General features: G+C 42.7%; 2 protein-coding genes across 7 annotated transcripts in view; one reads left to right on the forward strand and one right to left on the reverse strand.

Moving 5' to 3' along the window:
• Window positions 1–22279: 22279 nt before the first annotated feature.
• Window positions 22280–66959, reverse strand: THBS4 (thrombospondin 4). Its single transcript, XM_082724289.1, has 22 exons — window positions 66667–66959; window positions 60951–61154; window positions 47211–47458; window positions 44800–44908; window positions 44336–44418; window positions 43872–43923; window positions 43443–43654; window positions 41759–41896; window positions 40166–40234; window positions 38206–38358; window positions 34484–34588; window positions 33809–33916; window positions 33390–33549; window positions 31406–31524; window positions 30484–30536; window positions 27798–27991; window positions 26651–26829; window positions 25968–26016; window positions 25674–25870; window positions 24924–25096; window positions 23037–23176; window positions 22280–22503 (listed from the first exon to the last, which is right to left on the reverse strand). Exons 1-22 carry the CDS (start codon window positions 66752–66754, stop codon window positions 22442–22444), a joined length of 2895 nt encoding a protein of 964 aa, XP_082580415.1. The 5' UTR covers window positions 66755–66959; the 3' UTR covers window positions 22280–22441.
• Window positions 66960–108047: 41088 nt separating this feature from the next.
• MTX3 (metaxin 3) overlaps window positions 108048–144179 on the forward strand; it is a 37326-nt gene continuing 1194 nt past the window's right edge. The window contains exons 1-9 of one of the 6 annotated variants that reach the window (XM_082724406.1): window positions 108052–108162; window positions 108670–108739; window positions 109110–109186; window positions 110141–110233; window positions 110809–110991; window positions 111135–111211; window positions 111708–111865; window positions 113135–113223; window positions 115173–121795. In XM_082724406.1, coding sequence (XP_082580532.1) covers window positions 108082–108162; window positions 108670–108739; window positions 109110–109186; window positions 110141–110233; window positions 110809–110991; window positions 111135–111211; window positions 111708–111865; window positions 113135–113223; window positions 115173–115283 — 939 coding nt within the window. In that variant the 5' untranslated portion in view covers window positions 108052–108081 and the 3' untranslated portion in view covers window positions 115284–121795. Of the gene's footprint in view, window positions 108163–108669; window positions 108740–109109; window positions 109187–110140; window positions 110234–110808; window positions 110992–111134; window positions 111212–111707; window positions 111866–113134; window positions 113224–115172; window positions 121796–122798; window positions 125032–144179 lie in introns of those variants that run through there. The other 5 variants (XR_014309959.1, XM_082724404.1, XM_082724403.1 and 2 more) reach the window with 5 other exon arrangements.

Genomic DNA, 144179 nt, shown 5'->3' on the forward strand with positions numbered 1-144179 from the left:
TTCCATAGTTTTCAGAGTACAGGTCTTTTACTTCCTTGGTTAAGTTTATTCCTAGGTATTTTATTCTTTTTGGTACAATTATAAATAGACTTATTTCCTTCTCTTTCTGCTGTTTTGTTATTAATGTATAGAAACACAACAGATTTCTGTATATCAACTTTGCATCCTCATCTTTACTGAATTATTACTATTGATAGTTTTTTGTTTTTTTGTTGTTTTTTGGTAAAATCCTTAGGGTTTTCTGGGTATAGTATTACAACATTTGCAAACAGTGAGTTTTACTTCTTCCTCACCAATTTGGATGTCTTTTTTTTTTTTTTTTTTTTTGTAGAGTTGCTATGGCTAGGACTTTAGTACTGTATTGAATAAAAGTGATGAAAGTGGAAATCCTTGTTTTGTTCCTGATCTTAGATGAAAAGCTCTGTTGTTGTTGTTGTTTTATATTGATTATGATGTTAGCTATGGGTTTGTCATATAAGGTCTTTATTATGTTGATGTATGTTTCATTTTTTTTTTCAAATTTTTATTCAAATTCTAGTTAGTTGAGATATGTTTTTTTTAACCCACTTTGTTAAGAACTTTTATCGTGAATGTGTATTGAATTTTCTCAAATGCTTTCTATGCAGCTATCAAGATTAATGTATGATTTGTTATCCTCCATTTTGTATATCACAGTAATTGATTTGCAGGTGTTGATCAATCCTCGTATCCCTGGAATAAATCCCCTTTGATTATGGTGAATGATTCTTTTAATGTATTGGTGAATGTGGTTTGCTAATATATATATATTATATATATATATAATATATTTTATGAGAGAGTGTGTGCGTGAAAAGGGGGCGGGGCAGAAGGAGTGGGAGAAAGAGAATCCCAAGCAGGCTCCACATCTAGCATGGAGCCCATCATAGGGTTCAGTCTTAGGACCTCAAGATCAAGACTTGAGCTGAAATCAGGAGTCAGGTGCCCAACCAGCTGAGCCACCCATGTACCCATGGTTTGCTAACAGTTTGTTAAGGATTTTTGCATCTATGTTCAACAGGAATATTGGCCTGTGGTTTTCTTTTTTTGTAGTGTCCCTGTCTACTTTTGGCATCAGTAGTGCTGACTTCATAGAATGCATTTAGAACCTTCCCAGGCTTTTCTATTTTTTGAAATAGTTCGAGGAGAGTGAGTATTAATTCTTTAAATGAGTGGTATAATTTGTCATTTAGTTAATCCATCTGGTCCTGGACTTTTGTTCATTTGGAGTTTTTTGATTACTGATTCATTTTTGTTACTAGTAATCAGTCTGTAGAATCTTTATATTTTTTCCTGATTCAGTTTTGGGAAAATATATGTTTCTAGAAATTTATCCATTTTTTCCTAGATTGTCCAATTTGTTGGTGTAGAATTCTTCATAGTAATCTCTTATCTTTTGTATTTTTAAAAAAGATTTCTTTATTTTAGAGAGAATGTGAGCAGGGGGAGGGGCAGGAGGAGAGAAGAGTCCTCAAGCCAACTCCATGCTGAGTGTGGAGTCTGATGTGGGCTCAGTCCCAGCACCTTGAGATCATGACCTGAGCTGAAATCAAGAGTTGGATGCTTAACCAACTGAGCCATCCAGACACCCTGAGTCCTTTATATTTTTGTGGTGTCAGTTGTTAGCTCTCTTTCATTTCTGATTTTATTTGGGTCTTTTCTCTTTCTTTCTTATTGAATCTGGCTAAAGATTATTCATTCTGTTTATCTTTTCAAGGAACCAGCTCTTGGTTTCATTAATGTTTTATATTCTTTTTTTTTTTTTTAAGTCTCTATTTCGTTTGTTTTGCTCTGATCTTTACTATTTCCTTCATTCTACTAATTTTGTGCTTTGTTTGTTCTTTTTCTAGTCCCTTTAGGTGTCAGGTTAGATGTTTTGAGATTTTCCTTGTGTCTTGAGGTAGGCTTGTATTGCTCTAATCTCCCTCTCAGAACTGCTTCTGCTGTGTCCGCCAAATTTATATTTTGATTTCCTCTTTGATGTCTTCATTGACCCATTGGTTGTTTAGTAGCATGTTGTTTAGTATCTATGTGTTTGTGTCTTTGCCATTTTTCCCCCCATTGTAATTGGTTTCTAGTTTCATACTGTTGTGTTTGGAAAAGATGTTTGATGTGATTTCCTTCTAAAATTAGTGCAACTTGTTTTGTGGACTAATGTGTGATCTATACTGGGTACTGTTCCATGTGCACTTGAAAAAAACATGTATTCTGTTGTTTTGGATGGAATATTCTGTATATATCTCTTAAGTCCATCTGGTCTACTGTGTCATTTTAAAACATTGTTGCTGAAGAGTGGGGAGGAAGAAGAAAAACACCACTGTTTCCTTTTTGATTTTCTGCTTGGATGATCTATCCATTGCTAGAAGTGGTGTGTTAAGTCTCCTATTAGTATTGTACTACAGTCAATTTCTCTCTTTATGTTAGTTAATATTTGCTTTATGTATTTTGGGGCTCCAAAGTGGGGTATATAGATGTTAAAATTGTTATATCTTCACTGTTATCGTTATGTAATGCCCTTCTTTACTTCTTGTTAAAACCTTTGTCTTAAGGTCCATTTTATCTGATCAAGGTATTGCTACCCTGGCTTTGTGTGGAATGTTTTTGTGTGTACAAAGTTTTTTCCATACCTTCACTTTCAGTTTGTGTGTATATTTAATTCTGAAGTCAGTTTCTTGTCGGCAGCATATAAATGGGTCTTGGTTTGTTTAATCCATCTTGCCTGTCTTTCAATTGGAGCATCTAGGCTATTTGCAAATTAAAGGAATTATTGATATGTACTTATTGCTATATTAGTAATTGTTTTCTGGTTGTTTTTGTAGTTCTTCTCTGTTCCTTTCTTTTCTGTTCCTCTCTTTCCTTATGATTGATGGCTTTTTTTTTTTAAGAGATGTGCTTGGCCTTCTTTCTCTCTGCTTTTTATATTTATATTTTTATTACTTATATATTTACATATATATAATATTTATATTATTACAATTATGCAATTATAAATATATTTATATTACAGGTTTTTGGTTTGTGGTTACCATGAGGTTCATATGGAACATTCTGTGTATATAGCAGTCTATGTAACTTGAGTTTAAATACATTCTGAAAAGAACTTTTAGTCCTTCATCCACATTTTATGAAAGTTTTCATATTTTACATCTTTTTGATTTGTAAGTCCTCTTAACTAAATTTTTTAAAGGCTTTATTTATTTATTTGAGAGAGAGCAAGAGAGCACGAGTGAGTGAGTGGGAAGGAGAGGAAGAGAGAATCCAAAACAGACGCCATGCTGAGTGCAGAGCCCAGCACGGGGCTTGATCCCATGATTCTGAGATCGTGACCTGAGCTGAAACCAAGAGCCTGATGCTTAACTGACTCAGCCACCCAGGCACCCCAACTCTCAATTAATTTTTTAGATGTAACTGATTTTACTACTTTTGTCTTTTAATCTTCATCTAGCTTTGTATATGATGGCTGTACTACCTTTATTGTATGTTTGATTTTTGAATGAAATTGTTTCCTTTCGTTTGCTTATTTTTTTAAGATTTTATTTTTAAGTAAACTCTGCACCCAGTGTGGGGCTTAAACCCACAGCCCTGAGATCAAGAGTTGCATGCTCTATTGGTTGAGACTGCCCGGTGCCCCCCAATTTTTTCTCTTATAATCTTTTTTTTTTAAGTATGGCCTTTTATTTTCCACTTAAAGAAGTCCTTTTAACATTCATTGTAAGGCTGGTTTAGCGGTGATGAACTCAGATTTTGTTTGGGAAACTATTTATCTCTCTATCAATTCTGAATGATTGTCTTGCTGAATAGTGTGATCTTGGTTGTAGGTGGTTGGTTGTTTTGTTTTGTTTTTTTCCTTTCAACACTTTAAATATATCATGCCACCCCATTTTGGTCTATAAAATTTCTGCTGAAAAATCAGCTGTTGTTTTATGGGATTTTCTTTGTTTATGACTAGTTGCTTCTATCTTGTCACTTAAAATTCTCTCCTTCATCTTTGACATTTTAATTATTATGTAACATGGTGTGGACCTCTCTAGGTTCATGATGTGGAACTCTCTATGCTTTGTGAACCTGGATATCTCTTTCCTTACCCAGGTTAGGGAATTTTTCAGCTATTATTTATTCAAATAAATAATATCAATAATAATATCATTTAAAATTATTTTAATAAATTAAAATTATTAATAAATGTTTTTCTGCCCCCTTATCTTTCTCGTCTCCTTCTGGGACCTCCATAATGTAAGTGTCTCTTGGCTTGATGTTATTTAGCTAAGAGATCCTGTACTCTATCCTCATCTTATTTTATTTTTAAGTTTTTTGGTTTTTTTTTTTTTTTTTTTTTTTAGATTTTATTTATTTAAAGAGAGACCGTGCATGCGAATGACAGGGAGGGCAGAGGAAGAGGGAGAGAGAGAATCTCAAGCAGAGTCTACACTGAGTGTGGAGCCTGACATGAGGCTCAATCTCACACCCCTGAGATGGTGACTTGAGCTGAAGTCAAGAGTTGTATGCTTAACCAACTGAGCCAGCCAGCCACTCTTTGTTTATTAAGTTTCAATTTTAATTCCAGTATAGTTAATATACAATGTTATATTAGTTTCAGGTATACAATGTCATGATTCAACAATTCCATAGTCCCCCAGTGCTCATCAGGACAAGTACATTCCTTAGTCACTCTCACCTTTCAACCCATCCCCTCACCTCCCTGCCTCTGGTAACCATCATTTTGTTCTCTATATTAAAGAGTCTGTTGGTTTGTCTCTCTGTCTCTTTTTTCCTTAGCTCCTATGTTTTGTTTCTTAAATCCCACGTATGTGTGATATCATATGGTATTTGTCTCTGATGAACATATTTCACTTAGCATTTGACTCTCTAGCTCCATCCATGTCATTGCAAATGGCAAGTTTTCATTCCTTTTTATGGCTGAATAATATTCCTCTCTCTCTCTCTGTGTGTGTGTGTGCACGCACACATGCCTGTATCCCTTTGAATTACTGTTTCTTTTTTCTTTTGTAAAAACCCTTTATTGCCATTGGTAGATTATAGAGTAGTTCTGTTTTTAACTTTTTGAGGAAACTTCATTCTCTTTTCCACAGTGGCTGTATCAGTTTGCATTCCCAACAGTGCAAGAGGGCTCCTTTTTTCTCCACATCCTTGCCAATACCTGTCATTTCTTGTGTTTTTGCTTTTAGCCATTCTGACAGGTAGGAGGTGATATCTTATTGCAGTATTGATTTGCAGTTCCCTGATACGATTGATGTTGAACATCTTTTCATATTTTGCTGGCCATCTATATGTCATCTGTGGAGAAATAGCTCTTCATCTCTTCTGCCCATTTTCAGATTGGATTTGGTTTTTTGAGTGTTGAATTTTATAAGTTCTCTATATATTTTGGATACTAACCCTTTGTCAGATATGTCATTTGCAAATAGCTTCTCCCATCAGTAGGTGCCTTTTAGTTTTGTCAATTGCTTCCTTCACTGGGCAGAAGCTTTTTATTTTAATATAGTTCCGATAGTTTATTTTTGCTTTTGTTTCCTTTGACTTGGGGAACCTATCTAGAAAAATGTTGCTGTGACTGATGTCAGAGAAATGACTACTTATGTTCTGTTCCAAGATTTTTATGGTTTCAGGTTTCACATTTAGATCTTTAATCCATTTTGAGTTTATTTTTCTGTATAGTGAGAGAGAATGATTCAGTTTTATTCCTTTCTATGTAAGTCCAGTTTTCCCAACACCATTTATTGAAAAGACCATCTTTTTCCAATTGTATATTCATTTCTTCTTTGTTGAGGATAAATTAACCATATAACTGGGTTTATTTCTCGATTTTCTTTTTATTCTGTTCTGTTGACCTATCTCTTTTTCTGCCTATACCATACTGTTTTATTTACTACAGTGTTGTAATATAACTTGAAGTCTGGAATTGTGATACCAACTGACCGAGCCACCCAGGTGCCCCAGTGCTGTTGGTATTTTGATAGGGATTGCATTAAATATGTAGATTTCTTTGGGTAATATAGACCTTTTTATCAATATTTTATATCATGAGCATGGAGCTTTCCATTTCTGTGTCTCTTTCCATTTCTGTGTCTCATCTTTTTTTTTTTTTTTTTTTCATCAGTGTATTATAGTTTTCAGAGTGTAAGCCTTGTACCTCTGGTTTAGTTTCTTCCTAGACATTTTATTATTTTTGGTGCAATTGTAAATGAGATTGATCCCTTAATTTCTCTTTCTACCACTTCATTTTCAGTGTAGAGACATGCAACAGTTTTCTGAACATTGATTTGATAACCTGCAACTTTACTGAGTTCATTTATCAGTTCTAGAAGCTTTTTTGGTGGCGTCTTTTGCAGACAGTATCATGTCATCTACAAGTAGTGAAAGTTTTATTTTTTCCCGAGAAATTTGGATGCCTTCATTTCTTTATGTTGCTATTTGCTGTGACAAGGGCTTCCTGTACTATATAGAATAAAAGTAGTGAGAGTGGACATCCTTGTCTTGTTCTTGATCTTAGGAGGAAAGCTCTCAGGTTTTTTTTTTTCCCCATTGAGTATGATGTTCACTGTGGGTTTTTCAGATCTGCTTTTTTACACTGAGGTATGGTCCCTTGACTTACTTTATTGAAGGGTTTTTTTTTTTTTTAAATCATGAATGGATGTTGAAATTTGTCAAATGCTTTTTCTGTATCTATTGAAGTGATCATATAGTTTTAATTTTTGCTCTTTATTTATGTGATTTATCATGTTGATTGTTTTGTGAATACTGAACTACACTTGTGTCCTGGGAATAAACTCCACTTCTTTGTGGTGTATGGTTTTTTAAAATGTATTGTTGGATTCAGTTTGCTAGTATTTTATTGAGGGTTTTTGTGTTTACATTCATCAGAGATACTGGTCTGTAGTGGGTTTTTTTTTTCCTTTTGTGATGTCTTTATCTGGTTTTGGTATCAGGGTGATACTGATCTCATAGAATAAATTTGGACATTTTCTTTATTCTCCTATTTTTTGGAATAGTTTAAAAATAGGTATTAACTCTTCTTGAAATGCTTGGTAGAATCACCTTTGAAGCTATCTGGTCCTGGACTTGTGTTTGTTGGGAGTTTTTAAATTACTGATTCAGTTTCATTGTTGGCAATCAGGCTATTCAAATTTTCTATTTCTCATGCTTCAATTTTGGTAGGTTATATATATCTGGGAATTTATCCATTTCTTCTAGGTTGTCCAATTTCTTGGTATGTAGCTTTTCATAATATCCTCTTGCAATTGTTTGTATTTCTATAGTGTTGTTGTTTCTTCTCTTTCATTTGTGATTTTATTTGGGTTCTCTGTGTGTGTGTGTGTGTGTGTGTGTGTGTGCGCGCGCGCGTGTTATGACTGCAGTCAGAGGTAAATCAATTTTGATCTTTTCAAAGAATCACCTGCTGGTTTCATTGATTTGTTCTTTTATTTTTTTTAAGTTTCTATATTATTTCTGCTCTAATATTCATTTCCTTTTTTCTTTGAGTTTTCTTTGTTTTTCTTTTTCTAGCTCCTTTAGCTGTAAGGTTAGGTTGTTTTTTCTTCTTTAGGAGGGCCTATATTGTTATAAACTGCCTTCTTAGAACTGCCTTTGCTGCATCCCAAAGATTTTGGACCTTTGTGTTTTCATTTCCATCTATTTCCATGTACGTTATGATTTCTTGGTTGACCCTTTCATTGTTTAGAGTAGCATGTTATTTAACCTTCATGTATTTTTGCTCTTTCCAGATGTTTTCTTGTGGTTGATTTCTAGTTTCTTAGTGTTGTGGTCAGAAAAGAGGCATGGAATGACTTCAGTCCTTTTGAATTTCTTGAGACAGTTCTGGAAAATGTTCCATGTGCACTTGGAAAGAATGTGTATTCTGCTGTTTTAGGATGGAATGTTATGAATATATCCGTTAAATCCATCTGGTCCAGTGTGTCGTTCAAAGCTCCTTACTGTTTCCTTGTTGATTTTCTGTTTGAATGACATGTTCATCGATCTAAGTGGGATGCTAAAGTCCTATATTTTTACTATGTTACTATTTATTATTTACAGTTGTTCTAACCTCTTGTTAGATTCTTACCTTTATTATTATATGATGCTTCTCTTGTCTCTTGTTATAGTCTTTGTTTTAAAGTCTATTTTGTCCAGTATAAATATTGCTATCCTGGTTATTTATTTTTTTTTTTTAAAGATTTTATTTATTATTTGACCAAGAGAGACACAGCGAGAGAGAGAACACAAGCAGGGGAAGTGGGAGAGGGAGAAGCAGGCTTCCCGCCCAGCAGGGAGCCCAATCGATGTGGGGCTGGAACCCAAGACCCTGGGATCATGACCTGAGCCAGGCAGATGCTTAACAACTGAGTCACCCAGGCGCCCCTCCTGGCTCTCTTTACACTTCCATTTGCATGATAAGCGTTTCTCTAGTCCCTCATTCTCTGTCTGCATGTGTCTTTAGTCTGAAATGAGTGTATTGTGGTCAGCATATAGCCAGGTCTTATTGTTTGTTTGTTTTTTTAAGACTTTATTTAGAGACAGAGAGAGAACAAGCTAGTGGGGTGAAAGGTAGAGAAAGAAGCATGCTGAGTTGGGAGCCCAATGTGGGACTCAATCCCGGGACCCTGTGACCATGACCTGAGCCAAAGGCAGGCGCTTAACTGACTGAGCTACACAGGTGTCCCCAGAATCTTAAATATTCCTTATTTCATTTCATTACATTGTTATTGAAGTACAGTACATGATAAAACATACACAATGTTTTGTTAGTTTCAGGGATAGGGCACAATGATACAATAACTGTATGAAAAGAACTTGATAGATATTTTCCCAAAAGAGACAACATTCTGAGAACTGTACATGACCTATCAGTAATGAGTTGTGAAAGTAAAGGAAACTTCTAAAGAATTATCAGTGATAGAAAGCATGCTGGTCAAGTATTCTAGATATTGGCGTGATCTATCTTTCCAATCTCTATAGAAAATAAACTTACACATTGTTGCTGTAAGAGGTAATCAGAGTATGTGGCCAAAAAAATAGGGAAATTGTATTCTAGAGCTGTGTCAGGCAGTGAAGAGGCAGAAATATTTCATTTTTACATAAAAAACAATTCAGTCATAAAGAACGCCATCTGGCTCTTTTTAAAATCCCTGTTAAGCATCTCACTCTTTTCTCAATTCCAGTGACTATCTTTATGACCATTACTTTAAATTCTCTATTAGGCATATTACTTACATCTGTTTCACTTAGGTCTCTTGCTCTGGTTTGGTCCTTTTCATGGGAATATTTCTCTGTCTCCTCATTTTGCCTAACTTTCTGTGTCTGTTTTGTTAGAAAAAAATCACCTGTTAATTCACCCACGTCTCTTGTTCTGAATGGCAATGGCCTTAGGAGGAAGAGGTCCTGTAGTGACCTGCATTGATTTGTCCCCTTTTTCCCAGGGCCTGGTACTTCAGGGAGTGTCTCGTATGTGTGTTGCATGAGCTCTTTTGCTGAATCCTTGCCTCTTTTCCCTTCAGTCCAGTACCTGTTTGCCTGTCATAGGCAGTGTTTGTTACTCCACAGGGGTGGGGTGTGTCTTTACAAGGTGTTTGCTGGTCTGCTTGTGAAATGAGACCTGCTACCATCACTGCCCCTGGAGAGGGCAGCAGGTGTGACTGGAAAGGGTGGATCTGCCTAAGTGTGTGTGGGGGGAGGGTGGGGATGGAGGTTGGGGCAAGTGGGGAGGCTTAGGATTTGGTGTTAGCAAGTTAGATAAGGAGTGTAGAGCTGCCCTGGGTCTTTTAGAGGGCTGTTGTTTATGCTGGTGGGAGGAGGAGGTAAAAGGCATGTTCCAGGTCTTTTGTTCCGGAAGGGGCTTCCCCATGATCCCTGCCGTTCTGAGTCATTCCTTCCCATTTGCTCCTGGTGTGTTTCAAAATGCTGGTTCTGGGCTGTATTTGCAAGACTGTTTGTGTTGGGGACTTGGCTTCTTAATATCCTCTAGACTCTGCCAGAGCCGAGACCTGTGATTTTTAAAATTGAGGTCTTACATTCTCCTGGTTGTAAGAACTTACTAAATTTGTTCCCTCTTGTTTTTAAAGAAAATGTTATGAGGATTCATCTTCCCTGTGTAGGCTCCCTGGTGTGAACTTCTGTTTTTTCACTCTGTTTTGCACCACCAACTCCTTCCCCACCATGGATGGCGGTGGTCCTTTTGTTCCCAAACTGTGTGTTCATCCTTTCTACCTTTCTTGATGTGGCCTCTTCCCAGTCTTCACTAGTGGAGTTTATTCCTCCAGTCTTCGGGTTATTTTTTGGGTTATTTATGCTGATGTGAGTGTTACTTAGTTGTATCCATGGGAGGGGGCAAGGTTAGGGTCTATTTACTCTGCCACCTTCTCAGTCTTTCCTATGCTCATTTAAAAAATTCCCATTTTCTTTGTGTTGTTCTGCTTAGGTGTTTTCCCTTGTCCTGCCGTCCAGATCACTGATCGGTTCTTCTGTATCCTCTAGTCTACGGTTAATTCCATCTACTGTATTTTTCATTTCAGTAATTATACTCTTCAAGTCAGATTCCTTCTGCTTTATATTTTCTATCTCTTTCTTGAAATTCTCACTGAGTTTATCCACTCTTCTCTTCAGTCCTTTTAGCATTTTAATGACCATTACTTTGAACTTTTTATCAGGTAGATTGGTTATCTCCATTTCGCTTCTAGTTCAGCGGCTTTTGTTTCATTCTTTTGTTTGGAGCATATTCCTCTGTTCCCTCACTTTGCTCAACTTTCTGTGTTTCTGTGCATTAGGTGGAACATCTACTTCTATTTTTTTCAAAAGATTCTATTTATTCATTTGAGAGAGAGAGAAAAAGCATGAGAGAAAGAAAGAGATCAGGAGCAGGAGGAGTGGGGGAGGGAGAAGCAGGTGCCCCTCTAAGCAGGGAGCTAGACATGGGGCTCCATCCCAGCTGGGATCATGACCTGACCTGAAGGCAGATGCTTAACTGACTGAGCCACCCAGGCACCTGGAACATCTACTTCTAACCTTGAGAGAATGGTCTTGTGTATGGTTGTCCCCTGTGAAGACTGTGCATTCCTGGTGACTTTGGTTGGTTGGCTGGAGCTGTTGCTATCATGGGTTGGGCATCTGGGGATACTCTGTACTAGGCTGCCCTGTTGGGATGGCTGGAACTGAAGTAGGCATGGGCCAGAGTGGTCCTGAGACTCTCTCTGCAGAAGGTACTCTGGCAAGATAGCAGACTCTGAAGTGGGTACAAGCCCTAGGCTGTTTCAGGTTGTCTTGTGCAGGGAGCTTTCAGGCATTAGACTGGAGCTGAGGTGGGCACAGGCCAGAGGACTGGGTCTTTTGTGTAGGTGGTGCCCCGCCAGGGTGACTGGAGCCAAGGTTGGTGTGTCCCTGAGGGCCGTGGATTGCACTGCATTGGGGATGCCTGGCAGGTCATCTGGGGACAAAATAGTGTAGGCCTGGAGTGTTCCAGGGGGTTTTGCAACCTGTGCCATCTTGAAGTGACTAATCAGGGGTGTTTCCATGGGCACCATGCTGGGGCCACCTTCATGGGATGGTTGGCTATGGAATGAGCTGGGGGATCTGGGGCTCACTGAGGTGGCAGGCCAGCTGGGGGTTGGGACATAAACTGTGGTGCTCACCAGTCCCTCTAACCCTGAGAGCATTCCAGCAGCTGGAACCCTCCCACAGTCTGGCAGGGTTCTAGGGTGGTTCCTTTTATGCTGGTTGCCCTTTAATTTTTTATTTTTTTTATTCCATTATTTATTTTTTTGAGAGAGAGCAAGTGAGCAGGGCATAGGGGCAGAGGGAAATGGAGAGACTGACTCTCAAGCTGGCTCCATACTCCATGTGGAGCCTGACACAGTGCTCCATCTCATGAACCTGAGATCATGACTTGAGCTGAAATCAAGAGTCAGATTCTTAACCCACTAAGCCACCGAGGTGCCCCTCTAATTGCCCTTTTAAACTATAGCTTTTTTTCTGTACCTCAGGGAGTATAAATGTGCTCATAGTCTCTGGGTACCGTCCCTCCCCAGGGCAGTTTATGGCATTGGGACTGAGGGTTCCCCTTGTTAGTGTGTCTCCATCTCTTGACGACATTCTCTGTGGGGTCTCTATTATTTGTTGTGGGGAAGCCGCTCAGACAGGCCTCAGCCCTTTTTCAGGAGGCGTCACTCTGTAGATGGGGTAGATTTGGTGTGTCTGTGGAGGAGGTAAGTTCAGGGTCTTAGATTGCCATCTTGGACCACAAATTCTTCCGAGTTCTACATGGTTGCAGAGTTTAACCAACCAAACAAAAAACCCCAAGAATAATGAGAACACTGCAGGCCAAACAGTTTTTGACTGAAGCTGCCCTTTGTTCCCTGGAAAGTCACTCTACCTGGTGGGCCATTTAGGACAAGGCTGTTTTTGGCCTAGCTAAAAACTCTCAGGACTAAGGAAGTAGGAGTTCTTCCAGTAGACAGATGCTTTACAGGTAGAGTCCAAGAGCAAGGGAATCCACACAGCTGCTTTAAATTTCATCAGGTCCTAAACCAGGTTATAGTTTCGCACTTATCAGCATTTGAGTGAAAATGGCTTTCACTCATGCAAAGACTTGGACTAAAGCCAATTGGCTTTACCTATATTTTTTGGTGACCCTCACGGGGTCTAGCACAGTGCCTGGCACACAGCTGTTGTTCAGTAGGTGCTTGTCTGATGAGTGGTGAGTGATGAATGGACAGATGAAGTCAGCTTACAGAGAAGACTGTGTCATATAAATTAGGCTGAGGAACAAGGAAGGTCTTCTCTAGGCAATTCTGGAAAGGAAACAAAGAAAATGAGGCTTCAGTATTTATTTAGTGCTGAATTTGCAAGAATTCAAATTTCTTTTGTTTTCATGTGTGGTTGTTGGTTTTGATTTAGTTGAATGTTTGGGTAAATAAGGGATCTGAAGTACGGGACCATTAACAGTGCTGATACTAGAATAAAGTAAGTATTTAATCAGTTGTAGTTGTTACTTTATTTTTAATGAACCTCAGGAGTTGTTTTTTAGCCAGAAAAGAGCAGCTTGCTAAGACGAGGCCTATTTTTGGAGGATTGCTGCCCCCTCGTGGATTCTATGGAAAGACAAGAATTTGAAGTCTCTTTGGGGCTTGAGGCAAATGGCTTTTCTGATTTGGCTCATGCTTTATTGAGGGGCAAAGGGCAGAGTACAGAGATAAATACTGCACAGTACTCATCCTCCAGCAGCTCACAGAAACCACAGGCTGGAAGGGACTTTTGAGATGTTAGTTCTCAACCCCTGTTCCTCAGAAGTGTGTTGGAAGAGGAGTGGGAGTGAGATGGACTTCTTGGGAGGATAATGCATTAAAAATAAACTAATGGAGAATGTTTTCTTTTTCTTCTTTTTTAAAAAAATATTTTGTTTATTAATTTGAATGAGAGAGAGAGAACAGTGTGGGGTTGGAGAAAGGACAGAGGGAGAAGTAGGGTCCCCACTGAGCAGGGAGCCCAATGCAGGATTCTATCCCAGGACCCTGGGATCACAACCCCAGCTGAAGGCAGACAGTTAACCGATTGAGCCACCCAGCTGCCCCTGGAGAACATTTTTAATGAGAATTTTCCTTCCATAAATTTTTCTTTGACATTAGACCTCCATTGTTTTTCTACTGCATTCTATCAAAAGACCAACCACAGCTATTTAGAAGAACCGCCCCCCCCCCCAGATATGGTAAGAGATATTCACACTTAGTTAGGAAACTTTTTTTGTTGTTGAGACATATGTTCCCGACAGTGATTTCCTATTGTGTTTTATAATGTATAAATCTGATACTATTTAGGGTGCCTGGGTGGCTCATTTGGTGAAGCATCTGCCTTCCACTCAGGTCATGATCCTGGAGTCCTGGGATCAAGTTCGGCATCCTGCTCCCTGAGCAGCGGGGAGCCTGCTTCTCTCTCTGACCTTACCCATTTCATGCTTGTCTTCTCTCTCTCTCTCTCTCTCTCTCTCTCAAATAAATAAATAAATAAATAAAATCTTAAAAAAATTCTGATACTACTTAACAAGGTAAACTTAGTGAAGGGAGACTTGTGTGCTAGATCATAGCTTGGGTAAAGATTTGAAATGAATCTTTTCTTCAGGGTAATTGGAACCGAAGCTGTGACTTCTAAGAGTTGCCCCTCAAGGGTGGGGTCAAGACCTGGGTTCCCCCACCAACATGGATCACTCGGCTCAGTGGCTGTTTGTGGAATTTCTAGGTGCAGAACATGGCTTGGTCCAAACACAGGCATTTAAAAAAATTTTTATTTTATTTTTGCAGTGTTCCAGCATTCATTGTTTATGCACCACACCCAGTGCTCCATGCAATATGTGCCCTCCTTAATACCCACCACCTGGTCACCCATCCCTCACCCCAGGCTCCTCCAAGACCCTCAGTTTGTTTCTCAGAGTCCACAGTGTCTCATGGTTCATCTCCCCCACCCCCGCCCCATTTCCTCCAACTCACTTCTCCTCTCCATCTCCCAATGTCCCCCTGTTATTCCTTATGCTCCACAAGTAAGTGAAACCATATGAGAATTGACTGTCTCTGCTTGACTTATTTCACTCAGCATAATCTCCTCCAGTCCTGTCCATGTTGATACAAAAGTTGGGTATTCATCCTTTCTGATGGAGGTGTAATACTCCATTGTAGATATGGACCACATCTTCCTTGTCCATTCATCTGTTGAAGGGCATCTTGGCTCTTTCCACAGTTTGGCAACTGTGGCCATTGCTGCTATAAACATTGGAGTATAGATGGCCCTTCTTTTCACTACTTTTGTATCTTTGGGGTACATATCCAGTAGTGCAATCGCAGGGTCATAGGGTAGCTCTATTTTTAATTTCTTAAGGAATCTCCACACTGTTTTCCAAAGTGGCTGCACCAACTTGCATTCCCACCAACTGTGTAAGAGGGTTCCCCTTTCTCCACATCCTCTCTAACACTTGTTGTTTCCTGTCTTATTAATTTTGGCGATTCTAACTGGTATAAGGTGGTATCTCAATGTGGTTTTGATTTGAATCTTCCTGATTGCTAATGATGATGAACATTTTTTCATGTGTCTGTTAGCCATTTGCATGTCTTCTTTGGAGAAGTGTCTGTTCATGTCTTTTGCCCATTTTTTTGATGTGATTATCTGTTTTTTGAGTGTTGAGTTTGAGGAGTTCTTTATAGATCTTGGATATCAGCCTTTTGCCTGTAGTGTCATTTGCAAATATCTTCTATTCCCTAAACACAGACATCTTTCAGTTTTAGAAACAAATCCAATAGTAGAAGCTGACTCATCCAGGTCAGTTTGTAGGGGCTCAAGAAACTGAGCCGCGGTCCAACCTTGGTGATGTGAATTAGGAGGTAAAGCTGAGGTTGTTTGACTTCCATTTTATTTTTTCCCATTTATATCATCTAATCACCCATACTTCTCTTAGCTAGTATTCTGCTGAATCAGTTTAAACTGTTGATTGGTTTCCTTGATACTTTCTTAACTTTGATTCTATTCCATTTCTTCTTCTAGAAACTACAGAGGTACAGGAGTTTTAGAAGAGTGGATATGCTTGGCAGACTCCCTCTTTCTGCAGAAAAGAGGGTTCAAGTCTGCCTACTTTGGCCTCTGGTGACAGGGTTGGAGGGACAGTGTCACCAGAAACACCTTTTGGAGTTGGGAGTGTGGGGCCTGGAGGTGGTCCTGGTTCTCCCTGTGGCCTCCTTCCTTCCCCGGAACACAGGTGGTTTGGCCCTGGCCCTCATGTCCTCCCTTCCTTAACTTTTCTTCTGTCAGCTCCTGTCTGTTAGGGCTAAACAGAGCCCTGCTCCCTGCTCTTGCTCCATCCCCCTGCTCTCTCACTCCATCAGCCTGCATTCAGTTCCTAATGGGACTCCTTCCTCGACCCATCCGTGGGTTCCCTGGACTTACGGGGCATGGGGAGAGAAGGTGGTCCTTTTATTCGGGTTGTCTACCTCGGCGCTCCTCACGATGGGCCTGCCTGTCCTCCTGAGCGCGGCCCCCTGGGCACTGCTGCGGGGTGTAGGCTGGGTGCCCAGGCCACAGTCAGGAGCAGGTACCCCCTGAGAGGCTTCTCACGTTTTCTCACACCACATAGGGGTGTGGCAGACAAGGCCACTCTGGGCCCCCACCACCCTTCTGTTCCTCCAGCCTCGGGGAAATCCCTTTTCCTTCTTCTTCTGCCACATTCCACCCCCCACCCCCCCACCCCCGCCTTTTGAGCAACTCTGATTTCATCCCATAAGTCTAACTTGTACAAACAGTATTCTTGGTAGCTGTTTTTCTCCTTTTCCTTTTCTGTAGGTCCCAGAAACCCAGAGAGGATCCTACACTTTAGATCATCTACATTTGAGGTGGTTCAGACCGTGGTGGGGTAGCTCCTTAAGACACTGACCCCATTTCCCTTTCATAGTTCCGGTTCCCTGATGACGCTTGCATTCAGGCTTCAGGCGGGGGTGGAGGGGGGGTGGGCTCTGAGCGTACTCCCTCAGAGCGCAATTCAGCATGTGTGAGTCAGCGCCATCACCCAGTTACCCCATTCCCTACTCCACCTCCCCTCCAGCAGCCAGTCAGTTTGTTTCCTATGATCAAGATTCTTTTACGGTTGGTCTCCCTCTCTTGTTTTGTCTTGTTTCACTTTAACCTCTCTTCCCCTGTGATCCTCTGTCTTGTTTCTTACATTCCTCATATCAGAGAGTTCATATGATAATTGTCTTTCTCTGATGGGTTTATTTTGCTTAGCATAATACCCTCTAGTTCCATCCACTTTGTTGCAAAAAAAAAAGATTTCTTTCTTTTTTTTTTTTTTTTTTTGGATGGCTGCTTTTTTTTTTTAGATCTTTTAATAAAGATTTTACTTATTGGGGTGCCTGGGTGGCTTAGTGGGTTAAAGCCTCTGCCTTCGGCTCAGGTCATGATCTCAGGGTCCTGGGATCAAGCCCCACATCAGCCTCTCTTCTCCACAGGGAGCCTACTTCCTCCTCTCTCTCTCTCCACCTGCCTCTCTGCCTACTTATGATCTCTGTCTAATAAATAAATAAAATCTTTAAAAAAATAAATAAAAATAAAAAATGTATTTATTTAATAATCTCTATACCCGGGCGCCTGGGTGGCTCAGTGGTTAAGCCGCTGCCTTCGGCTCAGGTCATGATCTCAGAGTCCCGCATCGGGCTCTCTGCTCAGCAGGGAGCCTGCTTCCTCCTCTCTCTCTCTCTGCCTCTCTGCCTACTTGTGATTTCTCTCTGTCAAATAAATAAATAAAATCTTAAAAAAAAAAAAAAATCTCTATACCCAACATGGGACTCAAACTCACAACTATGAGATCAAGAGTCCTGTGCTCTTCCAACTGAACCAGCCAGGTGCCCCTTCAGTATTTTAAATATCACATATTCAGGGGTGCTTGGGTGGCTTGGTTGGTTAAATGACCTGAGTTGGGTTCAGCTCGGGTCATGATCTCATGGGTTGAGAGATGGAGCCCCATCTTCCCCTCCCATGCTCAGCAGAGGCTCTGCTTGAGATTCTCTCCCTCTGCCCCCCACAACGTGCATTCACTCACTCTCATACTCTCTAAAATAAATCTAAAAAAAAAAAATACACATCATATATTCAAAGACAGTTCTTAAACACTACACAACAATACTAGGATAGTGGGTTTAGTGTCTCTATACTTAATTTTAAGTTTTCTCAGGAGTAAAAAGACCCTGACCCATTAAGGAAACTACTGTCTCAAGAAATTTAGGGTAAGCTTCTCGGTGGACTAAGGTTATTTATTAGCCAAAGATGTAGGCAAGGATGTAGGATATGGAGCTGGGGACACTGCAGGGGATTTTGTTCATAACTTTGAAAGGAAGGCTGACTGCTCATAAACCCAGTGATTTTAGGGACCCTAAGTATATGGCCTTTTACAAGAGTACCTCACACCTTACTCCCCTTGATTCGTATCATCAATGACCTAGTTCTCTAGTTTCTTCCAGACCAGATTCTTTTTAGCTGTATCAGTATATTTATTCCAAGTTATCTTTCTAGTCTGGGTCATAAAGAATGCTTATAGATACTTAAATAATGGGTGACTGGATTTTGTATCTCTCTCATTCTCTTTCATTCCATAGCCCAGCATTAAAATTAATCTGAGGACAGTCACCTGTAATAGTTCTCAGATATAGAGATAATAACCTGGAAGAAGAGGAGGAAGAGCTTCCCTTTTGTTGGATGAAGGCAAAATGTGCTTTTTTTCTCTCTGCCCCTGCTTCCATGCCCCTGGGCCTTCTCCTCATGGCATCAGTGCCCTCCTCCTGCCCCAGGAGTTCTCCCCACATCCTGTGGGAGTCTATCCTGGTATGGTCTTCCCCACAGCGACATCCTTCTTGTTTTCCCCATCACCCCTCCCTCCCTCAGGACCCTTGGTCTCAATGAACAGTCAGGAGGAAGATAGGTAATAGAATGAGTTAATCCTAGTTGGTGAGTGAGGGTTGCTCCAACTCTTAATAAGATTCAAATGAAGACCTTAATAACATGAATAGAACTCAGAGAAACTTGAGTTTCTGCGCTAGGGTTGGGTATAAACATTGAAAAGTCCTGGTTTCAGGATGGGGGAGAGGGGCCCACACAGGCCAGTCTGTTCTCATACTGTGTGGCTGGTATCGGGCTAGACTTTCTCAAGTGTTTCCTGATTCTCACAAAATTTTCACTTCTCCCCCCTTTTTTAATTTAGTCTATTTGACATGTAATGTGTACATTTAAGCATTACGACTTGTTAATTGGAGACCTTTGTAATAGAAGATTGCCATCGTAGTGATATTTAGCACTTCTATCATGTTATGTAATTCTTTCCTTTTGGCAGTTGGGATAATTAAGTTTTAGTCCCTTAGTAGTTTGATGATTGTAGCACAATACTGTCTATACTCATTATACTATACTTCAGATCTCTGTGACTTATTTACTACTCATTGCAAGTTTGTACTCTTAAACACCATCAATCTTATCCCCCCCACCCCCATCCTCTGGCAAGTACCATTTTACTCTGTGTTTTGGGAATTTGATGTTTTTGGGTTCCACATATAAGTGATATCATATGTAAGTACTTCTCTTTCTCTGACTTATCTCGCTTAGAATATTGTGCTCAGGGTCGTCATATTGTGGCAAATGGCAGGATTTTCTCCTTTCTCGGGGCTGAACGATATTCCATTGTGGATATTTACCACACCCTTTCCATCCTCTCATCCACTGACGGGCATTCAGGTTGTTTCCATATCTTGGCCACTGTGACTAATGCTGTGGTAAACATGGGGGCGCAGATACCAGGTTGGGCTCCTGTTTTCCTTTCCTTTGGGTATATGCCCAGAAGCAGAAATGCTTGGATGGTATGGTAGACCTATTTTTAATTTTTTGAGGAAACTTGATATTGGTTTTCATAGTGATTGGACCAGTTTACTTTCTCGCCAACAGTGTAAAAGGGTTCCCTTTTCATCAGATCCTCATCAGCCCCTGCTGATTCTTGTCACCCTTGGTGAAGTTGCCTGAGGGTCTTTCATGGGCCTATTGGCCATTTTGATGTCCTCTTTGGAAAACTCTTTACTTCTTCTGTCCACTTTAAAATCAGATTTTTAAAATTATTGAGTAGTATGATTCTTTATATGTATTGAATATTAAGCCCTTATCTGATGTACGGTCTGCAGAATTTTTCTCTCGTTCTGTAGGTTGTCTTTTCATTCAGTTTCTATTCCTGTGCTAAAGTTTTTGAGATTCATGTAGTTCTGTTGCTGACTTTTGCTTTTGCTGTTTGTGCTCTTGGCATCATATTAAAAAAAATTACCAAGACCACTGTCAAGAAGCTTTTTCTGTATATTTTTTCTGATACTTCCCCATTTTAAATCTTTTAAAAAGATTTATTTATTTTAGAGAGAGGTGTGTATGGGAACAGAGGGAGAGGGGTAGCAGACTCCCTGCTGAGCTAGGGGCCTGTCACCTGTTCGTTGTGGGGCTGGGATTTCAAGACCCTGAGATCATGACCTGAGCTGAAATCAAGAGTTGGCCACTTGACCAATGGAGTCACCCAGTTGCCCCAGTAATTCTCCATTTAAATAAAACGTTTTCTGAAAGTTTCAAACTTTCTACACCAATTTCCAAGATATTGAGGAGGGATGACTAGAAGACAAGATAGTGTACCCACCCATTGTGTGTTGGTAAATGTTTGATGATCAGCTCTCTGGTGCCCTGCTTTGTAGTGTTTGCCAATTTCTGTGGTGTAAATATTTTTACCATGGCTAATTTCAGGCTATCAACAGCTTGACAACTAGCTCAAAAAATTCCTCAAAACTTGATGGCTGGCTCTCATGAGCTGTAAGTGTGGGCTTCAGCACGTCACTGGATCTGTCTGCTCTCTGCATGTAATGACTTTTGTCCTCCCAATAATGTAATAAGCTCCCTAAGGGATGCAATTAGATTCTTGATCTCCAGCAGGCTGATGATACTAGCAGGATTAAGGAAACTTTCCTTTGGATATGCTGCTTTCTCAGAGCAATGGCAGAGCTCATGGTGGGGAGACTTGAGGGTGGGGAGGGCACAGAAAGGCTGCCTCCTCTTTCCACCAGCCTCAGGAAGGAGCGAACATGGGAGCCATAGGATGGTTTCGATAAGGAAACCAGGCTCACTGCATGTCAGATCAAGATACTGTAAGAATTCATCTCAGATTCACATCCAGAGCTGATCAACACAACCTCCCCCTAGAGATGAACATATTTCCGGCCCAGGATCTGGTATGTACTTCAATGATGAGAATGAAATCTCTCAAGAAGTAGATCTGTGGTTTTCATCAGACTGCTTAGGAAAGTGCCAGAGACTCAGTGAAAGGGCATTATTATATATGCTGCCAAAAGCATTATTATATATGCTGCACAGTAAAAGGGCATTAAAATGGCTACAAAGGTCTAACCTAACGGTACTATTGATACAGTGGGTGGAAGAGCTCCTAGAGTCCCTAAGCGCTCAGAAATAACCTTCCAGGGAGATACAAAAATTGAGGAAAAGGAGAAGATCGAAAGAGATCTCCAACCAAGTGAACTTGTCCTCCTAAGGTTTTTTGGAATTGGGAAAGATTTGTAGATTTAGAACCACAGACGGGGAAAAACCCTTGAGAGCAACATGGCACAGAAATCCTTAGAAGGCAGGTCCTGGAGCAGAATCCCCCTGGGAGACTAGACAGTGTCTGTGGAGGGAACGGTTGGTAGGCCTGAATTCGGGCCACTCACTGAAAACCTTGATGTGGGAGATCAAATGTTCTGCATTATGAGGCAACATCTGTCTGTTGGGTTTACATGTGTGGGTAGATACTGCGAAACCCTCTGTATCTCTCATTGGTCACGCGTCTGCCCTTGTATTTTCTGCCTACTGAAATCATGCTCCAACTGTGGTGACCGCGTCTCTCCTTTATTTAGGATTCACGAGACCTCCGGGAATTGGGGAATAGAGGGATGGTTTACTACCCAGCAATATTCTTTGAAGGAGAATTCTTAGGGAATTTGTAAAAACTTGCCAGGATCTTTGCCTTACAAACGGAATGGTAGAAGGCTAGTGTAGAGATGAGGCACGTCTCTGTACCACACTCATGGGATGTCAGGGAGACCATCATGGTTGGAGCACATATTGCGAGGAGCTGTTTGAGTTGTAGGAGGGATTACAGGCTCCATCTGCACTGCTGTCTCATAACTTAAGAGGCGGCCAGCCCACCAGCCAGCAAACACGTACTGGGTATTTACTACATCCAGGTACTAAGCTGGGCGTGGGGGATACCAATGACAGTAAGACAGGGTCCTTTAGCTCAGTAAGTTTGCCTTCCACTAGGGGGAGCCAAATCTACAAGCATAACAGGCACTGAAGGTGCTGGTGTGGAAGGTGTGTGTGGAGTGGGGGAGGGGGTCAGAAAAGATTGAACAAATTTGCTCCAGGATTGGTCAGGAAAAGTCTTCTCGGGGAAGGCTCCCCTGAGCAGGTGTTTTTGAGGCTCCTTCCCCAGAAGAAGGAAGCTGCTGATGGCACTGTTAGCCTTTCCTGTGAAGGGAAGCTGGGGTGACCACAGAGATCTCTGGTGTGAGACTTCTAACTCACACACTTGCTCAGTCTCAAGGACTGACCCAGTCTGAACAATGAAAAAGATGCCCCTTCAAGTTCAACGTGCATCCCTCCGAGAACAACACACACACCCTCAAAGCCTGAGCCACACGTAAGCAATATCTGAGTAACATGGTTTTTAGAAATTATCTCTTCTTTATTGCCACATTCATATAAAAAGTTTTACATATCTGGACTGGTAAAAAGAAAGCCACGGTGTATATAAAAAAAGTTGTAGGAAGTTAAAAAATATAGGGCTTTAGTGTTTGGAAAAGCATTTACAGACTGCCTCCTTGGTTTAATTATCCAGGCGATCGAAATTCTGGGTTTGAAACTCTTGGAAGTCCTCTGGGATGGTGTCTGGAAACAAGAACAGGCACAGAGGGTTAGGAAGGCTCCTTCCACCGGGATCCTGGTCCATCTCGTGCTGTGCAAGCGTCCTGTAGGGGTCGCTGTTAGCCCGAGCAACAGGCCCCAGAAGGCTCCACAGCCATTTTCTACCTCGGGCTGCTTTGCAAATTGTTGGCTTAAAGCCCAGGAGTGCTCATTCACAGGCCTAAAGGAAATTAGCAGGCAGAATGGATTTTGAGTGTGATTATGTTTGAGCCATAAGAAAATAAAGGCTGCCTGTAAATTAAATCTGACTGAATTTCTCACTGAACCCCCAAATCCTAAGCCAAGCAGTTAAATTCTATGGGTCTCAATTTCCTCATCTATCAAATAGGAAAAAAAAAAATCTATCATTTACTTCAGTTACACAGAGATGGTTACATGTTAATGAATACAGGGCACGGGCTTTGGGCTTCTGGAAGGAAAATGTGCTATAAACATAAGGTGGTGTTACTTGATGGATTCTAATTCTGATATTGTATAGTAACGAGAATATACATTACCATTGCAGCGATACTTGAGGTTGGACCAAATGATGTTTTCTTGGGAGAAGCAGAACACGCCAAGCCGGCCTCCACGCATGGTGGTGTCTATGGTGACCCCAGAGTCAGCCACCAACTCGGAGCCTTCATAAAATCGCACTCTGCAGACAACACAGCCCAAGCCAGTCACCAGGAAACTCACACCGAGGTCAAGGTCAGACCTACTTCTTTGCTGCTTTATAATCGATTTTCACAGGCCTCAATTGTGCTCTAGCTGTTGCCCCTTCCCTACTAGATTGGGAGCTCCACATGGTCAAGCACTGTATGTTCATGCCCGCCAAAATTCTTGGTCTCCAAAGGTCCAACATGATGTTGGGCATATGAACTCGATGGGTACCTCTGCAGAGTTACACCACACTATGACCTCGGACCAAGAGTCTTGGTGACCTCACTGTCCTTTGGGTTACCTTGTCTAGACATCATGCTTCACAACCACTGCTTTTCCTTTGTTCTGAATGACAGAATCTGCTGGAATCTCAGAATAGTGATCCTGGTCGGGGGGCAGTAGAGCTCCCTAAAAACAGGTTTTAGAAATTTGTGGGGACATTTCTGGCTGTTTCTTTGGCATTTTATGATAGAAGCCAGGGATGCTGAAGGGCTTACAAGGCCCTGGAGAGAACAAAAGCTTGTCTTGCAAGCTGTATGCATGTGGAGAGTTCCTCCAGACACTTGCGTAGGTGAAGAGCCTGTTTATAATTATCTGGACCTAGAACCTAACTTCCTTTTACTTGTGAACATCAGGTATTTTCTGCACTGCTTTAATATATACTGAATTTTCTGGGGTAAATTGAGAAATGATGGAACACTTTGTTTTGCGTAAAAAGAGCTGTTCTCCCTTTTAGACCTTAAGTCACCAGCAGAACAATTTGCATTAGAATGTCGCTGCCTCCATTTCATGTCATGGAGTCGTGGTGTCTAGGCACTGGCGTGATTTTGTTATACATACTTATTTGTCTGTTATAGGGGTTAGGGATCAGATTGTATTTTCTACAGTTTCATTCTGGGACAGAAAAGGAGGCCCTAGCCTTCACAGGGCTGAGACCATGATCATCTGTCTCCCTGTGTGACAAACAGTACATTGGACTTAATGTCTCACAGAAGAACGTGAACTAGCCGTCCTGATTGTTTTTTCCACGAGGCTGCCTTCCTGCCCTGGTCAGGAGACCATGATGAGTACTCCTTCCTCAGTGTGCTACGTCAGAGGCCTCCGTGTTGATCTGCAAGTCTGAGGACTGAGAGTAAGTACATGGTCTCAGTTTCAAGGATGCAGCCTAAGCCATCCGTGGCTGCTGAGAATAGTTTTGAGTGTTTTTCAATCGTTCTAGAGGGAAAGGAGGCAGGCTGTGTGGGCTCCCAGGAAAATCAGTTCCTGCCCCATGTGGGAAGGCCTGGCAGCGAGGAGAACAAGGTAAAATGAGATCCAGGCATGGCCTTCACGGTGTTTCTAGTCCAGCAGGGAAGGACCATAGGGACTCACGGCAGTGCACCGTGACCTCTTCATGAATAAGCTGCCATCCAGGGCAGGGGTGGAGGGGAGGCTGAACCCCATCTCCCCCACACTGGTTGGCATGGCAGAAAGGGGAGCATCAGTTGGGCACCTCCATCCTCCAATGCTGAGAACCCCGCCCCCGCCCTGCTGTGGAGAAGGTCCCTCTACCCTCAGCTTGGCCCTAATGTCCATGTGGTTGGTCTGGGCTTGGGTGTCTCCTTCCCACTTCTTTGCTGGGAGCTGTAGCCAGACATCTCGGCAGTCCTGGAGGCCATCCTGGGTCAGCCCTGTGATGCAGGAGTTGGGTTGGGGGGAGCTTTGCTTCCTCTGCCTGGTGAGGAGCTATGTCCTGCACGTACCTGATGTAGCCCACCTGGGGCCTGTGCTGCAGGAACCAGCGGTAGGAGACCTTATCCTTCCAGCCCACGTTCCTTGAGTCCTTCCATAGCAGCCGGACCTGGTCACTGGTGTCCCCCGTGTGCCACAGGGAGTTGCGGAGATGCTCCCCGGGGCCCGTCTTAGACTTCACAGCCTGAAAAGGATATAGGCAAGGTTCTAGAACAGAAGGCACAGCCCACCCATCCTGGGTCCCTCGGGTGCTGACTTCATGGTTATGATCTGGCTGCCTTGGATCTGGATGAAAGCATAAACACTTAAATGCCCTTTCTACTGAGGTCACCCTTAGTCCTTGAGTCATCAACACTGGCTGACACCCCATTAACCCATTCCATGTTTTTCCTGCTGTGAATCCCTTGCTCCCCACATCTGTCCAATGAGTGCTCAAAAGGCTGCCTTTTCTCTCAGCAGGAGTGACAGAGGTAGCATCTCTAGACCTAGCTGGCCCTAGCGCAGGAACAGATGAGCCAGTTTCTGGCAGTGTGCACCTTCTGACATGTCCCCAGAGTCCCCCCAACTCCCCGTCAGTCACCCAGAGGTTAGGATGTGGCTTGTATGAAGGAATGAAGGCAAGGCCCTGGGTGGACCCTGCCCTGAACTCAAGCATAAACACCTCAGTTTCACAGATGAACTAAATGCCCTATGGGAGAACAGGACTTAAAAGGAGGGTGAAGGGCTCCGAGGGGAGATGACTGACTGAGAACCGTGGCTACCTTAAGCTGGATGCCAGGCTCGGCGACAGCCCGGAATGGCGTAGCTTGCCAGTACGTCTGCTCTGTCTGCTTCCACATGACCACATAGAAGCTGGAGCTGTCTTGGTAACCGAAGATGAAGCCGGCATAGTCGTCGTCTGTCTGGGTGTTCACATGGAAGGTCCCTTCAAAGTCAACTCCGTTAAATGCCGTGTACCCTGGAGGGATCAGAAGCAGGTCAGAAGAGCAGACCAGCCCCGGAAGGAGCTGCAAAGACTGGATTCTAGCGACGGGGTGCAGAGGACCTGGACCTACCCACTGCCAGGCCGGGGTCGCTGTTCATGGTCTGCACAATCTCCATGCCCTGCAGAGATAGTGGAAGGAGTTAAGGGCCACCGCAGAGGGTGGAGAAGCTTGAGGAAGCCCAGGGCCTCCGGCGCGCTAGGGAGTGGTCAGCGAGCTCTGACCTCCACACAAAGATGCATTATCTGAGCAACTGCTCTACCTCATTCTGTGCTCCAAGAAACCACAGACTTGTGAGGGGAAAAGAAAATGCGGAACAGAAAGAATTTTGCTAGAACTGTAATGAAGGGTCTGCTGGATCCGCTTCATTTGGGGAGAACATACGCTTCTGATGAACGTGACTGGCTCGGTGACCCTAAAGTGTCTCAGCCTCTCTGTGCTAGTCTGCTAGCCTGCTGCAGTCTGACGAGGAGGATGTGTGTGGGGGGGGTGGTCTTTGGGAGAGTGCACGAGCACAGCTCTAGGGCCCGCCTGGAGCCCCATCCCAGCATGCTCCGCCACACCCTGCGGTGCTCCCCTGAGCCGGCATCACAGACAGGTGCGGCTCTGTTTCCCATGTGAGCCGGCGCTAGTAGCCGTGCTCGGTCACAGGGCTGCGGTGAGGAGTCTCTGCAGCCCGGGTCGGTGCCCCCTCCCACGTTACCTGTCCCCTCGCAGAAGGGCTGTGCTGAGAGGCACCACCGCGTGGCACGTACCTGGTTCAGGACCACCCAGTTGGGATCGATCTGGGCATCCCCTTCGGGGTCCAGGACCACAGTCTGGTAGGCTCTGAAGTCGGTCAGGGTGACCTCTGCATTCTCCGGGCAGACGTCGATCCGATCGATAACCTGGTCCTGGTCAAAGTCTGTCTCGCAGATGTCTCCCACACCGTCGCCTGAGTGGGGTGGGGGGGGAGGACGGGAGCCGGCTGCCACCCACACACCCCACTGCTCCTTGACAGAGACAGGGCTGGGCCAGGAGCTGAAGGGAACCCAGGCCCCACCCAGGAGACGGTTTTCAGTGCGGGCAGAAGAGCCCAGAATCAGCTACGTCCGTGGTGGCCCTGGGCCCCACCCTGGGGTCTATATGGTGGGCTGGTGAACCCCACTGTGTGTGACCGAAAGAACGTCCTGGGGGCAGAGTGGAAGGCAACTGTTCAAAGCTGATAAGAAACCCTGCAGGTTCTCTGAGGAGACTGGTGTTCACGGACTGGTGGATCTTAAGGCTGACCTTACATAAGCAAGTGCCTCTAGCACTTTCTCTAGAGCATATGAATAACAGGGGAATTATTGTCACCAGAGTGCTTCTAAGACCATGATTTCTAGACCATGATTTCTACTGATCCTTGGGATGAATCTGGCTTGTGGTATGTTTTGTTCAGCTGACATGGTATTAAAATACGTGAATTAAATACTGTCCAGCTGTGGGTGGACATGCCCTCACCAGCTCACTATGGTCCTCACTGCTGTGTCCTGTCTCTGGCTTTGCACGTGCTTTTCCCTATCGGCCCGGCCCCGCAGCACTCTTTGGGAGCCAGTCTAAGCCAGTTGCTGCCATGCCCTTCTCTTTGCCCTGCTCCTTCTCTGTGACTCCTGGGGGAAAGCAGCAGGCAAGATGGTGGAGCAGTTGCCCAGGGCCCTTGAGTGGGAGCACGTGGCTGCTTCCCTGTCCCATGTGACCGCATCCCAGAGCTGCTCTGAAGCCGCAAAGCAGCTCTTCTCTGAAGAGTTAGAGAATGGTGTCTACTGGCCATCCACTATCCACACAAGCTGTAGCTGCTTGGAGAAGCTCTGGGAGAGGCCTGACCGTGTGCCTAAGGGGCGCCTGGGGGGTCCCACACCATCCTGGGCTGGGCCCACTTACTGTTGCTGTCCTCCTGGGCTGGGTTAGGGACCAGCCGGCAGTTGTCCGGTCCAGGGGGCACCAGGTCTGGGATGCCATCATTGTCATCGTCGTCATCACACTCGTCCCCGATCCCATCCTTATCAGTGTCCAGCTGGGCACTGTTGATGACCGTGGGACAGTTGTCTGTGCTGTCCTGGTGCCCATCTCCATCACTGTGGGAGAAAGAAGAGAAGACGTGTGGCACCGGTGAGCAGACAACAGGGATAAGAAACAAAGGGTGTTTGGGGGCTTGTCTTTTGTTAAACCCGTTTGTCTTTAGACAAGCCTGGCCTCTGGGCCTCAGAGATCCTTTTTCTACTTCCCCATCTTGTTAAAACAAGTAGATCATATCCTACTTAAGTTAAAGGGTGATTCCTGATGTTGTGACCAGATGCTCCTCTCAGTCCCGGGGGACTCTGATCACTGCCACCCTCCCCCAACTCAGAGAACGTACAGTGTGAATCCTGGCTCAGCCACTTACCAGCGTGTGACCCCACTGTGGCTCAGTGTCCTCATCTGTAAAACGGGCATAACCGAGCCTACCTCGTAGGGTTGTTACGAAGATTAAATGCTTAGGTGATAAGAATTTTTCATGTTACATTTGAATCTATGACGAAGCATTTCTATGTGCTGGCTCCTGGAAAGCTCTGTGGTATTTTCTAGTCCTCTTCCCATTCCCTGCCCAGCAGACCCAAGGTGGTTCAGACCTGAATGCCACAGGGAGAATGACAGAGAGAAGAAGGCCACCCCTCCCAGAGAGGGGAACGTGGAGGCGGGGCTCACTCCTTCTCTCGAGCACTTCTCAGAGAACTCTTGTTCTCTGCCCACGTGACAATTGTTTGTTCTCCAGGCCTAATGGCCACCCAAGGATGAGTCTGCCCTGTTCCCAGAGGCTTCCCTGGGTTAATGGAGGCCTCCCACGGCTGCTCTGAATCAGAGCGGATGCTCCCTTCACCCCGCTCTTCCTGTGGCCTCTCCCAGGCAAGGGGGAGGGAAGCTAGAGATGAGTCCATGCCCTTCAGGCCCCGTTTCCCAGATGGGTCCCAGAGAAAAGGAGGCCCACCTGGATAAGCAGAAAATGACGCGGCTCCAACAGTGGAATGCCCGTGCCTATAGCAGGGCTGTTTTTTTAAGGAAGATTGAGCTATTTCCATTAGAAGCCATTCTATAGAGCCTTGAACATTTTTTTGCAAAAACAAGCAGTTCCTGTCCTCCTCCCCAAGGTTCAAGTTTGTGGGAATTAAAATGGAGCAGAATGAGTCAGTTGTTTTAGACACATATCTAGAGGCTGACAGGGTAGGATCTCTTGGAGATTCCTTGGATGGCAGTCAGGGCAAGAGGACCCGCCCCAGGGAAAATTCTTGATGTCCACCACTTAGGGGGATTTCAGGGTACCAGTCCCACCACCTTCGCAACAATGGTGACCTCCCATGTCAGACTCTGGGGCTGACTTGCCTCTCCTCACGCCACGGTAACAGTAACACAGCTACGGCTTGTTGCCGGTCGCCCGAGGGCCAGCCTTCTGCTGGGAGCTTTACCTACTTTCTCGTTCATTTTTATCCAAGGCAGCAAGGCACATTTCATTCTCTCTACTTTGCAGAGGAAGAAATTGAGAGTGCACTTGAGAAGCACATTTTAAGTTCACTTGGCTCGCGTAGACTCGGCCTCAAGGACGCTGAGCGCGAGGACCGAGGTGGGGCTTGCTAGGAGCTGTCCTTTCATAGGGTTGGGCTCGGGAAGCACTGTCTGTAGGGCACCCTGGGAGAGGAGGTTGGGAAGGGAATCCCTCCTTCTTCCTGCCCTGCCTTCCCAAATCCCTTACCTCTCACATCCCTGTCCGGCCACCTCCCTAAGCGTTCCAGCTACAGATGAGAGTGGACTGAGCCCTTCTGACTGCAGGCGCCCTCAAGGCCGACGTGCTCTTGTCTACGTTCCTGGTGATGTTCCTGGTGACGATCAGATCCTGGATCTGATCCAGCCCTGTGTCTTAATACAGGACTGTCTCCATGTGGGGCTAGGAGGGTTGACAAAACTCGCTTGCCCAGAACACTACCCCCCAAATAACAGATACAGAATGAGCAAATTCCAAGGACAATGAAATCCCGGCGCTCCCTCAGCCAACTGTCTATTCGGGGATCATGGGGAAGCCTTCCTGAGCTCAAAGAGTACAATAATAAAACCGCTAACCCTATCAAATGCTTCTATGTAAGGGAAACTGTAATGTGCACTAACTCAGTCTTCACAAAAGACCTATGAGCTACATGTCACTGTCATCCCCATTTTTCCGGTAAGTTTTCTGGGGCACAGAGACCAGTGACTTGCTTAAGCCTAGCCCATTTGTAAGTGAAGGGCCTGGGGTGTGCATCTAGCAAGTCCTCCAGACCCCAGCTCTGAAGCACGATGGCCCTCGGCCTCTCTTGTAATACAGTCTCACTCGCTGGAGTGCCCCGAGGCCCCTCCTGACCCTGTCACCCCGCTATGGAGAACTTTCAAAGAGGTGTGGTGACCCTGACCAGAGGCAGGGCTACTGTCCCACCAGTGGCTCAATCTCTCTCAATCTATTCAGAGAGATCCCAAAGCCAGGCAGCAGCAGCAAGCTCTGAAGGCTAAAATAGTCTCGAATTTTTCATCTGGCCCTGATGCAGCTGGGGAAAAAGGGTCCTACCTGTCCTGATTGGTGTCACAGGAGTCCCCAACCAGATCGTTATCCACATCAGACTGCAAAGAGAACAGAACATGTTATTTACCCCTGGGCCTTCATGGACAGAATGTTCCAGAGAAGGCAGACCTGGCCCTTCATCCCCGCATCTCAGGAATTATTTCTCTGGAATTGGGTTGGTGTAGAACTGCAAAAGGACAACACCATATTGGTGTAGGCACAATGCTGAATTGTCAAGAAAGCCTTCCAAAATATCAAGCCACATGGCGGGGCTGCCTACACACCAGATGAGCTGATTGGAGAGGGCGCCGGGGCAGGACGCTGGCAGGTGGAGACGTGCGACTCTGGCACGGGTCGGAGGGGAGCCGGCCAAAGGCCTGGGGACAAGGCAAACTGATTTTGCTTTGCTTCGGCATGTTGGAATTGAGCCAGAGAGGGAGTGAGTCACAGAGGGCAACAATGACGCCCCTCTCGCAGAGCTTTAAAAATACATGACACATCCTATCCAATTATCTAGACAGGAAGGAGGAGTAAGAAGGGAAACAACACGTCGCTGATTGAACTGCATCTGAGGCATCCATACATGGGTCCTGTAGGGCTTTGGGGTCTAAAAGGACACAAGGCTCCCAGTGGTTAGCCGCCATGTTGCATGTTCCTCTCAACAAACCCACAGGTTTGGGGCATCACTCAACTCCTTCTCCTCACCTCACGGGCAGTCTGCAACCTGTGAGACCTGCCCAGGAGGCCTCAGCACCCCCATGGCAGTCTTCCTAGAGCCTCCAGGCCAGAAGTATACAATCCCACCACCTTTGCTCAGGGAGGCACATGGCAACAGCAAGGAGCTGAGCTGGGATCTTTAAGAGTGTCTTAAAGACTCTTTGCACAGGGGAGCTCAGTCTGGAGTCTGAATCCCCCAAAAGCTACTCACCTGGTTAGGGTTGCTGACATCAGGACAGCTGTCACAGGCATCACCCACACCATCTGCATCCCTGTCCTGCTGGTCACGGTTGGGAACTCTTGGGCAGTTGTCCAGAATATTCTTTATGCCTGCAAGAAAGGAACACTTTCTTGAGTCAAGTGAATATTGCAGAGAGTCTTAGAACATGGACTTCTAGGCGCTAAGAGAGCAGGCCTGTACCCAGGCACTTGGGGAGTGACTTGTGCCTGGGCCATCATCCCAGAGCCACTACATTTCTCAGCAGTTATCTGCAAGTAACATCAAAGGATGGATTCTGAGAGACTTAACAATGAGGATGACCTGAGGCCTTTCCCAATGGAGTTTTAAGTTGTCCAAGATGTCAAGGGCTATCACTGCAACCAGATGAGGAGGTCACAAGGGCAAGGGCTTTTGCATACTTCTGGCCTGGAGGTTCTAGGAAGACTGCTACGGGGGCACTGAGGCCTCCTGGGTAGGTCTCACCCTGGAGAGGGGCCTTGTTGGGGTGTGAGCAAAGACAGAGACCTGAGGGCAGGGGCGGCGGCGTACCAGAGCCAGGCCCACCGTGTCCCTCTCTTCTCAGCTTTTGTCTCACCGCGTCCTTTCATATCAGCAGCCTGTCATTAGTCACGGCAGGAGTGGTATTTCTGTCACGGAAACTGGCAAATGCTGCAACTTGGGGCTTTTTTGTTTTGTTGAGCTGGTTTGCCACATACCACTGGATCTGGCCATCAGTCAGGCTTATAGAAGACGAAGTCGTGTTTCAGGGAGGCGTAGGTATTCTGGAGTGGGGGGGTTGTGTGGTGGTTGGGTGGGTGGAAGGAATGGGGTATATTTCTGGAAAGATTTTCCTTCAAGGCCCTTGTCATGTGAAATGTTTTTCAGAAACGATGAGATCCAGTCTATACTTGAATGACAGTCATCTATGTGTTATGCAAATGATATGGGAACAAATGTCCTTTGGGGCACCCTGGTGGCTCAGTTGGTGAAACGGCTGCCTCTTGATTTCAGCTCAGGTCTCGATTTCAGGGTCTTGAGATCAAAGCCCCTAGTGGAGCTCAGGGGGGAGTCTGCTTGAGATTCTTTCTCTCCCCCTTCCCACCCCCTGCACTCTCCTTTTTCAAATAAATAAATAAATCTTAAAAAAGAAAAAAAAAAACCCAAACATGTCCTTCTTCACATCCAGAGAGGCTCCAGTGCTCACGCTGGGCTCCCGGGGGTGCCGTTCACACAGCCCACACTCGTGAAGGCCCCTTCAGTGGAGCCAGGAGCTGGGCACTGCAGCTCTCCTGCCCCCACCTTCTTCCCGGAATAGGCAGGACATGGACGCATCTCCCGGGAGACGCCTGACTCTCCGCAGGAGCAGCCAGACCCAGCTGAAGCCTGCGACCCTGCTCGAGGCCCACTCATTCCACTCTCCACTTCCAGGGCTCTCGGGCATGGAGAGGATGCTGGAGGAGGTGGTGGGGGAGATATACTTTTTCTGGGAGGACAGAGGCCCTACAAAGACCCAGCCCTGACAAGACATTGCTTAAAGGAATTCCTACAAAGCTTCTGGCAATGATGTAGCGTTCCAGAAACACTCCGAGTTAATAAATAGGGGAGTGGGTTATGGATCCTCCTTTACGGAAACAAGGGGTCCAGGGGCATGCGGGCTGCTTAGTCGGTTAAGTATATGGATCTCAATTTCAGCTCAGGTCATGATCTCCGGCTTGTGAGATTGAGCCCCGTGTCCGGCTCTGCACTGGGCATGAAGCCTGCTTAAACATTCTCCCTCTGCCTGTCCCCACCTCTCCCTCTCAAGGAAAAACAATAAATAAAAAAAAAAGTAAACCGGTGGGCCAGACACAGATCACGGGGAACCACTCGGTGTGAGAGGCCTTCCGAGTTAGCAATTCTATTTCTGCTCCTAATAGAGAACAAGGGTAAAAGGACAAAGGAGTCCCAAATAAGAGACAAAGCAAGCCAGGCCCACCGTCTCCATCCATGTCATCATCACAGGCATCTCCTTTTCCATCCCCATCAGTGTCTTTCTGGTCATTATTCAGGACAGTCCGGCAGTTATCACAGGCGTCCCCAAAGATATCTTTGTCACTGTTCCTTTGGTCCACGTTGTGAGTCAGGACACAGTTATCCTAAAGGGTCAGAAGACCAAACACTCAGATTCTACAGAGTCCCTCCCAAGTCGCTGGTCCTGTGGTAGAGGCGGGTCCGCCAGCCTCCGTCCCTGTGGTCCCGCGCGGTCAGCGCTCAGGACAGAAAGTCACAATGCCACAGGGTCACAGGCGTGGAAACCAATGCTTGGGATGACCCGTGTAAACAGGTGATTTCACGGGCTTTCTTCCACCGTCCCTGGCATGTGGCACTTCCCTGACCCTCCCGACGAGCACGTACCTGCTCGTTGAGGATCCCATCTCCATCAGCGTCCTCGTCACAAGCGTCCCCAATGCCATCTCTATCTGCGTCTTCCTGGCCAGAGTTTGGCACATACTTGCAGTTGTCCTAGGGAGAAGAAACAGGGCTCAGAGAGACATCTACATCCGACTCGATTTTTCAATTTTATTGATGCATACGTGAAAAAACTCTAATATATGTGAAGCGCACGGTGATTATTTAACGTACATTTATATTGTGAAATGATTCCCACCGTGGAGTTAACATGTCCCGCCCCTCACATACCGACCTTTTCTCCCCTTGAGAACGTTTAAGTTCTGCCCTTCCAGTGAACTTCAATTCGACAGTGTAGTGTTGTCAGTGAAAGTCACCATGTTACACACGACAGCCTCAGACCTTATTCATCTGATCACTGAAAGTCTTTACCCTTTTACCAACTTCTCCGTATTTCCCCCACCCTCATCTACCTCTGTCTTAAGTCCGAAAGGATTTCCAACCTCAATGCTGACGGCACCCACCTGACTTCACCTGGATGGCTGGCTGCCTTGGGATGTGTGAGAGGCAGCTACGTGAAAAATGCCATTTTCAGTGGAACCCATAGCATCTCTCCCCCAGAGAAGACAGGGCCCTGGAGGCCACGGTGAGTGCAGTTTTTCTCCCGTGTGTCTCCCTTACCTTCTTGCAGTTCCTGGCAGAGCACGGCAGTTCTTCGTCAGGGTAACTGTCGATGTCCACGTCCTTCCCGCAGATATAGCCATCACCAGCCCAGCCGACGCCACACTGTGAAGGTAAAGGCCAGCACATGCTCGGGGAGCTGAGGGGTGTGTGTGTGTTGGGAGGGGGGGACTGACAAAGGCCACTGCTCTGAACCTGGGAATCCTTGCTCAGCCCCAGAGGGAGGGCCCAGAGCTATATAGCGCTGCTGGGTAGGATTCTAAAATTATTATTTTTCAAATAGTCTAATGAATCAGAAGGTACAAAGGACATAGAGTGAAAACTCCTTCCCATTCCTGTTCCCTTGGCTTAGGCAATCCGTTCTTCCATATACCGTAAGAGATAACACAATGCAGACAGGCAGACAGACATTCTTTTCCGTCTTTGATCTTTTGACGCAATTGAGAGCCCATATATCCACCGTTCTTCACCTTATTTGAATCAATGAAACAAGATGGGATGGGAGGGAGACAAACCATAAGTGACTCTTAATCTCACAAAACAAACTGAGGGTTGCTTGGGGGAGGGGGTTGGGGAGAAGGGGGTGGGATTATGGACATTGGGGAGGGTATGTGCTTTGGTGAGTGCTGTGAAGTGTGTAAACCTGGTGATTCACAGACCTGTACCCCTGGGGATAAAAATATATGTTTATAAAAAAAAAAAAAAAAAAGAAGGGAATCTTTCTGCCCTTCAATGGACGAATGGATAAGGAAAATGTGGTCCATATACACTATGGAGTATTATGCCTCCATCAGAAAGGATGAATACCCAACTTTTGTAGCAACATGGATGGGATGGGAAAAGATTATGCTGAGTGAAATAAGTCAAGCAGAGAGAGTCAATTATCATATGGTTTCACTTACTTGTGGAGCATAACAAATATCATGGAGGACATGGGGAGTTGGAGAGGAGAAAGGGAGTTGGGGGAAATTGGAAGGGGAGGTAACCATGAGAGACTATGGACTCTGAAAAACAATCTGAGGGGAATGAAGTGGTGGGGGGTGGGAGGTTGGGGTACCAGGTGGTGGGTATTATAGAGGGCACAGATTGCATGGAGCACTGGGTGTGGTGCAAAAATAATGAATACTGTTATGCTGAAAATAAATAGATTTAATTAAGAAAAAAAAAATTAGCATCGTACCTTGGCGCTCTTTCCGTATCACTCCACGGAGGCTCACGCCGTTCTTTTTAATGGTCACAGACGCAGGATGCGTAAAGTGGTAGGCGTGTGCCTCCATGAAGTCACCCAGCGTTCTACGGGTAGCAGTCTGGTTTTTAAAAACCTTTTTCGCTATTTCCAACAATGCCACAAGGAATTCTAGTACATTTGTCCTTCCGCGCCTGTACTGGTTTCTCAGTGTGGAATTTCTGGTTCAATGGGTCTTTGTAATTTTGAGTTACTGTTGAAATGGTCTCCATGTGACTGTCTCATTTCCTCTCCCAGCAGAAACGCATGCGTGTGGCTTCTGTGGCACTTCCCTTGTCATTCTTGAACTACAGCCCTATCTCTGCACTTAACAGTATTCTAGATTAGTTGTCAACAACAACAGAAATAACTTTCCAAGGTGCTTTACCTCTATTCATGCTCTTTTAACAGGAAAGGACTCCCCCAGGTACAGTGTTGGGTTCTCTTTGTCCCTGGAGAAGTCTACCCAAGTACCCTGCCACCACCAGCCACTGCCAGCGTAAGAGGCATGAAGAGTTTTCCTCTATCAGATTGTATTACCATAGTGTCCACTCTATACAATGACACTGCAAGGTCGCTGTGATCCTATTGGACCAGAGATGGCCAGGCTCTTGGGCAAGGATCACTGGCAAACCAGAGAGAAAAAAAATGGTTCCCTCCACAGTGCCCTGGCATGAGGTGGGACCGGGAACTCAGCCCAGGACCAGGATAAGCGCCTGCAGGGGCGGGGGGGGGGGGAGGCGGGGGCAGGCAGGACCCCAGGAACACAGAAGAGGAGGACCTGGAAAAGAGGAGGGAACCAGAAAGGCAGGGTGGGGGATAAAGCAGAGAGTCTGCGGAACAGAAACGGGGCCCAGGGAAAAGAAACGTTCCATGAATAAACGTTAAATTTCTTGGCCTTGCTAATCCGAGTGCGGTGATTGAAGACCAGGGACTTCCTGAGCGGCACGCTGCCTGTTCTCCATCATCCAGGCGCTCCTTCTGCAACCAGGGATTTAAAAGGCAGGAGGCCAAAGACGCCCCTCCCTATAGGGCCCCTATTTCCGCTCAATTGCTTCAGCCAGCCGTCAGAAGGCCTGGAGAGCTCAGCCAAGGGGTATGGTCCTTGACTCATTTTAATGAAGGAAAAATTTCCTCTAGGAACAAATACATTTTTAATGAGCCATTTTCTGGCAGATTAAATTATTTTAGTAGTCACACCAAGTATATTAATCCTTTCCCATCTGTCGTTGTGCCTTATTACAAATGCAAAAACATATTAAGAGCCCCATCACCCACCATCCCAGGGAAGTCATTAATTTGTTCACAGAAAATTAGGATTTTACACATAGATTCACCCTCGCCTCTCAATGGTAATAAACATGCCCAGGCAACTGGAATTAGGAAAACTGTGGGGTTTTCCCCTCTGACCCAGCTTGCTCCTTCATCAGGACGTTGTCACAGACTATCTGTGCCACCAGAGAGAACAGATGCTATTATTATATTTCTTTCTTTAACTTCGGCCTGATTCTTCGCATTTTCCCTATTTGAAAAGCAATATGCTTGCTGTGTAACATTTTGTGAGCCTAACGCTGAAGCAGCCCGTGTTCGAGGTAGAAAGAAGGGTCAGGAGATCAATGGGAACCTGCAGATCCCAGAACCGGAAGGGCCCCGCTGCCCAGGGCCTGGCCTAGCGGGAAGGCAGGCGAGGGCGAGCAGCGAGAGAGGCTGCTGTCTCAGCACCTTGAAGCCCTGAGGACCCTGGAGCCTGGGATTTGGGAGTGGAGGGCAGGCACAGGCCTGCTTCTTGACCTACGGCTCCCCACACCCCAGCCTGGCACGGCACCAGCATCAGCCTGTAACGGTCCCGCTCTCTCCCTAGCCGCCTCCTCCCCAGATGGGCTCCAGGGGAACAGAGAGGGAGGAGAGTGACCGTCCACTGAGCTATTCCTGAATCCGGGTGTAGGCGGACACGGAGTGGTGCCGTTGGTCCCCTCCTGCTTCCTGAGGGGAGACAGAGGCCCTCAGAGAGTGTCTGGCAGCTCACCCCTTCACTGTCCCCTGCTGCCGGGAGTAATTCTGAGGACAGTTAGAAAGGATAGCAGCGTGCTCCTTAGTGACACAAACAAATAAAAGGGTGGATGGGAGGGAGGGAGAGGAGGTTCCTTCCCAGCTTGCTTCTCGCTTCTTGGCCCATTGCAGTGGGTGCCTGGAAATGGGGGGGGGCTCCCCTGCTGATGTGCCGGAGGATAGGGTGTCGACCCCCGGCCGAGAGAGAGAGAGAGAGAGAGAGAGAGAGAGAGGGAGAGAGAGAGAGAAAAGGCAATTGATGTGAAATGGACTTGAGACTGCTCTCCAGGAGCTCAGCGAACCCTGTGACGGTTACAGTCTGTGCTTATCTCCACGGGAATGTTTTCACTTTTGAGCACTTTCTTCTGGAAAGCAAGCAGAACCTGGGCAGGGGAGGTATTTAAGATGGAGGACGAAAACCTGGTCAAGCAGGCGACAAACAACTTACCACACAGGTCACATCGCCGTGCCTCTCTTGGATGCACTGCGCATTCACGCTGCAAGGATTCAGCTCAGGATTTCGGCAGTTCCTTTCGGTTTTGCACCCCCTTGTCTGATCACCCGTGTACCCTGGTTTGCAGGGCCCACAGCGGTAAGATCCCTGCAGGGAGCAAAGATCAGACCGTGAGCCGCGGGCTCAGAACCATGAGCAAAGCTACCGCGATCGTGTTTGTTTTCACACGTACTCGATGATGCCGGGAAAACGCGACCTCCCCTGCCTGCCTCGCCGCGTGCATGTCCTAAGATTGTGGGAATGCAGAGGAAGATGCCACCAGCCTGGGAGTGGCAGCGAGCCACGCAGATGTGAGGGAGGAAGGCTGGAATGAACCACTGTCACTGGCCTGCCAGCTCCAGTGTGAGGACAAAAGGGGAAAGGACTGATGGCGCCCATGAAGCTCTGGAAGGTGGAGTGAGGATTTATTCTGGGGACAAGGGAGGTGGTTTGATTGAAAAGCAGGTTAGGGAGGAAGAAAAAGTTTTTTTTTTTTTTTTTTTTTTTTTAACCATTCCTTTGGCTTTTTTACAACTGAGTGATGGAGAACAGGAGTGCAGAGAAATGTCAGTGGCCTTGCCCTGAGAATTCTCAACGAGCGAGGCGGCGCCGGCGGCCAGTGAGCTAGCTGTCGGCTCCACGGCAACGGTGCTGCCCAGGCCAGCCATGACTTCATGGTTTTTTAAAACAGCTTGACTGAGATCAAATTTACATTTCATGAATGACATCCGTGTAAAGTCTATAGCTCAAGGATTCTGGTCACAAGCAGCCTCCCACTTGCCACGGCCAAAGGGTGCTCTTTGGTGGCCCCTCCTGACCTGTCAGCCTCACGGGACGGCTCTGTGGGGCCAGGTCTCCCCTTTTCTTTACTCCTGCTCTTTTGCCTCTGCCCCTTCCTGAGGTTCGCTGGAGTTCTACTTTCTAGAGAGCTCTACCATCCGGTTTCCCTCCCCCAGGTGGTGTGAGTGATTCCCTTCAGGTCAGGGTCTCCCAAATCGATATCGGCACATGAGGTAAGACAGCCCAGGGGAGAAGCCCAGAAGCAACAGTAGCAGAGCGTGTGGATGAGAACACAGGCTCTGTGGCCAGACCAGAAGCCTTAGGAGATGGTAGGCCTGGGCCCCGTTAACTTCCCACAGCTCAGCATCATCAACTCTAAAATGGGAATAATAGTGCCTAGAGACAAAATGGTTGTCAAGATTCAAATATGTGATTTGTTATTTATAAAATGTTTTTACATACAAGGAAACTAGGAACCTAGAGATGGGATAACTTTCCCATGGACCTCAAGTGGGAAGCCGCCATTTTGTCATGGACTCAGTGGCTCTCTTGTGGACAGTTTATTGGGCCACACCTCTATCCTGCAATCAGTGGACAAGAACTTTCAGAAATATACATATATTTCTGAATATATACCAGAATATACATTTTGGACCCCCCCCAAGGGCTAAGCATTTTAATACAAATGACTTTTGAAAAGATTCCTAAAAATAATGAATACTCTTTGGGGATTGTGTCATCACCAATACAATGCATATTCTGAACCATATAAACTCAGAAGATCTTCACGTTTTTAAAATACAAGACCAATGGTTTACTCAATAAATTTTTTTCTGAAAGCCTAACATGGCAACTTCAATTAAAGTCTGGCACTTATAAAAATTTTTTTATATAAAAAATTTCTTATATATAAAATTTATATATAAATTATTATAAATGTTTACATATAGAAATTACTTATAAGATTATTCTTACATGGAAAGCTCTTTTTCAATATGAACTTTTATCTTCATATGCCAATCAGATATATTGTGCCCATCTGTTCTATGTGTGTTTTGGGGTTATGATTTATAAACATACACTTGTTTCAATAACTGGTCTGCTTTGATAACATCCTCCATGAAAAAACACTTACCAAAGTGTTAATACAGATAGAATTGAGAACACATGCTCCATTTCGACACTCATCAACGTCGGTGCAGACCTAGTGCAGGAAAGTTCAAAGAGATACTCTGTTTAAGCAGAAATGCAAATAAATTTTGCTTTGTTTTGATAGATTTGTGTGAAGGCATGGGATTTCAGGTACAATGCTAAGAGGAGCATCATTTTAGCCACCTTCTTGTGTTTGTATCACTCTGTACCTAACCCAATTTCAAGTGATAGCTGCTGATCTGGTATTTCACAAGAAGTATGGTGTTGACATTAGCCAGGGCCCTGGGGATTTTCCTACTCCAGGGCTAATTTTTCTGTTAATTTTCTGGCTTCTATTCCCACATTATATGTGTAATATAGATTTGAAGCTCCTAGCAGCATACTGTACAACCCTGAAGCTTTGATTTGTTGTGGGCAATTTCCCTTTTTGTCGACCATGTCCCAGAGATGACATCCAGCTTCCTTGTCACTTGCGAGGGCTAGCAGTTTTCTCATCTCCTTCTAACAGGTAGGGTAGCTCTTTGAGGCTGTGTCTTTCTGCAGGGGCATTAGGACTTTCCCAAGGTGTGCATAGATGCTCAAACCCCAGAGCCCCACTCCTAGGGCCGACACCCAGCTCCCATGTCCCATGAACTTGAATTTGTTAGGCTGTGGTGAGCTGACTCTCTTCTACTTCAGTTCCGTCTACCACACTGCTGGAAATCTTATTAGCGCACGTAAAGCACTGACTATTTCGTTTTGTCTATTTTCCTTGGTTTGGTCTTGGAGATTTTGTCTTTAGAAGAGAAGAAGAAAAACTCTGGGTCATTACTCTAACGGCTTCTTGTCACTCCTACGTGTCCAGCTTGCCTCCTTTTTCTAGTCTAAAAAACGATGCCCTCTAGCGTCCTTTGATAGGCAGCTAGAAAATAACGAACCCTTGCCCTTCTTCAATCTAATAATTGCGCTAAGGTAGTAAAATATATTTATAGACCAACCATTTTCAAGGGCTGAAAACATCAAAAAGAATTTCACAGTCAGTCAGTTAAATAACAGCCACGATATAGTAGAACATTTAGAAATAAATGGAGACTGTCACAAAGTGCTCAAGTGCTTTATGGCAATTTATAGCTTATAAAGAAGAAGGGGGTTTCCTCAGGGGATTATTTCTACTCTTGAATTCCTCTCATCTCTGAAACAGCTTCTTATCAGCCACAGTGACTCTATAAAAGTGACCTAATTTTTCAAAGCTTTTATTTGTTTCCCTGATTCTCAAGTTATTCTGTGGGACAAAATATTCAATGGCTAGCAGAAGAGGCTGGAAATCTCGCCGCGTGTTTAGGATTACCTCACTCACTGTTCTCCTAGTGATGCTCTATTATCCTGACTTAACGGCTTCCTTCCTACTAGACATGATGAACATAATTGCTCAGAAATGAGCGGAAAGCGTCCTCATTTGCCCGCAGGGCCCTGTGACATTCCACGTGGCACTGACTGTTCAAAGAGGTTATAATGAAAGAGGTGGGAACAAACCAAAGTTTTTCAGTTGGTAATTCAGATTAAAAAAATGAATAGAAAGACCATCACTTCAGCCCACCTGCTTGTTTGACTTGGCGGAACTGATGCCGACACCCTGTACCACGGGCCCGGTGAAGCCCACAGGACAGGCCTCACACCGGAAGCCGGGAGCCAAGTTCACACAGCGCACGCCTGGGTAGCAGGGATGGTATTTGCACTGGAAAGGAAAACAAAACAAACAAACAAAAAATAAACAAAACAAAACACAAAACAAAAATAAAAAACAAAGTCTTTAGCGTCACAGGGAAAACACAAACTTTCATTCATCCACTCGGATGTGCTCCTTTGCCTAACCGTCCATTAGTTGGTGCCCAAAGTGGTAAAAGGAAATAAAAGCTTCTTATTTCATTGTTACCCACAGAATCCCAGACACACACAGGATGGGGTTACATTTCAGTGGGCTTTGCTGAACCACGGGAGAATGGCACGGCCAAGTGAAAAGGTCCTTCATGATCACCAGTCTACCTCCCAGTGTCAATTCCCTGATATTCTACCTTGTAATAGAAAAATCGCCACGAAAGGACAATGCTCCGGGACCACTTGTTAGCTGGCTGTTAGAGGAATCCAAACACACTACTGGGCCAACTTTTCCACTGAAGGGATCCAGAGAAGACCGAGCCAGAGCACTTGTGTCTTTGTAAGATGTGGTCTACCGGGGCTGTGCCTGCCTTCATGTCCTCTCAAGTCCACAGCTCTTCCAAAGCTCTCTGTGGAGTCTAGGAGACTGGTTTTGTGTTTTTTTTTTCCCTAACCACTTCAACTAATGTAAAAAACATGACTACTTCCTGCACTTTCAAAAGGACGAAAATTCCAGCTCACGGATAGAAACCAGATGCAGTTCTGTGACACATGCACAATGATTCTCCAATTGAGGGATTACTACAGACCATCTTAATTGCTTACTACCGAGGCAGTAATTAGCCCAGTCCTACCATGAGCCTGCAGAGCTGTGTGTGTGTGTGTGTGTGTATGTGCGTGCGTGTGCGCACGCACACCCCTAAACTCCTTGCATGCCCCTTCTTTCTCCTTCTAGCCTGGTGGGAAGAGAAAGGCATATTCTCACAGTAGCCTTGCTACACATGTGAACACTGCTTTGGGACTGGACTCAAGACTGGTTAGCTGTGCCCTTGAATCAGTCTCCTGCAGAGGTTTTGCAAGCCAGCCCAGCAGCCTGTATTCGCCGTATGTGTGTCTCTGGCTCTGTCCTTCAGCACTTCTGATTACTCACAGATTACAGGACCTCCTCAAACAGGTCTTGTTGGTTTGAGATGCCCGTCTGCACTTCCAGTTTAGGAAAGCTGAAGAAATTAGTTGCAAGCCCTGAAATACAACCTAACACAGATCTCCCCTGCCCCCATACATAGAAGTGTAGAAAAATCAAAACTGTAATGCTGATCGCACAGCAGAAATAATCAGCGCTGGAAGCACCAATGTCTGTAGGGTAGCAACACGGCCTGAGGGACGAGCTGCAGACAGAACAAGGAGACATGATCCATGCCGCCACCATGGTGCGTCACGCCTACTATGTCCCCCTGCTCGCGTTCGCTCGTGCTCTCTCAGGGTTCACAAGGGTGTAGTTGTTATGTCCCCTGGAGGACACCCCAAGTCCTCCACCTTGCTGGAGGACACCCCAGGACAGCCACCTGGCTGCAGGGTGTCCAAGACACTTAGGGAGCCCCCACCCCATCAAGGTGAACTGTTACCTCATCGATATCAGAACAGGTGACCCCGTTTCCTGTGTAGCCGTCAGGGCAGGGCCCACACTGGAAGCCGTCTCTGGTGTCCATACAGTGGACGCCGCGGAAACACGAGTTGGAGTCACAGCGACGCACGGGTGGTATCGGGGGTGTCGGGGGGGCGGGGGGCGCCGGGGGCATCAGTGTGTTTGGGGTTGGAGACTGAAAGCTGAGTGGACCTAGAGAAAAGCAATAATCCGTAAACCTACTGACCACCAGCAAAACACACACAGCTGATACAAAACAAAGTTTGGTTTCCCAACAAGCCCTCCCTTCCCTCCAACTTGGTGCCAACCATCCAGAAGCCACCGTCAGTGTCGCCTCACCCCAGGCCCTCCAACCATCCTCCCCTGCCCAAACAACTCCGAACAAAGCAGCTACTGGAACAGCACTTACCGCAAGCCTGGCACTCAGCGATAGTGTTCCGCAAAAATGAGGTTTCCTTGACCTTGAGAAACAGGGAAGGAAAAACAAGATGGAAAAGGAGATCTGAGATGTAATCTGGGAATGAAAGCATTCCCGGATAGCAATCTAGTAAACGCTTCTTAAAGGAGTGCTCAGGTACCCCTTGAGGGCTCCCTCTCTGCTCCAAGCCACTGTGTTTCTCACGTACTCGACCCCCATTTCCAGAGCCCTCCTAATAGACCTCCAGGGACCCCCATTTCCAGAGCCCTCCTAACAGACCTCCAGGGACCCCCATTTCCAGAGCCCTCCTAACAGACCTCCAGGGAGCTGGGTGCACGGGGCGCCTGAGGTCGGCCTCCCGCCCGCCTGCCCGCCTCTGCAGCCTCTGCAGCTCTGCTCGCTTGTACAATGAGCTGCTCCACCAGACCAGTGTTTTCTGATGTCCTTGCCATTACCTGCTGTCTCAGAAGATCCTTCACCTCTCCCAGTAGCTGGTTTAGCTGCATCATTTGCCCCAGGAACTGCCGATTAAAGTCTCCTGTAGCAACAGCAAAAAGCAAAGGGCCTTCAGCCGTGAGCAGACGCTCCTCCAGTGCCTTGAAAACCAGTAACTTCCCAGGGAACCATCACAACAAATACCTAACGTACAGGAATTTAACTTGGGTTTATTCATCTAATTCACCTAAAAAATGATACTGAGGCCACTGGCTGTTAGCCCAGATTCCTGAGCTATAAAAACAAAAGTGCAATGGACATATTTTCTTGTCCTGGACTTTGGCACAAGAGACTGATCTCTGTAGACACATCCTATTGGGGTTCTCTGCCGAAGTCCCCCTTTCAGGGGTGGGACCCAGGGCCCTCGGGGTCTGAGGCTTTATTTGGACCGATGGAGGTGTACCACCCGCCCCAGAGCCCACACCTGTGCTTGCCGTGGCCAGCGGCTCACTCTGCTGCAGGAAGCAGTCCTGCAGGCTGGCCACCTGGAACAGCGAGCCTCTCACCACCAGCTTCAGCTCTTCCAAGAAGTCCTGGAAGAAATCACATCCATACCACATGCTGCTGCCGCTGCTCCAAAGCTAATGTGCTCGCATACTCACACACTTTTCCTAACAGCCTAAGTAGCCCTCTATCCTTGGACTCTGACATCTTACATAATTCTGTGGGTTTGATTTTGTTCCTGAAACTGGCCAGCCCTATCCTCTTGACTGAAGCAAATATGGAAGGAGCCAACAGCCTAGGAACATGTGAGCCTCCAGCTTGGCCTGAGGGTGCATCAAGGTGGATCTGAGGCCAGGAAAGGCTTTGAGTTTCATGGTAAGCAAGTTATTTTGTGTCAGGAGCCTATTAAGAATTGTCTGGCCTTTATTTATGGAGCTTAGACCATAATAAAAAAGATACTGATCTCAATTTTAAACATGATTGTTTTTAGGATGTCTTAGCTCCAAGTTTTAGCGAAGTCCCCGATTGTCCCAGGCTAGGAGAATGAATAAGTGGTAAACTCTAGGGTTATTAGGTAGCTGGGATCGTATGTTTACATTTTGGGTTGATGTCAATCATTTATTGTTAGTCCCAAGGTCAATTTCCTTACTGCTTTATCTTGTAACTTTTAATCGGACCATTATATGTTCATAACAGAAAGAGTTTATGTGAATTGCCAATGTAAAGTCATCCCCTTTTAATTTAAAAATGAGGATGCTGAGGATTTTCAGAGTTCTACTTTTTAATTTAGCTGAGTTATGACGCGTACAACACGTGTTATATAATGGATATTGTTTTGGACATCAGGCTATGAGCTCTGTAGGGGCAGGGCCATGACTGTTTTGCCTCCTATGCTTTCCCTAATGCCTAGAATATACCTATTTGTTAATTCACTGAATAAATGAGGTGGCTGTGAAGATAGAGTGTGAGGGTCTCTGATCGTCTAAGGATTTAGAACTTTTGAAAAAATTCCAGTAGGTATAGTTTCTGTTGACCCTGTCATGGCTGACTCCTGGCTTTTGGAAATTGGCTTATTTGGTGGTAGACATGAATTTCTGAAAGGTCAGTGACACAATTTCTATCATTCTGATTATTTGGGCTACCCTAGGGATTCAGAAATAAAGTTCAGCATATCTCTCTCTTCACTATTCTTTTGTCTATGGAAATCTACGCTAAGTATGTAAACATCTTTCTCTCTTTTTCTGCAAAAACAAAACAAAATCTTTGAATTTTAGCTTTCTTGAAATTTCTGCTTGAAGATGCTTCCTATTTTCCAAGCACAAAATTCTAGTATCAGATTAATAGTTTTTACATTATTATATAAAACTTCTCAGCATTCCTAGTTGTAATGGATATTACTATTTATTCCCAGCCTCTTTGTACAAAGGGCTCAGAGCAGCTTGTAACTAAAGCACGTATAATAAAATAATAAAACATAAATGCAAAGTGCGGATTGAGGCACAGAAAATAACATTATGGGCCATAACAGATGAACACAGTTACTGATTTTGGCACTGACTTCCAAATCAGATAAAATTCAGGAACTATGACCAGTTATAGTTATAATTAATGGAAAGGACAAAGAATGCTAGTTCTTCATAGGAAACTATCTCCTAACACAAATTTTTTAAAAGAAATACATGCGGCAATTTTTACAGTAGGTGCCATGATATAATGAAAAATACCATCAACATGGCATAAAACAGACAACAGACGTGATGGAACTTTCAAGGCCTTGTGGAACTAAGTTGGCAATGAGGTCCCTTTTGTTAGGGATGCTCTAATAAGACCTTTGAAAAATATTGTTTCTAAGCTCTTGGCAGTTTCCAATCATTCTTTGTCACTTTTGTTAAAGTAATAAATACTATCATCATAGAAAGATTAAAATTATATCATCCTACTGCCCTAAGATTTTGTTTTTGTTTTTTGTTGTCTGAAATAATTTCCATGCCCAACATGGGGCTCGAACTCATGACCCTACGATCAAGAGTCACATGTTCTACCAACTGAGCCAGCCAGGCATCCCTTAAGATTGTTTTCTTTAATTTTTGCTAATCCTTTCCAACTTTGCAATTACGTCCAAAAGGTCTTTATTTAGCATCTAAAGCAGAAGTTTTCCATTTTAGCTTCCCATTAGAATCGGTATTTTTAAAAATACCTACACCCTGGCACCATTTCAATAGATTCTGATTCACTTGATCCTGAGGGTGGGCCCTCTAGCAAGAGTTTAAGTTCCCCAGGTGATTAGAATTATGCAGTCAGACCCACTCCTGACCTCGGCACATTCCTCTGCCCTCCCTGAGCCTGGGCAGCCCATCTTTCCAGGTTGGAGGATGGTTTGTGGGTTCCTACCTGTGCCTTCCTCTGGAAAGTCCTCAATTCAATGGACTCGGGACTCTGGGAGGGGCTGGAAAAGGCTCTGGGGAGATGGCGCACAGAATCCACTTGGGTGCAGTCCACATAGAGTTCTACAGAGCCAGCCCCTTGCTGCAAGTTGCTCAGTCTCAGGAGAACCCTGTGCCGCCTGCCATCCGCCAGCTGCAGGTTGTTGAAAACCACCAAATGAATCTTCCCGTCATTCTTCAGGTAACGGAGGATGGCTGGAAGCAAGCACATACCAGTCAATGATGAGATAAGGGGAGTGGGGCTGGGGGCGTGGGGCAGGTCTCTGCTGAGCCTCTAGGTCACAAGGCCCGGTTACGGAAAAGAATCCAAGGAAGCTGGAAGCAAAAATATTCAACATCTTAAGTGCCATCCATTGTTCTAGGCGCTGGTAAGCCACTCTGTTACTGAGGATGCTTTGTGCTCACGCGAAGACAGTATAGATGGTAAATCTGAAAACACGCTAGTTCAGACAGCAATTAGTACAATGAGCAAGCAGAATGCATTGAAAGTCAACTGAAATCCAAGTAAGCTCTTCAACGCATAAATTAATTGACCAAATATTTCCTGAGCACTACACTGGGGGGCTGGGCGCTGCCCTGAGCTGCTTTCAACATTTAATTTCTATTCATTGCAAACTAGCAAATTAGAATAACTCCAGATGACAAAAGTGAAGCTCAGGAAAGGGAAGGCACTTGCTCAAGGACGTCTTAAGTGGCAGGACCAGAATTTGAAACTGACTGTGGCTTATTCCATGACTAAAAGAAGGTGATGTATGGATAGGCCTGTGTAAGCATATACCGAATGGAGCAGAATCTGTCATACTGTCCCTCAACAACCCATCTTCAGTTTAACAACGCTCAGAGAACCGAAGATACCCATGGTCGCAAAAGGAGGACTAGAAGAGGATCCATCACCTCATTATCTCTTTGTTTTTGTTTTTTGTTTTTTTTTCTATGTAGGTAGCTATCTATTCACTTAGCTTATTAAGCTCAAGCATTTTCACTTTTTTTGTTAAATGAAAATTCAGACGTATTTTAGGATTCTGGTTTTCTGTTTGGTTTTACTCCATTATGGTCTTGAATTTGTTGAGCTCTGAGCTAAAAATCTATTCCTGGCTGCTGAGCCTTTGGGAGTAAAGCCCATTGGGTGAGGTTTGCTATAAAGACCAAAGTGAATTGCTTCCAAGGGCTTAGCGAGCCTACCAAGAACACCTCCAGATCCATTCAAAGGTACCGTTGCCAAACCCAAGTTCATTACCAGAAACAATCATTTCAGAAATATATAAGAAAAATTTGGCACAACACGTATGTATAAAAAGAGAGGGTGGGCTGGCTACTTAAATTATGATATAATCATGAAATGGAATACTACGGAATAGGTGCATGCTAAAAACCCAAAAATGTTTCCAGTGTTTTGCTGAGTGAAAAAAGGGTTGAGTCACCGTGTAATCTCATACAGAAAAAATATACAGAAAATTAGAAGGAAATATGTCAACATTAATGTGGTCATTGCTGGTTGCTTGGATGATGAATTTTTCCTCTCGCTCATCTTTATTGTCTAATTTTTGCACAAGAAACATGAATTACTTATACAATACACAAAAAAGAAGCAATGACTTACACACCTATACCCAGACTGTGTTTCCGTCAAGCTGTATGCTTTGTAGCAAGTAACTTGGACTATTTTCCCTCAGGTACCCTTTCTGTACCAACTTGGTGCTGCCTCATGGAGTCACCAGCCTGTTTATGTTGTGGTACTGCCAGAGAAAATAATCACTACTGTGAAACTTTTGAGTTTACTCGAAGACTTCCTCCAAATATATTACACTTTCTAGGTTGTTATTCCCACAAGACTAGGTCTGCTTTTCCATTTGACCATGGCTGGAGAGGGCCAGATGGCTTTAGGTTCTGTACTGTAGAGAGACGCCAGGAGGAGTAAGGAGGTCTTCTTTTCTGCTTATGTGGTCACCACAGCTTGCTTACTAAGAGAAAAGAATTTGTAAGACTTGGCAAGACAAGACTGGCTAGAAGGCCTTCGTAGGACGATAGTAGAGTACTATGTTTCCTGAAGTAAAGGACTGATAAGACATAAATCACTGTGGTATGAAAAGAACAGGAAGGAAGAAAAGAGGAGTAAAATTTCTTGAGATATTGTAAATACAGGATACCATAGAATTTTTACCCCTCTATTTAATATTGTTGAGAATTTAAATAGTAACTGCATAGCTGGAAACTGGAGGCCCATGTGGTACCCAAAAGGGGGAAAACTGACCAAAACATGTCTTTTTAAAGACTTTATTTATTTGAGAGAGAGAGAAGGGAGAGAGCAGAGGGAGAGGGACAAGCCGATGTGGGGCTTGATCCCACTACCCTGAGACCCCAAGACCACGACGTGAGCCAAAACCAAGAGTCAGACGCTTAACCGACTGAGCCACCCAGGTGTCCCACTAGTTCCACTTTTAAAACTCGTATTTCTTTACTATTTTGAATAGTTTTACAAGTACCCGGGGTTTTTACAGGCCTATGAAAATGCCACTGGGACCACCCAACTTCAATGAGGTCACAGACACGTAGAGTCAACACATCCTTATTCTCCTAGCAGCGACAATCCAGACTCCTCATATCTTTTTTATAAAGATTTTTATTTATTTGACAGAGAGAGAGATCACAAGTAGGTAGAGAGAGTGGGGTAAGCAGGCTCCCTGCTAAGCAGAGAGCCCGATGCGGGGCTCGATCCCAGGACCCTGAGATCATGACCAGAGCCGAAGGCAGAGGCTTAACCCACTGCACCACCCAGGCAACCCCAGACTCCAAATATTAACATGTTGGAGAGGATACCCCTAGTGGCTTAAAACAAACGGCCTTGGTTTTCTTCCCCAACCTGGTATTTCTGTGGAATTCAAAGGAAACATATTGTATGGGCATCTTGTCTGCTTTTTAGCCGGCCTTCCAGGGCATGTGGGCCATGATTTCTTTTCACAACTGGATCACTGAGTTTAATTTCATAAATAGTACCCAGCGGAATACTTTGCATGTAACAGGTGCCCACTGAACACTGTGCATGTGCATTTTCGATGAATAATGCAACGATGGCACTGAAAGCATTTCATATATAAATTAGAAAGTTTGGAGAGTGGCAATTCAACATCCATTGCAGGCAGCAAAACCTCCTGTCATGTTCATGCTGTCATTTAAGGGCATTCTACACTTCTGCCTTGCTCTGTGTTGCAATGCAATATTGAAATGACAAATTCCTTGTGCTCCTAGATCTTGTGACAATAGCAAGAAAAAGAAAAAAAAAAGGACAAGAAGAATTATGGAAACTTCCGTCTTCACGGTGTCTGTTCACAGAAAAATTATCAAGTGCGTTGACATTTGCCATTCTTCATATTTGATCCAGTCATTCGCATTCCTCTTATGGCTTCCATTTTTCATTTTTCTGTTTTATTGCAAACTCCTTACTTCAGTGCTTCAATACTTATTTTATCTTCAGAGGAGTAAGACTACCCCAGAGGGCAGACAGGCACCTGCTCAGGAAGCTCAATGTTTTCACATCAGTCATAGCAAGTCCAGAAACAGTTGAAAGCTCTGGCTCCAGGAGCCTGCAGCCTGCTGGGTAGAAGTGTCCCTGACCTTCTGCAGAGATAGCACCACTGGAACAACAGAGAACAGACATAGAGAACAGACATGGCTGCCTTCTTCTCTCTAGTCCCATTTCCCAGTGTTCACATAGCCCTAGCTTAGCCCAACACACATACACACACAGCGGACAGAGAGCAAAACAGAGGGGAAGTACTACAGCGCCAGGAACACAATCATTTCCTCCTCCAGCAGGAGTGCAGAGCCAGCCTCCTGAAGCTGGAAGCAGTGGTCTTCTGGGTCCTCCACACCTCTACCCATCACCACCTCTAGGAGAACTCCACTCGGGAAAACAGTCATTGGGCGCATCTTTGTTCCTTCAGCGGAGACTTGCTGAGTTCTCATACTCTCTCTTCACTCACTACTAGCTGAAATCAGCTTCTTGGGGCTCTCAACCTGGTTCTCTCAGGGCCAGTACAAAGACCCGTGCACATCTGATTATAACCCAAGGTTGCAGGGCTCCGTGTGGTGTCTCCCACCTCTATGCCCTTCTATCGCTGGATGTGACCCCAGATTCCTGACTCACCTTCCTACTGAAGTGTTCTTGTGGCAATTTTTCTGGATTGACAGCTTGAGCTCCTTTTAGGACTCTTCTGATCAAGTTAATTGCCTTCTCAAAGCCACACGCCACAAGCAAATAAAATCTTTTAATAGCTCTCTAGTGGTTCCTACGTCATACCTGAACTCCTCATCCCAGGACTAGCTGCAACCTCCCCCCTGGTTTCATTCCCCTCTGTGCTGCTGATGCCCACCGAGATGAACAACCCGTCTTACGTTTTCACCTCTCTCTAGCTTTCTCTGGCTTCCCTCGTCCTTCCCTCTCTGTGAAACGTTCTCTTCTCTATCCCTCTCTTTCCTGACCCATCACTGCTGCACAGCGGAAGCCCACATCCAGCTCCAATGCATCCTCCTCCCTGAAGTCTTCCTTCCTCCCCTCGCCTGGCAGTTGTTCTCATTCCTGTTCCCATAACACCTGCTCTGGGCTTTTCTAGCTCAACGTTCCCAGGATGCACAGTCTGGTCATGGCCCAGATTCCTGATAACTTATGTGACCCTGGGACTGTTCACTTTGATAAGGGTCTATTTCTTTTTCTTTCTTTTTTAAGATTTTATTTATTTATTTGACAGAAATCACAAGTAGGCAGAGAGGCAGGTGGAAGGGGGTAGGAGAGGGAAGCAGGCTCCCCGCCGAACAGAGAGCCCGATGCGGGGCTCCATCCCAGGACCCCAGGACCATGACCCAAGCCGAAGGCAGAGGCCCCAGCCCACTGAGCCACCCAGGTGCTCCAAGGGTCCATTTCTTAAACTATTAAATGGAGCTAATAATAACTGCTTTTCTGTCTCATTGTTTCAGTGGTAGCCAAACAAGAAAATGCAGAAACTATAAACTGCTACACAACGGTGGGTTGCGTTTATTTCTTATCTTCTCTATTAGAGCACTTGAGACTAGGATTCTATTTCTTATTAATTTTCTCATACATATACCATAGCATCTGACAACACTAAATACAACTATCAACTGAATGAAAAATAGATCAAACAGAGTACTCATGTATCCACTCTGATTTATTTTTTATTTTTTTTTACCCACAGTCTCTTCAACAATGTGGGGGAGGTAGGTTCTATTGGTTTCTTTTTGAAAATCCTTTCCTTCTAAACTTCGCGTCTTTGCACACTGGACAATTTGGGGTCTGATTTTATGGCTCTATTTCCAGGCCTGGATACCAGCCTGACACCAGAACCGCAGAGCCTAGCCTGATTAAAGACCATCTCCCGGCCTGGCAGGAGATGAAAGTGTAAACCCCAGCAATGAAGATTGGACATACTGTTTTCTTGGAAAAGAATTCTCAAAAGGTGCTGTTGAAAAAGTAGACTTGGTAGTCAAAAATATTATGATGGACTGAATGTCAAAGCAACGAAGGAGGAGGCCAGCTTTCAAGGACTGGAAATGATAATATTTGGTCTGCTTGGGGAAAAGAGTTCAGAGTGACCTGGCCTGCGGGCAGTGAGCGTGCAAAGGTAGTTTGGGGCTTTCTGCTTTGCTTGGCAAATGGCTTTGCTCTTTGGCACTTTTAAATATATGATGAAAGCCACTGCTGTCAACCTTTCCTCTTCTTTTTAAATAATTGTACATTAAAAAAAAGCCTTCTTGCCATTAATGTCTCTTGTGATGGATACTCTTGTTTGCCTTTGCTTATTTATCTTCATGCCCTATACACTGGGTCTTTGTAACTTCAGTGCTTTGGAAAGACATAAAAGGTAAATCATCAAATCGCGTTTCTTGAAAGTACTCTGGGTGACTCCGAGGTGTGATGGATGCAGTCTGGAGGTTCTGAAGTCTTCTTATAGCAGTTTGAACAAAGGTAAAGTACACAGAGTGTACCTACCTACCTACCTACACACACACTCTCTCTCTCTCACACACACACACACACACACATGCGCGCTCGCGTGCACACACACACGCCCTGTGCAAGGAAACCATCCAGGGAAAGGAAGCACAGTGAGGATATTAAACATCTGCAGAGGGCTTTATATTTTGAAAAGTTATGAGATTCATCATGTCCTCAGCTCTCTGGTGGACGACAAAGCTGTGACTGTGTACAAAATCCCAAGGTCAGTTTGCAGGAGAGAGTTGCCAAGCAATTCCTTAAGCGCCCATGGAACCTCTCTGGCCTTAGCAGAACCACAGAATATGAGGACTGTAAGTCATCTAGCTCAGCATCTCACTTCACAAATCCTTTCAATGAAAGGATAGCCTCTACCAGCACATTTTCAGGAACAAGGAACTAATTACTTTGCAGAGAAACCCATTTCACTTTCGGATCACTCGCCAAGATTTTCCAAATACAGGGCCAATATCCGTTCCCTCTGACTCCCACCACAATGTGGAGTCAGAGGGAACAGACAGTAACTATACTGTAATTATACTATAACTATACTGTAACTATACTCTTCAGAGCTATAGACAGATTGAGTCTTATCCTTCATCTAAACGCTATTCTTCAAATATCTGAAGACAACTTTCATCTCTCTCATGTCTTCTATCTGGTTCCTTCATTTCTCCAGATCCTTTAATATTTTTATTTGTGAGGTCATGAAAAAAAATGGGGTCTAGAAGACTACTGTTTTGGTGACGCTCCTTAAGGCAATTCTGGAGTTAAGAATGTCCCTGTGAAATGTGTCCAGGATGAGACAATATTCTAGATGTGGCCTGGACACTTAGCCACAAGGTGGGACTCCTTAGCTCCCTTAATCTGGCCACATAAATGCATTAATGAAGCCTAAAATTGAAGGAGATTTTTAAGAAACTGTTATATCGCTGTATCTTTGCATTCATTCATTCAGTGAACATTTCTAAACATCTGCTAAAGGTTAGGCTGTGTGCTCAACACTACTTGGTTTCTAATGTTGTTGACTGGAACTCCTTGGGTAGGTGTCTTATATCTTATACTTTGGCATTTTATTTTTCACTCCTAAATGATGGACTTACATTTATTCCCATTCAATTTCACCTGATTGTGGCATGTTTGTCGGAATGGTAGGGCCTTGTTAATCTTGATGATTGCCATCTAACATGTTCCACCGTCTTTTCCAGCTATGCTATGTACTGTTTGCAAACATGATAAAATACTCTTTATGTCTTCACCTAAGTCACTGATATGTTCAATGGTTCAATGCCCAAGATAGAGCCTTGTCAAAAACTCTAGATGCTTTGCTACAAAACAACTTACCAGTCCCTATGAGTACTATTTATCTAGCTCGTTCTTTTTTTATAGTATCCAGAAAGGTATAATGAATGACTTCATAAGATTCTTTTCTGATGCCAAGATAGGTCATGCTCACAGCATCTTTGTGATCTATCAGCTTAGAATCTTTACTTTTAAAAAAGTTCAGCATGCCTTTTAGCGAACCCATTTACCTTCAAATAATCCCAGCTTTCTTTCCCAGGTAATCCCCCAATACAAGGATAATAATATAACCCTCCAGGAGTTTGTCCTAAATTTCACTAAAATTCTTTCCATTTTCTGTACATGACCACTTTAAAATTGAGCTAATTCAAGGGTACCTCACAAGAGTACTGTGAAGATTAAAAAGAAAATGAGTGTTGAGCCTTCAGCACAGTCCTGGTACATTATAAGGGCTCCATAAATATTAATGTCTGACACACCTCATTATCCACCGTCTGTACTGGGTTCAGAATTCTAATTTTGAAACCCTTCTCTCTCTCATACTGTATTTCTCTCTAGCCCACAGGCTTCCCTGTGAACCATTAGTCTATTTGACACATCCTATCCTTAGGCTAAGGAGCTTGACTGTCTGCAGTCATTACTGCAAATTCTTGGGGTTCCCTTCCTTACCACAGCACCAAGTTGTTCCACTGTGGCAATCAAATTAAGACTAAAAAAGCAGTTCTTGTTTACTTTCTCTCTCTTTTTTTTTTTTTTAAAGGTTTTTATTTACTTGAGAGAGAACATATGCATGAGAGTGAGGGAGAAAAAGACACCCAACTGAGCAGGGAGCCCCATGCAAGACTTGATCCCAGGACCCTGGGATCATGACCTGAGCTAAAGGCAGTGGCTTAACCCACTGAGCCACCCAGGCATCCCTCGTTTGCTTTTTCTGAAAGGTGAAGGCCTTTTTAGGGCAAGTCAAGAGTTTGCCAAATCATCTTGAGAAGAGTTGTCGAAAAAGTAGAGATCTTTCTCTCTCCCTCTTTCTTTCTACCTACCTTATAGAAGCTTACGGAAGAACCTCAAATTTTTATTGGGCTTTGCAGTCTAAAAAAAATTATACTTTATATAATTCAGTTCTTGCAATCAACCTGTGAGGTAGCTATTATCACCCCCACTCTAGAGACAATAAACCAGGGCTAAGCAATTTAGAGACATATCCGTGGGGACACAGCTGTTAAAATTTTTAACTGTGACTCAAACTCAAAATACTAACTGGAAAGTTGCCCTATGCTAGATACAAGAAAAGCATCACCCAGATCTTCTGTCCAGCCAGGTGGTTTCTACAGAATGCTTATTTCTATCAAGATTCTACCACCTGTATTACTAACAACTGATAGATCATTTGTACCAGAAATACTGTATTTCCTTTAACCTCATCTAAATGTCTTCAAAATTCATTAATTCCTTAATGAATTTGAGCCAGACCTACTACATGCCAGACATTGTGCGCTTCTGGAATTTGCACAATACCTCATCTCCTGTCTTCTTCTTCTTTTTTTTTTTTTTTAAAGATTTTATTTATTTATTTGACAGAGAGAGATCACAAGTAGGCATAGAGGCAGGCAGAGAGAGAGAGAGAGGAGGAAGCAGGCTACCTGCTGAGCAGAGAGCCCGATACGGGACTCAATCCCAGGACCCTGAGATCATGACCAGAGCCAAAGGCAGTGGCTTAACCCACTGAGCCACCCAGGCGCCCCTCATCTCCTGTCTTCTTAAACAAGGCTACTCTTCTCAACCTCCATTTATTCTGTTCAGTTTGCCCATGAGCTACTCCTATCTACGATGCACTGTGCTAGGTGCTGTGACAGACACAGACATGAGCTAAGTAAGGGAGGCTCAGCGCCTGCTTTGACGGAGCTTACAACGTACTGGAGAGAAGACCTACAGGTAATTCAAGTACAAGGCAAGCTAAGGTTAGCACCTTCCACAGGACAAAGTTCTATGATAAAAGATGTCAGAAGGAATAGGAGATGGGTCTTGCATCTGTAGGATTCGGCAACTGAAGACAGTGCAGGAAATGCCCCAGTGGGGAGGGTAAATGGGTGGAGAAGGACAGACAGCGTGGGTAGGCCCAGGGAATGGAAACTAGTACACCCGGCTCAAGTGCAGCCTACATGCAGGGTTGGAAGGAGGGATACATTGGAAAGGTGGTTGGGGATCATGCAGCAGAAAATCGTGACTGCCCAGCAGCAAGGACATTTGTACCTTATTCAGTTTAGAATGGGAAGTCACTAAATGTCTCTGCTGTCAGGCATAATTTGTTCCAAGTTATGCTTATAAACAGTATTGAGGCAGCCATGGGAAGGAGGACTTTGAAGCGTGAGAGCAGAAGCAGAGAGCTCAGCAGCAAACCTGTGCTTCCCGGTCTTCATGGAATCCACTTTGGTTTACTATAGGAACACATCTAGGGCCCTAGACAATGACTGGGGCTCACCTTCTGGGAGGAGGATTCTCCCCCATCCCCCTCCAATTATGTCAGGCCCTCACCGATGAACACTTCAATGGGGAGTCACAACCACATGCCCCACCCTTTCCAGGAGCTAATGGCCCCAGTGAGTTCTCCTTGTTAGCATCAGAAAGGCTGCCTCTCCTTCCTAGAACCTTCAGATTCACCAGTGCTGGCAAATCTTTGTATTTTTCCCTATTGCTCCAGTGAAGCTTCTCCATGTTAAATTCTTCAACTCTCCAAACTCTGGTATAAATTGTTCTTTGTTTTCTGAGGATTTTGACTACTGGATTCTGTTAGAAAATGTTTATAAAAAAAATTCTAGGTGCCTAGTGGGTTAAAGCCTCTGCCTTCGGCTCAGGTCATGATCCCAGGGTCATGGGTTCGAGCCCTGCATTGGGCTCTCTGCTCAGTGGGGAGCCTGCTTCCTCCTCTCTCTCTCTCTCTCTCTCTCTGCCTGCCCCTCTGCTTACTTGTGATCTCTGTCAAATAAATAAAGTCTTTAAAAAAATAAAAAGAATTCTAAGGGAGGATGGGAATGAAGATGGCGGCCTTCGAGTCTCTGGTCCTGTAGGAGCTCCTAAGGAGCTCCTAAGCATAACATCAGAGAAAAGCCGGCAATCATTCCCACTTCCCTGGTCTCTGGCCCGCTGCACTCTTGAGCTCACTAGGCCTGTGACTGACCATTTCTATCTCTGGTACATGGCCCTGTTTGGAGTCTCCAAACTCAGCAGATTCCTGTAGTGTGTTTCCGCAAGGCTCATTGCAGAGGAGGAAGGAGGGGGTCTCCCCAGATCTGCCACTTGTGGGGTCCCTGCTTGAAGAGCATTGGCCTGACTGCCTCGGATTGTGGTTTAAGGTGATGAATATTTCCACTTGGATGTGTTTCTGGCATCTCACCATTAATTCTCAAGGGAGGACACTGCAGGGTCAGGGGAGCTAAGACGCCAGCATGGTAGGAGAACCCAAGTCTTGCTCCTCCCTTGAGCACAGCTGGATGACTATTGAATCGTTCTGAATACTCAAGCAATTACCCTGAGGACTGATAGAGCGAAGTACACGAAGAAGCTAAGAAGAGGCTACTTTGAGAAGAGTCTTTGTCCAGCACGGAGACCAACAAGGGGCTTGAACTCAGAACCTTCAGATCAAAACCTGAGCAGAGATGAAGAGTTGGATACTTAACTGTCTGAGCCACCCAGGTGCCCCAAGATTTTGTTTCTCATTAAAAAAGTTTGTTTTCTATGGGTGACTGGGTGGCTCAGTGGGTTAAGTCTCGGCCTTCAGCTCAGGTCATGATCTCAGGGTCCTGGGATCAGGCGGCATCGGGCTCTCTGCTCAGCAGGGAGCATGCTTCATCCTCTCCTTGCCTGCCTCTCTGCCTACTTGTGATCTCTGTCTGTGTGTCAAATAAATAAAATCTTTTGAAAAAAAGTATGTTTTCTAAATACGTGTTCAGGAAATGCTGTTCATTGTTTTATTTTATATATTAATAGTATCAGCATGAATATACTGATGATAATAAGTATCTAGTATATAATTGCTTATACACAATTCAGATCACTTGAATATTTGCATTATTACTGGAAATATTTCTACCCAACTGTTCTAATTTTCAATTATGATTATGGTTTGACTTATAGAAGCTATTATGCACTTATAAGCGACATTAAATTTGAATCCACTAAAACAGAAAAAAAAAAAAAAGAATTCTAAAAGCTATTTATCTTTTCCAAGGCTGGAAGGTAGAGATGTGTTCATCAACATGGGGATTAGCTGGTATTTACAGGCCAATCCTATAACTGATGGTTATCCAAAGGACACACCAACACCCTGACCCCTCCACTCCCATCTAGTGTTACCTCTGCCCATACAGAGCAAACAGAAACAGTCGGTTCCGGGAAGTTCCTGCCTTGCTTTTCCGTACAACAGATTCTTCCACAACAGGCTCACACATACTGGCCCATTTCGAAACCGAGAGGGTGATTCACTGAGGGTGAACAGCGAGATGCTGGGCTTTTCACTCTGCGGAGGGCCCTTTGGCCACTAAGCTGGGTGAACTAAACGAAAATCTTCCAATGCATCTAAATTACAGTTCTGTGAGAAGCTACTGACCCTTGGATAAAGAATGGTTTTTATAGACCACAAACAGAATAGCCTGTTAGTGGCACATGAGCAGTTCTTTCAGGGATGAGAGGCAAATGGGGCTGAGTCAAGGCAGAGAGAGAAGTGAAGTCACCTTCCACTGGGGCTACGGATGGGGCAAAGGGTGCAGGAGTGCTTAGAGCATCCCTGAGCCATATTCCCAGACTCCCTTCACTATTGGAGACCTCACCACAGCCCCTGAAGGAGCCTGAGCATTGAAGAGCATTGGCCTGACTGCCTTGGATCATGGTTTAAGCTGCCTTCAGCTCAGGTCATGATCTCAGGGTCCTGGGATCGGGCCGTATCGGGCTCTCTGCTCACCAGGGAGCCTGCTTCAACCTCTCTCTCTGCCTGCCTCTCTGCCTACTTGTGATCTCTGTCCGTGTATCAAATAAATAAAATCTTTTTTAAAAAGGTATGTTTTCTAAATATGTGTTCAGGAAATGCTGTCTGAGAAGACAGGATGGCATGAGGTACAGACGAAGCAGGAGCTGGAGTTGGGGAGGGGGAGAGGGAAGGGGGATGTTGGATTGACACACCAAGGGGTTAAAATCCCATTCCTTCTTGCTGTCAACTCTGGAGTCTCACGAAAGCTAAGAATGAGGAATTTCTTCCAGCTCCTAACACCTGAAAATGTGAGTGTTCAATCACAATTGGAATCTGATAGTCTGACGCAGCGCAAGTGAAGCCAGCTGGAATAAACATGAAATCTCGCCAGAAGCACCGGTCCTCCTTCCTTTCTTTTATTAAAAGCACGCGGCAGCAGGAACACGTATCTGTCACATTCCTCAATAAGCAGGAACAGGTGGTGTCCTCAGGGCACGGGTGGAGGGGAAAGAGATGAAAAAATAGTGACCTTTCTCTCTGCGAGCCACTTCTTAGTATTCATAGTAACTTATTCTGATAGTGGAACATCTGACAGCAAGCAACCAAACAGGTGTCAGACAGGTAGAAAGGAGAGCTGTTCATTCAGTGCCACTGACAGGTGTATTTTCCCCATCATGTCTAGGAGAGAGCTTGCAGAGCTGGGAGCGAGGTCTGCTAAGCCACATGCTCTCAAGGGAACAGAAGATTGGAGTGGGAGGCTGCTCTAGGCCGCAGGTTTGTGTCCCTCCCTCCCTCCCAATTTATGTGTTGAAGCCCCAACCTTCCATGTGGTGGTATTAGGAAGTGGGTCTTTGGGAAGTTACTAGGTTTAAATTAGGTCACGAGGGTGGGACCCTCAGGATGGCATTTGTATCCTTATAAGGAAAGGAAGCTCCCTCTCTCCACTCGCTTGCTCAGGGAGGAAAGGCCCTGTGAGGACAGAGCAGGAAGGTGACAGCACCCAGGCTTGCTCCAGAAACAAAATCTGCCAGCACCTTGATCTTGGACTTCTCGGACTCCGGTACTGTGAGAAATCAATGTCTGCTGTCTGAGCCATCCAGTCTATAATATTTACTCTAACATCCCGAACTAAGACAGTAGCCTAAAGGTCCTGGGTCCTGTTCCTTTCCAATCTGGATCCCGATCAACAGGTGGACGGGCATCTTGGCCCTAATCAATTCTTCATTCTCGTGCCATATATCAACTCGCCCTCCCCAAACAGGTCAATGTACAATAAGAAGAACTTGGTACTGAAAACTGAAATGAGTGACGGATGAAAATAAAATTGTAGGAGGGAAGCATCTTAAGGCAAGTCGACCCCAAATGCTGGAATAGGAAAAGATGATTCTTAAGAAAATGATCTCTGCCAACGTGCTTACCTTTGTTCAAGCGTCCCATCACGGTGAATTCCAAGTATTTGCTGTTGTCCGTTGAAGAGTAAAGGCCAAAGATGGTGGCTGAACTTTTCGTGTGCAGCTTGAAGGTGGCGATCACGTAGACCTCATTCAGGGTGGGGTCTGTCAGGATTGGCTGCAGAACAGCTGGGTTCAGCCTCTGGCTGGAGGATGGGAGGAGGTCAAAGACTGGGGAGAACAGGGAGAAGGGGATCATCAGTGGAAGAAGTTTCAGACAAATCGGCTTTTTTGAGGGGGCACGGTTTGACAGCAAGATCTAAGTAATGTCAACAAACACGGTTATTTTTTCACAGGGCTAACATCACCCATTCTTCCTTATCACTCTTATAGTGATTGGACATGTGAACCAGAAAAAGCACAACACAATTCTCCTCACTAGGAGACCAGGAGAAGACTAAATTTGCAAACTCTAAATTGCATTTGGCTGAAGAAGTGGCTCTGAAAATGCCCACTAGGAAAAGCTTACTACTGACTTAGAGAACAAAGGGGACAGGCGAGAACTCACAAATCACAGCTTCTCTTATGTCCCCAAGCAGTGGATGTCTGCCTTAGGGTCCCTCATGTACCTGGTATACCAGAGACAACTGTACTTTCCTGGGTAGTGATAAATAATACAGAGAATGCAGAAGAAAGCATGGCTGTGGTAGGACAGAGTCTGTCCACAAAATGACTTGCTGCCTCTGTTAAACCCAAGTGATTCCCTTTATGCATTTACAGTTCTCTATTATTTCCCTGTTAAAATTCCTGATGCAGGGGCACCTCGCTGGCCCAGTCAGTGAAGTACGCAACTCCTGATCTTGGCATTGTGAGTTCGAGCCCCACGCTGGGCATAGGGCTTACTTAAAAAAAAAAAAAAAAAAAAAAAAAAAAAAAAAAATCCTGACATAAAAACAAAACAATGGGGCTTCTCTTTCTTAACTGTAACCTGATAGAGGTGGTCTACAAAAACTAGAATCCAAACTTGTGTTTATATAAATTGCTTTTAAGACAGCAGTACTTTCAAGCTTTGTTGTATTTATGCAAATTCTAAGAGTATACATCTGGAGTTATTTTATTTTTTTAAGATTTCATTTATTTATTTGACGGAGATCACAAGCAGACAGAGAGGCAGGCAGAGAGAGAGGAGAAAGCAGGTTCCCTGTCGAGCAGAGAGCCGGATGCAGGGCTTGATCCCAGGACCCTGAGACGATGACCCAAGCTGAAGGCAGAGACCCAACCCACTGAGCCACCCAGGTGCCCCCAGAGTTATTTTAAAAGCAAAGGCCAAATGGGCAATACTACAAGTTACTTAGCATTTGTTGGTTTATACAAATATTATTTGAACAATTCCAAACCTGCAGGAACTTTAGCCTCTAACACTGTCTAATAATTTTTATTTTATGTTCCAAGATTCACTTTTTATGCACCACACCCAGTGCTCCATGCAAAACATGCCCTCCTTAGTACCTACCACCAGGCTTACATATCCCCCATGCCCCCCCAAAACCCCAGTTTGTTTCTCAGAGTTCACAGTCTCTCATGCTTCGTCTCCCCCTCTAATTTCCCCCAATTCACTTTTCCTATCCTCCTCCTAATGTCCTCCGTGTTATTCCTTATGTTCCAAAAGTGAAACCATGTGATAATGAACTCTCTCTGCTTGATTTATTTCACTCAGCATAATCTCCTCCAGTCCCGTCCATGTTGATATAAAAGTTGGGTATTCATCTTTTCCAATGGAGACATAATACTCCATTGTATACATGGAGCACATCTTCTTTATCCATTCGTCTGTTGAAGGGCATTTTGGCTCTTTCCACAGTTGTGGTCATTGCAGCTGTGAAGATTGGGGTACATATGGCCCTTTTCTTCGTTACATCTGTATTTGGGGGGTAAATACCCATACAATTGTCTAATAAAACTGACTAATAATTTTTAAATATTTTATTATCTATCTACCAGAGAGACCTCACAGACCTTTCCTCCCTGCTGGGGAAACAGCAGGCAGAGGGAGAAACAGACTCCCCAGTGAGCAAGGAGCCCCATGTGGGGCTCAATCCCAGGGACCTGAGACCATGACCCGAGCCCAAAGCAAACACTTAGCCAACTGAATTACACAGGCACCCCCACAAATAAAAAGATTTCAAAGACAGAACAACAGAATGCTAACCTGAATAGTAGCTTTCTTTGGATTGTATAAGTATACATTTATTTACTTTACTTTGGCTTACCCAATTTTTTATTTTTATTTTTACAATGAACAGGTGTTGGGTTTGTAGTAGAAAAAAATAAAAGTTATAAAACAGGCAAAAACCTAGCTACTCAAGAATGTTTACTCTTTAAAAGACAATCCGTCTTTATACTAGATCTGTATTGTTTCTTTTCTGTGTCCTTAGGGTCTTAGAAAATAATGAATTTGATCCAAGAAGTATTGGAAAGCAAAAGATCTATTATGTTCCTTCCAATACTCCACATTCTCCCAAAACTTGAACACTGCTGCCTACTGTACTCTAAAAGGGAAACAGATTTTTTTTTAAGATTTTTATTTATTTATTTGACAGATCAGAAGTAGTCAGAGAGGTAGGCAGAGAGAGAGAGGAGGAAGCAGGCTCCCCGCTGAGCAGAGAGCCCGAAGACGTGGGGCTCGATCCCAGGACCCTGAGACCACGACCCGAGGCGAAGGCAGAGGCTTTAACCCACTGAGCCACCCAGGTGCCCCGGGAAACAGAATTTTTTAATTTCCAAAGAACTGGAAGCTTTACATTTCCACCAGGGCAGTGAGGACAAAGAGACAGTATGTCTAGAAATTCCATTCAGGAGAAGGAATTTGCAGATGTGAGTTTAAGGCATGTGAATTGCATTCAAAACTAAATTCTTCCTATCCCTGATTCTTGATCTATGATTATGTTCATAATTTAGCTCAAGCTAAATTTACTCTATTTCGATCTGCAAGGTTCATCTAATCCATTGGCTGCTCTCTCTAGAGACAGAGTTGGGATTAGTCAGTAACGAGTTTGGAAAGTGTTTTGAAAAGGAAATGAGACACAACAATTTTCTATTAATGTTATTACATTTTAGTAATAGTGCCAGGATCTAAGCAACCTTCTAGTGTTAGAGGTGAAATTACTACTACCAATCAGCCCAGCCACCGCGGTATGAAAATTGAATACATACTAATAAGACGAGCAAGGCAGCTCAGAGGAGAAAGGATATAAACAAATTATTCACTTGAGCTGATGATTATAAGACTAATTAACTCAATAAAAGAATGTATCAGAAACTTGACTTAATCTGATAATCTCCAGCAACTAAATTAACTGGGTAATTTAGGTAGTATAGCCTGATTACAAGTCCCATTAAACGGGCATCTCTAAGCAGCAGCAAAATCCCTACCATAGCACGCCATGAAGTTGTGTCTTCAAACGTCAAGAATTCATATAACACAAAATATTATAGACATAAATTCAAAACTGCCAGATAATGTCTTCAACCAGAAAACTTCTGAATTGCATTAAAAAGCTTCCTTTCTAACATCAAAAAGCAAAGGCAACAAAAGCAACAATAACTAAGTGGGACTACATCAAAAAAAGCTTCAGACAGCAGAAGAAACCTGGGACATAATGAAAAGATAACATACAAATGAGAGAAAATACTTACAAATCCTATGCGATACGTGACTAATATCCAAAATATATAAAGAAATGATACAACTCAATAGTAAAAAACCAAACAATCTGATTTTCAAGTGGGCAGAAGACCTGAACAGACATTTATCCAAAGAAAACCTACAGGTGGCCAACAGGCACAAGAGAATGTGTTCGACATCAGACATCAGTAATTATCATGGAAATGCAAATTAAAACCACAATGAGTAATCACCACACACCTGTTAGAAAGGCTATTATCAAAGAGAAACAACAAATGTGAATGAGAATGTGGAACAAAGGGACTTCTTGTGCACTGTTGGTGGGAATGTAAATTGGTGCAGCCACTATGGAAAACATTATGGAGGATCCTCAAAAAACTAAAGATAGAACTACATACAATCCAGCAATTCCACTGATGGGTATTTATTTAAAAAAAAAAAAAAACCAAAATGAAACCCAAACCCCAAAAACACTAATTCAAAAAGATATACGCAGGTTCAAGTTCACTGTAGCATTATTTACAACCGCCAAGAGATGGAAACAACCCAAGTGCCCATTAACAATGAACGAATAAATATCATTTAGCCATAAAAAGGAATGAAATCTCACCATTTGTGACAACATGGATGGACCCTGAGAGCATTATGCTAAGTGAAATAAGCGAGACACACAAAGACAAATACTTTACTTCAGAAGTGGAATCGTCAACAACAACCCAAGCTCATAGATAGAGAACAGATTGGGATGGGGCCAATGGGTGAAAGGCGTCAAAAGGAACGAAACTGCAGTTATAAAATAACTCACAGGGATTTAAAGTGCAGCATGATAACTAGAATCGATACTATGATATTGTCTATTTGGAAGTTGCTGAGAGAGAAGACCTCAAAAGTTCTCATTGCAAGAAAATGATTTTTTGTAATCCTGTATGGTGACAGATGTTAACTTGATTTATGGTGGTGATCATTTCACAGTGTATACAACTGCGGAATCATTGTTCACCTTCCTAGAAGAGCGGTCACAATGATGATAAATTACAGCATTTCAAATAGTTCAAGGCAAACTAAACGCAGAACATTACCCCCTGAAACCACTATTTGGTTGCCCGGTCGAAAAATCAAAAGAGGTCATTTGGGGGAAATGCAAAGTTTAGAAGTGGGGGCGACTGCAATGGGAGGGAAAGGAATTTGAGAATTCCCTCACAGGCATTTGTGAGGAGTAACAACGTTTACTTGGACCTGTGTGACTCTTCCAGCTTTATTTCATTAGTGAGAACACATCAACAGGTGAAGGTCATTACTGAGTGCCTAGTTAGAGTGCTCAGATCTTTTCTCACTTAAATAATTTCTTCCTTTTGGCCTTTACAAAAAAAAAAAAAAAATCAGTTTAAGCTTAAGTGCTTCTGCCCAACAGTTATCGTCACCCCAATCTCAATAAGGGGTTTGAAGATTATTCAGGTGTCTTTTTGGGGGTATTTTCCGATTCATTATAACAGAAACACCGACCTCTCAGTCCTTCCTGCTCTATTTATCTCAGGAATCAGATCACGCCAACTCCCAAAGGAGGCTTTGGGGTCCAAACAAACAGCGAGTGGTGGGGCAAACAGAACTACGATGTGCCCTTCTGGGGGATGACCCTCAGACTTTCTGGGGGGAAGATTATTCCCGCGTAGGAGAATTTAGGGGGCCAAGGGCGAGAGGATGGTCTGCCAGAGAGAGCCCCAGGGGACAGAACCTGGATTTCACCCCACTCCAGACAGGACCCGTTAGAGGTCTAAAGCACGGCGGTAAACTCGGAAATGAACCCACAGACTGAAAAGTTTCGCATCCCCTAAGCTGTCGTTTAGGGAATTGGTCTCACCGCTGCATAATAGACTCAGAAGATGTTGTACTGTAATCACCGCGTCCAGTTACAAAATGCTGTGACTCGGGCCCCAGAGGGACAGTGAGGTGCCAGGGGCCGAGCAGCGCGCACGGAGTTGGTTCCTCCTGCCGTTCAAGCGGAACGCGAAGGAGGGACCCGGGGACGGTCGCCCCCCGCCCCGGCGCGAGCCCACTTACCCTGGGGGGTGGCCTGGGCGCCGGCCCCCAGCCGCGGCGGCAGAGCCAGGTGCAGCAGGAGGAAGGCGGCTGCGAGCGGGGCCAGCATGTTGGCTCTTCCTGCAGCCGCGGGCGGTCGCGGGCGAAGGCAACTCAGCCGCGCCTCGCTGTCCCCTGCGGGGTACGTTCTCCGTCCAGCCCCGCGGGCGGCGCAGGTGGAGGGAGCGCGAGGCGTGTGCGGGGCGCGGCGTCCCGGGCTGCCGTCGGGGGCGATGCTAGCGTCCGGACGCCGCGCCGAGCTGAGTGCGCTCGCGGCTCTGCTGAGCGGCGGCCGCCCGGCTCTTTATGGTCTGGCCGGCCGGGGCCGGGGGAGGGCCGAGGCCGGGGCGGCCCCCTTGGCGGGGAAGCCGGCTTGCCGGGAAGAGAGGGGGCGGCCGGAGCGGGGAGCGTGGGCGGCGGGGGGAAAGGCCCGGGTGCCGGGTGGGGAAGCCGACCCGGCCGAGCGGAACCTGGTCTGGGCGCAGTCAGCGGCCGCTGCCCGGCGAGGCGCTTTGGAGGAGCGGGAAGCCGAGGCTGCGATAGGCGCACAGGACGGGCTAGAGATGGAGAGGAAGAGGGGAGCGAAAGGGGAACAAAGTGACCCTGGCCCGCTAGCGTTAGGCACCGTCAGTCCCGCCACCTCCTCTACTCCTTTTGTTTTCTAAAAGGAGCAGAATTTGGAGAGGCTTTTTAACACCCGTCGTAGATTCCCTTGCGAAGGAACCCTGAAGGCTCTCCAGGAACGCCTGCTTCCTCAAGTGGTCCAGGGAGCAATTGATTTTTATTTCTTCAAGCTTTTCTTGGGTACTTCAAACGTTGCGTATTTTTTTCCCCATCAAGTTTTGAGACCTGAACAGCGAACGTTTGAAAGCGTTGAGTTTTTAAAGGAAATAAAACACATCCCAAGGAATTGTTCTAGATAGGACGGTGGTGCTTTATGGAAAATTTATTTTCAGTCTAGTTTCCACTCTGCCTGCCCACTTTTGTTCCGTCTTCCCCAAAGATTCCATGTGACAGTTGAAAGGTATGGGAGTAGGGAACATACTGAAAGAGAGGGAAGGAACGTAAGGAATTGGTCTTTTTGCTGGGTAGTAAGAGATAGGTGAGTTCTCCTAGAAATAACGCGGATTAAGTAGAAGAAAAAATATTTCAGAACAATGGCAAAAAGTTTCCCTGTTGGAAAATCTTGAGTATTGGAGAAGATCCAGCAAAGCATTTCTATGCTATCTTCATGTCTCAAAGAACTTCATATTGTACTTTGATCTGCCACAAGCTGGAAGATTAACTCAACACCTTATTTTCAAACTCTACTAGAATAACCCTCACCAGTTATGATTCGGGTCATAACTAGTGACCTGGGGATTTGTGAGCTATCTTAACATAGCTCTTCTATCTGAAGTCTGTCTTCATATAATGTCCCATTACACTGATGTCACTCTGTGGAATGGGTCACCATCTACCTACATATGAGAGTGTGCTGTAGAGACAAAGTGTACGTGTTTCTGGCCTTGTGATTGTGTACTAATGACATGAGTGAAGAATCTTCTAATCTTCAAACTGTGTCCCCAACAATGGCCTGAGTTAGAGGGCGCTCCAGGCTACCACCTTCTGCTTTAAGGAGGACTTCAGAGTCAACAGGGCTAAACTGTAAGTTATCTGAAGGCAGATCTTATTTTTAAAGACATTTTTGTTTAGTCATCTTTGTTAGGTAACTCCAATTCTTAGACTATTCCCAGCAAAATAGCTTGCCCAGGGGTGCACACAATAAATTTTGGTTGAACCTGAGTGACTAATAAGTGTAAGGATCAATAAGAGAACCCAGTGACTTTCTGCTAGTCTAGCGTACTTACAATTTAGTTTTGCTTCTAAAGAGCCTGACTTTTGAGGAAGCCATTCACTGGAGAATCTCAGTCAGCTTTTTCTTTATATCTTCAACACAAAGAGGAAATTTGATGACAGTGATCACAATACAATCCATTAAACTGGATATGAAATCAATGATAAAGGAAATGAAAGAGTTAATCGGTGTTTAGTCTGTGCCACCTCCTTAAAATATCTGTTGTTGCACTTATTTCACTGAATTTTAATTTAATAATGGATTGTTTAATTTTTCTCCAATATCAGACTGTGACCTTCTTAGCACTGTCTCATTTCTTTTTGTACCCCCATTTCCTGGTGCCTAGCATGTACTAGTGAGTAGCTTGTTGAATTGATTTTTCTTCTCTCAGCACTGTCAAGTAGGATAAGAGGTTGTGATATGTTAGTAATCTATTTGTGTGGTAGGTTGCAAAAATTGTCACAATTCTATCTATACATCTTTTGCTTTCCCATTATGCTTCTAGGTTTGGCCATGTAATTTCCTTGGCCCACACATATTAGAAAAAAAAATTGCCATATTCAGAAGCTTCAAAAGTATTTGTGTGATTGGGCTTGCTTACTCTTTCACTTCTGCCTTTGTCGTGAAAGCATGGCTGTGCTAGCTTGCTGGAGGATGAGAGACACAGAGCAAAGCTTGGTCACCACAGTCACCCTGGGCATAGCCACCTGAGATCAGCTGACAGCTGATTTAGACAGGTGAAGGAGTTCAGGCAAGATCGGCAGAGCTGTGTAGCCAACTCCAGACGTGTGAACAATAAAAGTTTAATTTGTATGTCATAAGATTTTAAGATTGTTATGTAATATTATTGTAGCAATAGGTAGCTGATAAACTAGGTATCCTTCCATTTATAACTGTTTTATACAGAGCATAACTCCATGTTTTATGTTTGCTTACAGCTTTCAAGCTCTACCATTCCCCCTTCCCATTGGCCCCACATCGGAGCTAGCTGACAAGAAAGCCTGGGTGCTTCTTCCTTTGGTGCTGGCAGGAAGTTCCAACTGTGGGAGCCCTAGACCACACCCAGGAATCCTCACCCCAGGCCCACCCCCTGACCACCACGAATTCCCCCAAACAATGTCCTTTCCCTGCTCTTCCAAGTCATCTTCACACCAGCTTGGGAACCCATCCTGCTCTTGGCAGAAAGCCTTCTTATGTGGGTAATAAACTTTTCCAAACCCTTCTGCTGCACATGTGGCACTGTCATCAGTCTAAACATCCGAATTTCATTTTGAGTGTGGAGATACCCATCCTGCTCCTGCTCCTGTGTTCCTTAGTAGTGGGGAAGTTACTCATTATTACATACTGCTATCTGACACAACTAAGAAGTTTTACACATATTTGTTAATTGATATTTGGATAAGATGATCATGAGTTAGGTTAAGTTTTCCACTTGAATTCTTGAAGGGAGTGGAAATGGAAAATAATTATTAACAATTAAAGATGGCTTAAAGGGAATATGGTTTATACCCTAATGTGTGATAACATTTATGCCACAGCCCTGGAGAATGTAGACTGTGGGCTACTATGCAGTTTAATGTTAATAACAAAGGAAGGTACTTGATTCACTGACAGGATAATAACTTCTCTAGAAACTAGTTAGCATAAATAAGGAACTGATAAGTAGGGGGATTCAGATTAGTGTACTGTTAAAAGTAAACAGGTTTTTTCCCCCCAGAACTTAAAAGATAGCAATTTAGGCACTGAAGATTAGTGAAGCAAAAAACAAATGTGTAAAATCACTCATTTTCAATCTCACTAAGGGTCTAAGTAGATTATTAAAAAAAAAAAAAAAAAAAACCTCTTTAATATACTTTACCAAATACCGTGTAAAAATTCCTTAGAAAAATGCAGTTGTGTGGACCATTACTACAAATAACTATGTCTACCCGACTTGAAGTCCAGAGAGAGTTTTGACAACTAGCATTTCTTCTTCTTCTTTTTTTAGATTTATTGATTTATTTATTTGAGAGAGAGAGAGCGAGACAGAGAGCGCGCACTTAGGGGCGGCGGTGGGTGGGGGGGGGGGACTGTGAGAAGAGACAAAGAGAGAGGGAGACAGAGTCTCAGGCAGACTCCACAATCAGCAGGGCTGTATCCCACAACCCAGAGATCATAACCTGAGCTAAAACCAAGAATTGGATGTTTAGCCAACTGCATCACCCAAGCACCCTGCCTCTAGCATTTCTTAAAGTAACTTCTTTCCTTTAATAGAAAATACATTAATCCATCCGCATGGTAATTCCTTCAATGTCAAGTGATAACAATGATTACTGAACCAAGACAATACCAACTTTAGGGCCAGATGTCTAAATATATTTGCTAAGAAAATACGATAAAAATTGCAATAAAATAATAGGATATAAAGCAAACCTGCAAAAAGTGCTAAAATGCTACTCATTTGGATGTAAGGAGTTTAGGATTAGGGATAATTTGCTCTGAACTGAAGTTTACCTATGGACAGAAAAAAGGTTTAGACACAAATAAATAGTATCACTGGAATCCTTGGGTACATGTTTAACCTAACTAAAGGAACAAACATATGAAGGATTTTAGTTAACTGTCAACAGGAAAATTGGTACTGCTAATTACTGTGAGCCTTAATGAGGCTCATGGTAATTAATGAGTTCATAAAGGAGTTGGACTAGATACATACAATTTTTCCAATTCCAAATTCTTTTTTTTAAAGATTTTATTTATTTATTTGAGAGAGAGAAAGAGAGAGAGAGAATGAGTGGGGTGAGGGGCAGGGAGAAGCAGGCTCTCTGCTGAGCAGGAAGCCAGATACAGGGCTTGATCCTGGACCCTCAGAGGAAGGCTGAGCCACCCAGGTGCCCTTCCAATTCCAAATTCTAAAATTATGTGGGTGTTGCTATCTAGTCAGTGACAAAAGTGTTGAATTGGAAAGAATATTTGTCTATTGCATATAAAATCTTAGAGTTTCTTCTCATTAATGTGATCAGTTAAGCAACAAATAATTACTATGTGCCCATTGCTAATTCACTCAAAAAATATTTACTCAGTGTCTTCTAGAATGTGCCTAGCACTGTTAGACAACTGGCATGCAAAGATGAATAAAACACAGTTCTTGTTCTCCCGCTCATAGTCTACTCAGAGAAGCTGATGATATAAAAAAATACAACAAGGGCTATCATACACAGGTGTCCCAAGAAATAAGGAAATATTTGAAGTAACTTGTAGTTAGAATTATAAAAGTGTTCCTAGAAGAGATGGCTTTCTATTTGGGTCATGAAGAATGAGAAGGTATTCTACAGGAGCCAAAAAGCTTTTGGACCTTCCTCACAGTTGCAAGACGGCTGCTGCAGCTCCAAACATCATATCTTTACATGACATGATGCAAAAGTAGGAAGCAAGAAGATGAGTCTTCTGTTCTTGTCTCTCTCACTTTTGCTGTCACTCTCTCTTTCTCTCTTTTTTCAGTGGGAAAAACCTTTCTCAGGAGCACCCAAATAGACTTCTCAGGTTTAAAATTGTGTAGGAGTAGATCACAGATATACCCACATCTTATCTACCAGGAGGGGTGGGAAGTGATGACTAGGGTCCAGCATCTATTGTGGGAGTAGACTGTACCAGGAAGGAAGAGAAAGAGGACAATAGATAGCTGATGATATCAACATGGTCAGCCACAGAGTCTGTGTCTACCATTTGGTTAGTGCTCACCACAGTGCTGGGTGCTTACAGGTGGGGGGGAGGGTCTTTGGCAAATGGTCTTTATTCTCTTGTGAGGTTCATAGTGCCAAAAAACAAGTAAAGCTAGAGGAGAAGTGAGGTATTGGTAAATCAGAGTAAGAAGGAGGCTGTGGGGAAAAAAGTAACTGATGCAGGGAAAAGTGGAAGGGAAAAAAAAGATAACTTCAACTTTGATAGGTCTAATGGGAAGCATACTCTTAATAAATAAGTTCTGGGCCAGGAATTGGCAAATTGGTCCATTGTCTGTTCTTCTGGTCTCAGCAAACAGAGTTTTTACAGTTTTTAAAGGATAGGAAAAAAAAACCCAAGAGTATTATTTCTGAAATGTGAAAATTATGTAAAATTTAAGCTATAAATAAAGTTTTATTGGAACACAGTTGTGTTCACTCATCTGTGGCTGCTTTTGTTACATCACTGCAAGGATGAGCCGTTGCAACAGAGCGCCTATGGCCTGCAAAGGCCTCAAGTCTTTACTCCGTGGCCCTCTATAGAAAACGTTACCAAGCTCTGTTTTAAGTCATACATTTTCTGAAAAATCCTATCTATTAAGTTAGGCTTAATTATTAAGCAGAGACAAAAAAGGAGGGGTGGGTGGGAAGGAAGAAGAAGCAAATATTAATGGACTCCTGTTGTTGATACCCTATTCCTTGCTCTACAATCCTGCTCAGACCTAGGAGCTGAGGGACATGACATGAGTTACATCCTGCTGCCTAGTACCACAAACTAACAAACATTAAATCTACCGTTCCTCTCCCTCCTCTTTCTAGATATAGTATTTTCCCAGCAGCATCAAAATGGACAAACTTTATATCGGTTTCAGGAGAAACGGGAGGGACTTGGTCACTAACCTGAAAAATGGGTAATGAAAATGTGATTCCTCTTATGGGAGATGTGAACTTCAAACCTATTTTATTATTCCGTTTGAACATTGACTTTCATTGATATATAACATGTGTTCCATCCTACATGTCATTTAAAAATGAAATTCCAACTTAACGTAATTCTCAGAAAGAGATTTCCTTGTGGGGTTCTGGCATGTCCCCTCCCAGAAGTCGTTCTGAGTGTGGATCTAATTCCTAGTGATGATTATTCTGGCCGCTGCATTTAAAAATTGGCCAGCGGGAAAGGAAAATAGACCTGACCAATTCAGGAAAGTTAAAGCTGTGCCAGAAAACACCAGAAGTGAGCAAAAGTAGCAGAGGAACTGGGGAACAAGAAAAGAGAAGGAGGGCATGGGAAGGAAAGACGAGAAGGCAGCAGAGCGTCCCTCAAGGACAAGCTTATTGTGTCTGGGGTTGCTACATGCTGATTCCTTTTAAAAGACCTGTCAGAGAGTCCCATGTCCTTCATCATACCTGCCTCTTTCATCGCCCGACATCCGTCCCTCTCCCCCAGCCCCTAACTTGAGAGCTCATTTCCAGCGGCGCCCTCTAGGGGGAGCTAGGGAGTTCCGAGGCAGCTCCCTGAAGGGGCCGCGGGAGGCGGGGCTTCGTGCCAGTCCTTTGAGGACTGTCGTTCCTCTTATCTTGGTCATGGCATCAATCTTTCAGCACTGTCTGCTGTCCCGCTAGTCAAGCAGCTAAAACCAGAGGCCTGCAGGCATGCCTTAGCACATGGCTTGCCTTAGCACAATCTATCAGAGCTTCTCCTGAGACATTATGACGAATTTTTTTCACCTTCATCTGCATAACGCAGCTTACTACACACGCACTGTGTCAATGTTCGTGCTCACGTGTCTGTGCATGTACATGCATGAGCACACACATACACCTCATCTTTCTCTTTTTTTCTGTGGAAGAGCCTTAGTACCCCCACATAATCATAGCGATCGACCTTAAATATCTCATTAAGTCGCTCATATATTTGATCTCGATCTTCACAATGAGGTGTGAGAGGTAGGATGGTTATAATTCTCATTGTTAAGGCTAGAAAACTAAAGGTCTGGGAGGTTGCATAACCTTCCCAAGGAAATGCCAGAGCTTGGAGTCACACTCAGGTCTCTGACCCCAGCCCCAGCCCCAGCAGCCTTCTACTCTGTGGTGCTATCTCAGGGAGCAGGAAATATCTGACCAACGCATTAAACTCTGCTGCCTGGGCAGATTAAGTGAAGTGAGGCCATAAGAATGAATTTCTTGGTGTTCATTTAACTATACATGAAAATGCTCTATAAATGAAAATAAATGCTCTATAAATGAAAATGCTCTATAAAACTCAGTTTTCTAGTATTTACTTTTTCTTTTTCTAAGCCTTTTTTTTTTTTTAAGATTTTATTTTATTTATTTGACAGACAGAGATCTCAAGTAGGCAGAGAGGCAGGCAGAGAGAGAGAGAGACAGGCTCTCTGCTCGGACTCGATCCCAGGATCCTGGGATCATGACCTGAGCTGAAGGCAGAGGCTTTAACCCACTGAGCCACCCAAGTGCCCCTCTTTCTCTATGCTTCTTAAAGACCATTGCCAAAATGGCGAGGTCAGCAGCACAGTACATGATGACCTCGCCTGCACCATGAAGGAATGCTATGTCTACTCTGGGGAAGTGGCCTGGAGGAGCCACACAGGCCTAAGCACTTATTAGGGGTATCTTTTGGGAATTCGTTTGGGCTCTTGTGTGGGTGGGGTGGGGTTTCCTTTACTTCAGCAGGAACTGCGATGCCATAGATCTTGAGAGCTGTGGGAGAGGCAGCTCTAGGGAGGTGGCTGGCCTATTGTGGCTTTCAGTCAGTACTGGTTGTTTATTCCTAGGTTGGGGCTGTGACTCTCGAGATCTGAAGCGGACATCCCAGACATGTGAATTTGAAACACTTCTGAGCAGAGTTGGTGCCAACGAACAAGGGTAGTGTCCTGGCTAGGACTGCAGCAGGCTCTGTGGCCACACTGCCTGGTTTTGTTCCTGGCTCCATCACCGTCACCGTGTGCCCTTGGGCAGCCATTCAGTTTCTCTGCTCTGAGACCGGAGTGTCACCCTAAAATAGGGATGTTAATGGTACCGGCTGTGAGGTGAATAGAGATACCAGTGGCACTTTTTAGGTGAAAGAATAAACATTTGACTTAGTGTCTGGCATATAGTTGTTTCATTAGTATCTTTTCTTTCTTTCTTTCTTTTTAATGTTAAATTTTATATTGTCTTTACCACTTTTGATCTTCTGAACAATTTTATTGAGCAAAATAAGATAAAATATTACATGTTTATTTTATCTTCAGGAATGTAAAGGTCTAATTATTCAAACAGTTTTTTATTATAAAACTAAACTCTGAAGGTATCTACAGAGTTGGCTTTTATTCTCTCTTTAAATCAGTAGTCTAACATTAGTATCTTTTCTTTCTTTTTTCTTTATTTCTTTGGTGAGGTTCAGGTATTTTCCTTTGTCACTGAGTTAGTTAATCTATTATTGTCCTGAGCCTGAATGAGAGGAATTGGAGAAGCAGTAGGTTGCCTTGACAATCTTTAAACAGCAGAGCACATCCTCCCAGGGAAAGGGCACCCAAACCTCTTGTAAAAAGAAGAAAAGGAAAGCAGGATTGAGAGGAAATGTTAATTACCCTGACTACAAGCAAAATTAATGCTTTTGGCTGTTTTGGTAACCTAGGACAAAAATGGAGCTCCAAAATCAAGGAGGAGGATTATCAAAGAGGTTGTGCTACTATATACAGAAACAGAATAATATTACTCCTGAGTGACTCTGTGCGTACAGGGACACCTAGATATGTTGGCCAACACACAGATCAGAGAAATAGAGTTTGGGGGCTGGTTCAGGCCAAGGAAGATCCCAGAATAAAAAGAGCCTCCATCCACAACCTCCATGTAACTGACTTTGGAGAACAATTATTCTGTTATAATCAGGGACTATGGAACATCATGGAATGTTATGATTCTGAGGTTGGCTTGTTGCAGAACAATGTTTCTTTTCTTTTCTTTATCTATTTTCTTTAATAAATGTTTCCCTTCATCCATTGAGGCTGGTGTTCACACCACTGAGAGAACTGGTGATAGCTTATTTAGCCATTTAGGGGAGAGGTTCACCCTGATTCTTAGCTGGAGGCTTGTGTTAAGGGAAGTGTGACATCCTGGAGTGTCTTGGTCCAGGGCTCCCAAGTCCAGTACACTAAAAAGAAAATGTGGGGGATATTGGCTTAAGTAGCCTGCTCCTCATATAAGCAAACAAATGAAGCATGAAAGAAGGGTTGTATTGCTCTTGTCAACAGGGCTGTTTCCACTGTTGTTAGGAAAGGTGTTTATGACTCACTGAGAAGGTGTTCTTTCATGACCCAGCCTCTCTTCACATATACATTTTTGGGCACAGAATGTAGAATTATGACTTTACAATAAATTGAATAAATGAGCTTCATAACTTAGGGGAAAAGATAGGCTTGATGGAGTACTCTTTTGTTTTGAGACAACTATGTTTCCAACTGGCAGATGAAAGGTAAATATACTGGATTTATGTATTAAGGCCAGGGGCTTTATAATAATGATATGATAAGGCATATTTTTTCAAAATGTGCTTATGGCTTTAATTGCTATTTAAATCTCTACAGGAATTGAGAAAAAAACAATACCTTTCATTTAAAATATTGTTGCATGAAGACTTCTATTTCTACTAGTGTCATGGCAAGAAGCCCTAAATGATTCTCCTAGTAAAAACAATTAAAACTTGGGGGTGGAAAATATATTTTTTTAAAAAGACTTTATTTATCTGTTTGTCAGAGAGAAAGAGGGAGGGAGAGAGAGACAGAGAGCACAAGCAGGGGGGGTGGCAGGCAGAGGAAGAAGTAGGTTCCCTGCTGAGCAAGGAACCCAATGGGCACCTCAATCCCAGGACCCTGGGATCCTGACCTGAGCTGAAGGGAGATATTTAACTGACTGAGCCACCCAGGCATCTCTGGGGTGGAAAACATTTTACAAATTAGATGAATTACTCAGCTGCAACAAAGCAAGAAATCCACAGAGGCCAAATATAAAGTTAAAGCATGAATCCTCGAAGGTAGATGAGCAGGAAAATCAGTTTTTACCCTGAGAGTATCTGATAAACCCTGGGATACTGAACTTCTGTTTTATCAGCTTCCTAGATTGAAGGGATTTAAAAAAGCTTGTCTTTCCTAGGGCAAAGAATCTAATACAGGACTGCCCCCCCACCAACTTCCAGATAAAGCTGAGACCTCAAGGAGTTACATCCTCCATGTAAGAGAAGATTAGAAATAAGCCCTCTGTCCAGAAGGGGGGAACAAGATTTGCCTGTCTTCATGTTGGCCCTTATGAAGGGGAGAAAAATTTATGGCTAGAGCCTCAAAATTTATGGCTAGAGCCTTCCTTCGTGTGATTTTTTGTTTATTTGTTTTTGCCTTTTCTCACAAAATTTAAAAGTTTGAATGTTTAAAAACCTACAAAAAAGTCCAGAGAAGAGCACAACCAATAGTTCTCCTAGAATCACCAGTTTCTCTTCCTATACCTATGTGTGTGTGTGTGTGTGTGTGTCTGTGTGTGTGTGTGTGTGTGTGTGTGTGTGTGTTAGATAACCATCTGGGGGTTTTTGTTTGAACCAACTGAAATGAAGCTATAAGCACAGGACACTTCACCCTTAAATACTTGAACAGGCATCTCGTAGAACAAAGATATCCTCTTATATAATCACTGTATCATTATCTCACCTAAGAGAAGTAATGATAATTCCATAATATCATTTAATATATACTTTGTATTCTAATATTATCTCCCAAATATGTCTTAAAAGAGAAAAACAAGTTGATTAAAGTGAATGCATTGCATTTGATTGTTCTGTTTCTTTAGTTTTTTCTTTCTATTTAATTAAAAAGAATAACCTCCCTTTTCTTTTTCACATGTGTGACAATGACTTTTTTTTTTTTCTTTAAGAATTTGGGCCAACAGTCATATTCTGTTTGATCAGTTTTTTCTGGGTTTGACCAGTTTTTTCCCTCACGACTAGATTCAGGTGAAATGTTTTCATCATGAATGCTTCATAGCTGATATTGGTCCTTATTGTTCTGTAGATTCAGATTCATGTTAATATACAGTGTGAAAAACTCAGAAAACTGGTAGTGCCTGTAGTCACTGAAGTCACAGGAAATTCTCTCTGGGGGACAGGAACTTTAACCCAGTTTTCAAAAAATTCCTACAGATAATGTTCCAAAGAATATAAGCCCACAATAAAAAGGAAATTACAGAACACTCAAAGAAACAAGGATCATAAGTGAGAATCAACAGAAACAACAGAGAACAGAATTATACTTTTATAGACTTTCAAACTATATAATTAGTACATTTAGTATGCCTCAAGAAATAAATGAGAAGCCTAAAAGTAAGAACAAGAAACACACAAAAAGTATTAAATAAAACATCAAGTGTATTTGAAATAGACCTAGAAGTGAAAAATATCATTGAAATTAAAAATAATGTATGGATTAAACAACATATTGGACAATATTAAGAGATAACCAGTGAAGCAGGAGATAAAGCTTCATTCTGTTATACAGAATATAACACAGAGGAACAATATTAAAAAGAAATTTGAGAAATTACAAGTAAAGGAAGATAGAGTGAGAAAGTCCATATGTCTAATTGAAGTTCTAGGTGGAAACATTAGAAAGAATGAAAAAATGAGTGTTTGAAGAGATAATGGCTGAGAATTTTTCAGAATTCTTGAAAGACTCTAAACCATAGAATCCCAACAAATCCTCAACAGGATAAAAAAGCAAAAAATCACAAAAGTTCAGAACACTGAGGTCAAAGAGAAGATCTTAAGAGCAGCCAAAGATAAAAGACAAATCACCTCAAATGAATAAAAGTTAAAATTACAGCACTGTTTTCAACAGTTGTTGTGGAAGCCAGAAGATAAGGAATATTGCCTTTAATGTGCTGAGAAAAGAATGATCAATCCCAAACTCTACAATTAGTGAAAAGTCCTTTTAAGAATGAGGGCAAAATAAAGACATTTAAGGCAAATAAAACTGAGTAAATTCCTACAAAATGAAATTCTGAAGGATATACTTCAGATTCAGAGAAAATGAACTCAGATTGAAAGTCTGAAATGCAAGAAGAGATGGTAAACAAAGACATTCATAAATAAATATAAACATTGGTCATATAAAACAACAACAATGATGTTTCATTTGTAGAATTACAAAGCAAGATAGAACCAAACTAGCATAAACTATAAAGTTAGGAGGGAAATAATTTGATAGAGTCTTATAATGTCCTTGAACTTCTCAGGAGCAGGTAAAAATACTGATTAAACTTAGATGTTATTAAGTATTAAAAAATGTATGCTAACATCTGGAAGAATAGACAAAGGATGCATTGCTCTAGTAAAATGAAGAAAACAAGGAAAACAAAACCCTCAAAAAACACAAAATTCTTTTGTTTTTTTGTGTTACCAAACTGTATTGCGGGATGGTGTCATCCCTATTACTGAGTTTTTCTTATATAAAGATGTAAATAAAAATTTTCTTTCCACTTCAATGCCAATAAAAGCACTTTGATGGGGCGTCTGGGTGGTTCAGTGGGTTAAAGCCTCTGCCTTTGGCTCAGGTCATGATCCCAGGGTCCTGGGATGGAGCCCCGCAGTGGGTTCTCTGCTTAGCAGGGAGCCTGATTCCCTTCCTCTCTCTCTCTCTCTCTGCCAGCCCCTCTGCCTACTTGTGATCTCTCTCTCTCTCTGTCAAATAAATAAATAAAATCTTTTTTAAAAATTGAGTGGGACAATAAATAAAAGTGATTAAAGCAAATAGAATCTTGAAATCTGGAAAGCAGCAACTATGTTGCCTGTTTTTTAGTATTCTTTGTTACTGGGAGTGAAGTATGGGTTAATCTATCCTCTTTGAATCTGTTCATCTAAAGTTGGAATTACAAGCAGTTTATCTAGGCTTAGGGTTTTTAGTAGCTGCTAGTGGTTACAAAACACCAACAAGACAAGTCTTATGAAAAAGAAAAAGAAAAACCTATTACTTTACATTGTCAGTACTTTACTGACCAACTTTTAGAGCTAGTAATTCTAAATGTGATAATATATGTATCTTTATTTCACTATTTATGAACATAGTTTTGTCCCTCAAAGAGAAATTATAGCAGGGAAAGAACCTGCCCTCCCTTGATATAATGAAGTGGATTATGGCAGTGGAATTTGTTATAAGATTTCATCTCACTTGATTCGATTTATGCTAAAAATAACATCCTTTCTCAGAGTAATCCCACTCAAAAAAATCAGTGGAGACATTCAAAAGAACAGAAAATAAAAGGGAAATGAAATAAAATAAAATTACATTTTAAGACTACAGTGCACGTGTCACATGGGGGAGGGCAACAATGGGGTGACCCCACGCGTTAGACTGTGAAAGGGAATAGCTTTTCACCGGCTGAGCACGTGTAATGGGTCAACCCAGTGTGTAGCCATAACTCGGAGTATGACCTGTCTTGATGAAAGATCTTAACACATTTATGGAAGGATTGATTCAGTCAGACATTGGTGTTTGGAAATGGGTGGCACGGGAAGAGTCATTGAGGCAAAAGCTGGCAGTGGACATAGGAGTACTGTCCGTGGAAGGGCTGTCCTGGCCCTGAACACAACCCTTCTGGTCCAAGAAGCAGGGAGGCCACACGGTGGAAATGGATACATCAGGTAATTACAGGCTGACCCCATTCAGTAGCACCTTTGCTGCTTGCCAGACAACTTTCTGTTAAATTGGCTTCCTTGCAGTTTGTCTAAGAATGTGCATGCCAGGCTGATGTGAATGTCAGCCTCCTAAAAGACGCCTTGACTTTTAATGACAATACTGACAGTGCTGATTATTCTCCAGCCTCCCTCACACACTGACAAGAGATGAGTTTCTATATGTCTAAGACTGAATTCCAGATTCTGGGCTCTGGCAATTTCACCATGGAAAGGAACACTCTCCTTGCGAGTCTGTCTTCCAGTCTTCCCTGTGACACCTGACCTCCCCAGACACCTTCTCCATGAATGTCCACAATCAGCAATCATTTTCCGAATGACGAGGATGGTGTTGTTCCAGTGAAACACGTGATTATCAGAGGTTCCTTAATGGGGTGGGGGGGATATGTGCGAGAAGGCATAGAGATATAAGCTCCAGAAGATGACTTCACCTCACCTAGTAAATCTCACAGAGGTATTGGTTGCTCACCCCTCAGCCCTCAGGTTAGTCCACCCTTAGCTCTTTAAAATTGTAGACCTCTGTCGAAGTTCTCTTACTTGTGGCCAAGCATGCCAGCCCCAGACGGGCATCATTTGCCTTGGTGACAAGGAAGCAGCCTGGATACCTGGATCATCTCAGGGAGGTCCATACCTGACGTAGTCAACTCTCACTTAGCTTTTGCTGCCACCAACTTGGGGCTAAAGAAACTAAAACTTTCCCCATCCCCTTACTGAGTATTCGAATACCCCAAAGAAAAAGTATGATAGGGTCGCACCTTTTCCCTTGCTTCATCTTTTCTCATCTAAATTTGGATAATGTTCTAAGGTTGAGTACCGAACGTTAATTATGTTAAAGGATGTGCTATTCCTATGAAAAGATTACTTACCAGAATGGTGGCATTTCCAAGTTCACGGGAGTTTAACACATTTCAACGGGAAAAGGGCATTAGAAGGACCTTGGCTTTATCTGAATCTGCTAGTGATGAAATAAAACTATTACAGAAAGGGTGACTCTCTTCCCTCCTTTCTGTACAGGGATAAGCTGAGGTTCAAAAAGGTGAAGGTGCTTCTCCAGAAAGAGTCAGGGGTAGGCTGGGATGAAAGCCTAGTGCTCCGGGCTCCTGGTGCAGCGTTCACTCCACTTCCTCACTGAAATAGGGTGCTGTAAATGAAGGTCTTCATTTGACTCTTATGGACATCCCAGTTAACAGAGGCATACGCCATACCTCCTTGCCTATTTTCTTCACTCTAGCTCACCTCAGAGTCTCTTCTCCACTTCCCTCATACCCACATTTCTCTACCTTGGGCTATACTTACACATGCTCCTGAGTGAATACCAACAACTCCTCCCTGGTGTTGGCCACTTTCTTCCTCTCTTCCTCCAACCACTGGCCAGTACCACAGCCCTGGGCCCCAGCACCCCTTGTCTCAACCAGCCTCATGCTGCTGTGGCCACCAAGGGTCCTGTTGCATCCACAGAGCACCATTCATGCTTCTATGGGAAATATCACCATGTCTGTCAGGGACCATTGTCATGTCTGCTGGAGATCATTGCTACATCTGTTGCGAACCATATTGATGCCTATATTAAGTACTGCTGTCACATGAGCTTGGGGACTGAAGTCATGTTTGCTGGAAAAATCTATCACCTTTGCTTGGTATCACCTCTTGCTTTGGATCCTGTGGGATTTCAGAGCTGTGCAGCATGGTGAAGGGAAGTTTGAGGGCTTCCCTCTCCCCCGGGCAGGTGGAACATATATACATTGTAGGAATTAATTGGTGGTGGTGCCAAGGCAACACTGCCTTGTATCCCAAAGCCTTAATGAGTTTTTCATGAAACAGCTCTTTTCATAATTCGCTTATAATCCCACCTCGTCATGGAATTTGATGATGAATTACTGAGAAGGTGGGCCAGGAAATGGAGCTAAGAGCTGGGCACCTCCAAATTGTATTCATATTCTCTCTTTCTGAGTTTTTTTTTTTTTTTTAAACTGGGTTGACTTTCTTCTTACCTTAAAGTAAATTTCTGCCAAGGAGTCTTATTTATGGGGTAGCTACTATTACAGCTGTCATTTTTTGAGTGCTTACTACATTCTAGGCCCTGTGCCAAGAGCTAATTTTACCCCACTTAATTCTTACAATGGCCCCGGGAAGCAAATACTATCCTTATGTCCTTATTTTACAAATAAGGAGATGGAGGCTTAAAGAGGATATGTGAATTTTCCAAGGCCACATAGCTAATACGTGGCACAGCTAAAGTTTAAACCCAGATCTGTGGAATTCTGGAGACTGCTTTCTTAATGCTTGTCCTATACTGCCTGGTACAAATACACATGGGGCAAACCATCACCATCTCCTATTACATGTACTTGGTTATGGCTAAATCCCATAGGTGGACATAGATGGGGCTCCAAGTAGTGCCTTGCATGACAATATCACTTTATTCTTAAAATATCAGTATGCGGAATCCTGGCAAGACTTCTCTAGAATTAAGAAATGAAACATTTTTTTTGGTGGGGGAAGGCAGAAACATGGCCCGTTTTGAGGATCCCTATGGACCTGCCAGCAGGCAGCTAACAAGTGCCCTGAATTCCAGCCCTGGGTGTGTGGGAGAGGAAGGGAATCGGGGCGGAGCCGGGAGGAGAGAGGAATACCTCTAGGAGACCATCAGCCATCTTGAAGTCAGACTGATGGCCCCCCATACTCCCTCTGCTGTGGTCTCTGTAGTTTCGCTGTGATTTTCCTCTTACTGCATCCTGGCTCTTTCCCTGTCTTATTCCAACTGCACGAGAAGATCAGTAGGTTGGTTAGTCTCCATGCTGTCTAATACAGTTCTCTTATTGGGAAGAGTTTACTACCAGACTTCTTTAGAGGCTGCTGGTCTCCTTCTGTTCAGCCCATAGTGGTGGCTTTAATTTTAGATTTCAATCCCTGGTCCAGTCAGCGACAGGAACTGGTCTGGAAGCTTTGTGCAGAAAGCGGGTGGCAGCACTTAATCTTTTCTCAGCCTCCTTTCTTTCCACACCATTCTGTTGAAAATCCAAGTACCTTCAGCAGAAAGTGGTAAATTTATATTACTGCTCTCTGATTTGTGCCTGATTTGAGTCAGAACAATTACTATATTCTTTATAGAATCAAAATCATATTTCAATGTACTTTTTCCTCTACATTAAACGACTTGTTCTGATATATAGCAGGTCTTAGAAAAGCATCTAGTCCCATAGGTGGCTATAGATAGAGCCCAAGTAGGGCCTTTCATGGAGACAATGCTTATAAGCTTGCGGTTTGGGGAAGTAGATTGAAATTGCGCCTTCAGGAACCTCTTCCTGCTGAACTCCAGGGAATCAGTCTCTGGCTCATTCCAAAATGCAGCTAAGGTGTGTAGAGTCATCAAAGTACGTCACCAGGTATAAGCAACCTCTTGCCCCATTTTTAGCTCTCTTTCTGCCTCTGCGTTTCGCAGGTGGCTTCCTCAGTGAAGTAACTTTTGATCTAAAATAGTCAATAAGCAGAGCAAACTCAAGCAATGATTTCCTTCCCTCTTGTGATTGTTCCCCGATACCCATTCTTCCCTTCTTCCTTTTAGTCCGAGCTAGGCAAACGGCTTCTTAGCTAAAGGCTATATTTCCCAGCCTCTTTTGCAACTCTGGTGACCATTCTAAACATTCTAGATAAGAAGCTGTAAGTAGAAGGGATTTATGCAAATTCCAGGTTACATCGCATCCTGGCTGCTGGGCTGCACTGCCACCTAGCCATCCAGATGGTTTTTGGTTAACAGCCCTCTTTAGACATTGCCTCAGCTGAGAAGAGCCATCTCCTCCAAGGTCATGCCCCAGCCTGAAGGGGTTCACAGCTGATAACTGGTCAGGGACATTACGGCCCATCCCACCTCTGAAGGGTCATCTCAGCTTCAGGGGTCTCTAGAAGGTCAGCTGAAGCCTTGCAGACTAATTTCTCTCCTGCCCAATTCTGCTTCCTTCCTCTCCTCCTACAGCTGTCGATCCTCAGGAGCACTCACTCCCTAACCAACCCCATCTCAGAATCTGTTTCCTAGGAAACCCACCTGCAACTCATCTTTAAAAGAAAGCTTTTGGCCTGAAACCCTGTCCATCTTTCTATGGCTGGAGCACAGAGAGGTGCTTCTGAGTGAGCTTTGACCATATGGATGAGGAGAATGACTTACGGGCGAGGACCAACAAGATAGAGTCCCTGGTAACTGGATCACCTCAGGGAGCAAGCTTCCCACGAACCCTGGGCCACTGAACACCTGCCTAATTCTAATCTGTTAGGTGAGAGAGTAACTAACTTTGATCTTATTTGAGCCACTCTACTTTGGGGTCTCTATGTTAGAGCAGCTTAGCCTATATCTTAGGAGTTGGAGAAAACATGATCAACTCCAGTCAGATAATTTTTGACCTTGGAGACCACAGGATGAATTCAAGACTTTATCTTAAGGGCAATGGGTCTTTGCTGCATCTTCAGGCATTGTGTTTGTTGTTTGTCTAAATAACTGAGAGGATTCTCACTTAGAGCAGAATTGGCTTGACACAAGAACATTGATACAGATGTAGTGAAAAGAAGGGGCACGTGCACCCCAGAGTACATGGCAGCAATGTCCACAATAGCCAAACTGTGGAAAGAGCCAAGATGTCTTTCAACAGACAAACGGATAAAGAAGATGTGGTTCATAATATACAATGGAATATTACTCAGTCACCAGAAAAGATGAATATCTACCATTTACATTGACAAGGATGAAACTAAAGGGTATTATGCTAAATGAAATAAGTCAATCAGAGAAAGACAATTATATGGTTTCACTCATATATGGAACATAAGGAATACTGCAGAGGACAATAGGGGAAGGGAGGGAAACCTGAAGGGGAAGAAATCAGAGAGGGAGACAAACCATATGAGACTCTTGACTTCGGGAAACAAACTGAGGGTTGCAGAAGGGAAGATCGGTGGGGGGATGGGGAAACTGGTGATGGGCATTAAGGAGGGCATGTGATGTGATGAGCACAGTGTGTTATATGCAACTAATGAATCACTGAACCCTTTATCAAAAACTAATGATGTACTATAGTTTGGCTAATTGAAATGAAAAAAAGAGAGAAGAACACTAATAGGGATAGTCAACCCCTAAATTTAGTTAGAATGACTCCATCAAAAGACATCTTTTGGGGGCACCTGGGTGGCTCAGTGGGTTAGGGCCTCTGCCTTCAGCTGGGGTCGTGATCCCAGGGTTCTGGGATCGAGCCCCGCATCGGACTCTCGCTCACCGGGGAGTCTGCTTCCTCCTCTCTCTCTCTCTCTCTTTCTCTCCCTCTCTCTCTCTCTCTGCTTGCCTCGGTGCCTACTTGTGATCTCTCTCTGTCAAATAAATAAATAAAATCTTAAAAAAAAAGACATCTTTTGTGCTATCCTCAAAAAATATAAAATTGTAGATTTCAAATTAATAAAGGCAGAATAAGAAGTTCATGTATTCTTTTTGGAATTTTGTTTAAACCACTGTTTTCTTGAGTCTCTCTTCACTGGAAGTTGATTTGATTTTTCACTCCAATCTGGCAATCCTGTAGAACTCAGTGGAAAATAGGATTATGCTGAAAAATCTTTGGAGGAAGGAATGATTAGTGACTCTCTATGTACGACCAAAAAACAGTAATTAGAGCCACAGAGCCTCAAAAGGTTAATTCTTTAAAAAATTCTCTATAATATGCGTAACCACATTACTTTCTTGGTTTAGACAGCAAACTAAATTCATATGTTTCTTGGGGAAAACAGAAGCAACAACACCATAGCAATATTTCCTCTCAAACTGTTTTCTGAAGATCAAAGAGTAAACAGTTCTCCCCACTCTGGTTCTCAACACATCTCTCAGCAATTTGGTTTTTTTGGACGGACACACGAGTATTCAGCTAGGTGGTCTAGGTTGGAATTTCAATTATTGTTATCCAAATACAACACTCCTTTTCCAGAAATCAGCAGACTCAGTACTAACTGTTCTTTCGGAGCCTGGATGAATGCTATACTGGGAAACTGAGACTTCTCATAAGTTCTTTCTGCTGCCTTTTTCTCTCAAAGAGGAAGCAGAAGCTTCTCTCACAGAGCCTCAGATTGCAAAACAATCCCATGTCTACCAGCTCTTTAACTCCTCAACCCCTTTCCATCAGTTCTCCATTGGTGTGTCTCCCAAGATGCTTTAAAAAAAAAAGTGAAAACTGTATAAAATACGGCTTTCCCCTTCTTTCTTCAAGACAAGGACAGGCAGGGGCGCCTGGGTGGCTCAGTTGGTTAAGCATCTGCTCAGGTCATGATCCTGAAGTCTCAGGATTGAGTCCTGCATTGGGCTCCCTGCTCAGCAGGGTGTCTGCTCGCCTTCTGACCCTTCCCTATCTTGTGCTCTCTCTCTCTCTCTCTCAAATAAATAAATAGAATCTTAAAAAAAAAAAAAAAAAAAACCAGGACAGGCTAGTTTTCTACTAAAAAAATACATGCACCATACTTACTTACAAACAAGCTTCTTCCCTCAGAACAGTGTTCCTCAGCCAGAGACAATTTTGTGTCCCAGGGAACATTTAGAAATGTCTGGAAACATTTCTGGTTGTTACAATGAGGGGATGTTATTGGCACCCAGTGGAGAGAGGCCAGGGGTGCTGCAAAACTTTCTACAGGGCACAGGACAGCCCCCATGACAAAGAATTTTCCAGCCTGAAATGTCAGTAGTGCCAATGTAAGTGCCTTCAGTAAGATTTGAAATTGTATTTATTTTCCAAATTAATTTGCTATCATATCCTTTGGTTTTATACAGGAGCAGTGTTTGGAAACCAAAATTTCCCCTCAGATTATGGTTTCCATATTTATCAAATAAAAATACAGGAAGCTGAGTTAAAGTTCTTACCAATCTAAAAATTATTTGTTATTCACATGAAATTCAAATTTAACTGGGCATCTTATATTTTGCCTGGCAACCTTACCTTAGATGGAAACATTTGCCTTAGTTTTTCACTGGAAGAACCATTTTTATGTCTTAACTTAAATCACTGATGTTAGTTAGAAGATGCTAACTGGGTCTTTGAAAAGTTTTTAAATAGTACATAAACAAGCTAATTATCTTTCAGAGACTGTATTACTCTGAACACAGCTTGAGTGTATCTTTAGCTTCTTCTCTGAAAATTATACCAATCATCTGATTTTTGTTAGCATAGTTGTGATAATAAATGTTTTAATGCTCCTAAACTCTGCTAGGATGGTCCACATGTATTCTGGACCCTGGTTCAACTTGTAATAAGATCTTACCCCAAATATGCAAATCGGGGTCTTATATTTTCTTCCCTTGCAGGAGCATCTATGGCCCTCTTCACTCTCAAAATAAAATGAAGTAGTTATGATTTGGGAATAATGTGAATAATTGATACTATTAATCTCAGACAAAACTCAACATACCATCCATATGACTGGAAGAAAAGTGACAGTAAGACCTGAAACAATAGTATTTGTCTTTCATCAAATATATGATATGTGTATGGGCTGAGGGTTGGTATCAGGAGACCTGCATTCTGGATGAGGTTCTTTTACTGGGCTCACTCTGGGGCTCTCACCAATTCTTGGGCTTCAGTTTGATTCACAGACAAGTTGGGCTCCTGCAGCAAATGGACCTCAAGGGCTGTGTCAGTTGACAAGATTCCAGTCTTGAGGTAGAATGGGACTGAGAACCAGGATCTGGGTAATGACCTTGAACACTAGCCACCTAGCTTCATGGTACAAACTGATTTCAGGAAATGCAGGATACCCCTGCACTCAGCTCTGTGCAGTCAAGGTCCACAAACCTACCAGTGGGCATGGCTGGGAAAAGAAAGAACTGACACTAAATACCAGAAAGTTTGAAAAAATTACTAGCATTAATTTAATTTAGTCATTTTTAACCATGTTATTTTATATGCCTGGGAAAATCATAAGAAAAAATAAACTTATGGGGCACCTGGGTGGTTCAGTTTGTTAAGCATCTGCCTTCAGCTCGGGTCATCAACCCAGGGTCCTGGGATTGAGCCCCAAATCAGGCTCCCTGCTCAGTGAGGAGCCTGCTTCTTCCTCTCCCTGCCACTCTGCCTGCTTGTGCTCTCTCTTTCTCTCTCTCCCTCAAATAAATATATAAAATCTTTAAAAAGAAAAAGAAAAAATAAGCTTAATTACTCCTTGTTAGTATTCAGTCACATTATGGTCAAATCTGGGTGTGTGTCTGTTTATGGGCTATGATGTTATGAAAGAGGATGAACTCTCCCCACCGCAGCATTATTCTGTTGTTCACTGGGCATCATCTACTCGCCCTCCTATCTGATCCTGCTGGGACTTTGATGTCTTTGGCCTCATATTCAGGAATGTAAGCACCATGGGAGAAGGAATTTCTGTCCATTTTATTTATTTATGTACCCCAAGCACCCTGTAGAGTGCCCAGCACATAGTTGGTGCCCACTAAATGTTTACTGAGTGAATGACTGGCATGCCTCTTTTATTCCCAGCCAGCTCTTGTGACTCCTTCCTTGGCCGTTCCCACTTCAGACTTTTACACTCCTGGGGGTTCTGCCATCAGGTCCAGTGAGGGGAGCAGTGTCCAATCGGACCATGAGTGCAAAAGCATCTGAGGGAAGAAGTCTCATTCCAAGAAGAACTAGAACAGAGGGGGACAGACCAACCTGTGGAAGCAAGACCTCTTGATATTTTATAGCTATGAGAAAAACAAGTTGCCCCTGTTTTCAGTGTTCTGAAAACCACTGCTTTCCAGGAAAAGCCAAACATATACAAAACCCTCTACTTTAGAGCAATGCCACAGACACAACATATACTTGTGAACTTGTTCGGGTTATAAACATCTCTAACACGCACCCTGGATTCTTATAGCTCTCCACCAGCCAAGCAGAAGGGTGACCATTGCCCCCTCCAAACAAATCAGGACTCCAGAACTCAGAGAAGTAAGGTGAGCCTCTTGGACCAACATGTGGTCACCTCTTACTCGCTAGAATTCACATCTAGTGTTCATCCTCTAGGCCAGGCTCTCTCTATACAAAGTTTAAGGTTCTTCGTGATTTAGGTACATTAAAATATATTAGGAATGACTTCATTTAATCCCCAAATTGTCATTCTGGTAAATGAAATTTTAAAGGATGGTTAATTCAGATAACTGCAAATTTACTAATTAAATTAACCTTTAACTACATTTATTTTTATTACACATGGAACTATAAGCTGCTAAGCTTTGAGGAATCCATAATCCATTACTTTTGCCAGTAGTGGGAAAGCTGGAGAATATGACAGTAAAAGTGAAGGCATTTATAATACTTTTTGGATTTTCTAAAAGAAATGTATGCAAAAGGACTTAAGAAAAAGAACAAGGAAAACCTACCTTGTTCCAAAATATCGAGGGCAACTGTTCCACATGAACTTTGTGTAATTACTGCCATTTCTGTGCTCTAATCATTATTCTTCTTTTAAATTGGTCTTGATTTTTCCCCCCCATTTTCCACAGTTAAAGAATGCTAAAAGTTGAAGCTTTGCTCCAGTGGGCAAACATTTTTCTAAATGTTCATCTCTTTGTTTATTTCTAGATTTTTCCGAATTTCTAAATCAAATCTACAGGCCACAGCGAAGGGAAGACCCTCATAGGTGAGAATCTAAAGGGTAATCTAAAGGGTCCAACCCAATGGGCTACAAAGATCTAGGCTTGTGCAGGATCTCAGATCTGATAAAGAGAGATTTTCCATCATCAACATTTGAAAGCACCTGCCTAGAAGGCAGACTCCTGACTCCCCCAGGCCAGCTGAAGGCTGTGCTGATCCCATGGACTGAATTTTAACAATATCATTTACAATTCTTAGTTTTCACTTTAAAATTGGTATCTCATAAAAGTTTTCTCTATTTTCTATGGGAGAAAAAAAAAAAAAACCTTTTTTTTTTTTTTAAAGATTTTATTTATTTATTTGACAGAGAGAGATCACAAGTAGGCAGAGGCAGGCAGAGAGAGAGGGGGAAGCAGGCTCCCCGCTGAGCACAGAGCCCAATGTGGGGCTCGATCCCAGGAAACTGGGGTCATGACCTGAGCCAAAGGCAGAGGGTTTAACCCACGGAGCCACCCAGGCACCCGGAAAAAAAATAAAACCTTCAGGGCAACCCTGCATGACACTTCTAAAAACCTAGCTTCTAGTTCTAGCTCGGCCACTGTGGCTTTCGCTCCTTACAAAAGCTACCTGGCATATGTTGAAATTCAGGGAATTGAACTGGGAGGTTTTCAAAGTCCTTTTAGCTGTAAAATTTAGGTCCCTTTATCTTCACCTCTCTAGTCATGTGTCCCCTACTTCTTATTACATATTTCCCTTTGCTCAGCAGCACCTTTAACTCTTAAGGAAATAGACTTGCAGAGAAATGTTTAAGACCCGCCGTAGATGAAGAGCTTCTCCAGAATCTCCCCCAAATCTGTTTCTGATGATAAATACCAGATGCTACAGAAGGAGATTAACTATGCAGACAACGTGCCCGTAAATTACTCAGTAAGGGCAAGGAAAGGGTCTGGAGGGATTTGGGATTTCATTTTGAACTTGGCTGAGGCATCTGCCTCTGTCCCCAAAGGGGAGTAGTTAGAGCGGCTTTCGGTTTGTTCATATATACGTGTTCGTTGGTTTTTCTTTTCTTCTCCAAGGAGCTGCACTTGTGTCCCCCCCCCCCCCTTTTGCCTTTGGAAGAACGTCTTTTGTGTCTGGATTGTAGAGATCAGAATGCCATGGGCAGCTGCTTGAGCCTCCTGTGTGGTGGGAAACAGAGAGCCTACTTCATCAAGGCAGTCGTTGCTAGGGCAAACCACTAGCAAACAGCACAGAGTCAAAAAGCTCTTGTAGGTTCAAAACCATCCCTTCTTGTCTTTTCCTATCTCTTGCTTATTTCTTCTGTTTCATCCCCTGCCCTTCTGATCTCTTTCTTGTTCCCTCTCTCTTTTCTCTAAATATTACCAGAAGCTCCAATTCACTTCTAAACATAAAACGCTTCAGGCACAGACAGAGGCATAAGGAATCAAGCAATAAACCTTCCATCCCCCCTGCTCAGCTAAGTTAATTATTGCAAATTACTGAAGCCCCTTCCAATATCCTTCTCCTGGTAATATCCACCTGTGTTCTCCAACCCAGGAGGTAAACACAAGTATTGTTAAGTATTAACGTGCATTCATCTGCAAGAGACTGTAATACTGACTTTTAAAACAACAAACTTGTTCTAACTAGAAAAAAAAATACGTTCTTTGCTCTTATGATAAGAATCCAGGCATTTAATAAAACTTGTAAAGAGAAAGATGAAACAAAGTGTTTCACATGAACTTCCTTTGCAGTAATAGTTCCTCCACCCACCCGTATGGTAGGGGTTTGTACTGGTTCAGCTTTCCAGTGCCATCAGTGCAATTTTGCTCAGACGTCCTTAATCTTAATGCTCTTTCATGCAGTTCTTCAGTTTTCTTTTCTCTCCTGGAGTTTCCTCAGCTGTCCGAGGTTTCTCTCCTGTCTCATTACAGAACTCACCCGAATGACATTTTTTGCTTGGACAATTTATTCTTGAATATAAAATGTGCTCTCTTTGCTCTCTGCTCTGCACCAAGTGATTATAGTTGACTTTCTCGGTACCCTCTCTATTTAAATGATTTGGTGAAAACAGATGAAGACCGTTCACCTTGGGATGGAGCATGAGGTCATCCAGAGGGGTTCTTCCCAGCCTTCCTAAGGCAGTACAACTGTTAGATATGACACGGGGCACGGTCCTTGGGGCTCTCTCTGTTCCTCTTTGGAAACGCTAATGGTTTAGGGGCAACAGAGTCATCCTTGGCAACTAGGCTTCCCCCAACCTCCATCGAGGGGATGTCAGTCCCCTACGCCAGGACTGGGCAAGACCTCTGCTCCCATCAGCCCAGAAGATGTACCTGGGTAGAAATGCCCCTGATGTGAAGGCCTGGGCTCAGATCCAAAACTATGTCAGGTAGCTACTGAAGGCGACAGCTGGATGCTCAAAAAGCAGAGTGCCTCTTTTGGAGTACCCACCAAGTGTAAGTCCAGTATTAGATTCTGGTCAGTTTGCCATTTTAATATTAATGACAGTTAACAAAAACAAATAGAATGCATGCTATGGTATAAAATAGCAGAGTGTAAGATGTCTAATTGATAGACACAAAGTTCAAAGACTGTTGAAAGTAGGATTATAACATGCATTTTCCAAATAGTGTTATTCCAGTATTTTCCAAATTAATGTTATTTTTTTCTTACTTACAATATAATTTATTTACACCTTTGGTAAATAGTTGACTTTAAGAACGTCTGTGGAGTAAATATACAATAGCGTAAAAAGCACAGACTTTGGAGACAAATGGAACTGGGTAAAAATCACATTTTTAATAATAAGTAATGTGATCACTTTTCAGGGCAAGATATTTACCCTTGGTGCCTCCAAGTCCAAATTCCTTAGCGGGCTACATAGGCTTCTGATTTCTCACCATTTTCTACTGCTCAGTTTCCTCTCCCAAAAAGTTGAATTATACATAGTTCTCAGACCTCAGCATAGAATTTTCCTACTCCATGTCTTTTTATTTTATTTTTTTAAATTTAATTCCAGTGTAGTTAGCACACAGGGTTATATTTATGTCAGGTGTACAATATAGTGATTCAACAATTCCATACACAATTCTGAGCTCATCATGGTAAGTGTGCTCTTAATCCCCTTCATTTTATTCACCCATCCCCCTCTCCTCCTCTCTGGTAATTCTCTGTTTATTCTCTATAGTTAAGAGTCCTTTCCTTTGGGTTCTTTTTTTTTTTTTTTTCCTTCTTCCTTTGCATGTTTGTTTTATTCCTTAAATTCCACAAATGAGTGAGATCATATGACATATGACATTTGTCTTTCTCTGATTCATTTCACTTAGCATTATACTCTCCAGCTCCACCCATGTTGCAAATGTCAAGATTTCACTCGTTTTTATGGCTCAATATATTCCACTGTAATGTTTTCTGTGTGTGTGTGTGTGTGTGTGTGTGTGTGTGTGTGTGTGTATTTTCTTTATCCATTTATCTATCAGTGTATACTTAGGTTGCTTCTATAATTTGGTTATTGTAAACAGGGCTGCAATGAACATAGGGGTGCGTATATCCCTTTGAGTTAGTGTTTTCATATTCTTTGGGTTAGTACACAGCAGTGTGATTACTCAATCATAGGATAGCTTGATTTTTAGTTTTTTGAGGAACCTCCATACTGTTTTCCACAGTGGCTGCACCAGTTTGCATTCCTGCCAATGGTGCACCAGGGTTCCTATTTCTCCACATCCTCACCAACATTTGTTCCTTGTATTTTTTATTTCAGCCATTTCGACAGGTGTGAGGTGGTATCTCTTTGCACTTTTGATTTGCATTTCTCTGATGATGAGTGGTGTTGAGCATCTTTGCACATGTCTATTGGCCATCTTTCTGCCTTCTTTGGAGAAATGTCTGTTCATGTCTTCTGCCCACTTTTAATTGGATTATTTGCTTTGGGGGTGTTCGGTTGTGTGAGTTCTTTACATATTTTTGATACGAACCCTTTATCAGATATGTTATTTGCAAATATCTTCTCCCATTCTGTAGGTTCTACTCCATGTCTTTACTGGAGCTGTTATCTCTGCTGGGAACTCCTTCCTGGCCAACTGTTTCTAACAGGTGTTTGCCTGACACTGCTTCATCGCCAAGCCCTCTGCAGATGGGTGAATTATCCTTCCTCTATAGTCTCATAATATCCTGAATTGATCCCAATGAGCACAAACTGCACAGGATGTATGTTATTGCTTATCTTCTCTGATGTTAGCCACTCCATAATAAGAACTCCATTTTATTTACCTTGGTATTACCTGTGCCAGCATTTTGTGGACTCAGTAAGTGTTTCTTGGATTGAAAGGGATATATCTATAAAATGAGTATAATACTATGACTAGGGTTATTGTGAGGAGAAACTCAGGAATGCTATTGCTAATTCTTTTACTCAAATGTCTCTTAAGGTATTTCTAAAACACAGAAACATACATATAGTATGTGTAAGGAAAATATATATTGACAGGCACCTCTAAGATGTTGTTTTGTACTCATAGCATTTTCCATGAAAAAATGTGTTCAAAAAAATTGCAACTATATTTGCCAGTTTGAAGACACAATTTGGCTTATGAAATCCAAGTAGAGGGAAGACACTTATGAACCAGATAAGCAGTTTAATTGAGAGTTAACTGTTCTCTTTTAATTTTTATAAACCATTGGCCATACCTGCAAGTACAAATTATTTTTTAAAAGAATGATTTTTAAAATACACTATTTTAAAAACAAGTTCACATACATAATGAATACATCTACACATAAAATGATCAGAGAGAAGAGAATTATTTCTTCAAAGTGGAGACCCTCTAGGAATATTTCTTTTGCCCGAGGAAGATTCTACTTCAATTCCTGCCATGTAACACTTCCTTCACCCACTATTGCACACACGTACATTTTCTTGGAAGCACTACCCTGGATATTCATACTGAGTCACTGTTCCACACTGGAAAATAGACCCAAGAGAATCCCCTCTCAACTGACCTTGCTCACTTTCCTGTATCCTGTTGGTCTTCCGTATTTAGTTAGTCTTGCATGAGAATTCAAGGTAACTTAATTATCTACTCCAACAAAAAGGGGGAAAGGCACAGAAATTGTGTTTATTCACATAGTAGTCTTACAGCCTCATTCTCATGATGGAATCAGAGGAGCAGAGTGGAAGGCTGTGATGGCATTAGTAGAAGGCATGAAATACTGGGAAGCTGACAGATGGATATGTCTTGTAGAGAGAGGGGTCAGCAGAAGGAAAGTTTTCAGAAGTGGGGAGAAGATGCAATGGAAAGACAGAACAGAAGAAACCACTGCAAAGAAGAGTGGATATCGGGGTGCCTGGACTCTTGGTGACTCCTGATTTCAGTTCAGGTCACGATTTTAGGGTCGTGAGATTAAGCCCTGCATTGAGCCCCACACCAGCCTCCACACTCAGCACAAAGTCTGCTTAGAACTCTCTCTTGCTCTTCTGCTCTCCTCCCCTCAATAAATATGTAAATAAATAACAACAACAACAAAAAAAACAAAATCAAAAAACGCAAAACAAAGAAGAGGTGGACATTGTGATGAGATGCAATGAGTGAGTTTGAAACATAGGAAACCAAAGGAGCAATTTCTGCTCTTCTAAAAGATTTGTTCTTTTAATATTTTAATAGTTGAACATGTTTTGTGTCTGTCTCTCCCCTTTTGGAGAACTCCATCAACTATGAGCATCTATGATGTGTTTGTTGGCTGTGGGAGATATAAGACTTAGGCCCTGCATTTGAAGTAGAAAATCAGGACAACTTTGTGTGTGGGCAACCATATGGTGTGAGTAGATAAAATAACAATAATACAAAGTTAATAAGAATTTCACAATTATGGGGTGCCTGGGTGGCTCATTTGTTAAGAGCCTGCCTTTGGATCAGGTCATGATCCCAGGGTCCTAAGATAGAGCCCCTCATTGGGACTCCCTGCTCAGTGGGGAGCCTCCTTTTCCCTCTCCCTTTGCCCCTTTCCCTTTCTGTGTTCCCTTTCTCACTGTCTCTCTGGTCTCTTCATCTGTCAAATAAAGAAAATATTTTAAAAAAAGAATTCACAATTATTTTGTGTATCCTGCCACATTACTGAATTGCTGTATGAGTTCTAGTAATTTGGAGGTGGAGTAACTTGAAGGTGGAGACATAAGGTATCATATCATCTGCGAAGAGAGAAAGTTTGATTTCTTCCTTGCCAATTTGAATAACAGACACTTCTCCAAGGAAGACACTTTAAAAAGTGTTCAACAATACTTGGCATCAGGGAAATTCAAATCAAAACCACTTTGAGATACCACCTTACACCAGCTAGTATGGCAAAAATGAACAAGGCAGGAAACAATAAATGTTGGAGAGGATGTGGAGAAGGGGGAACCCTCCTACACTGTTAGTAGGAATGAAGTTGGTGCAGCCACTCTGGAAGACAGTGTGGATGTTCCTCAAATAATTAAAAGTAGAGCTACCCTATGACCCTGCAATTGCACTACCAGGTATTTAACCCAAAGATACAGATGTAGTGAAAGAAAGGCCATATGTACCCTAACGTTCATAGCAGCAATGGCCATGATAGCCAAACTGTGGAAAAAGCCAAAAGGCCCGTCAACAGATGAATGGATAAAGAAGATGTGGTCCATAATATACAATGGAGTAATACTCAGCCATCAGAAAGAATGAATACCCAGCTTTTGCATCAACATGGACGGGACTAGAGGAGATTATGCAGAATGAAAAAAGTTAAGCAGAGAAAGACAATTATCCTATCATTTCACTTATATGAGGAACATAAGGAATAGCATGGAAGATATTAGGAGAAGGAAGAGAAAAATGAAATGGGGGAAATCAGAGGGGGAGAAGAACCATAAGGGACTAAGGACTCCCCCATTGCATTGAATATATGCAATTTTACACATTGCTTAAAAATAAAAACAACCTCTAAAATATATCTTTAGCTAAAATAGAGTTTGCTGGATTATTTGTAGGTCATATAGAAGTTCCAATGATTTCCAAGGTACTCAATCCCAGTGCTATATGGGAGTTCATCTGGTGCTGAACCTGTGTCATGCAGAGCTCCTTAATCCCAGATGTCCATCCTTATTCATCATTATTGATTATGAGAGCCATGTGGTTGGCTTAACATAGCTCAACACCACTTCTGGGAAAATATTTAAGTGGCATGCCCTTATGATGAAACGATGTCTTAAATATAAAGGTACATGAAGGCAGATGGTCTATGTTTTTAGTTGCCAATTGGTTGAGGGTTCTGGGTATTTTATGTACAAATTTTTGCATCCCACCCCATACATCGTGAATATTTAAAAAACAAACTTTTTATTTTCAGATAAGCAAAGTCCCATAGGAAGTTGCAAAACAAGAGTAGAAAGAGCTTCTGTATACACTTCATGCTGTTTTCTCCAATGATAACACCTTGCATAACTATAAACAATGTAAAGCCCAGAAAGTTACATTGGTACAACCCATGAAGCCCTTCAGATTTTGCTAGTTGTACATACACTCATTTGCACATGCCTGTGTGTATATAGTCTATGTAGTTTTATCACATGCAGATTAGAATGACCACCATTACAATCAAAGTACAAAGTTATTTAGTCACTACAAGTCTCTTGAGCTATCACTTTGTGCCCACACCCACATCATTACCCACAGCCCTAACTTCTGGTAACCACTAATCTGTTTTTCATCTCTTGTTATTGCAAGAATATTATATACATGGAGGCAAGATGGTGGAGGAGTAGCAGACTGAAATGTCATCAGGTCATAAGAGTTCAGCTAGATAGTTATCAAACCATTCCAAACACCTACAAACTCAACAGGAGATAGAAGAGAAGAAGAACAGCAATTCTAGGAACAGGAAATCGACCACTTTCTGAAAGGTAGGACCTACAGAGAAATAAATCCGAAGCCACAGGAAGATAGACTGTGGGGGGGGGGGGCGGTTCCTGGCAAGTGGTGGAGCAGCAGAGCACAAAATCAGAACTTTTAGAAGTCTGCCCCACTGAGGGACCTTACTCTAGAGGCTAACTGGGGGGTGGAGCCCTTGTGGGGACAGTATGGTCTCAGAACCCATGGGGTCACTGAAAGATCAGGGTTGTCTGAGTGTGGCAGAGCTGCCAGGTATTGGAGCAGGGAATCCGACTACAGAGACAGAGCTGAGGAGTGAGCTATCAGCTCAGAGTTACCTTAAACTGTGATCCGCAGAACAGTTGGACCACTGCTCTTTGAGCAGGGACCCCACAAGTGGCAGATCCAGGGAGACTCACCTTTCTCCTCTGGAAGCAGGAATCTGCTGGGTTTGGAGACTCCAAACAGGGCTGTGCGCCAGAGACAAAAATGCTCAGTCACAGGCCAGGTGAGTTTAGAGCCCAGCCGGAGACCAAGGAGATGGGAGTGATTGAGCACTTTTCTCTGAGGGCGCACTGAGGAGTTGGGCCCCTGAGCTCTTGGCTCCTCCCAGCCAGAGATTGGGAAGTGCCATTTTCAAATCTGTCCTCCAAAACTCTATGGAAAGCGCTCAGGGAACTGAGCCTGGCCCCTGGCAAGGACAGGGCAATTCTGCCTCCGGCAAAGACATTTAAAAATCACAGCAACAGGCCCCACACCCAGAAGATTAGCAAGAGCATCCAGCTAAGACCAAGCTCACTGATCAAAAATATAAAATATATCTTTAGCCAAAATAGAGTTTGCTGGATTATTTGTAGGTCATATAGAAGTTCCAATGATTAAAAGGATTATTCACCACGACCAAGTGGGTTTTATTCCAGGGCTGTAAGGTTGGTTCAACATCCACAAATCAATCAATGTGATACAATACATTAATAAAAGAAAGAAAAAAACTATATGATATTCTCCATATATGCTGAAAAAGCATTTGACAAAGTACAGCATCCTTTCTTCATCAAAACTCTTCAAAGTGTAGGGATAGAGGGTACACACCTCAATACTGCCAAAGCCATCTATGAAAAACCCACAACTAATATCATTCTAAATGGGGAAAAACTGAGAGCTTTTCCCCTAAGGTCAGGAACATGGCAGGGATGTCCACTATCACCACTGCTATTCAACATAGTACTAGAAATACTAGCCTCAGCAACCAGACAACAAAAAGAGATAAAAGCATCCGAATCAGCAAAGAAGTCAAACTCTCACTCTTTGCAGATGATATGATACTTTATGTGGAAAACCCAAAAGACTACACTCCAAAACTGCTAGAACTCATACAGGAATTCAGTAAAGTGTCAGGATATTAAATCAATGCTCAGAAATCAGTTGCATTTCTATATACAAACAGCAAGACAGAAGAAAGAGAAATTAAGGAGTCAATCCCATTTATAATTGCTCCCCAAACAATAAGATACCTAGGAATAAATCTAATGAAAGAGGCAAAGAATCTGTACTCAGAAAAGTATAAAGTACTCATGAAAGAAGTTGAGGAAGACAAAGAAATAGAAAGGTGTTCCATGTTCATGGATTGGAAGAACAAATATTGTGAAAATGTCTACACTACCTAAAGCAATCTCCACATTTAATGCAATCTGTATCAAAATACCATCAATATTTTAAAGAAATGGAAGAAATTATCCTAAAATCTATATGGAACCAGAAAAGACCCCGAGCACCCAGAGGATTGTTGAAAAAGAAAGCCAAAGTTGGTGGCATCACAATTCCAGACTTCAAACTCTATTACAAAGCTGTCATCATCAAGGCAGTATGGTACTGGCACAAAAAAAAGACAGAGATCAATGGAACAGAATAGAGAGCCCAGAAATAGACCCTCAACTCCATGGTCAACTAATTTTTGACAAAACAGGAAAGAATGTCCACTGGAAAAAAGACAGTCACTTCAATAAATGGTGTTGGAAAAATTGGACAGTCACATGCAGAAAAATGAAACTGGACCATTTCCTTATACCACACACAAAAATAGACTCAAAAATAGATAAAAGACCTCAATGTGAAACAGGAATCCATCAAAATCCTTGAGAAGAACACAGGCAGCAACCTCTTCGACCTCAGCTGCAACAATTTCTTCTTAAAAACATCATCAAAGACAAGGGAAGCAAGGACAAAAATGAACTTTTGGGACTTCATGAAGATCAAAAGCTTTTGCACAGAAAAGGAAACAGTAAGCAAAACCAAAAGATAACTGACAGAATGGGTGAAGATATTCTCAGGTGACCTATTAGATAAAGGGCTAGTATCCAGAATCTATAAAGAACTTATCAAACTCAACACCCAGAGAACAAATAATCCAATCAATAAATGGGCAGAGGACATGAACAGACATTTCTGCAAAGAAGAGATCCAGATGGCCAATAGACACATGAAAAACACTCCACATCACTCATCATCAGCGAAATACAAATCAAAACCACAATGAGATACCACCTCACACCAGTCAGAATGGCTAAAATTAACAAGTCAGGAAATGACAGATGTTTGGGAGGGTGCAGAAAAAGGAGAACCCTCCTACACTGTTGGTGGGAATGCAAGCTGGTGCAACCACTCTGGAAAACAGCATGGAGGTCCCTCAAAAAGTTGAAAATAGAGCTACCCTATGACCTAGCAATCACACTACTGGGTATTTATCCTAAAGATACAAATGGAGTGATCTGAAGGAGCTTGTGCACCTGAATGTTTATAGCAGCAATGTCCACAATAGCCAAACTATGGAAAAAACCTAGATGTCCATCAACAGATGAATGGATAAAGAAGAGGTGATATATATATATACAATGGAATACTATGCAGCCATCAAAAGAAATGAAATCTTGCCATTTGCAATGACAGGGATGGAACTAGAGGGTATTATGCTGATTGAAATAAGTCAATCAGAGAAAGACAGTTGTCATACAATCTCCTTGATATGAGGAATTTGAGAGTCAGAGTGGGGGGCGTGGGGGGGAGGAAAAAATGAAACAAGATGGGGTCGGGAGGGAGACAATAAGAGACTCTTAATCCACAAAACTGAGGGTTGCTGGGAGGAGGGGGGTATGAGAGGGTGGTTGGGTTATGGACATTGGGGAGGGTATGTGCTATGGTGAGTGCTGTGAAGTGTGTAAGCCTGGCGATTCACAGACCTTACCCCTGGGGCAAATAATACATTATGTGTTAATAAAAATAATTAATTAAAAAATAATATTATATACATGGAATGATACCTTATTTAACCCTTTGAATTTTAGCATATCCACAGCATAATTGCCTGTGGATTCATCCAAGTTGTATGTATCAGTAATTCATTCCTTTTTATTGCCGAGTTAAAGATGAGCCAGTTTGTTTAATTATCTACCTATGGAAGGACATTTGGTTTTTTTCCAGTTTTTGGCAATCATGAGTAAAGCTCCTATGAACACTTGTGCACAGTTTTGGTCTTCACATTTTTAGATTTCTATTTAGCCTTATTTAGTGTTTTGTGCCTATCTCTTTGTATACTCTTCTTAGTGGTTGCTCGGTATTACAATATACATATATAACTCAACCACCATCTCCTGGTATATGATTTTTTGTCACTTTGAGTGAAATATAAAAACCTTATTTCCTTTTAGGATCGCCCCCCATTTTTAAAGCCATCCTCACCTTTAAAATAGAATTTTCCAGGGGCTTCTGGGTGGCTCAGTTAGTGAAGCCTCTGCCTTCAGCTCAGGTCATGATCTCAGATCCTTGGGATCAAGTCCCATGTTGGGCTCCCCGTTCAGCAGATAGTCTGCTTGTCCTTCTCCCTCTGCCTTCCTCTTCCTTATGTGTGCTCTCTCTCTCTCTGTTTCTCAGGCAAATAAATTTTAAAGATCCCTCCCAAAATTTAAAAAATAGAATCTTCCTGTTTGATTGCTATGTCATTTAATTCATTTAATTCTTTTTCATATAAAACATAGGCATCAGGTTCACTATGTTGGAAGAACAAAATGAATCCCTTTCAGTATATACCACATGCCTGGTCGCCTCTGCACCAAAAGAATAAATGAAGTTGGCCCCCTATTTAAACTTCTGGACAACAAAATACCATTGGAGGAAGCCACACAATGATACTAACCTAATTAGACTTAAAGGTGGCTGAGCCCCACTGCTGAAACTATAGGTTCTATCTTTTTTCAATTCATAGGATCTTCTCTCTCTTCTCTGTTATCCTCAGGACCACACTTTAAGTGGTACTAGAACCCAGGTCTCCATATAGGACTTCTAATAGATGGAACTGGTAAAATTTAAATTGATCCTGTTACCTTCTCTAGCTAACTTCATTTCAATTTAAAAAAAGGTTGAATAAATATTTAAAGAATAACTGAAAGAGCACTTAATTATTAGCCTGTCCATGGCTCTCACTTGATTTGTCTCCATCATACTAATTTAAATTTGACCTTTTTCATTATTGGCAATGTTTCCATTCACTTTTCTTTAAAAGAGTATTTGTTTACTTATTTATTTGTGAGAGAGAGAGAGAGAGTTGTGCACGTTTGGGCAAGTGGCTTATGATGAGTGGGGGAGGGGGGTGGGACAGAGCAGGGGAGGGAGAGGAAGACAGAAAGAATTCCAAGTAAATTCTGGGCTGGGTACAGAGGCAGATGTGGGGCTCTATCTCAACACTGAGATCCTGATTTGAGCTGAAATCATGATTGGTCACTTAACTGACTGAGCCACACAGGTGCCCCTCCATTCACTTTTTACGAACTCCCCGATACATTCTCCAAATTATTCCCTTTCTGTTTAAATTCCCAATCCCTCTCTCAGGCTCTTTTGATTTGTTTTCTAGTTTAACAGAGAGATTTGAAGGTAACTGGTTTGGGCTAGCTCAGCATCCCATGCTTTCCTTGGACCTTCCTTTAGTGTCAGAGAGAAAGCTCCTCTCATTTTCAGTGCCAGTTCCACCGCTCATATTCCTGATCTCAGCCTCTCCCCTTTTAGGGTAATTCTGAGAACTCTTGGAATAGGATACTAGGCATTTTTCTCTCTGACATCTTCAGACTTTGCTCACTAGTAGCCAATTTTGTCTTCATATGTATGTAGATTCACCTTGTCATCTCCTTCAAAACATTTATCTTGAGTCTTCTGTTTTTGTTCCATTCCTTTCCTTTACCTGCCATATGCCTCATGATCTTATACTTGCCCCTATTCCTAATACCCTGCTCTTCAGCAATCCCATGAAATCAGATTTCTAACAGCTTATTCAATGAAAAATGCTCAGTACAGTGTTCCAGGTGACTTTATTCTAATAATATTCACCAGCATTTCCTCAATTCATTTTACACAACATTTTGCTTCATTTAAGACAACTGATGGGTTCATAAAACCCTTTGTCCTATGGTGTCCATGCACCCTGATCCCTAACTAGGTACATCTGTTGATACCGTATTTAGACTTTTACCTTCTCAAAACTATATATCTCCATGCCTTCTGATACCAACAATTCTGGTTCTCAAGTTAGTTAATCAATAATCTTCCTAATAAGTCTCCAGCTTATTATTAGATTCAGCATCCATTTATTTAACATTCTTTGCCACAGTCATTCCCATCTCTACAACTTAACTAATGTAGCATAGCCCATGTGGAATCCCTTCCCTGTGCCAATCTAAATCCAATGTACCCAGCCTTCCCACAAGGTCAGATGAAGTTCTACCTCTTGATTAGACCTTTGCCAAGCAAAGCAATACGTTAAAATCCTTTGTCTAAAACCACATTAGACTTGGGGTCTACTTGACAAAATGGTACTCCTAATTAACTCTAGTTACCTCAGTTATGTAGGTCTTGTCAATGATCCCTCTGAAATCATGAACAATGAACATAAGTTTTAATTCCCTATTAGCCCAGCAGTGTATACTGTGCATACAGAAGTGGCTTAAGGAACTTATTTAATCCCTTAATACTAAATAAATATTATTGAAACAGGTCATGATAGTACTATCATGGCATTAATAACTTCACTTTGAGTGAAACTAGGATTTTTTAATGGACTACTTAGAAGACTACCAGCAGTATGACATAATGATTAAGAGTACAAGCCCAGATGGCTTGGGTTCAAATCCTGCTTCTATCATCTATTGGCTAGATGAGCTTGGGAAGGTTAATAAACATCTCTGTGCCTTAACTTACCTCCCTGAAAACAGGGGAATGTAACAGTACCTACCTAATGAGGATCAAATAATTTATGTCAGATACATAAGACAGTTTCTGGCATGTACAAATTGTTCACAAATGTAAATTATTATTATTATTTTTTAAAGATTTTTATTTATTTATTTGATAGACAGAGAGAGATCACAAGTAGGCAGAGAGGCAGGCAGAGAGAGAAGGAGAAGCAGGCTCCCCACTGAGCAGAGAGCCCGATGTGGGGCTCCATCCCAGAACCCTAAGATCATGACCTGAGCTGAAGGCAGAGGCTTAAACCACTGAGCCACCCAGGCGCCCCTGTTAAATGCTTATTACACATAGCGTGATGGTGTGTGTCCCATAGCTAAAAGAACCTTCACTTCATAAGTGAATGAGTTGAGGAATAAAGGTAAAATGATTGGCTCTGGTCTTACGGTTAATTAGAGGCAAACTCAGAAACCAACTCTTCTGACTTCTACCCAGTGTTTGCTTCTCTTCCCTAAGGATTGTATACCTGAACACAGAACTAAATTATAGAAGTTTAGAGTTGAAAGGGACATTCAAGCATCTTTACTTCAACTTTCTCATGAATGACCATACTGCATGAACACTTGTCACAAACCTTTCATCTTTGGTGACAGTACCATTTCACAGATTCTTAATCACTCAGACAAAAAGATCCTAATAGAACTTGCACCATGGCTTTCAAGTTAGAAAACACAGGAGGGATAGAAATAGATGCCAAGGTCAGGTCCCCTGAGTTCACATGACTATCACTAGATGAAGCCATTTTTAATATCCATCTTTTGAAAAAATAATATTATTTCTTTTTAAGAGAAAACATTGTCTGGAATACTCATTATAAAGCTGCAATTCAAGTCATCCCACACATATGTGAATGTTTTGCAGATAATATGTTTCCTGGTAGGAATCTGAAATTATGATTTTGATGAACTCTGAACAACACACTTTAGCAGCCAGAAAAAGGCACAGGTGCCAACTATCCATACTGGGCATAATTTCTGAAGGTTTCAACTTTCTATGTGCTTCTCTGGAACAACATTCAGTCTGGTTGTGCAATCAGCTGTGCTAGGGTTTTAAAATTCAATCTAGCAAATGCAGACTCTCAGGAGGAATTGCGACAATAAAAGATTGCTATTAAATAGACACAAATAAACCTGTGTGTAAGGATTCTCTCATCAGAGGCAATAGCCTGCTATTTTCTGTCTCAATTCGATGCTAAGAGGAGAGATTTAATTTCTCTTTAACACAAATGAAATTGTCATATGTAACAGCAGCAATAAGGGAGAAGGCTGAACTGACTAATTATATTAGGCATCCACAAAAATGTGCATCTATCACTCACCCCCTCCACCATGCAAACAAGACTTAGGTAATCCACATTCTCTTTGTATGATTATTTTAAAGACTTTATTTATTTGAGAGCAAGAGAGAGTGAGTGAGCGAGCCAGGGGAGAAGCAGAGGGAGAACATGCTGAATACAGAGCCCCATGTGGGGCTTGATGTAGGATCAGTCTCATGGCTCTGAGATCATGACCTGAGCCAAAATTAAGAGTCAGATGCTCAAATGACTGAGCCACCCAGGTGCCCCAAGCTGCATATGATTACTTTAAATTCCTGATTGCAGTATATAGACTCTGAGCTTTATGACTTAGGATTTTAACCCCCAAGACAGGAAAGTCCTATTTCTTGAATCTGAAAGTTGAATTACTTTCTTTACAGTTAAGACTGAACAGACAGCCTCTGCTGATCCCAGAGAGGATGCATCATTCCTGGTTTGTGCTTACATAGTATTTTAGTTATGTCTCTAATGTTACTCATGATAATCTGACTTCTTACACTTAGTTGTAGCTTTCCTTTGTGGACTATAGACTCATGGGAATAGAATTCAAATCTTATTTGTTTCTGTTTCTCCAAGAGCCTTACAGTGTCTTGGATACAGTAGCCGCTCAATAAATGTTTTGATATTTGGCTTCAATGAGCATTTATTAAGCATTTCTCATTTATAAAGTATTATCAATGGATTCCCACCTTTGATATACTTTATCCTTCCCATTTCTGAGAACTTTTGCTTTTGAAACATGAAAAAAAAAAAACTTTAGCAAATCGAAGCTATAATTTAGATGGCTAAATAAACCATCTAACCCCAGGGAATGCCTATCAATTCTTTATTGAATTATAATTTTATGAAAATTTGCAAAGGTTTCTTTTGAGATTACCGTTGTTTAAGGGGACCCAACTACTTCAATGTGGCAGAGTTAAGGAAAGAACTTGGAGAAATGACTGGGAGGGTATCCCAGAAAGACTGTTGTGCCTTCTAGAAGGACCCAGGACCCAAGTTCCAACTCCAGGACCCTGTAAGTCTGATAGGATCATGGCATTCTGAAGGCCTATTATTCCTCCTTGACGGTTTCTCTGAGAAATTGTCAGTGTGATTTTCAAAAAACATTTGGTTCATGCCCACAGGTTAGGTGACTATATGATCTGTAGGGCCCAGGAGAAAATAAAAATGGAAGCCCCTTGTTAAAAAGTTAAGAATTTCAAGACAATGGCAGCAGAACATTAAGGCAGTTCTGGGCTCTTCTGTGCACAGGGCCCTGTGTGACTACACAGGTCTCCCATCTATGAAGCCAGCCCTGTTCTGTCTTCAGAGAATTTTCAGTACAGTGAAAAGCAAAAAATTTGCATGGAATAGAAGCCACAATTTAAGTGTATACAAGGGTCTGCAGGAATGCCAAAGTTCCTAACTTTGTAAAATCATCCCAAGAAGGTGACAGTTAAGCTCTGTTTGGAGGGAGCAGTGGCAGAGAAAGGAGATTTTCCTGTCTGAAAAAGGCAGAATTCACTTAACAAGTTTCAGTAATGGGGTTACCTCTAAGGAGACTGGAGCAAGTGAACATGAGGGTGACATAATTAAGACTGAGAGTGGAATGAGACAAAAGCCAAGTGTATGGGGTAAGGGGTTGAACAATTATTGAGTGCCTATTGTATGTCAACTTATTTCTCCCTGTGTCATAATTTTTTAAAAACACAACAATCCTGCCTATTTACAAATGGGCTAGTTTAGGCCCAAGGTAGTAATGTTCAAACACTTGGCTTCCAGTAAATATTTGAGGACTGTCTGGCAGACGTATCTTAAGGGCCAGGATTCTTAACCATTAGGCCAGGCTGATTCTAAGTGGGCTTTTATTTTTTATTTATTTTTATTATTATTATTTTTTTTAATTTAAATTCAATTAGCTAAGGTGAGGGCACTTTTAACCCCTCCACCTCTCCTTGCCACACCTCTTCACAGTCCAAAGGTACTTTTCCCTCCCTCCGCCCCGCCCTGTGCTTCAACGTGCCGGAAATTGGGCCGCTAAGTACTTCCGGTGTAGCAAAGGTCAGCCCCGGCAAGATGGCGGCCCCCTTGGAGCTCAGTTGCTGGGGAGGTGGCTGGGGGCTCCCATCGGTGCACAGCGAGTCCCTGGTGGTGATGGTGAGGCCGCCTTGCGGGCCAGGGCGCAGGAAAGATGGGCGGGGCCAGAGGCGCGAGGCTGACTGGGTCTGGTCTCCGTCGCTCGTCGCGGTTCCCTGCGGCGCTGCAGGGCCGAGAGTTGCCGGGGAGCTTCTTGCTGCACTGCCCTGGGTTCCTTACTCTGGAGTCACAGCCTGGCCTGTGACCCCGCCAAGGCCTCGCGGAAGAGTCATGGCTTTCCCGTTTGGCTCCGAGTCTTTTCAGCCTTGCAGAGCTTTCTGGGCGGTGGAATGAAAAGCCAAAGCTGGGTGCACGCGCGCCCAGCTCTGCATCCCCCAGACGTTTGGGGGAACAGAGTCCCCGAAACATGGGCAGCTGACGCGCGGGTCCTCTGCTAGACAGCCGGAGAGGGAGGGACACAGCCCGCGTGTCAGGCGTTTCTGCCTTAGGGGGACCAGGCTATAAAGTTGCTCTGTAGATTTGCGCTACGTACTCAAGCCTAATGTTTTATTGCAAACTTTGTTTCAGGCTTACGCCAAATTTTCTGGTGCACCCTTGAAAGTCAATGTCATAGATAACACCTGGAGAGGTTCAAGAGGTACAGTGTAAACATTTTAATACACTTTACTGCTGTGTTTGAAATTACTCCCCCTTCCTCCCCGAATTTAAACCTGTGAGGCATACAGCCATGGAATACCTTGGAGTTTAGTTTCTTCTTGCCATGACCTTGGCTTTATGTTGCTTATGGTTTGATCATTCTGAGTAGTACTTTAAAATATAAGCCAGATCAATGGAAATTACGAGAAATGACAGTGTTCTCCAAAACTGCATTGTGAAATTGCAAAAAACTAAGATGAGCTTACTCATTTCCCCCCTCCAAATGGCAGTTGGTGTAGTTTTTAGGGGATCAGAATCCCTTCAGAGGAAGTAGAAACATTTCCTTGTATGTGAACTGTTTTTGGTTATAGGAGATGTACCAATTTTGACAACTGAAGACAACATTGTTTCTCAGCCTGCAAAAATACTAAACTTTTTAAGAAAACAGGTGGGTGGTTCATTTTTAACATGTTCCCTGCATGTTACTTAAAAACAACAAAAATAAAAACATTGTAAAGTTTTTTTAAATTTTTTTAAACCAAATCAGTAGATAATTGGAGATACCTCAGGTTTGATATAAAAATGGACTTGAGAATTACTGCTCTGAATCATGAGTTGTATTGTGATTTGAAAGTCATATAGTGAAGTACACTCAATTTATATTTTCATATACTGTTCTGGATTTAAGTTTAGACATAAGCAGATTCAATGAAGCCATCTTCACGATTACACTTACTGATACGATTGTCAATTTAGTCACAAAGCTGCTACACACTTTCTGCTGCATATGACATCTGAGTTCCCACCAGCTAGCAACTATTTTATTTTTAAAGAACACTTAACTAGAGAGTTGCAATTAAATGTTTCATGAAGTAATGTATCTAAAATGGGCGAGCATGTAAAGATTTGTATAATGTATCCAGAATATTTAAACATGTAAAGACTTCTTTAAATACCAAAGTTATAATTGGGTTTGACAATACTTTTCTTAAAAAAGTCAGTCCTATGTCAACAAAATTTAGAACTGTTTTAAATTGGGGGGGGGGGGGTTTCTTTCTTTTTTCATGGGGAAAAATGCAACTAATTAGAACTTCTTCCTTATTATTAAAAATAATAGCTTCTGTTTATTAAGTTTGCACTATATGGCAAGCACTAACAAAACTGGGTCATAAACAATCATTAAATAATAGCAGTTAAAAAAAAAAAAACAGTATTTACTGACCTTACCGTGTGTGTGATGTTGTGCTAAGAATTTTATATGCATCAAGCTGCATTTGTCACTGATTTGGTATTTATTGTTCTGCCTTTTAATATCTTATTTGCCATTTTTGAGGAATAATAGCTTCCCTGTTTTGAGATGCCCTTGACTTCTCAAGTATTTTGGTTTTATGTTTTTTCATAGAAATATAATGCTGATTATGAACTCTCAGCAAAACAGGGGGCAGATACCCTGGCTTACATTGCTCTCATCGAAGAGAAGCTTCTTCCTGCAGTGGTAAGCATTGGTATTATAGTGACCTACTAAAAATATCCTTCAGGCTATTTAGAAGGAGCATAGTGAAAATGGCTTAAGAGAGGAAGTTTCATTTATGTATTAATCTTGATTCTGTGTTACTGTGCAACTGGATTGTTAGACATTCAACTAGGACAGGAAACAATGAAGTGAAAGGTAATGTCATTTTGGAAATAAATTTATTTATGGAAGATGGAGTTTGGTGCTCCCATGTATAGAAATCAGCTAAGTATAGTTCATTCATTCAACAAGTATTTATTGAGCAGATATATGCCAGGCCTTGTTCTGGGTGCATGGGATACAGCAATCAACAGATGCATGTTTTTAAAATCTTGTTTTATATTTGGGTCATTCAAATTGGGAAAGTTGGATGAAGCTACTTTAGACAAAGATGTTTATCAAAAACTTTCACTTGATCAGATGACCTTTCTTTTAATAAAAGAACATGCTTGTAGTGGGTTTGTTTTTGATTTTGATTTTGGTTTTTTGATTGGAGGGGGTTTGTTTTTTGTTTTTGGTTTGGTTTTGGTTTTTAGTTGTTTTTGTTTGGTTTGCAGCTTCACACATTCTGGGTTGAGAGTGACAATTACTTTACTGTGACAAAGCCATGGTTTGCTTCACGAATTCCTTTTCCCTTGAGTTTGATTCTGCCTGGAAGGATGTCTAAGGGAGCACTAAATAGAATTCTTCTGACTAGAGGAGAGCCTCCTCTCTACCACCTCCGAGAAGTGGAAGCTCAGGTATGGTTGGGATTACTTTCAAAGCAAGGGGCCTCCAGAGGAGGAACACAAGAGGCAGCAGAGATGAATGTACCTAAATGCCTGCCTAAAAGGAGTTCTAGAGCATCCTTCCTACTTTTGAGTTGTTATTTTGTCCTTATTAGATATACAGAGATGCCAAGGAGTGCCTAAATCTTCTGTCAAACAGATTGGGAACATCTCAGTTTTTCTTTGGAGATACGTGAGTGCATTCCCTTCAAAATCATTCTGATGTTTTGTATGCATGTAATCAATAAACAGTTACCTAAAGCAAGTCGTCTTGCCCCCCTTTATGAGTTTTTTACTTTAATAAAAAGATTTAATGGATTACTCTAGTGAACTTTTTCTGTCCGTGGTAATCAAACATTGACTCCATATGCTATCTGTGTGAATTTAAAATATCTAAGGCTATTCCCACCCTGTCTCTTATCTGTACATAACACTTGTGAGTAAACATGCGTCTTTACTTTATAACTTTTCTTCTAAATAAAATAAATGGTTACAGTATTTAAAAAACTACTGAATATAACCCTCATTCATTGCATCATTTTATAAGCAAAAATATGTAGTAAACCTTTTAAAAGGCTATATTATATACTCCAGAATTGGCAAATGGATTTGAGAAAAAATATTTTTAACATAATCCCACATTAGTATTTTCCTATGTGTTTTTCAAAAAATCCTTAATTTATTTTTAGGCCATCTACCTTGGATGCCTATGTATTTGGTTTCCTCGCACCACTTTATAAAGTACGCTTTCCTAAAGTTCAGTTACAAGAACATCTGAAACAGCTCTCCAACCTGTGCCGTTTCTGTGATGACATCCTAAACAGTTATTTTAGGCTTAGTCTTGGAGGTAAGCTGGCCCCTCTTCAGCTAATCTGTGTTTGCATAGAATATCTGCGTATTTTCCAATGGACATATAAGCAAAATTCATGACTTATTGAAGAAATTTGTGTATTGTCTGTAATGTTGAATTGTAGCACTTAAAACAGTTGCATTTTTCCAAATTTATTCCCATGTGCTAGTTCTACTTTAAATAGAGAAATAGACGTTTGCCTTTTGTCTGTTCTTCTAGATTTTATACATTTCTTGCCTCTTGTTCTTCTTTAAAAATTGCCCCTTTGAAGTGGATCATTTTCTTCTAAAAGTTAACCACAGGTATTTATTGAGTCCCTGCTAAAAGATAGCATTTATCCTAATGCAAATGGGCAATTATTTTAAATGTTGCTTCCTGCATTTTCCTGCGTGAACAGGAATCAGCAGCAGATTGATTTGGGGGAGGTACACTCCCATGATTCCACTACTTGAAAACTGGTTGCATCAGATTGGAGGTATTGTAAATAGAGGGTACCCGTCACTTAGGATATGGTTCCTTGGGAGTGTGGGACCTTGTGCTTAAGTGATCAGGATACGAAATTTGTATTGGGAGAATTGGCAGAGACTGTTCTTTTAAGGAAACAGAAGTTACAAGGGTAACTGGCTTAGGGACAGTTTCTTTTTCAGGGTGGGTTGTGTGTTTGGTAGAGAGCGAGGGGTTAGCAGTTAGAGGGTCATCAAACTAAGTACCTTTCAACCTTGTTACTCTGGAACAGTGATTAGCAAACCTGGCTAGAGGACAAATACAGAATTTTGGCTCCTTTGTCAGATTTACTGAATTAGCATCTCATAGGCATGGAGCCCAGGAATCTGTATCTTTTTAAGTCCCTCCAAATACTGTGAATGCCTGGTTGGGTGCCGTATCGGAGTCTCTGCCTTAGAAGGCTGTCCCAGTCGTTGTGACTGAAGGCTTATTTGGTATGAGTGGGGAAAAGGTACAACTCAAATTTGAGAAGGATATGAGGACTGCTGTGCTCTTTGACTAACTACACTTGCTAACTGCATAACACTTGGCTGTCTACTTAATAGACTAATTTAGTCTTTTTGTTTAGGGTTTGGTTTTGGGAGCATTACTATCTCTTTTAACTTTGCCTTTAAACCCATAATTGTTTTTCATTTTGCCTAGTTTTATTTATTTATTTTTGGAGGGTGGCATACTTGGGAGGGTGGAGAGACTCAAAATTCTTTCAGTATAAACAGCTTTTCAAAATTTTCTGTCTTTCTGATTTCTGTCCTGGCTTCTTAGGCATCTCTCCTGCTGGACAAGAAACGGTAGATGCAAATCTGCAGAAACTCACACAACTTGTAAATAAGGAATCCAACTTGATTGAAAAGGTCAAGTTTATTTCAATCATTATTTTATAGTAGTTTAGTATTTTCCTTCCTGAAATTAATATTGTAACTTTTAATTGTAAAGTTAATGCATATTAACTAAGTTAATATGCATTAACTTTACCCTCTTAGTTTTTTTTAAGAGTTTATTTTTTCCATAAAGCTGCTCAAATATACATTTATTGAAGTTGTACATAATACAGTGTTTTGAAGCCAGTAGTGACCTGATTACTTTGAGAGTGGTATTGGGTTTACTTTTACCACATAATTAGTGATTTTTCAAATTAGGAGACCCAAAAGCCCAGTTTAAATAAAAAAACAAAAAGACAAAACTAAAACACTTCTTTGCTTGTCTGTTTCTGTCTCTGAAGGATAGCACTTCTTGAGATTATAAGCACCTGTGCTTGTCCTTTCTGAATAGCACTATGATGTCTTTTTCTTTCTTCTACTTAAACTGTGTTATTTTTTTCTCCTTCCTTTCCTTATCTGTTCTTAATGTCGCTTATGGTTTTTGGTCTTGTTGTTGTGTTTAATCAGTGGGCATATTTTGCCACTTTGGGTTTGCTCATTCGATAAGAGAGATATTGAGGAAGTACATAGGGGAGATAGCCAGTAATGGAAATTTCAAAGGTGATTCTAGTTGAAAAAATCCAAGAGACTTACGCATTTTCCCCCAAATGTCTGATGAACTTGCTTTTTTTCTTATACCAGTGAATGATACTTCCTTTTCACTAACCAGTGAGGCACTGTGGCCTGATAGCACTGGCCCTCAGTTCCTGAGGTCTCAGTAACGGCACCGTGTTGTGTGAGCTTTTGAGTTGTCTCACTAGTCCTCACAGCAGCTCTGTGTACTCCATCAGCTACTCCATCAGCCCTGTATTACAGATAAGGACAGTGACACTTCGAGAGTAGTATATGTCACCTACGTAAGGTCATTCAGCTGGCTAGAAGCAGAAAGGGTATTTGAACTCTGGAGACTGGATTCCAACATGGGCTCTGTAGTTAGTCAGCTGCAAATGAAGGAGATAGATACCTGGAACTCTGAATCCAGTACTAGTAGTACTAGTTGCCAGAAACCTCTGCCTCTCCCTGGCATGACCATTCTGTTTCTTCTTACAGTATTTCATGTGTTGTTAGAACATGAGTAGTGAGTAGAACTGAGCAGTAAAACTGTAAAAGACCAGTACTAAAGTTTAGGTGGGCTGACTACACGCCAAGTTTATCTTCTTAGCCCAACTCAGTCAATCCCGTGAGAGGAAATATGCTGACTGTTTAAATGTGGGTCATAGAAAGATTATGTAGATTGTTTTAGACACTTAACTGCTAGATAGGGGCCATCCAGTAGAGTTTTCATTTTCTCTGTGTGGCAAATTCATGACAGCCATGTAGAGGGAACCACGAGATATCTGCCTGTGCGGAAAGGGCACCCAGGAGGCACCCAATTGTATCACTTGGTACACTTCTATCTTGGGTCATCATCAATATATGAGAGCTTCCTAACTCTAAGTCAGGCACTCTGTTTCATATCTGCTCTCGGTGTGGTTCACTGTTGACTACCGGTGTTAGGACAACAAACCTATTGGCTACTATTGTTCACCATTTGGACAGAAAATATAGAGCTTAAAAAAAGAAAGAGTAATATTTGAGGGACTTAATTCTTGTAAGAAAAAAGCCTGACAACACAATTGATTCAAGGCGTTCACCAGGAATACTTTTTTCCATTGGAAGGCATCAAAGACGAGCAACATAGCTTTTATACATACACTGAGTTAGCTGGTATTTGGGGTGCAACATTTCGAATTCTTGAGTATTTGTAAGGAAAAGGTTTCTCAGGCAGTCCTGGAACCATATGGTTCTGTACTCTTCCAGGCTATGGTTTGGACGGGGAGACCACAGTCCACACAAGTGGTGCCACCGCCATTAGTCAGATATATCTTTTGTACGTTCCACAGATGGATGACAATCTTCGCCAAAGCCCTCAGCTTCCTCCTCGGAAACTGCCAACACTTAAATTGACTCCAGCAGAAGAAGAAAGTAATTCCTTACAACGGCTATCGCCCTGACAGTCCTCATGCTTTGTGTCCAAAGTCATGTGATTGTTGCAGTCATCTCTTACACTACTTATGTGATGGCAAACAGAAAATGTCATTAGTAGGTATAAGGAAGGCTCTAAAAAGAAACTTTCTCTGACATCTAGTTTTTCTTAATTAGGAAGCTTGTATTTTAGCTTGGCAGTGCACTTTACATAACATCAGAGTAAATGCTAAATGAACTTGGGGAAAAAAGAAAACACACTGTACTGTATATTTAAACAACAACAACAGCCTGCCTTAATCTTGGCAGATTTTTGCCTTTAGTTCACATGTTGCTGACCAAAACATACAATTCTGTTCTGAATGTGTGCTCTTATTTATTCAAGTTAATTTATTATTAATTTAGTTTTCTTGGAACAGTTTAAATATCTAATATGTGGCTCTTTGAGGCTTTTTTTCTTCTGTTTAGAAATTTTGATGCCAATTTTAGACGTTAGGGAAAAATGTAATGTTCTCATATTCTATTTACTTCAGTAGAAAAGCCTGTATTTAAAAAGCAACAAGGAATGTGCTTTTGAATTATGCTCTCAGAAGTGTAATCTTTTGGGCTATCAGTACTATACACACACACACATATATATATATGTCTGCGAGATATATATATGTATCACAGGTGGTTTCATATAATACTCATCTGACTGTATGCACTTCAATAGAACATTGGTATTGGTGATGTGTTCAGTTAAGGTTGGCAAGGATTCTTTTAGTTTATTGGACCAATGGCAGCTTTAGACCTATGTATTTGTAGTACATTTTTAACTCAAGTCCTCTCTTTCTTGGATTAATTTTAGGGGAACTGAGTATATTGGTCATCATTTATTATGCTAGGCTATAAAGTCTTACTGAAAGTTGCCCAACTGTCAGATACTACTCTGCTAGAGTGACAGAAGTACCTACTGTGTGCTTGGTCCAAGTTCATCATGCTTGAACCAGTGTTCTTTTCATAAAACGACTGTCACATAGTCAAAAGCTTTATGGCAACTTATTATTTTCCATATAGTTTTGAACTACAGTTGAAGCATCTAATGGGATATTTGGAAATAGCGGTAGTTTTTAAAGAGTATTTTCTATTTATTGGTTGCCGACCTGTTAAAGGATTTGCTGTGCAGGTGATTTTCCTTATAACAGAATCTCTCTAATTTTAGTGGCTGAGGTGCTTCTGTTGTCCTAAAACCACTTCTGGGGTTTTTAAAATATAGGATCATGTTTTTGATTAGTGTCTCAAAAGATTACTATGGTGCTCAGCAAATCTTACCACGTCGTGCAGAAACCCCCATGTTAAGAAAACAGCTCTGTAGTCAAGAGACTTGCCTAATTGGAGCTGAATGGAGCTCAGCTGTGTTTGACTTAAATCCTCCCAGTTTGCTCTGTATTTAGGTAGCTCTTGATGCAGGAGTCTATAAGTCATTTTAAATATTTTTTCTTGAAAGTTTTAATTAAATGAGAAACAAGGTAGTCTTCAAAATCTTATCTGTTTGGATGTATTTAGGGAAAATAACTAATGACTTTCACATTACTTCTGCAATGAGTTTGTGTGCTCTGTATTAATTTTCTATTAGATTCCAGCAATCCAAAATCCGTACGAATATTCTATATTAAAAATCATGACCATAGGACTTACCGTCCTCTGGGATTGATGTATATTGGAGAAGGGTGGTTAACACATTAATCAGTCTATTTATACTTTAGTTAGGGTTGGTCTTTTTCAATTGTGATTTATGTTAAGTCTTCAAAGAAGCATTTGAAGTGGCTTAAAATTGTCAATGTACATAAAACAGGACAATTAAAATTAGGTTTGGGAAAAATGAAAAATTGGGGGAGAAAGAGCTATATCAACCCTAACAGATTCTAAAATCAAATGGTAAATTTAACTCCCAAGTTTCTCCCTGGGCACAAAGATAATACTGGCTTATGTAAAGTTTTCTGGGAGTAAAACTACTAATATCCATGCTAAGGATAGTGTGTTTAAATTTTTATACGAATGTAGAGATCGTGTTCTTACGTCACAGAATTCAGCCAATAAACATATTGTAACATTTCACGTTTTGAAAGTTTAATGAAAGATAGCATTCTAGAATAACATGTATTTGTCATTTTTTAGTACAAAAGATATCTGTAATAATGATTTACTTCCTTTTGGTCATTCCTGCTTTGAATTGCCTTTAGACTTGCAGTACATAGGCTAGGATGTTTCCAGACTACCTTTCCTAAGATGCAAAATGTGATTTAGATAAGTGAGAATTTATACAGTGGGATTCTTAGTTGAGCATTTTGAGGATAAGCCAACAAGATGTCAGGAATCTATAACTGAGTATAAAGCATTCCAGGGATGAGCCACGCATCGAAGAAGCTCTTAGAAAGAAAGAACTTTCCAGATTGGCCAGAGAGCTTGTGACCAGCCTGTCAGGATATGTTCTGGATAAAGTTTCAGTTGCTGAGATAAATGGTACACAGTGTTTAACAAAATACTGTGAGCTACTTTCTTGAGGACGTGATGGTGGAATATGACCAAAGGGACTGTGTTTGTGTTTATATTTGTTGGTATTATAGGATTAGAAAACCAGTCAGATAATTCCCATAAGATAAAGATCTTCCATCAGTGGATGGCCACCGGTCATCCATAAGATTGACCGTTTCTTTGAACACTAAAGACACTCTAAAAAGCATTGAGGATTGTCATTCCTTCACCATGGTTATATTCCCCTGCAAAGATTGGCAACGACAAATTTCAGCTTAGGGTTGTTTGTATTATTTTGGGAGTACTAGAGAATTGCAAGAGTTTTATAATAAATCCAAAGCATTTTGATTTGCATTTGTAATTTCTATTTATTTAATATTACTAGATTTATTAATGTGAAGGAATCAGGGAGCTTATTTCAAACACAGCTGAGTTGCAGTTTTCAGAAGTCTACAAAACTAGAAAGAAACTAGACATCAAAAGAGGCAGAAACGTATCAATGATACAATCTCAGAAAACCAATTTTTTAAGGTGCCTTCATGTGATAATTGTGGTATTTAAAGTCAGGAGTATGTTTTCATGAAGACTGTTCCAAGAATATATATCCACCAGGCCTATTGGGTTTTTTGACAATTTTCCATAAACAGTCAAAAGTCTTAACCCTTTAAAACCAAAATATAAAGTCAAGCTGAATGATGGATACACAGTCACTGTACTATTTTTGGAACTTCTTATGAGTCTGTATATCAAAAGGGTTTTAAAAAGTAAATTTATGATTATCTACATAAACTCTGATTTAAATCAAATGATTCAATCATAGTATTTAGTGTTCAGTTCCAGACAAATACATAATATAAATTAAATATAACTTACTTCCTTCTTAAGTTTAAAGAAAGAAACACCTCAGGTTTGTAACGACTGAGTATCTAAAGATCTGCTTTGCCCTACCAGAAAAGAAAAAACAACAATCTAAAACCAAGAACTCCAATTCCCTATAAAATATCCTATGATTTTATATTTGTAGTAGTATCTTCTTTCTGTGGTACCTGGGTTTACCTTTTTGGGTAAGATACATTAAGAAAAAGTTCTTTGTCTTCATGGGGTGGTAGTTCTTTGCTTTGCTGTGTTCTCTCTAATTACACAGTGTGACGAGGTGTGCGCTAGGGCCGTGCTTTGATGAAGAAGGTGCAGCATCTGTGTGTTTTTGTTCTAAGCTCAGAGGGATTTAGTAATTGACTTCATCTTGCTTTGGTTATTTATATAATTGAAATCCTGATCAGAGCCGCTGAGAATAATTTGGGTTTTGATTATTGTCTCTTGTATATGTTGTTGGCATTAAGAATTATCTTTTGTCTTTTTTTCTTGTTCAGCTCTGTGGAATTTACATTTGCTCTTTGGTGTTTTCTTATTTCTTAAATGGATTATTAAGAAATTTATTGTAAATTACATGAACTAAAGATTTGTAATCTGTTACCCTCAAAGGTTTTTTTTAAGATTTTATGTATTTACTTTGAGAGAGACAGAGCAAGCATACACAAGTAAGGGGAGGGGCAAAAGTAGAGGGAGAAGCAGGCTCCCCACTGAGCAGGCAGCCATGCAGGGGAAACAGGGCTCAGTCCCAGGACCCTGGGATCATGACCTGAGCTAAAGGCAGATGCTTAACCAGCTGAGCCACCCAGGTGCCCCTGCCCTGAAAGGTTTAACTGAATTGTCATTAGATCTTCAAAAGGCTGATTTTCACAGAGAGTAAAGAGGAAGTTTTGGGGTTTTTTAAGGGTTTTCAAAATATTTTAGCCCCTGTTGGGATGTTAAGTAGGGTTTGCTAGGAAGCCCAAAATCTTGCTGGAATGTTGTGTTTGCTAAAAGCCCAGGTTACTGGCCCTAGTTAAAACCACTGCGATTGAGGTGAAGAGCTATTCTCAGAATCAAAAGCATACAGCAATTATTTATTCCAGATGAAGAGGCCAGTGATTATGGATGAGAATTAACATTCTTGTATAATGGTATAAGAAAATGTAACTTTGAGCTGGACATTTGTAGAGAGGGGAATGTTGTGATAGAAGAATATTCTTAGCAAAACAAAGTAGTTTCTTTTAAAAAAAAATGACAGGAAAGCAAGTCATTTTGTATCCTGATTATTATTAATGTGAAATTATACCATAAGATTTTTAAAAAACCATCTTTTAGTTCCCTGGAGAAAAAGGTGTGTTTTGGCAGATTATATTGTTATTATGTGACTAGAGGGTTCTGTGGCCAAATAAATTTGGGAAATGCTCTGTTAGGTTACTCTAGGCTTTTCTGAATCTTTGTGTGGTTTCAGTTTCTGAGAAGGGCCTATCTTGTCTGTGCTGTTTCCCTGATTTATTGTATACGGTTTGTTTTTTGTTTTGTGGGTTTTGTTTACAATAGGTATCTTCTGGGATTTTTATTCTGAGAAATATACTTAGGGAAGCACTACCCTGGAGTGGTTTTGCTTGTTGGTGCTAATTGCAAAGGTTTCCTGTTGTCAGGTGCCCCTCTATTGAGTGGTGATCAAAAATGGGAAGATAGGTTAGGACTCCCTTGGACCATGAAGTTGAAGGGAGGGGGAGCATGGGTTTAAACAGTTTGGTTATGCTCCTGTGAAGCTCCTGGTCAGTTAGTTTCTTTCCCTAGAATCCCAGCTGGCTTGGAACAGCTGTGCAGGGACATGACCAGGTGGCTCCAGAGAACTCAGCAGCATTTAGGAATCTCTGAGACAGTGGGGGCCAACTTGCAATTCTGGAACAAATTTTCAGATCATTTTTGGCTGTGCTTTAAAAGTGCCAAAAAGGTGATGGGATTTATAGCATTAAAGTCACATATAAGCTGCTGCTTTTATGCATATTTAAATATATATACATGTATATGCGCATATAGACGCACACACTATTGTAGAAAGTTTACAGTTGCTTCAATGACAAAGCAAAAGAAATTTAATATTTTCAAGTTCTATTCTAGTCTGAAGCTATGTTCTAAACAAGGATTTTATGTTTGTGTGTACATTTTCTAGAATAAGGGTTTACCATTTTCATTAAATTCTAGAGGCTTCGATATCCTAAAAACTTTAAACATCACTAGACCTCCAAATTTCAGAGGACTAAGTGTATGTGATTTCATCTCAAAGTATAAAACTGGATTTCTAATCAGGCATAAGGATGCTCTTTGTTTCTTCTCTGCAGAGTGTACAGTTACCTATTGGAACTTCACACTTTGGATGTGTATTTGATGGAAAGCTTGCCTTTGGTCTTTGCATTGTGTAATGGTGAACATCTAGCCATGTGAAAAGCAGTTGGGTCTTTGCTGTGATTCTTTAGTTTTCCTCCTGCAAATTCAGAGAATTGCCTTTTCATCATTTACTTTACGTATCCCGGATTCTTCGAAATCAAGAGAAATGACTTGCTAGAGTTTGCATCAGTCCTCAGCAAGTCATGCACTTTACAGAGGGCCAGGCTCGCCCGTCGTTCTTCAGACTGCTGGCTCCTTCGCCTGCTATGCTGGGGTCTCTTCATCAGAGAAGGAAGGCTGTACCCAGGCTTTTATGTTGATTTTATGAAGATGAGCTTTATTCCTCTTCTGACTTAATGCTTTAGTTTGTATGATAGGAAATTACATGTTTCCATTTTTCTGTGCATCTTGAAATGGAAATTTGAGGTGTTTCTAATGTCACTTTGGCTTTCTAGAAGATTGAGCACAAAGAAGATTAAGAAATATATGTGTACATATATTGGTTTTGTTCCACCAACCTTATCTTTGGTAAATATTTTAAACATCTCTACTGGTGTACAAATACTATAGTTTTGTTGTAAAGATCTTAAAGCAATGTTGGTCATAATTGAAATATTCTGGTCATGCCTAGTGTGAATATATTTTACTCAGAGATTATGTATAAATACCCAGAAGTGGTAGTGATGATCAATGTTGTAAAGAATTTATTCTGATAAGTGAGAAACTGGATATAATGTCAAAATAGCTATTTTCACAATAAAATCTCAAATTGCCTGAATATTTATTAATTTCGTATTTAATGTTATTTATTCCCTGAGGTAAATATTTTCACTGGGAAGAATTTTTCAGCGGTTGAAAGTGGTTATTTAGTGCTGGGAGTGATCTCGATAGGAGGCTGTTCTTTAGAAAATGTTTATTCTTTTTATAGTGAGTTGAGATCCCTTGTGCTCTTTCTACCCCATGCTGAGGCAGGTTAGAGGCCGCCTTGCTCAGGCACTGGTATGCGAATGACTCACCTCACACAATTTTTCAGGGCTACAGTTGGCTCATCCCTTTGGCCCTATACATTTCTTTTAAATTTTCCCTTTTGCCCACCTAGACAGTCCAGCAATATTTCATGTAACTGAATGGAAGGCATACACTGAGGAAAATGCAGTTGTAGTGAGGGACTGGGGTGCATGTGATGGGGAAGATATTCATGTTTTTTTGCTGCCCCCCCCTTTATAAATGAGGTAGGATACATGGGATAGAGAATCCTGTTATAACTTGAGTCAAGTAAGGGCAGCTTCCCTGAGGGGGTGTCTTTATCAGTAGAATTATTTTTTAATTGAGTATAACTTACATATAGCAAAATGCATTGATCTTCCAAATAGAGCTGTCAGCTATGTAAGTCTCTCACACAAAAAACTGGCTTCATCATTTATACTTCTATCCCCAAAGCACACAAATCTTAACTGCATATGAACTCTGGGTTCTAGGTGAAAGGTTCCTGGGGAAATTGAGGCAGAGGTAGTGATTGCGTGCTTTTTGCCAGAGAGCAGGGAAGAAGAGTTGTTACTGTGGGATAATGGAAGTCCTTTGAGGAAAGACAATTCTTTGGATTTCTAACGCTGAGAACCACACAACAGAGATCTCCAGAACTTTTGTTTCTTAGTTGCTGAGCTCAGAGATTCGACTTTGGTCTTAGGGTTGTTTGGGGACTCTTAGTGTGACGTCCTTCAGTGGATGGTAGACTATGAAATAAACTGTGCTCTCGCTCTCTTTTTCCTTTGCACTAATAGCAGCTGTCCCTAGGAAAGCTTTGAAGTTTCACCATCTTGGGATCTCGTCCTAAGTGATTCTCCGTAAGAGGAACATTGAGATAAAGGGGCACTCGCCAGATCACCGAGTGTGGCAAAATGTGTTGGAGACAAGCATATATGACAACAAGAAGGAGAGTGCTGGGGAGGAATATAAGGATTTGTCTTTACTCAAAAGCAGTTTGTAATTCAGTTCCTAGGTATAGAGCAAGGAGAAGCCAGTCCCTTCTTGGTCAGACAAGAGCTTCAAGACAAAGAGTGAGAAAGCATGCTTCATTTCTCCAGGTACATTAGTCAGCCTCCTGGAATGCATGAGACATCTGTGATGAAGACATGAAGACAGCTGCGCATCATCAAAGACATTTCTAATTTTTAACGCAGCCAAGTTGAGGCTCCAAAAGTTGTTCTTTTCCAAGTGAGACAGAGCTATTCTATTTATTCTACTTTTTGAGTAAGCAAGTGAAAACAAAAGGAAAAAATTAACATTTATAAATACAATGAAGGGTTGGTTCCTCAGATCCCACTTTGAGGAAGATGGTGCTTTTAAGAGTTCACATTTTGAAAAAGGAAATCTTTTGGGATTGAAGAAAGTATGATATTGTCCAAATATCACAGTTAAGACCAAACAGATTTCAGTTTTATGTTAAATGCACAAGCAAACCGACTTATCTGAAGACTCTCAGCTTGTGTCTGATATGCGTCCCAGTTTTCTCCAGGAGGGGAGAAATTGCTTTTCGCATTTAGTGAACACGATTTGGTTGGTATTACGTAAAACAGCCAATTCCCAGCTAAAACAGGTCAATAGATTTAGTCAATATGTTTCGAAAACAGTGTAAAGGGATATAGTTGGTGCAGAAATGAGGAGGAAAAAGAACCCAAGAGAAAGGGACTCTAGAAATGATGTCACTGGGGTTCTGGGGAAGAAGCTGTAGGGAATGTAGAAAGACCATGGATGTCAGAGTTAGCAAGCCCAGCTTAACACAATATACTGAATGGTGATTTTGAGCAAGCCATTGGATTCTTAATCTGCATTGATGTTTATGGCAAGACAGAAGAAAAACCAGATCTGAGTGTATGAAGAGTTTTATGTGTTTGGTTTCTTTTAATTATTATTATTAAATGTGAAACCTACCCCAAATACTCCACCTCTTCTGAATAACGTCTGTTAACATCTGTGTTTTCAGTCTTCTGTTTTTTATACAAACACATAGACAATCCTCTATATATTGTAATCCCATAGTGTGTTCCATTCTGTAATATGCTTTCTCATTTACTATTCAGAAAATCTTATAGGTCATCCCTTATTCTACATGATTTTCAAAGGCTGTGGGCAATTTCATTGTCTGCAGCACTGTGTATTTCATTCCCTTGCGATGGACATGAAGGTAAATTCCTCTGTTAATGGTCCTTGTTACATTCTATCAAACTGCTTCTCAGGAAGCCCGCCCCACTTGATCTCCGGTGCCCCCCTACGTGGGGGAGCCTCCATGACTGCAACCTGCCCAGTTTCTCTGGTTCTCTTCGCCTTCACCCCGTGAGAGGTAACAAATAGCCTGTTTATCTATTTAACATGTGTTTGATAACTACTGTGGTTGAGTATTTCCCCTTATGTCTCTAGGCCATTTGTGTTTCCCCTGTGAGTTCTCCATTCATCCTCTGCATAAAAGTCCAATTAGTGAACTTCACTGAAACCCTGTTTTCTTAGTTGTAAGATGGGGTTTCCATGTGGCCTAAAGGGGATAGCGCATTGCCCATCCTGACCATGTCAGCTGCTCGACAGTGTTATTTCCTTTCATGGTCTTTCCTGGATTAAGAGCTCCTGGGGGACGGAGACTCTTTTCTTCATTGTGCCTTAGCAGTGCTTGGAACATAGAAGGAGCTCAAAAAGGTTTTGAAGAAGGAAGAATAGCTAGAATTTGAAAACATTTTGAGTATATCAGGAAAACGGGTGAGAAAAGTTGAAGCCAAGATCCAGTGAATCAGCAGTGAGAAAACTGGTGGGCTACTCAGAAGCTTACTATTAAAATGGAAGAACTTAAGTTTTCTTCCTAAAACTCTACTAAGAAACAATTTGTTGGGGCACCTGGGTGGCTCAGTGGGTTAAAGCCTCTGCCTTTGGCTCAGGGCATGATCCCAGGGTCCTGGGATCCAGCCCTGTCGGTCTCTCTGCTCAGCAGGGCGCCTGCATCCCGCGCCCCCCCCCCCCCCACTGCCTGCCTCTCTGCCCACTTGTGATCTCTGTCAAATAAATAAATAAAATCTTAAAAAAAAAAAAACCCAACAATTTCTTGTAGACTGAAATGGCTACCGGACACTAAGTACTTATTATATTCAAGGATATAAGTAGCCTTGACAAGTTGACTAATTTTTTTTTTCTTTTTGTAAGCAAAAGGATGTTTTAAGTAGGCTAGGAAAGGAGACTAAGGGGATAAATAATTAAATTTCTTATACAGTGAATAGTAAATTTAAAAAATTATTAATCCTGATTTTCATATATTAGATTTGCCTAGGCTGGGAGTAATGTGTAATAATAATGTAGGTGTATTTTTAAATGGTTGCAGTTTAAAGTAACCCAGTGTCGTGGTGCCTCAAATGCAAGGAAGAAGATCGGTGTTAGGTCCTGTTTTATTCAACATGTCCTGTGACTGGGGGGAGAAGGAGTCAGTGGTTTGTTGATGAGATTTGCAGATGGCTTTAAATTGAGAGGTATTGTAAACAGCAGGAATGACAGAGAAATGATACAAAAGGAGCTGGAAAGGTTAGGAACATGGACAGGAAATCAAATGATTCAGGCTGTAGTAAGCAAGCCAATCTGACATGTGGGGCCAAATAAGAAGAAATACAGATACACCATGAGAGAGACAAACATGGAAAATAGTCATCTCGAAGGAGGCTGGGGGGTGGTACCAAAGGAGAACAAGAAAGGGGGGAGGTAAGAACCAGTGGTGGTTGAATGCCTGCTGTGTGCCCTGCACTATGATTTGGTACTTTCTGTGTTGATTCCTTTCTTCCACCCCTGCCTCCCTATTCTGTATGTTACTCTGTGCTCCTGTTCCTCAGTGCTCGTCACCATAACTCTAAGTGTGCTCTTCATCCCCTTTCTCTCGCCCATCCCCCACCCACCACCCCCTCTGGCAGCCACCAGCTGTTCTCTGAATTTATGAGTCTGTTTTTTGGTTTGTCTCTCTTTTTCTTTGTTTGTTCATTTGTTTTGTTTCTTAAATTCCACATGAATGAAATCACAGGGTATTTGTCTTTCTCTGTCTGACTTTGTTTCACTCATCACTGTACCCTCTAGGTCTTTCCATGTTGCAAATGGCAAGAATCTCATTTTTTTTAATGGCCGAGTAATATTTCATTGTCTATCTATCTATCTATCTATCTTCTGTATCCATTCATTTATGGATGGACACTTGAGTTGCTTCCATAATTTGGCTATTGTAAAGAATGCTGCAGTAATCATAGGGGAGCATATATCTTTTCAAATTAGTGGTTTTGTTTTCTTTGGAAATGCTAATTGGTATAGCCACTGTAGAAAACAGTCCTATGGAGGTTCCTCGAAAAATTAAAAATAGAATTACCATATAATCCAGTAATTCCACTATTAGGTATTTACCCAAAGAGAATGAAAGCATGAATGTGTTGATTTCATTTTGACCAAGGTTAAGCAATTCAGTGCTGTGTGAGATAAAAGAGTTTCTGAGGAATAATTATGCAAAAAGTTCAGTACTTAAATAAAAGCTCACCCTAACTCTGTTGATCCTATTGTTAGGGTTACCAGTATTGGAGAGCACTATGGAAATACCCTGGAACCTTCAAAAAGCTCTAGTAGGAACGGTCAGTTTCTACATTCCTACCCCAGGCATTTCTTACTCAGTGGGTGTTTTCTGAGAATTCTTGGCACAGTTTTCTCCAGGCTATCCTAGTTGCCAGCAGTATTGAGGGGGTACCACAGAACATTTGGAGACTAAGCACATAAGTGTCTCACAGTGGCTACCCCATGAGGTAATCTGTTCCTACCAGCCATGCCCCTCTCCTCTCTTCCAGTGCCCTTATGTTAAGCTCTGAACATACAGCTCTGATCCCGGCCCTTTGCTTGGATTTCCTACTATTCCTTATCCTTCCCTCTTGCTATAAAAGTCTAGCCACCATTCGTATTTCCTCTAGGTGTTAATAAACTAAATCAGATTTATCGGTGGATTGGCTTTTAATTTAAGAATCTCTATTTTTTTTTTTTTTTAATGGAGCCACTCATTTTTTTCAGTTTCAAGGGCATGAGGAATTGGGTCAGAGCAAGGTTCCCATGGAGATGAGGAGGAAGAGAACCAAAGTGTTCCAGGGAGGACAAACCCCGAGCAGACAATGTTCAGTCTATTCATTCTCCATCCTGAGGACAAGACCGGAATACTGTGCAGAGTTTATGCTGAAGGTGTGAGCTGGAAAGGACAGGTGTCTAGGATATAGTCATTTCTTTATTCACCAAGTATTTACTGAGTATCTCCTTTGTTCCAGGAACTGCTCCTGGAACTTATGATGTATCAGTGAATGAAACACTGCCCTTGTGTCACTTACATTGTAGCAGGGGAGACAATTAGCAATGAACCTGATGAATAAGCAGGTTACATAATATAGTAGAGGGTGACAAACACTATGGAAAAAGAAAAAAGTAAAGCAGGACAAAGGGGCTGGGAGTGCTGGGATTGGGGGCACATGACAGTATTAAATATGTCAGGGTAGGCTTCGTTGTGAAGATGACATCTGAATAAAGACTTGAAAGAGTGTTGGGTTGGCCTTCCAGATACCCGACAAAGAGCATTTTAGACATAGAGTATGGGTGGAGCGACAGTTTTAAGGAAGGGCTTGTCTAATGTGTCTGAGAAATAGTAAAAAGGCCAGGGTCTCTGGAGCAGAGTGAGCAAGCTGGAACGTAAAAGAGATGAGGTCAGTGAACTGAGGGGTAGGAGCAAACCAGGTAAGAGCTGACAGGCATTTGCAAACCTTTGGCTTTTACTATGAGCCATTTCAAGGTTTTGAGTAAAGAAGTGATGTCACTGATTACTTTTCAAAAGTACTGTTTGAGCTGTGGTACTGAGGATGGGTACGTGTGTAAGCAGGAAGACAAGTTGGGAGTATGTTCTAGTAACTTAGCCAGGAGGTGGTGGTGGCTCAGATGGATTAGGATGGTAACAATGGAAGTAGTAAGAAGAGACTGGACTCAATCTGTGGGTACTACCCACCAGACTGCTTGGCTAATTAGATGTGGGCTGTAAGAGAAAGAGAAGGCAAGGACAACTTTGAGATTTTTTTTTGGCATGACTACCGGATGGATTGAGTTTCCAGCAACTGAGTGGGGAAGGCTATGAGTAGAACAGCTTTTAAGGTGAGTCTGGGAGTTCCTTGTTTTGACACGTTGAGTTTGTGATGTCTATTTAACGGCCAAGTAGGAGACGTTGAGTTGGAGTTCAGGAGCTACAAATTGAAGAGTCATAAAGAGGATAGAGATGTTATTTAAAACCATATGACTAAATGAAATCACCATAGGTTTAAGTTGTAGAGCAAAGGACTGAGACCAGAACCCAAGGACATTCTGAAGACTACAAGATCATGGAGAGAAACAGCAAGGAAGCAACAGGAGGACATCAAAAGAATGTGGCATCCTCGAAGCCAAATGAAAAAATGTGTATCAAGGAAGAGGGAGCAATTGCAGTGAATGTGACTGATGGGTCATAAAAGATGGGGACTGAGACTTGTCCACCAAATTTAGAAAAATCATTGATGATCTTGAGGAGCAGTTTGGGTGGGTGTTGGATAGGGGTAGGTTCAAAAGAGACTAAAAGGAAAGGTACTGGGTAGAGTGAGAAGAAGCAAATGATGAATATGGTCATTGTAAAAAGTGTTGACATGACAAGACTGGGAAAGACATCTAGCGGTAAAAATGCCTTCCTCTGGGTCCTTGTGGTCCCATCAAGTCAGCATGCAGCCGGCAGTGTTGAGCTAGGTCATTAAGAGATCTTCCCCATTAAGAGAGATCCAAATGGGGTTTACAGAATTTGTCAAGGGACTTCTTACTCATTACAAAAATATTGCTATTTGAAACATGGGCTCTTTGTCACAATGATGACCTCAATTATTTTCTTTTGCAAATAAGGCCTAGCATATTAACACATCAAATATTAGTTAAGCCAGATGATACAGAGACGAAGTCAGTCACTGGAGTATTTTCTTTGTTTGGAGGATTTTTGCTTCTGTGGTTTGGGTAGTAGAATTTGTTTCTTCTACCTGGGCCTGGGGCCTGGAGAACTGAGCCCAAATGAAGTAAATCTGCATCTTTATTTTCCATGTGAGCTACTTAATGACTGTGTGCATTCATCAGGGGACAGGAGGAGAACATAGTCGAAAATTAAAGGGTTATCACTACAGAAAGCACTGAGAATGCTGTGTGAAGCAGAAGTACATATTAGGAAAAATGTAATGTTTTAAAGGCACAGATGTGTCTGGAAACAACCCAGAAGCCTGGGTGTCATTTTCTCTCTCCGCCACTGTATCTAGTCAAGCACCTACTCCCCTCCATTCCTCCTCGTGATGATCACTCCAGTCTAAATAGTTCTGCTGCCCCATGGCCTTTTCTGTCCTGGGTTGCTGCTGCAGATACACCTTTGGTCTCTGACCTTTTGGGTTTGCTCCCTTCCAAACCATTCTCTCTCTCTCTCTCTCTCTCTCTCTCTCTCTATATATATATATATATATATATATATATATATATATATTTAAAGATTATATTTATTTATTTGACAGAGATCACAAGTAGGCAGAGAGGCAGGCAGAGAGAGAGAGGAGGAAGCAGGCTCCCTACGGAGCAGAGAGCCCGATGTGGGACTCAATACCAGGACTCTGGGATCATGACCTGAGCCAAAGGCAGAGACTTTAACCCACTGAGCCACCCAGGTGCCCCTCCATTCTCCATACTGTTCAAGAGTGATCTTTCTAAAGTTCAAAATGATCATGCATCATTTTTGCTTACTACCTTTTAGTGGCCCCTTGTTATCAAGTCCACACTTCTTAACTTAAAAAACATTGAATTATCTGGTTCATGTTCACCATCTGGTTCATGTCCTCACCATTTAAGATCCAGCAACCAAAACCAGAGAAATCTCCAGATTTATCCCATGCTTTCGTTTAAGTCTTTGGATGAGGAGGCTCCAGTGAGTAATGGAAGAAGGCACAAAATCAACGGAACAAGACTAAACAGAATTAGATCTTCAGGCTCCACTAAAATAGAAATGGGAGGAAAGTCCTTTGTTTCAGTATTCATTATGTTCAAATCATACTAGATGTTTCTATTTCCCCTAGTCTAACGCACATGAATAATAGCACTGAGCATAAATCATTTGTTGGGTTTTTTTTTTTTTTTTTCTCCTCAGCTTTGTGAACTCTCATGGCTCAATCCCTGGCCCCGTTTTTTACACTTTACTCACTTACCTTGCACACCTACTTTACACACATTTCCTTGTCTTTTCCATTCTGTAGTCTATAAATACTGCCTATATTTTGAAGTTTCACAGACTGACGTCTCCAGCCCAAGCATCTCTCCTGAGATGAGATTTCTATCCAGAGATGCCAAAAAGGGTCTGTAGCAATCTCAAAATTTTATCTAAAGCTGAACTCTGATCCTTGCTCTGCCAAGACTGCTTCCTCTGCTAGTTTTCCCCACTTCAGTGTCACCTAAATTACTCCATTGCTGAAATCAGATATCTGGAAATTTACCTATTTTCCTCAGCAAGAAAACCTATGAATATGCCAGGTATTGTCTGAAATATTTCCATTTAGTAACCTATTAAATCCTTTTAACAAATCTGTTAGGTACTGCTGTTACTGTCATCCACTTTATAGATGAGGAAACAAATGCACAGAAAGGTGAAATAATTTGCCCAAGATCACGCAGTGGTGTAATGGTGAAATAGGGATTTAAACTCAGACATCTGCCTTCAGGGGCCATGTGCTTAACCTCTATACCAACTATTTTTCTTGGTACCTTCCTCTGATTCACCCCTACATTCAGCTTATCGGAAGTATGATTTATTCTACTTCCAAAAATACCCTGAATCCATCTGCCTTTTTCCATCACGGGTGCCCTAGCCTTTGGCCAAGACTGTCATAATAATTCCTTGGAGATTCTCCAGTGCTACTTTTGTCCTCTTGTCTACTCCTCCTCAGCTGGCCAGCCCATCATTCTTCCCCCAAAAGCCAAATCTTAAGTTAAATGTTTTCATCTTTTTTGGAGAAGCCTTCCTTGACCACCATGCTAGAATCACCCTCCCCCCGCATAACTCCTTCTCAGATCACTCTATTCTTTTGTATTATGGTACATTTCATAATTGACAATTAGACATTGGTGTCTATGGTGTTTTAAAGTAAGCACCCTGAAAACAAGGATCCATTTTATTTTCCACTGTCTACTGAGTACCTAGCCCAGAGCTTAGCCCTTAATAGTTAGTAATATTTGTGAATGGATGGAGAGGTGGATAGATGGATGGATGGATGGGTGAGTGAGTGACTAATAGTAAGAAGTGATTACATTATTTTATTTTATGTGTTATAATGAAAGTATAGTTTCACTTCTTTATAATGGGCTAATAGGAGGAGCCCTTATGAATAAGTGAAAAATGTATGATTTTTTAAAATGAAATGCAGTTTTATTGTTTCAGTGAAGGACACTGTATCCCTCTAGTAAGCATGCTACCCATTGCTCCCCCCTGCCCACTCCGTTCTAAGAGAGTCCATCCCTACTGTCATACCCCTAACTCAGCTCATTGGATCAGGGATAGAAACTGGCCCGAGATTCTCCCTGTTCAGAATTTAGAATCAGGAAACTAAGAAACAGATCTTTAAGGGAGGGCTATATTCATTCATCCTTCAAATACTCATAGAGTATCTGGAATGAACTGATCTTTAGGGATAGAGTGAACAGGACACATCTCTCCTTAAAGACATTGATGGTTCATTGGAGAAAATTGATAAGTCAATCTGCTGTCACAGTTCAGCGTGTTAAGTGCTGTGACATGGAAATTACCAGGGAATACATAGCACATGGGACAGGTACCTCATGCAGTCCTGGGAAGGCAGAGAATGCTTCCTAGCAGAAGTGATGTCCTGGCCAAAAGAGAGCTTAAGAAATTGAGGAGATGGTAGGGGTGAGGGACAAGGGTACTCTAAGCACAGGGAACAGAAAATGCAAACGTAGTACCTTCCATCTGCGTGCATGGGGAGGGAAGATTACGCTGAGAGGTGAATGTGGTCTCTATCATGAAGGCCCTTGTCAGTCTACAGAGTTTGGATCAAGGGATTTTAGCAGAGGATGACACGTTCAGATCTGTACTCTAGAAGGGACCCAGTGGCCTCAGTCGGGGGAACAGACAGGAAGCAGAAGTCCCAGTTAATAGATGGTTCTAGAAATCCAAACAAGAAATGGTGACAGCAGGAATAAGTTGGCAACTGTGGGAAGAGACAGAGTGGATGGGGAAAGTCATATATAGAATCAGGATGGATGAGGGAGAGAGGAAGGAAGGACATGTGCAGGTTTATGGCTTAGCTAGCAGTAGATTGCGAGGTCACCCGCCAGGCAGGGGGCACATGAGGAAGCCCACAGAAGAAGTCAGGGCTGAAGACACAAATGTAAGCATTAGCTCCACTGAATCAAGGAAAGCTTTGGGGGTTATTACCCAGTCAGTTTACAGAGAGTGAGAACAGAGAGGTCCATGGATGGAATCCTAAGTAACTCCACTTTTTTTTTTTTTTTTAAGATTTTATTTATTCACTTGACAGACAGAGATCACAAGCAGGCAGAGAGGCAGGCAGATGGGGGGGTGGGAAGCAGGCTCCCTGCTGAGCAGAGAGCCCGATGTGGGGCTCGATTCCAGGACCCTGAGATCATGACCTGAGTCGAAGGCAGAGGCTTAACCCACTGAGCCACCCAGGCCCCCATAAGTCCACGTTTTAAGTAGCAGGTGAGGAAAAGGAGCCAACAAAAAGGATTTGATAAGTTGTGTCCTGACAGCCATTTATACTCAAGAAAAGAGAGATGTCAGGGACATGAATGGATAAGCCCCCTTTCAGAAGGCTATAACGACTTTCACTGCTCTAACAAAAAGACCCAGGCAAGGACAGCTTCAAAGTAACTCACTGCCTGGGATATCTAAGACACAGGACAATTTCTCTTAATTAAATAAACATTGTTCTTAATTATCTTACTTAAAGTATTCATCTGTCTGTCCTTAAGAATGCTAAGATAAACTTCCTTCTAGTCCCCTAGCCTAAAACCTTAGAAATTCTCCAAGAGTGGAGTCTGGATTCATGAGGGTTTTCTGAATTTGGTTTTCAAATGTTATTACACATCAGTTCGTGAAGTGCACTTGAATGTCAGAGTTGAGAATGTGGAAAAAAGGAGACATAAGGAAAATTTATTTTAAAAATGTTTTTCAACTTTAAGAAAAGCATCTAACAACTCACTAAGTTTAGCATTTCATGTGTGTTTATGACCTGTCAAAAACTGCCAGAAATTTACTTGTGAGCAAGAAGAAAAAGATGTTGCCTGTTTGTCATCTCTCAGAGTGTCCAACTTCTGAAGGCCACTTTGCAACCAAAAAAGAACTTTCCTTCATCCGTGGACGTACGTGGAAGAAGATGAACATTAGTAATAGGATCCGGGCCATGTAATGTTCATTAAACAATTAGATGCTGATGCCAGCAAGTAATCGCTTTTTTCCATTTTATTTTCAACAGTTGGAGTGTTCCTAAGAGACTGGCATGGGGCTGGATCTGGTATTTTCATCAGAATTTTAGTGTATTTTCAGTATCGGTAACATCTCCCTCCCTCCTACTTACATTCAAGCAATACATTCTCCCGGGTCTGATTTGTACTCCTTCTTCTGAATGTTTAGTCAATTTAATATACACAGTGGACATATTCTGGGGAAAAAATGCTGGGCTTCTCAGCAGAGTCATTTTAAAGATTAGGTGTTGTTTAAAAACCAAAGCATACCATGCATCACAATTACAAAGCAGGAAATACAGTGCTCTGCCCTATATAATTAGAACTTTTCTTGAAGGACTCTTGTTTTTTGACCTTACAAGCGCTCAACTTCTCTGCAGACAATTTGGTCACGTCCCTCTCAAGTTTCAGGTCCTGGAAAAACTCAGCACCGTTTACTGAATGCTTTCCACTTAAAGCTGTTTCCCTGGGTGATTATTGGAATGGAAAAGAAAGCTCCGTATGAAGTCAGTCGTGGTCAAGGCTACCTATTCTGGGGTTCAGGACAAAAGGTCTGAGTCTTGCCAGATGCCTGGTCAGAGGACCAGCCCAGCCTGTCCCCTGCTGGAGGAACAGAAAGGGGCAGCGATGGGCGAGTTGGCAAGAGTCCCAGTCCGTAAGCTCAAGGTTTAGGAATAGCGGCCTTCTCTTTCTATAGTAACTTATTTCCCAATGCCAGGGTCTCATTTCTCCAGCCAACAGAAAATGCAACAAAGAAAAAAAATGCGCACACCGCAGTCCCTCCTGGGATCCCACCCCACAACCCCCACCCCCATGGCTGTGCAGGCCCGTGTTTCCAGAACTTACACAGTGCCTCCGTGAGGCAGGAACCGAGTCAGCTATTATCTGCCTGAGTGCAAAGAAGGGAGGACAAATGAATAAAATCATGATAGATAGCTCAAAATCTTATCCAGCCCGAACACACAGCTCTCCTGCCTTGCTCTAATGCGATTCGGACACCCCGCGTTTGTTAGGAAATACTTCTTACTCCCTCCAGCCACGTTTACTGATTTTCAGGGTCCTACAAGCCTATGGCTTCACACACAGACTGCACACCACACCAATTGTAGGGAAGGACCGGGGCCCTGGGAGAAAAATCTTCCTTTAACCGAAGAAGGAGCTCTGGCCCGATGAGCTGAGCACAACACCCACTAGGTGAACCATTCTGATGCAGCCCCTGGGTACTTCGAGGCCCTAGGTGGGAAGAAGGTGTGCGGAAATGGAACTGTAACCCCAGCATGGGCCCGGGTGAGGCTGTTTGGGGTCTGCATCTTCCTGCCCCTTCCATAAATACGCAGATTGAAGAAGAACAGGACACAGAAGGTGGAGTCCTCCCCCCTCTGCTAGAGAGAGGCCCCGGGGACCACAAAGACACCAAGCAAGGGCCCCAGAACTGCCTGGAGAAAAGAGGGTAGATGGCCCAAAGTCTATGAGACTTTGGCTGGAGCTTTTCAGGTCATGGGAAGTTGGCATCACACTGTCGATGAAGAGGCCCGCAGAGAGGAACAAGACAGGAGCCAGCAGTGGCTCCCAGGACACAGGAAAGGCTCGAGGAGGTGGTTCTGTCATTATGCACGCGGGAACCGACTGGGGAGGTGGCTGCTGTTTTAGTAGAACACAGGACAAGATGTTAAAGACCCTTAACAAGGGTCTGCAAGCTAAAAGGAGCCCAAGCAGTTACAGATATCCATGCCCGTGTCTCTAGGTCACCGTTTTAATGCATGTGCCACGGTAGAATAAAACAAACCTTCCTCCTAGATGGATCTGGGCTTAAATTCCAGGCTGTTTCTGAGCTACCGAGTTCTTTGCAAACTACATCTCTTTCCCCCTCGTCTGTAACTGGGCGGAACGGTTTTTGAAAGTACGCAGTGTATCGGCTGCCAGGCAATGAGGACCCAATCCATGGGAGTTGCTGCTGTGGCTGTTCGTGTTATCGTTATGATTCCTAGTGCTATTATCATCCAGTCCCTTCATTTCACTCGCGGAAAAACCAGGGCAGGAACCAGAAGGTTTTAGACTCTCTTTGGGTTTTTGCAGTTCAGAGCCTGCACTAGGCCAGTGAAGAGAAGAGCGGACATAATCAAATGTCCAATGGGTGACTTCTGTGAGACCCTGGACACGTGGTCACTCTTTGCTCACTCATCAAAGTCATGCACTTGGGTTGTCATCATTTCTCTGAGGGTATCGGGACTGAGTCTGCAAAAAGCGATGCCATTTGCTGAACCCAAGCCGTGAACAGCTGTGCTGGGTTAGAAATAGCTTTTCAAACGATGACTTTCTTTGCCAAGTCAAAGGCACATCCCTTTGCAGGCCTGGAAGCACAGAAACATCTAAGAGAAAAGCTCTCCTTTTCTGGGGGACACCCAGCAATCGTTCACCTTCAAAACAGGGAAGTGGCCAATGTCTAGGGAACATTCTTTGGCCTGTTTTGGAACAAAGGCACAAATAATGATTCTGAGGAAAGAGAAGCCTCAGCAACTTATTGAGATGAAGCAGGTTCATCAAATCAAAACCCCAGCAGGAACTGTCAGTTACAGAACTTCCAAAGCTCCTGGCCCCCACATCCTCTGTTGCGTGTTGTCAAGAGCATTTGTGGACACGATAGCCAAGTCTATGTCCCCAAAACCCAGGCCAATGAAAGAAAGCAATGTATTTGGTGGAAAAGCCATAAAAATAAAAGACGTCCTAATAAAGCAGTTGGACTGTTCTCACTGCATTTGGACCAGAAAAGGGAGCTATGGAAAGATTCTGTCACCATCTGTGATCTACTTGCCATAAAATCATAAATCATAGAATGTTGGCGATGGAAGGAACTAAGAGGTACACAGCGCCATCCTTCATCCTTGCCCAAAGGCTTTAAGCTAATGTAAGAACCCAGGCTCCTTGCTCCTAGCTGGAGTCCTCGCCTCCATCCAGGCAGATGCCCCAGAGGTGCCAAGAGCACACATTTCCAGAAAGTCCTCTAAGCACGTTAACGAAGAGATGCCATCGAAACACCAATCAAGACTCGCATCTGGGGCCAGGGACAAGAATGACACTGCACGTAGAATCCAAAGGGACCAGGAAGCCAACCAGAGTATAGGCTGCTTCTAGCTTTGATCAGACTGTGCTTCAGGTTCACTTCCAAGTCCTTAGTTTGAAAACCGTATATACTTCCAGGTAGAAACATGGAACAACTGGCTCAATTTCCAGGTCCATCTAGACAAGCTTATTTAATACATAACTTTGGGGCTCCTGGGTGGCTCAGTGGGTTAAGCCTCTGCCTTCGGCTCAGGTCATGATCTCTGGGTCTGGGGATCAAACCCTGCATCAGGCTCTCTGCTCAGCAGGGAGCCTGCTTCCCCCTCTCTCTCTGCCTGTTTGTGATCTCTCTCTAATAAATAAAATCTTTTTAAAAATTTTTAAAAAATAAAATACATAACTTTACCTGAAGTACCTGACAATTACTGACCTTCCAACTGTTACAAGACACCATTTATAAGTCTGTTTCATTCATAGAAAGAAAAAAAAAAAAATTCCAAGCTCTAGCTCAGGAGGCTCCAACACATCTTCCTCTTTTTCCCATGGTGGTGGTTTCCTGTGCAGTTGCCTGGGACTCCAGGGTGTCGGGGTCAGGGGAAGAGGCAGGAACTCTTCCCTAAACTCTTGAGAAGTTGCTAAGTGCTCACTCTCACACCTGGCCCTTGGAAGTTGCTGGTCTCTGGCAAAGGTCTCACTGGTCTAAGGTGAAATACAACATGTACACGCAGGGTGGGAAGTCTCCCACAAAGCAAAGTGTATTCAATGTAAAGAACCGCCCTTTATGCCTAAGATGAATTTTCTTGCCTTTTGGGGCTAAATTGTCATTTTGGAAGTGATTGTAGTCAATGGTACATGTTTTCTTAATATTCTTTTTTGTTGTTGTTGAAAAGTAACATATTGGCATTCCTCTGTTGACAGTGCCCAGGGCTGCATTCTACAGTTTTGGGAACTCCAATTCTGAGAACTGCTGCTCAACACCTTCCCATTTCTCTGGTGGGTAGAAGGCTTTTTGCTGTAGTGTTCATAGCTTAGGGCTTTGCAAGAGGTGACCCAAAGGGGAAGTATAAGACCAGATGGGGGCGCCTGGGTGGCTCAGTGGGTTAAAGCCTCTGCCTTCGGCTCAGGGCATGGTCCCAGGGTCCTGGGATCGAGCCCCGCATCAGGCTCTCTGCTCAGCAGGGAGCCTGCTTCCTCCTCTCTCTCTGCCTGCCTCTCTGCCTGCTTGTGATCTCTGTCTGTCAAATAAATAAATAAAATCTTTAAAAAAAAAAAAAAAAGACCAGATGGGAATTAAGGGTCCCTAGGTTTTTTGTTTGTTTGTTTTATTTTTGTTTTTGTTTTACCATTGGTGCTTAGGAACACATGGCTCACTCATGCATTAAATATTCCAAAGGAATCTTTCTTTAATGGTTTATCAGAAAAATTCTGGATGAGCCAAGAATACCTCATTATTATTTAGGATGAATTAGAAATGCATGATATTTCAGTCCAGTTAGGACCTACTAGCTCATGCAGGGGGTAGAAAGGGGAGGTGACTACGCCAATCAAACAAATACACAGGGAAACCTTTGATCTACCTAGGAATAGGATCTTTAAAATAGTGTTAAAATATTAATTTTCATTAAAAACACAAATATTTTGGAGGCAGATTTGGCTAGACCTTGTTTGGCATTCTGTTGTTTGTGTTATTCTGTTCTTGAAAGCAAATCCAAACAAAACCAAAAACCGTATTCATATCGTGCTGGTCACCAACTCCTTCCTATGCTCATGGAAATCTCTCTTCAACTGCCTTTTATTCCTCTTCTCTCATGGATGCTGCCTTAATTCAGAGAAAAATATCCTTAAGCAAAATCTGTATGGAAGTCCAATTTACAAACAAAAGAGGGGACGGGCTGAATCCCTTCACCCCATGCCTCCTTCATTCATTCATTGATTTAATGAATAAATACTAACTGAAAGTCACTGGCCTGTCAACTTAATTTCTTTTCTTTTCTTTTTATAATTTTTAAAAAAGAATTTATTTATTTATTTGTCAGAGAGAGAGCGAGTAAACGTGCAAGCAGGCAGAGTGGCAGGCAGAGAGAGAAGCAAGCTCCCTGCTGAGCAAGGAGCCGGATGCGGAACTCGATCCCAGGACCCTGGGATCATGACCTGAGCCGAAGGCAGCAGCCTAACCGACTGAGCCACCCAGGTGTCCCTCAACTTAATTTCTGGACTGGGCCTCCTGGTTCCAGCCACACATCTCCACCACTACTGACTGTTCTGGAAGCAGAACTAATTTTCTAAAACTCAGTTCTGATCTTAGCACTACCCTTTTAAGAAATTTCTACTTGTCTCCTCGTTGTCCTCTGACATTCAGTCTCCTTAGGCCCTTCAAAGTTTGGCTTCAACCTACTTTTCCCTCCTCCGGTTCCGTGTGCTATAATCCGTCCCCTGAGACATTCCCCAACACACTGTGGACATTTATGTCCACTTGTCTTTGATGGTGCTGCTCCGTCTGCTGGTGCTGCCCTACTTCCTCCTTCCCACTGTGATGTTTTCCTGTGTGTTATGTGAACTTCATCTCCTCGGTTCAGCCTCCACCAAATACCACAGCCCTCCTCCCTCAAAGTCCCTATTGATAGTCAGATGTCATGTGTCTGGTGCCCAGCTGCTGCTCAAAGGCAAGCATCTTATTTCTTTTTTTTTTTTTTTAAGATTTTAAAATTTATTTGAGACAATGAGAGTGAGAGCACAAGCTGGGGATGGAGGCAAGCAGCCTCCCTGCGGAGCAGGGAGCCCGATGCGGAGCTCTATCCTAGGATCCTGGGATCATGACCTGATCTGAAAGCAGACACCTGACCAATTGAGCCACTCAGGTGCTCCCAAGCATCTAATTTTTAATTCACCTTGGTATCTGCAGGACCTAATGTTACCAATGTGCACTTAATTAGAAACAGCAAATTGGTTTTATGTCACAGGCCAATTCCTATTGATTGGTAATGATTTCCTGGAGTGCAGTTTTGAGAAAGATACTGCTTCATTGAGATTCTGTGGCAAAGTACTTAATTGACTAGCAATGTCTGCTACTGGCTAGGGTGCGGTGCATGAAGGCATGATTGTCAAGTATCTGGCCTCGGGCCAGTAAATGCAGTCAATGTTTGCTGGTGAATAGACGAGTGAAGAGATTTCTTTAGAATTATGAAATGTAGGCTTTTTCATTGTTCAAACAAATTTTCCCTTTAGTCCAGTAAGTTGCTTTTTAATTTGATTTATGTATTTATGTATTTATTTTATTTTATTTTTTTAAGATTTAATTTATTTATTTGACGGAGAAAGATCACAGTAGACAGAGAGGCAGGCAGAGAGAGAGAGGAGGAAGCAGGTTCCCTGCTGAGCAGGGAGCCCGATGCGGGACTCGATCCCAGGACCCTGAGATCATGACCTGAGCCGAAGGCAGTGGCTTAAGCCACTGAGCCACCCAGGTGCCCCCTTATTTTTTTATTTATGTATTTTTATTTACTTATGTATTTATGCATTTATTTATGTATGTATTTATTTTTATTTATGTATGTATTTATTTTTTATTTATGTATGTATTTAATTTGATTTATGTATTTTACTTGAGAGAAAGCGTGTGCAGGGAAGTGGGGCAGAGGGAGAGGGAGAATCTCAAGCAGGCTCCATGCTGATCGTGGAGCCCAACTCGGGGCTCAACTCATACCCCTGATATCATGATCTGAACTAAAAATCAAGAGTCAGACCCTCAACTGACTGAGCCCCCAGTGAGCTTTTGCTATGTTTCATTTCCTGAAGTGAAGAGGGTCTTCAGCTTTGAACTCAAGTTGATGTTCTAGCACACCTGGGTGTATCTTTGAGCTTGAAGTCAGCCATGGGGGGGGTGTCATCTCATGTGAGGTGGTTTGCCCAGAGGGCTTCTGTTCTTGGCCCCGGGGTAGACTGGGGAGCCCATGGAGGATGAGAGGAGAGAAGGGATGGAAAGGATGGCGTGATGCCTTGGCCCAGTGGTGTCGGGGGCAGCTGAGCTTTTACTGAGAAAAAGGCTCCAGACAGAAGCTGAAAGTGTTGATTTTATGAAGGGCTCGGTGAGACATGGGGGTGCAAGGGGAAGTGCTTTAGTACAAGTAGCAAAGGGAGACACAGAGTCAGAGAATGGGCCAGTCACCCCTCCTGAGAGGAACAGGCGCCGCTGGGGACGAGGCAGGGTCCAGGCAGGTGTGTGGGCATGTTTATTCCCAGCAGATGCAGCAGGGGCCACTGCTGCCCAGGGGTCCTGGCAGAATGTGTAGGAGTGCGGGGACCCCTGGGGTGTGCCAGTGCTATACGTGGGCTCACCATTTAGATGCACAAGAGCCTGTGCACTCCAAGTCACTAGTGGTACCTCCAAACCCTTTCTTCCTCCATTCTCATGTGCTCGGAGGCCCATCTTGGGTCACACAGGCTTTAAGAAAACCATTTCTGAGAAAGCCAGTTATTGAGAGAGAGTTGTTGGGACTGAAATGTACCCTTTTCTTACCCTTTCTCCGAGCCCTGCGTGGATATCATCCTGAAGATGTTCTGCACTGGGGACATTCTGCCTGGAGTAGCTAATTATGGGATGTGCCCTAACCCAGAGAGCTGGAGTCCTGGGCCAGTCACGAGCCTCCCTCCCCAAAGTCTCTGCCGCGGTGTCAGCCAACGAATGCTTGTCATGCTCTGTGTCCCCTTGCTTGGTTTGCAGGCAGTGGGTGGGTGCTGATGAGAGGACCCCCCCTTCAGCAGTAACTTCTGGAATGGACTATGGTTTGGGGATCTTTGGGGGAATGCGGGCATATTGCTCTGTGTTTGCCACATAGGCCTTTCTATGCCACCAAGTCGGCTGTGGCCCAGAGCATCTGCCAAGTCATTCAGCCGAGAGCTATTTGACACTTAACGGGATGAAGGCGTCAGAGCGCCCTGATGGGTTCATGCAGGGTGGCCATGGCCTTAACTGGTGAGACGGGCCTGCGTTCCAAAGCCCTGTTCCCCGGGGTCCTTCCCTGGCTTTGGTACCCTCATATCGGGGTCCTCCCTGCTGCCCCGGGCGGGGGGTGGGTGTTGTTTCCTCCGTTTAGCGTGTCACAGGCAGAGATGCGGCTCCTCGCGGCTCTGCTTGTTAAAATCTGCTCTTGAACCATCTGTTCCCAGTGTTTTCCCAGGTTGCAAACTGAATCCAAGGAAGATGGAGAGTCTTGCAAACTCTGCACCTATTTGTTTCCCTGCTGATCACACTTCAGGGTCGTGGAACATTTCTCTAATGGTAAACTCTCGTTAAGCTTGAGTCACTTAAAATGTATGATATCAGCAATGTTCAGAGGAAACCTATTACAGCTGACCAAGCAGAACGGCCTCTGGAAAGCTCTTTGCCTCAGCTGTTATCCCATTGTCAGATTCTTCTTTCACAAGGAAAAGAATTTACCCTTCAGGGAGGATGGTCTGGAAATTTTCTCTGTCTCTCATCAATGATTTCACCAGAGGCGGTTCGCTGAATGGCAAGAAGGACACATTTCACGTGCCTCTGAGGGTGCCAAGGAGGGTCCTGGATACTGGGACTGTATATAAAGGACAGGGCCTACCCCCTCATTCTGGGACAGCTGTCCTAGGATGCTCTCATCACTGGATTCCTTTGCATGGCTGCCTCCTGCTGTCCTAGGACAAGGACCTGAAGGCTTTCCGGGACTGTGTTGGGGTGGAATTTGATCAGAGACTTCCTGGGGACTTGAGATGGAACTGTTTGTGTATTGGCCACATGCACATTATCTTCTGTATGTCGCCTGTTCAGACCTTGCCTATCTTTCTACTGCTTTGCATCTTTCAGAGGGCCTCTCCTGAACAAGGGTCAGAAAACTGCAGCCTCCTGGCTGGCTGCCTAGTTTTGTAAATAATGTTTAATTGGAACAGGCACATTAGCTTGTGAGTGAACCATCTGCGGCTGCTTTCTGTGCCACTAGGGCAAGGTTAAGTATTGCAATAAAGGATGAATGGCCTCAAATATTTACTATCCTGCCCTTTACAGAGGAAGTTTATAGATGCCTGACTCAGTAGGTGGACTCCAACTAGTAACAAAACAATACAAAGTGTGACCACAGGGAGCTAGCTCTTCACACTCCCATAAAGTACAAAGTGAGAAAAGAAGAAACACACATAGTAACAAAGACACACATACAGGGATGTTTACCGCAGCATTGTCAGAATTTTCATTCTGGGTAATTATTCATCAGGAAAAAGAAGATACAAATTTTGCTATATGCATAACTTTTCTTGAGATTTAACAAGGTTATAAACCTTCAAAACAGAAAGCTGAGCAAAAAAACAAAAATAAAAACAAAAAGGAAAAGGCAATTTGTAGAATGATACAAATGACATAGCACATTATTTACATAAAATTTGAAACTGCAAACGCAATCCGCAGATGTGGGTGAACGGTAAGGAAGGAGACCAGCTCGTGGGACTGGTGGGTGGAGACTTAGGCTGTGATGACCCCCGTGGTGGTTTACTGTCAAGGTTGTGTGGAGGTGAGAAGGGAGGCCTCTCCCCATGCCCTTGAGGACATGGTCTCCACAGCCCTCACAGACTGAGGAAAGCTCTGGGCCCAGTGCTTTTAATACCCTTTTTTTTTTTTTTTAAAGATTTTATTTATTTATTTGACAGAGAGAGATCACAAGTAGGCAGAGAGGCAGGCAGAGAGAGAGGAAGGGAAGCAGGCCCCCTGCTGAGCAGAGAGCCCGATGCGGGACTGGATCCCAGGACCCTGAGATCATGACCTGAGCCGAAGGCAGCGGCTTAACCCACTGAGCCACCCAGGCGCCCCTTAATACCCTTTTAATCTGGGGATCAGCGTATGGTCGTACAGAAATTTCTTGCCCCTCCACACTTACAGATGCCCACATTTTCTCTATCTGCTGAATCATCAGCTCTCTTCAAGGTTCCAATTCAATGGCCTGACCATGTACAGGACAAATCCACATAAAGCACATAAATACCAACTTCAGAGAAGTGGTCACCTTTGGGGGGGAAGGGGGGAATGGAAGAGAAGGGGGTTCAGAAGACATTTGATCCCCCCTAAACTTAGTGTGGTCCTCATTCCGCAATAGAAGCATGCTGGTTTGCAGTGGTGATGTGCAGTGAAATATGCCAATTATTTCCCAATAAAATTGGAAACAAAGAAGACGTCGCAGTAGATGTAATGTGTCTGTAATGCCTCACTTCTTTCTGGCCTAGAAAACAAGTGTGATAAAATGTTATCATTTGATTCGGCGCGGAGACGGTGATGTGCACATCTATAGGGTGGAAGGAAGTTGGGGGATAGAGGAGAACCAGAGCTTTTTTGGTAGAAAATGAGAAAAATCTATTTTGAGGGTCAAGAGGCTGGTCAGAGCTGGCGTTCCAATCAAGGCTGATATGCTTCCTGTTCTATAGTCAATGAATATGACTAGGAATATTTTCTGAATGAACAAATCCAACACATTCTTCCCGAGCGGTATGTGCGAGGCACTGTGGGTGGGATACTTAGTTCC

This window comes from Mustela nivalis (genome assembly GCF_964662115.1).
Source record: "Mustela nivalis genome assembly, chromosome: 3".
Taxonomy (NCBI): Eukaryota; Metazoa; Chordata; class Mammalia; order Carnivora; family Mustelidae; genus Mustela; species Mustela nivalis.

Excerpts from the sequence above, each read along its gene's own strand:
- THBS4 (XM_082724289.1), bottom strand. The coding sequence starts at position 66,754 with ATGCTGGCCCCGCTCGCAGCCGCCTTCCTCCTGCTGCACCTGGCTCTG. Across the intron at positions 34,589-38,205 it reads ACGGCGATGTGACCTGTGTG|TGTGGCGTCGGCTGGGCTGG; the intron begins GTAAGTTGTTTG and ends TTACCTTCACAG. Across the intron at positions 26,830-27,797 it reads AGCCCAGGAGGACAGCAACA|GCGACGGTGTGGGAGACATC; the intron begins GTAAGTGGGCCC and ends CACCCCACTCAG.